General features: G+C 36.2%; 4 protein-coding genes and 1 non-coding gene across 10 annotated transcripts; 2 read left to right on the top strand and 3 right to left on the bottom strand.

The window, feature by feature from the left end:
- Nucleotides 1-2,851: 2,851 nt before the first annotated feature.
- LOC126970937 (PSME3-interacting protein) lies at nucleotides 2,852-13,773 on the bottom strand. 2 transcript variants are annotated; one of them, XM_050817074.1, is made up of 7 exons: nucleotides 13,575-13,773; nucleotides 10,973-11,071; nucleotides 9,736-9,856; nucleotides 8,840-8,951; nucleotides 7,884-7,972; nucleotides 6,846-6,957; nucleotides 2,852-5,745 (listed from the first exon to the last, which is right to left on the bottom strand). In XM_050817074.1, exons 1-7 carry the CDS (start codon nucleotides 13,669-13,671, stop codon nucleotides 5,656-5,658), a joined length of 720 nt encoding a protein of 239 aa, XP_050673031.1. In that variant the 5' UTR covers nucleotides 13,672-13,773; the 3' UTR covers nucleotides 2,852-5,655. The 2 variants fall into 2 exon arrangements, with proteins under 2 accessions (XP_050673031.1, XP_050673032.1); XM_050817075.1 differs by having other exon boundaries at nucleotides 6,846-6,954; nucleotides 13,575-13,772.
- A 7,061-nt stretch (nucleotides 13,774-20,834) lies between these two features.
- On the top strand, nucleotides 20,835-23,351 carry LOC126970938 (guanine nucleotide exchange factor MSS4 homolog). Of its 2 annotated transcripts, none has more exons than XM_050817077.1 (2): nucleotides 20,835-21,349; nucleotides 22,177-23,351. In XM_050817077.1, the coding sequence occupies exons 1-2, from the start codon at nucleotides 21,281-21,283 to the stop codon at nucleotides 22,411-22,413; spliced, it is 306 nt and encodes a 101-aa protein (XP_050673034.1). In that variant the 5' UTR covers nucleotides 20,835-21,280; the 3' UTR covers nucleotides 22,414-23,351. The 2 variants fall into 2 exon arrangements, with proteins under 2 accessions (XP_050673034.1, XP_050673033.1); XM_050817076.1 differs by having other exon boundaries at nucleotides 21,091-21,415.
- Nucleotides 23,352-24,410: 1,059 nt separating this feature from the next.
- Trnav-aac (transfer RNA valine (anticodon AAC)) lies at nucleotides 24,411-24,483 on the bottom strand. Its single transcript has one exon. It is a non-coding gene; the product is annotated as a tRNA-Val (tRNA).
- A 28,129-nt stretch (nucleotides 24,484-52,612) lies between these two features.
- On the top strand, nucleotides 52,613-91,131 carry LOC126970923 (uncharacterized). 4 transcript variants are annotated; one of them, XM_050817053.1, is made up of 5 exons: nucleotides 52,613-52,757; nucleotides 84,827-84,902; nucleotides 87,491-87,517; nucleotides 88,666-88,752; nucleotides 89,136-91,131. In XM_050817053.1, exons 2-5 carry the CDS (start codon nucleotides 84,827-84,829, stop codon nucleotides 90,863-90,865), a joined length of 1,920 nt encoding a protein of 639 aa, XP_050673010.1. In that variant the 5' UTR covers nucleotides 52,613-52,757; the 3' UTR covers nucleotides 90,866-91,131. The 4 variants fall into 4 exon arrangements, with proteins under 4 accessions (XP_050673010.1, XP_050673011.1, XP_050673012.1 ...); XM_050817054.1 differs by lacking the exon at nucleotides 87,491-87,517; XM_050817055.1 differs by lacking the exon at nucleotides 88,666-88,752.
- Nucleotides 91,132-94,151: 3,020 nt separating this feature from the next.
- Nucleotides 94,152-109,193, bottom strand: LOC126970930 (facilitated trehalose transporter Tret1-like). Its single transcript, XM_050817066.1, has 8 exons — nucleotides 109,131-109,193; nucleotides 106,183-106,415; nucleotides 104,567-104,720; nucleotides 98,662-98,742; nucleotides 96,842-96,900; nucleotides 95,618-95,776; nucleotides 95,277-95,459; nucleotides 94,152-94,531 (listed from the first exon to the last, which is right to left on the bottom strand). The coding sequence occupies exons 1-8, from the start codon at nucleotides 109,165-109,167 to the stop codon at nucleotides 94,301-94,303; spliced, it is 1,137 nt and encodes a 378-aa protein (XP_050673023.1). The 5' UTR covers nucleotides 109,168-109,193; the 3' UTR covers nucleotides 94,152-94,300.
- Between the last annotated feature and the right edge of the window lie 22,886 nt (nucleotides 109,194-132,079).

The raw sequence follows: 132,079 nt of genomic DNA, 5'->3' as shown, positions 1-132,079 counted from the left end.
GTATCAATTACCACCAGCTGAACGTCCTGCTCATCTCATCCCTTATAATCTTAAAAAAAAGCCTTACCTACCATACTTACCAGTTCTATGTAGTCGTGTCTCACTGCAACCAATACTATCTATTAACGATAGCTACTAACTGCCTTATTCATAATAAAACGCTTTTCGAAGGTTTTTTTTATGGAATAGGAGGTCAAACGAGCGTACGGGTCACCTGGTGTTAAGTGATCACCGCCGCCCACATTCTCTTGCAACACCAGAGGAATCACAAGAGCGTTGCCGGCCTTTAAAGAAGGTGAACGCGCTTTTCTGAAGGTACCTATGTCGTATCGCCCCGGATACACCGCACAAGGAAGCTCATTCCACAGCGTTGTAGTACGCGGAAGAAAGCTTCTTGAAAACCGCACTGTGGAGGACCGCCACACATCCAGATGGTGGGGATGATATCCTAACTTGTGGCGTGTCGTGCGAAGGTGGAATTCGGCGGCAGGAATCAGGTTAAACAGCTCTTCGGAACACTCCCCGTGATAAATGCGGTAGAAGACACACAATGAAGCGACGTCTCTACGCAACGCCAAGTGATCCAGCCGTCCGCAGAGCACTGGGTCCCCGACAATTCGAGCTGCTCTGCGTTGCAAGCGGTCAAATTGATCGAGCTGATACTGGGGTGCGCCAGACCAGAGATGACAGCAATACTCCATGTGTCGGCCACACAGCCGTCGACCTGCGCTTAGTAGAGCGCTAGAATGTGAGCCGGCTTAAAGTATTGCCGTGCTCTATTGATGACGCCCAGCTTCTTCGGCTTTGCCCTCCAGATGGCCACGAAATTGGCAACTGATCGATATCAGCCATGTTTTTTTTGCGTTCGAGTGCCTCAAATAGGTTTATAGAAGGGCCCTAGCTACTATAAGTCACGCCAGGTTTATCGAAGAGATAATGAGCGTTTTAGCTCTAATATGCGATTATGAATACCATTTTTTAACAAGCGAATATTAGCGATGATTTAAGCCTCCGCTTAGTCATTATGAATAAGACAGTAATTAATAAATTACAGCTCAATACCAATATTGTTTTCATGAATCTTATTAAAACTTACGCGGTTGAGCTGAAGTATCTTAGGCGGTTGAAGAATTGAAAGTTGAAAGAAAAGTCTTTCCAAAGAAAGATTGCATGGTGAATAATTAAAGAAACACATTCGCATAATTTTTTTATGGAAGAGGAGAACAAACGGGCATACAGGTCAGCTGATATTAAGTGAGAGGAATACGAGTATAGAGGTTAAGTAGAATCTCAAGTTTTTCTGGCCTCTGAGAATGGTGTAGATACGTGCTTTTTTTGAAGGTACCCATGTCGTATCGTGCTGGAAACACCGCAAAAGGAATCCACAACTTGGTAGTACGCGGAAGAAAGTTCTTAGAAAACCCCACTGTGGAGGAACGCCACATCCAGATACTGGGGATGATATCCAAAGGGGGATTCCAATCAGCCATATCAACTTCGGCAACGAGTACACACACAGAAAAGTATATGGGGATTATATGAACTATAAATAAGAAAATATAATATAATAGTTGGGAAATTGGCTTAAAAAATGGGTTTTTAAGAAAAAAAATATTTTACTTTTCATAATATCCAGTGATGTTTTATCAAATTGCAAATACATTGTTCTTATCTTACGCATTATTTTGGGGGTCATACATTATTAGCACATCGTCCAGGAATTGAATCTAAGGGCTGCAAAACATTAACAAAATAAAAAAGGGTTAAAGAGTAACAACAGAGAAAAACAAATTTTATAAAAGAAGAAAAAATATAAAGTTTTTGTGCGAATCAGGTCAAACAGCTCTTCGGAACATTCCCCGTGAGAGATGCGGTAGAAAACACAACGAAACGACGTCTACGCAACGCCAAGTGATCTAGGCGTTCACAGAGCACTAGATTTCCGAATGTTGGACGCAGTTAAGTGGTTCGAGCTGATACTGGGGTGCAACAGACGGGAGACGACAGCAATACTCCATAATATGTGGACCTGCGCTTTGTAGAGCGCTAGAATGTGGGCCGGCTTGAAGTATTGGCGGGGTCTATTTATGACGCCCAGCTTCTTCGAAGCCAATTTGCCTTTGCCTTCCAGACGACCGCAGTATTGACAATCGCTCGAGATTACGATACTAGGAGAGGCATTAAGGCAAATATTGTCGAAGATCATTGATACGACATATGGGGTTATAGTAGTAGTCAATGCGTACTCTTGAGTCTTCTGAGGGTTAAATTGGGTAAGGTTCATTTTACACCATTCCGCGAACTTCTCAAATGTAGACACTAGTTTATTTCGGCACTAGTCGACCATTTTCCGACAGAGACAAGCATAGCCCGTGTATACGGATCTCCAGTATTGTCATCCGCATAGCAATGCATGTTGGAGGAGTTAGCACACAGCCTCGGTGCACTCCAGCGTTCACGGACTTTGGGTTCGAGCAATAACCCTCGACAATGACCTGTATGCTGCAGCCAGTGAGGAATCAGGTGGTCAATTTGCATAAGCTTTCGGAAAGCCCAAATGATGGATGTTTTGAAAAATCAGATATGCAACAGGGTTTCTTTAGCACTGACTATGGACTCTTGAATCACTGAGGCTTCAGAGGTTGCTATTCTCCACTTCACTGCTCCGCTAGGACCCTGCATAGGATCTGTAACTTTTCTCTACTTAACCCTTCTGCCTCACGAGCAGCCTTTTATTAAAGGCTTAGATTAGCGTTTTGAAGTGGCTTGGGTGTGGACTTCTCGTGTAGAGTTTAATAAATAGTTAACAACCTAATGTCTTTATTGTCCCTTGCGGAATAATACAATACTCTTATTAATTTGCACGTTTATTTTTGTAAAACCATACAGTATTTCCCAGTATATTATAACTAATATCAACAATTTTAAGACACCCAGTGTCAATAATCATCGAGCCCAGACATTCCACATCAATAAGTTGCAAAAATAGTATTGTAATTAACAGTTCTTGGAAAATGTATGGTCGCTGTGCACAAAGGCTCGTAACACATGAACAGTAAAACTATACTTCCGGACCAGAGATGTCTGTCGTAGCGACAATACCGCGATGATGAACCGATACTAAGAAGTATTATACAGTACTGAAATGAATGAACCACCTTACCATTCGGGCAGTTTAGACTTATATGATATAATATTACCCATACTATCGATGTTTTTCATCACTAAGTAAAGCCCAATATAATCACAGCCCATAAAGTCTTGCGCCATCTGTATCTACTGTTTTTTTTTTATGGAATAGGAGGACAAACGAGCGTAGGGTCACCTGGTGTTAAGTGATCACCGCCGCCCACATTCTCTTGCAACACCAGAGGAATCACAAGAGCGTTGCCGGCCTTTAAGGAAGGTGTACGCGCTTTTTTTGAATACTGGTTTTTAAAACATTTTTAAGTGTATAATATGTATTGTTTGTGTACTTATATTGTATATTTACATGTATATGCCCTAAGGAGTAGGTGTGATACCAAAGTTTTTATGCCTTAAAAATGGCCCCACGTCACATCAAAAAAATTATTATGACATAGCCTGTTGCTGGGTATTATTTTTACCCCCTGAAGCTGAGACATATATTTTCAAGAAGCATAGTACAGTTAAGAATTTAGTGACTACATTACGAACCTTTTATATTATCTTAATGCATTTTTACAACAAATATTATAATGATTAGAAATGAGTCTTTTCAAAACTGTCTATTAGATCAGGGTCGATAATTTTTGGAACCAAAAAAAATAATAGTAGGATGAAACTCATTGGAAAAGAAGGAGAACATAACAAAAATAAAAGGAAAAATAAAGTAGGGGCGATCTGATGGCGGGAAATAGAGGGGAGAGGGGGTTTAAGGGTAGAAAACGGTTTATCTCGATTTCCGGCAAAACTACAAGTCCTATGAAATAAAGTTAATACCAAAGGTAATAAAAAGATCTACAACTTTCTCACTTACACTTTTTTCACATTACCTCAAAATTTATGTGAAAATAACAAGGAAAATACCTTTGATTTCATCTCACTTTTCTTCTATTTTTTTGTTTCACTTTTTACAATTTTCAAAGGCTTCAGCACTGGTCTATATGTTCATTAGATGCTTCTTCAAAACTAGTTAAGTTACAATAACTCATACAAAAATAATCTTGTTATATTTAATTTTGAAATTTAAATTAAAAAAATATAATTCAATTTATTTTGTATTTAAATAGTTAACAAAATAGTTATGTTCAATTTGGATAAAGAGAATTTTTTTTTCTTTATGAATATTAATATTTTGATTTTTTTTTTATAATAAGGGTCGAGACGAGGACGTTCAGCTGATGGTAATTGATACGCCACGCCCATTACAATGCAGTGCCGCTCAGGATTCTCAACAAAGCCAAAAATTCGCGGCACTACAATTGCGCTCGTCACCTTGAGACATAAGATGTTAAGCCTCATTTGCCCAGTAATTTCACTAGCTACGGTGCCCTTCAGACCAAAGCACAGTAATGCTTACACATTACTGCTTTACGGCAGAAATAAAAAAAAAGAACGTTGTGGTACCCATAATTTAGCCGGCTTCCTGTGCAAAGGAGCCTCCCACTGATGCACATAGCGGTATTTTAAAGTGGACTATTCATTGATTTTCATGGATTTTTTTTTTCGATATTATTCAATTTGTTAATTTCTCATTGAAACCATCGTCAGGGACTTCAATCATTTAATAGAAAAGTGTGCGCCACTTTGATTATTTTTTATGAAATGCTTGCATTCGAATACGGAAAACGAATTCGGAATAAATAGCATAAGCTTAGTACCTATACTAGCGTAATAGACAAACCTTGTGTGACAGTACGATAACTATCCTTACACAAAAACGTAGGTGTGAGAAAGAGACGGAATAGATTGACGGTGAAACCGTTTTGAAACAATTTAGTGTCCAATAGTCTCCTGTCATCGTATCACATTTTAATTTCAGTGTTTTTATTGTTATTGTTCTGTGTTTTAACGTTTTAATTATAAAATTTAGTGGCGTCGTGTTCTGTGTTAGATTGTGTTGTTATCTATACCAACAAACCAAATAAAGAAACATTTAAAAGGTAAGAAATACTGATTATTCTATACTGCTTTCGTGGTGCTTATTTTCGTAGAACATATTCACTAAATTACAATTTATATACGCAGTGAACACGCTATCTTCTAAAGATTATATTAATAAAAAAATATGTGCTAGAAAATAAAATTATGTATACGTGAATATGACGCCGTTTTTCAATATTTGTCATAGGGATTGACCAAAACCAAAATACTACACACTTCACTAAATCACTAACACATCTGTAAAACTAGCACACATGAACATTTTAAATTTAGTCTCGCCGTAATGAGGAGAGTGTTTGTCTATTACCCTAGTATAATAAGTTTATGATCGGAACAGATACCGAACGTGTATGGCCGAACTAATGATGTCAGTTTCCTACAAATGTAACGATTAACCGTGCATAATATCTTATCAGTGCTAACAGAGTTAAAAAGTTTAATAGTTTAAGAAAAGTATAATTATAATACAAGATACATAAGCAAATCTAAATAACAACCTTAACACAATTATATTAGATACAATATCGCTTAACTTTTCGACTCTCCTTTCTGTTTCGAATCGGCCGTTTGGGTTTGCCTTCTTCCAAGGAGATCGAGTTTGGCACAGCATTTTCCGCTCTGAAACACGTTACATTTAATTAATATACCTTCTTACTTTAGACCATCCCAGCGGATATTCCATAGGGAGTGATTGATGCTTGCGCCTCTCTCTCTAAGAGAAGGTCGCCCTCGATGAAGGCTTTTTTTTTATGGAATAGGGGGACAAACGAGCGTACGGCTCACCTGGTGTTAAGTGATCACCGCCGCCCACATTCTCTTGCAACACCAGAGGAATCACAAGAGCGTTGCCGGCCTTTAAGGAAGGTGTACGCGCTTTTTTTGAAGGTACCCAGAGTCGTATCGTTCCGGAAACACCGCACAAGGAAGCTCATTCCACAGTGTTGTAGTACGTGGAAGAAAGCTCCTTGAAAACCGCACTGTGGAGGACCGCCACACATCCAGATGGTGGGGATGATATCTTAACTTGTGGCGAGTCGTGCGAAGGTGGTTTGAAGGTTGGTAAGGCTTAGAAGGCACTTGCCCAAAGGCAGCCTCAGGTGGTCTTTAGTAGTTTTACGTAAGTCCCACATAACCAACGAGGATTTAGGCTGCGTTGGTATGCATGAGCATTCACCACCTCCCACCCATCGTTATCCAGGAGGGTAGCTTTTTCCCTTTGACTGGGCGCAAAAAAAAATAATTTTAAAGGGCTTGGGAGTTTTCATTTTGAAAAGACAATAATTGTTAACTGAGCTTATTGTTTGTTTTATATTGTTAACACATGATTTTTTAGCTGACTTCAAAAAAGGATCTTTTCAATTCGTCGGTATGGTTTTTTTTTAAGTTACCTCAGAACTTTCGACTGGGTGAAACGATTTTGATAATTCTTTTTTATTTGAAAGCTGGTGCTTCCCGTCCAAAAATAACAATAAACGTTACTAGAATTAGATTAATTAATTCGATTGTATGAAAAGACGAAATTATTTTTATACTTTTTAGTGCATATTAATTAGTGAATAGTGTTGTTGAAATCGGTTGTTGTTTTGTTAAAACAATTTTTTCGAAGTTCGAAAAAAATCATTCGAATTCGATCAGTTCTCCATCTTAAAATGTCATACTGTTTAGCAGTCGTTTTTTCTCTGAATGTAACAGAATTGCCTAGAATTATTTGTACTAACCTCTTCAGCATCAGAAGAGTCGTCTGTATCACTGGACGTGTCAGTGTCATATTGCCCGAGGCCAGGCAACACTCCAACGCACCGCATAGTGCTGACACGTGGTTCGTCACTGCTAAACAATACATTAGTACATTATGATAGTATTTGCCCTGTGCTTCCCCTGGGATTAAAAAGAATAGGAAAGTCCCATCCCCAAGGGTGACGTAAGAGGCGAATTAGGGCAATCCTGTGCAAAGAAAACTCCTACTGATAAAAAGTAGGGGGTTTCTTTGCATATCCTATGCCAGCAAGATTATGAGTACCAAAACGGCGCCTTTTTTGCCAAGAAGCAGAAATATGTCAGCATTGTTTCGGTCAGAAGGGCGCCGTATCTAGTGAAATTACTGGGCAAATGAGCTTTAACATCTAATGTCTCAAGGTGGCTCACGTCGTCAAAATCGGCGAGCAGCTTTCTGGCTACCCGACTGGAACACGCTATTTCTGGGCGTTGTCGAAAGTTGCTCTTGGTAACTTCAACCAGCCGTCCTTGCTGCCGCTGCAGAAGATTTTGACAAACATTGTTGTCATATGGGCCAGGGACACCCTAGCAAAAGACAAAAGAGAAAGCCGATCTTCTGTGCCATCTCTTCGCCTCCAACTCGACTCTTGACGATAGTGGGAAAACAGAGCTCTATGCCTGAAGTACAGTTCAGACAAAAAACTGTTCAGCGAGCCCTTTTTCGTTAAAAGTCGAGTAGGCCGGATGGCATTTCTCCCATCGTGTTTTAGCTTAGAACGTATGCCCCTGAGTTGACGCCGGAGCTAGCGGGTTTATTCCTGCACTCATACTCAAAAGGCCTAGTCCCTGACTCATGGAAGCCTCATGAAGGAAAAATCACTCATCAGCCCTTGTCCATCCGATCCAGAAAAGAGGAGATAGTTCGGATCCGGCAAACTACAGGCCTATAGCTATTACCTCTCTGCTCTCTAAGCTCATGGAGAGCATAATTAACCGACAGTACGGCTGATGATAATACGGCAGATAAAATTATCTCCTACCCATTATTGGTGTCTCCGTTCTTCGGCGGAGAGGGCGCATCTTGTTTCTCTCCCTCTATCTCACTCGCTTTCCTCTTTCTTACCACAACCTGGAAGCAAAATAATTTCTATAACTTACAATGCAAACGAAGTTAAATCTAAATTGAAGAAGAGTTACTGACAAGTCATAAGTTTTACTTAGTTTCCTTAATGTATTAATTGCTTGTTTGAAAATTACAGAATTTCAATTAATTACACAAATTTTTACATCTACCCTCTTATTCATAATAGTCTGCTAACTTAAAGCATTGCTAACTCTCACTCTGTCTTCTTCTATTGACCTAAGTCAGAATGAGAAAAAACACTTCTAAGCGGCTGTTTAAAGTTAGCAGACCATTATGAATAAGGGAGTTATTCTTTATGATTACGGTTAAGTAGTTAAGCAGCTCCACTAGTCTGTTCTTAATCTAGTACTATTAGGAAGTACTAGACCGGTTAAGGCTGGGGACCGAGCCAACGGCCTTGAGGAATCGAGCGGTGCTAGGTTACCTCTCTCGCACAAGATCGCCATAGTTTTAATTCATAATTAGAAGCATTTCTTATTTATTACAAATAAAATACAATTTCCTTTACAAAAATAACAGAACTATGTGAAAAAGTATTGGTAAACAGTCAATAATTTTTCATACAATTTTTATCTAGATTGAAACATTAACATTCCAACTGTAAAAGTTAGTGGTACTTTGGTGATTTTTTTTCGCAATGCCTTCTTTTCTTATCATACTCTATAGACACCGTTATGAAATGGTTTCAATTATGCGCTATTTTGGTGATTTCTCGGGATAGCGGTCTTAAGTACGGACTAGTATTACTTTATAGTATTTTCATCTATTGCATATAAGTGAAGCTCATACGGTATGTAGGTAAATATTTCATTAACCAAAGAGAATATAAAGTAATAGATATCGTATAGTTACCCCTTGTAGTTTATTCTTATTATTTTGTGGTGTTGTATTTGATCGAGCTGGTGCCAGCTGCGCTCGAAGCCTGCTCAGCTCTTCACTCTCTGCAAGGTTTGAAACTCTTTCTCTGAAAAATAATAGTACCTATTAAACTTTATGAAGTTTTACTTGTTTAGGCGCGTTATGAAAAAATGATGAGAGTGAAATTTTAAGATGCGCGCGCATTACTGTAACACAAAAGTAACAGGGGTGAAGTTGGTGGTAAAATTAACTGACGTTTGCGACATTCGTTATTTTTTTTTTTGGTTTCTTCGTCCAGTCATCCATTGGGTAGGCAAAGGGTTCAAGCCCGTACAGCCGTATACGTTATTTAATAATTAATTGTCAAAGCCAGATTTCCAAAATATTGTTATTTCTACAATCGTAGAATAGCAAGAGGAATATATAATTTTTAGGACTTTTTGCTTTGTTTGCCAATTTGCCAATAATATTTCAAAACATCAAGAATTATTTCGTAACATATGCTCGTTGTTGTTGTAGTGAAATTGATGCACAGCAGAAATGTCAAACCGTGCGTCAATAAATTCTCTCACAGAAAATATGTCCATACAAAACAAATATTGATAGTAAAATTATTTATGGGTCCGAAATCGAAATAAAAACTATCCTATCTCTCAAGTTGTACTAAACTGCACTACATGAAGTAATCTCCATTTAAATCTGTTCATTAGTTTAGGAGTCCATCGCGGACAAACAACGTGTCACGTAATTTATATATATTAGATTTATCAACGAGAACATTTCACTTTAAGTACTGAAAGCTTTTGATGATCTTTCTTATTCATGTAGGTAAGTACTGTCATCAAACAAGTATGCATCATATTTACAATTACAGAGAAAAATCATTATACCTGAACTCTTGCATCTCCTTGTGTTCCTCAATGCTGATCTGCTGGGCGACTTCCGCTTTTGTACGTTCCACTAAATCCAGGAAACCGATCTCGTCGTCATCTAGACCCCTTATCATATTCTCTGTTGAGAAATCAAAGAACTTGACTATTATTAACCAAAGAGATATTATATCGGTTTTCACAGTTATAACTTTATGTTATATATATTTACTAGCTGATGCCTGCGACTCCGTCTGCGTAGATAATCTCATGTGCTATTCCAGTTCCGGTTCCCGTTTTCGCTCCCGATCATATTATACGAATCTTATTTCGAGGAAGATTTCTGTGGCAAACTAAACCATCTATGTATTGATATAGTTATAGCTCATCGCAGTGTATTCAATGTTATCCAAACGCCGAGAGAACCATGGATTTTTCCGGGATAAAATATAGCCTATATATTTTTTTCGTTGTTTCTTTGAACAAAGGAAAGTGTTCTCACGAAATGGAGAAGCACGAAGGGTTTTAGATGAAACATGCGTAAACATTACAACATGGTACCTATTTAGGCAAAGTACGTAGGTAATTTTTTCTTCTGTGATTTGTTACACTGACCCTAGATGAATGATAGATAATGGCGCCTGCTATCTTACCAAATACCTAAACACAAGTCGATCGTAGAGTGTGTATTTTACCAATGTAAGTACTGTGACTACCCCAAAGCTGCGAACCTGAATACGACTTAAAATTAATCTTATCAGTGGGCATGTAAAGTATCTATTACTACTTAATAATATATGCACTTACTTAATAAATAACTATCAGTAAAAACCAAGCATTTGTATATACAGAAAGTATAATTTGGTAAAGAAGTACTGATCATGAAGAGCAAAAAATGGCCAATGGAGTTCAATTATATATATTTACTAGCTGACCCGACCGATGTTGTTCTGTATATAATAAATAAAATACTGTTGTTTATGAATTTGTCAATATTTCATAATTGTAACATCAAGAATTGTTTCATTAAATGCTCCCTGTTGATATAATGAAATATTTTCACAGCAGAACTAATATAATAATCTAAGGGGTTTTGATTTTTATTTTATTATTAGTGGTGTCTCCGCAATGAACTTCTTGTCAATTATCACACAGGGTATTTTTAACACAGTGTACATTCTGCAGTCAAGTTGTAGCATCTTCCACTATCAGTATTGTAAAAAGCTTCATTATTGTAAACCATAAATATTTAACTTACTAAGCTTATGTGCCTCTTCATATTCTGCTTCCTTTTTCAGCCGTTGTTCCTCTAAACGTTGGTACAAAGGCCTTGAGTCGTAGGCTTCTTCTGGAGCCTCTGAAAAATAAATTATATAAGAACTAATCCAACTGGATCTGGGCATGAATTGAATGATTGATCTGAAATGAATTACACCAAAGTGACCAGCAAACAGTTACCATCAGTTTTATATGGGATGGTACACTTCAGTTTAGGGAAGTGTTGTGGTGCTCGACCTAGAGTCAACCATTACATTGTTTGCTTGTGATGTGATTGTCGTAAGTCTTTTATACGGACATCCAAGCCGCTCACTGCGCAGGACCTTAGCATCAGATTTTCTAGCGTTACACAAGACCGAAAGATTTAGGACCATTACACAATATATATATATACAATGTAGTAATACAAATGTAAACTCTGTCTCTGTTAACAGATGAGAAAGCGCCCGGATGAGAAAGGAGGAAGGTTGGTATGGAGGAGAACAACCCAACCATAAGTAGAAACGTAAGGTGAAGGTAAAATGGGACAGACACATAAATTAATAAGATTTCATAGGAGAAAATAAGATAGGAAGCATTAAGTTCAAGTTCAAGTTGTATTATACATTGTTTTGGTACCAAGTGATCATAGTTGAAGAAGAGATTGTCTTATGTATGATGCGAGTGTACCTTAATATATTCTAAACACAACATATTACTACATAGACACCAAGAGAACATAAGAATGGTAGCGGTGATAGTAATGTCTTTCATAGAGGTTGAAATCATGTGTCACCCTAGCAACATGTACCAGGACTTCATATGCAGTTTAGAGGTTTAATGTAAATTTTGCCTTGGATACAGTAATTCTATTGATTGAGTTTTTGGACTCCAAATTTAATTTGAAAATGAGCAGCAGTCACATTGTATCAATAACAAGGTTAAAAACAATAATTGAGACATTATTTCAAAGATATATTGAGCATATTAAGACCAAAGTATTTATTTCATACTTTAGTTACCATAAGCCTCTTGCATCATTTATCAAGTCAAAGTCAAAATATTTTATTAACATAAAATCAAAAGTCTGCTCATCAATGTCAATCACAAAAAATACAATTAAGTTACATACATATTAATTACATAAAATTTTAAATATATTTTCAAAACAATGCAAACCAGTGAAACAACACAAGGCTGAACCATATAATCCATAAAAAACAACTATAATACTATTTAATTCCATATTGTAATATTGTTTACGTAATCTTCAATACTGTAATAAGCCTTCGACATAAGTCTATGTTTAATAAAAGATTTAAATTTATTGATTGATAATTCAGATCACGAAAATTTACCACGAAGCTGTGGAATGAGCTTCCTTGTGCGGTGTTTCCGGGACGATACGACATGGGTACCTTCAAGAAAAGCGTGTACACCTTCCTTAAAGGCCGGCAACGCTCTTGTGATTCCTCTGGTGTTGCAGGAGAGTGTGGGCGGCGGTGATCACTTAACACCAGGTGACCCGTACGCTCGTTTGTCCTCCTATTCCATAAAAAAAAAAATAAAAAAATAAAAAAAAAAATCAGATCGAAAATATAAGCTCCGAGTCTAAACAAATCTATGCAATACATATAAATAAAATGTAAAATAATTATCAAACATTGTATCACTACGATAATTATTACTATAACCTACAATGATCCTATTCCCGCAATTTCACATTCATCTCATTACCTTGGAGCCAAAATTTTTGAAGGTTTCACTTCTATGTGGATTGCATGTTTTTTTTGTGCAACTGACTTTACACTTTCTTGAAATATGTAAGCACATGGCAGTCCAATGGATCCACACACTTTGTATTGAATGTTTAGACATGCAGCTATGCTGATGGAACAATCAAAACAAAACCACACACTGTGCCAACCTGTATGTAACACTGCTATCAAATTATTGTCTCTTAGAACTTGTATGTATATGTAGTTTACAAACTTTAACTTTGAATTTTGATTCTATAATATTTTATATGGTTGACAGAGAATACTAGGTCACTGCAGGAAGTCTGCGAACACCCCAGGAATGTTCTGAACTTCTGGAAGGAGCTGGGCCGGTTGGAGTAACTGGCCAATACTGCACACAAAATGGACCCATACTAGTGGTTTAATTGCGGAAACAGGAGCCCATATAGCATATACCATATATGGTTGACAGATGTTTTTAAAAGGTCAAACATAAATTGTTACTACAATTTATAATTGATCGAGATTGAGATTTGTTAACATACTAGGTATGAGCAATGTTAACTTAATGGTTTAAGTGATAACACCGCCTAGACCTAATTGTATTATCAATTTTGAGTTAACAGTTAGTGTTCCGGGGCAAATTCAATGAGCTATGCCTGCATTACAGAGTTGACACAACAAATGTTTAAGTGATAATATATTTTATATGGGTGATCAAAGAAAAGTTTGGCAATTTTGCTAGTAGAATAAGATATATTATGTGCAAGTCAATTGAAAATAAATCATACTTATTGAATTAAGATCGAGACAGTGACCAAATGGGTATATAAGGATTTTAGAAGTTACCTTAGTCTGGCTTACCTTTAGGTTGGTCTTCAGTTCGTACCTTTTCCCATTCTTCCTGACGTACACGCCTCGCCTCAAGGATCTCAGATTCAGAAATAAATCCCGAACTCATTTTAAATTATTTACTTGACTTAAATACTTTGAATGGTCAATATTTAGTTTTCTGTTTAAATTTCTCAGTTCTTGTCTCAAGTGACAACTGACAACTTGAACTGACGGTCTGATAACTGATAAACAAATTTTTTTTATCTTATGACGTGGTAACTAGGACTTTCAAGTTAAATCTTTCACCATAACTTTTGCTTTTTTGTTTTCACTACATTATTATTATTCACTTCCCTTATAAATAATATTGCTAGAATTCTATTTTTATTATATTGATTCACAGCTTCTTTTATCTTTTAATAACCAGTCAAGTTAAATAATAAATAGTCATAAGATTATAATATAATATTTACTTCTTTGCACGGCAGAATATCCACATTATCCTTCATCTTTTATAGTATATCCTTATAGATCGACGCTGAGAAACAACGATTACGAATGACTTTTGGAGATTTCATTTCAATGAAATTCAAATATTTATATTCAAAATAGAATTCTAAATCACTTATTGAACGTCAAAAACTACCACTATCAAAATGAGGTGTCAACGCGCTCAAGTTTGAAGCGGTGTAAACCAGGGCGAAACGGCGGGGTTCGTTAGCTTGTCATTAAACCATCGTGTGTCATTCCCACTTGCAAAAATACTCTTGGTCATACGACGAAGTTGGATGGAATCACGTTTCATCTATAAGTAGCACTTAACCACTCCATTTTAATATTGAACTTAATTTACGTTACTTATTGGTCAAAGAACATTACACATCAATTTCGTAAGTATCGCCACCTAATAAACGACTAGTTTACCCAACTTTATAAATAACTTTTTATTGAATTATTATTGTCTTTAATTTATCACACTTTTCTGTTGTAAGTGTTGCTACAGAATAATTAAATATTTAACTTAACTTATTCAGAATGTTAAATAATCCTGAGTGAAAATAATTCTCCGAATCCGGGATCTGTTTTTTTTTAATGGAATAGGAGGAAAAACGAGCGTACGGGTTGTTAATTGATTATTTGTGTTATGTTAATTGATCACCGCCGCCCACAATCTCTTGCAACACGAAAACACCGCACAAGGAAGTTAATTCCACAGCTATAAGGTACGTGGAAGATAGCTCCTTGAAAAGCGCACTGTGGAGGACCGCCACACATCCAGATGGTGGGCGTGTCGTGCGGAGGTGGAATTCGGCGGCAGGAATCAGGTGAAACAGCTCTTCGGAATACTCCCCATGATAAATGCGGTAGAATACACACATAAAGGCGATGTCTCTACGTAGCCATTCACAGAACACCCCCGACAATTCGAGCTGCTCTGTATTGCACGCGGTCTTATGGATCGAGCTGAAACGTCAGTCTTCTGAGAGTTAAATTGGACAAGGTTCAAGTTTAATTCCCAGATAATAGGGGCAAGCCTCCACATTTCTAAACTCTGGGCTGCTACTCAGAAATTTCTTACTAAAAACCCAATGCTCTTTGCCCGGCTTGGGAATGAAATACCTAAAAGTTAGTTGTTCCTACATAACATTTTAATTTCACCCCAAAAGCGGTAATAATATAGTGCCCTGGTAGCACTACGCGGGTGGATCATTTTGGACACAACATGCTGCATACAAATGATTGAACATTGAACACTCCTTCTGGATTGTTCTGTATTCTGAGGGTATAACCTACATTTAATTTTTTTACGCGGGGGTTTTTCTCATGATCGAGTATACTGAAAAATGTTCTTCTTTTATTGTATTTTGGTTTGAGCTGATAGTCTTGTTGCCAATGCTCTACAAAAATAATAAAATTTGACAAATGACAATAGTGAAGAATCAATGATTGTCTAGAAAAGCGCGGGAACTCTTGAACGCTTAGGGCGGTCTTTTTAACTATAAAATTAAATATTTCTATTATATTGTATATAATCCTCATATTTTTGAAAAGTATCTAAGTATTTGTATATGTTTATCATTTAATTTGTTTAGTATAAGTAAAAGTCTATATATTTAGTAATTTAGGTTTGTGCTAAGAGATGTCGAAAAGGCGGAAAAAAACCAAGCCGGAACGAGATAAAGGTGAGTCTATTCTAGATTCCACCTCTGAAAGTAGCGAATTCTCAGATTCGCGTACAGTATTGCAAGACCACGAGGACTTTTATTTGCCATTTAGGGTGGACGACTATTGTCGCCGATATCCGGAAGACGCAGGTGCCGGTCATGAATTTATAGTCTTCATAGAGAGCGTCACTGAACAGCCACTTGGTAGTCGTGACATGCTAACTCTTAGAAGCTACTTATCGCGCTTCATTAAAGGCATTAAATATCTTAAGAAACTCAACAAATATAAGATAGGAGTAGTGTTTGAACGACCCAATTTGGCTAATACATTCGAAGACAACACGACATTTTTAAGGGAACAAAATATTGAGGCGTCCATCCCAGCTGGTGCCACTGAATTGTCTGGAGTGATTTCCTCCGTACCAATTGATATGTCCAACAAAAAAATTTTCAAATCTTTGTCAAGTACAAAAAAAAAATATTTCTGTTCGGCGTATAATGAAAAAAAAACAAATCCGATAGCGGTTTTATATTACAACCTACACAGGCAGTCATTATTACCTTTGCGTCATCTACTTCACTCCCAAATTACGTTCACTTAAAGATGTGTCGTCTACCAGTGCGACCTTATGTGCCGCCAGTTAAGCAGTGTTTCCGATGCCTTAGGTTTGACCACTTGGCTAAATTCTGTAAGAATTCGCAGCGTTGCTCAATCTGCACTGAAAATCATTCATATAAAGAATGTGCTATACCTATTGACAAAGCAGTATATGTACACTGTAAAGGTAACCATCTTGCAGTATCAGGTCAATGCCCTATAAAGCAAAAAAAGATATTGGATAGTAAAAATAAAAATAAAACACCATTATCAGATTTATTTAAACATCCAACAAACTTTCCATCACTCAATAAGACAGAGAACACACAAGACATCATTAATTTAATTTTGTCCTATCCAGCAGCAATGAACCTAACCACAGAATCAATAATCAAAGTCATTACACTAAATAAAACACAGAATCAAAGCATTAGCTCACACGCAATTTGTTCAGCTATTAAAGATACCATATAAATTAAAAATAAAACGGCACATTCAACTGTCACAAACTTAACATAGTACAGTGGAATGCTCAAAGTCTGTTGAGTAACAGACTTGAGCTTCAAAACCTACTTTATGAGCAGGACATACACATAGCACTTATATCAGAATCTTGGCTTAAACCAAATATACAGTTTTCATTCAGAGGTTATACAGTAATAAGAAATGATTGAGGTAATGATCACAATGGTGTAGCAATTTTTGTTAGAAATGGCATTTATTTTTTTAGAAAAATTTGCTGATAACTCCTTGCAAAATGTAGCAATCAAAATTAAATACAAACAAAAAGACATCTCAATTGTTAGCTTTTACAGTCCTGGCAACAGTGTACCTAACTTTGACAAATCTAAATTTAATAGACTGTTGCATAGTATTCCAAAACCACTAATAATTGCTGGTGATTTTAATGCTCACCATACCATTTGGGGTTGTAATAGAACCAATTCTAGAGGTAGAGACATCATGGATGTAATGGACGATAATGACTTAATGCTCTTAAATAATGATCAACCAACTACAGTGGGTACTAATTCTTGAAGACCAAATGGACTAGATCTAACAATAGGATCATCTTCATTATTCCTGTGCTGTGAATGGCAAGTTTATCAGGACTCTTTGGGCAGCTATCACTTGCCTACAATCACAAAATTTTCCATGGTAGTGTCGGACACTGAATCTTCTTCAATTCCATCCAACATTCCTACACACAGTAATCTGAAAATAGTAAATTGGGACCAATATGAGAACTTAGTAAATGACTTGTTAAAACAATTTGAAATAAATAATTGTAATCTACAGAAGTCTTACAATAACTTCTGTTCCATAATTCTTAGAGCGGTAGAAAATTCAGTACCTAAAACCAACTATCACTGTAACAATATAACTCATCTACCTAAAAGAAAGCGACAACTTCCCTGGTGGATTGGGCAATGTACTAAAGTGGTAGAAGATTGCAAGCAGGCTATCTATTATTCAAATCAAATTGCAATATCCAAAACTACATTCATTTTAAGCAAGCTCAAGCAAAGAAAAAATGTATATTAAGACTTGAACGTCGTAAATTCTGGACAGATTTTTGCTCCACCATAAATAGGTTAACGCCAATGAAACATATTTGGACAAAAATGAGGAAATTTAAGAACTTATATTCTAATAATAATTGTTTCTCTAGCAATAATTGGATATCCAACTTTTTACACAAATATACTCCAGATACAGTACCAAATTTGACAAATATTCACAATAATCATCCTTTAAATAGCACCAACTCTTTCATGATTGCCCCTTTTACTATTGAAGAATTAAAAGCTGGTCTATCATCAAGAAAGGACTCTGCATGCGGTTTGGATTGGCTCTCCTATAAAATGTTTAAATTCCTAAACTCTTCTAACTTAAATAAGTTTCTAAAAATATTAAATCTCCTATGGAACAACTCCACTATTCCAGAAGAATGGAAAACAGACTGCCTAATTCCAATTTTAAAGCATGGGAAAGATTCTAGTTCAGCTGATTCATATCGTCCTATCACACTTAGCTCGTGTGTTGGTAAAATTTTTGAACAATTAATAAAACAGAGATTAATATTTTATATTGAAAGTAACAACCTCTTACCTAATAATCAATTTGGATTTCGATGCGGTCGTTCTGCTTGTGAGAGTCTACGGCATTTATGTCTTGACATCCATAGTGCCCAGATTTGCAATAAGATATTGGCTGGTGTTTTTTTGGATGTTGTAGGAGCATTTAATAATGTTGATTTAGAACAATTATCATCCATTCTTCTATCCTTAAATGTCCCTGAAAAAATAGTTAGTTGGATATTCAATTTCTTGCATGGTCGTAAATTATTCTGTTAGAGTCAATAACCTATTAATAGGTCCTCAATATTCATATAGAGGCGTATCGGCGCGGAATTTTGAGTCCATTGCTCTTTATAATCTACATAAATCAAATAAATATTGTCTTGGGTAATAGAGTTTCTAACCTCCAATTTGCTGATGATCTAGTAGTGTATAGTTCAGGACTTAATTTATCAAATGTTGTGTTAGATCTTAATGTAGCACTCAAAAAATTGGAGCTTTACTTTCAATATCTTAGTCTTGAGGTCATTATTGACAAAAGCAAAGTAGTAATATTTTCAAAGCATTCTATAAGAATAAGAGATGCAAAAATATATTATGGTACTCAGGAAATTTTAATAGATAATTCAATAAAGTTTTTAGGAGTTACCTTTTTAAGTAATTTTAGATGGCACAAATATGTCGAAATATTAGAAAATCGAGCATTAAAGGCCTGCAATATTTTGAAATCATTAGCTGGTACATACTGTGGGTGCAGACCCACGCATCTTGCTAACACTATATAAGTCATTAGTCCGTAGCCATTTTGAGTATGCCTTCTTTTGTTATGGTGGAGTAATTACATTAGTGAATAAATTAGAAAAAATACAAAATAAATGCTTAAGGATCATATAAGGCGCTTTTAGGTCTACTCCTATTATATCGTTACGTCAAGTAGAATGTAATATTCCCCCACTAGCTTTTAGATTCAAATATCTAAAAACAAAATTATTTCTCAAATTAACTCCTATTAATAATTATCCACTCCTATTAAAGATACAGGAATATATTAACCGAACTGACAATAATTCCTACTATCAAGTAGAAGGCATCTCTGATTTGTTACATTTTTCTTGTGATCATAATCTATTTTCTAGTATTCTTTGGCCATGTTATTTAAATTCTTAAATTCAAAATATACACCTATTAAAATAATTATTAATGAATCATTAAAATATAAGGAAGATGTATATAGTATGCTGTCAGAGTGGCAAAATTATAACCAACTTTATACTGATGGATCTAAAAATAATACTGCTGTCTCTATGGCAGTTTATGACATACAACTGTGGAGTGGGTTTGGTCATAGGTTAAATACCTTGGCTAGTTTATACACAGCAGAATGTGCTGCCATATTTGCTGCTCTAGAATATATTCGAGAACAGTCATATAATAATTGGATCGTTATAACAGATAGCATGAGTGTTTTAAAAGCTTTACAATATCCTAAATGTAATGTTACAACTAATTTCATCATTTACAATATTAGAGACAAGTATCAATGCTTATCCCTAACAAAAGATATTGTTTTATTCTGGACTCCTTCACACATAGGCGTGGAAGGAAATGAACAAGCTGATTATCTTGCTAAATCTATTGTGAATAGTAATCAGATACATACTGCTTTGAACATTCCCATACCACACACAGATGCACTGTCTCATTTTAAAGGTCCATTCTTGCAAGACTTTTAGAATTATTGGCAACAAGTTGTTCAAACAAAGGGCAAATGGTAAGCCGACATTAAAAACGAAATCTCTCCTCCCTGGTTTGTTAAAAAGAAAAAAAAACTTACACAGAAAATTTTACACCACAATTTGTCAGTTACGTCTGGGACATTCTCGTAGTGGTGCTCATTTATTTAGGATCGGTGTTTTAGATTCTCCAACTTGTCAATTCTGTAATTTATCCATCCAAACTCTTGATCACATTTTCTTTGACTGTCCCCAATATAATCTTCAAAGATTTACATGATAGACTGCCTCTTGGATATTTATAAGAATGCTGAAGACATCCCGCGCTCACTTCAGCCGTTATTGAAAACTTATGACTGCTTCGTGCTGCTTTACAAATTTATAGTTTCAAGGGTAGGCGAAATTTTAATATACGGCTTGGCTTTTGACACAATCCCTTACACAGACTTAAAACATAAATTATTATTGGACTTGTGTTTATAATGTAAATTTTAATGTATAAATGTAAATATTATATTTGTAGTTATACCTTAAATTAGTTTCATATTATCTTATAATTATATTCAACTAATATTCATCATTATTATTTATAATTCATGTATAATATATTTCTTATAACGTATATGAGATTTATATTTTAGTATTATATCATAAAAGTTTATTATTAAAAATAAGGGGCTAAGCTTGATCTTCATTGGAACAAGAATATTATAAATAAAAGACTTGGCTTCGGCCTTTCATGCGAACCTATATGTATATGAAGAAAATGAAACATGAAGAACACGAAATACTACTTTTATGGGAAATTGTACTATTTATGTTTGAAGATGAAGATTATATAAATACTTAGCTTGACTTTGAACAAGCTGTGTAACGTAAAGAATAGAAAAATAAAAATGAAGACTTGGCTGTATGGGCTTTTGACCCCCTTGCCTGTCCAGATGGACGAACAGAACCAAAAAAAAAAACTCTTTGATTGTCTAATGTGATAATGTCAGAAGTGAGAAGAGTAAAGACTATATTTTAATACTAATATAAGAATTATATTTTTTATTGAATTTTAGAATAATTTTCATTTTTCTTCATCCCTAATTGTAGTAATAGTTACTAAAGTATAACAACCTTTGTTTTACAATTTACCGCTCAAGTAAATATAAAGATGTCAGCTGATGTTGAGGTTAACAGCATTGGCAAAGAACTAATTGAAAATGGAACAAACAAACTGGAGGTGAAATGTAAATTTTGTGGCTCGAAAATGCTTGATAAAAATTCTGGAAAATACATTACACAGCAGGTTAACATTGTATTTATCTATTGTTGTTTTGCCGGGTGATGGTCGTCATGCTTATTGTTATTAATTCCGATTAAGCCTTTAGCGTATGCAATACATAATATTATTTTATTTTTTCTTAGTGATTACTGCAGCCTTTTAAAAAGTGAATCATTCATACGTTTCGAAGCTATCTATGTCATTTATAGTCGAACATTATTTTTTTCAGGTATAAGAAAACTACCTAATAGAATAATACCTAATAAAATTACCTATAAGAAAATAAAACTTTGTGTTATCTTAGCATTGACTGTTACCATTAAAATGTAAAAACACATACTTTGAAGCTTGATAGTCTACTTAAAAGTGATACTGGCTAAAATGTGGTTTGTGTTCCACTGAAGATGAATAGATAAATATAATAGAAAAATAGAAGCTTCCCAGTACAAATTGTGTATAGCAATTATATGATGAATAAATAATTTGAATAATGTAACTCATGAATTCAACATTGTTATTGGTTTTGTTTGTAATTTCAAATATATTATGGATTTGGCTACTGACAGCAATAATAGGGTGTGGAAATACAGAAAGTTCTCACATTTCCTGTGGTTATAATGAATTGTTCCATTCGATTTGATTCCATTGAGGATTGGTACTTCATTTTAAGTATTTCACCTATACTGATAATTATACTTATATACAAGTACTGATGATACACTTCCATTTCCATTTAATATGCATATTATGCTACATTGTGTATTGATTTTAATTATTTCTTTCAGAAAGATCTTCCATTGATGTTACAAGATAAATCAAATTCTGGGGAAATACAGACAGAAGCCATATATGAGTTTTATTATGTGGAAAGTATGTTTACATTTTACAAAATGGGGTTTACAAACACAGTAGACAACTTCAAATATCTCAGCTGTGCAGATTGTGATGCAGGCCCTGTGGGATATTATGATATGAATACTAAACATAGTTTTCTGGCATTATCTAGAGTAAATCATGTATAAGATATATGAAAACACTAACAGTGTTACTAAAAAATGAGAAGTAAAGTTATTACAAATTTAAGACTTTTTCTGTGCTATTACAAAAAAGCTAAACATGTGGTTAACATTGTTTTATAAAAGTTCTATTACAAATCTGTGTCTTTCTGTTGTTTAGTGTTCAACAATCTTTAGACATTGCTTATATTATTAAGGTTTTTCAAACACAGATCATATTCATATGGATTTTTTTTATGAAGATTTAGCTTCTGTGATGACAGTGCAATTGTGTTCCATTTCTTTATTCTACCTGTACTGAAGAGCTTATGTTGTCTTTAACAATGTTTTAGATACACACAAGCTAAACAAAATTTTGTAATAGACAAAGATAAATCCATTTCAGATGTCGTTATTGTTAGGTCACTGTCTAACTAAACATATGTCTAAGCCATGTTTAAATTAGATTTTTATATAATAACACAGTTTGTCTTTATCTAACCCTTGTCACAACAGAATTAAATGAAAGGGAGAAGCAATTTTAAATTTGGAGTAACTTTACATTGTGTTTATTAATAAGAATCTAATCTAGTATAGATTCAGTTCTTTTGTAAGATAATAAAATAACTCAAAAGGGTGTAAAATATCTGTAAATTCCAAAGAGTGTTCAAATGTACTTGTGAATGTTCTTATGAACATGTAAGACATAATACTTTACAATTTAAACTGAGATTTTGGTTTATTTCTTCTCAGGCTTTTAAAACCTTAAAATTGTTCTGGTTAGATCATTTTCAAAACCACCATTAATAAATGTCTATTCGAAGTTTGATCTCAAAGTGGGAAAATGTATTGAATCATCTGTCCTTATGTGTAAAATGTAAGCTTACAATAGTAAAATATTTGATTATGTAATGTATTTTTATTTTTTCAAAGGTATATTGATATAAAGTTATATAAGATATAAATGTGATTTTTCTTATTTTTTTACCTTAGTGTCCAAGGGTGAGTAAATATTTATATCTTTGGCTTTAACAAAGCACTATATTTTAACCCCCTTATTCATAATAGCCTGCTAACTTAAAGCATTGCTAATTCTCACTCTGTCTTCTATTGACCTAAGTCAGACTGAGAAAAAACACTCCTCAGCGGCTGTTTAAAGTGAGCGGACCATTATGAATAAGGGTGTATGTTTCAAATTGAAGGGTGCTGCATACAGTGAAATAAGTAGACTAAACTATCTTAACAATTCAAATTATCTCAATTTTGAGTTTAGAATCCTGAATGGTACACTATTGTAATGGGCAGAGCATAAAACTTAGGTGAATCTCTTGCCTGTTTCATCATTTTTTCTCATAACAAAGATTGTTACTGCAATTCTGGGCCTATTGTATTGATAGCCATTGTGATACTTTGCTATCTTAAAGAAGTGATAAATTTTAGCTATGAATCTTTAAGTTGTTGCACAAATTAATGGCTTAGATCATTTATATGTCTAGATAGACTGATGAAGGTAGTGTTTAAATGCTCTTTGTACTGTGACAACAGTGAAAACGTCGAAATAAATTAGGTTGACAGTTAACCCTCTATTCTGAGTTTTGAGCAATGCACACAACACAAGGTGACATACAAATTGCGAGTGTAAGACAGTGTTCCACACACCAAAGAGAATTTAAACTTGTCACCCACACTAAAGTAATAAACCATGCCTGTTTTTATCGGTTTTTGCTGCTAGACAGCAAAAGGCTTTATATAGGCATATAAATTATCTAAGACTAATGATTGTGTGTTATATTTAATTATCAATAATTTTATTATTTTCTCGTCAACATATTTTGTCAAAATCGAATAGCGTGTATAAAATTCATAACATTCCCGTCGCCTTGTTTCGTTGTAAAAAAAGTCCATTATAAAAATCGCGCCATTTATGTTGAAATAATCATAATATTTAATTATTTGATGTGTCTTTTACTTTTTCTTGTACTGAAATTTATGAGCAGCACAGTCAGAAAAAAAAACTAAAAATATGTTTCCGCCCGGGATCGAACCGGGGGCCTTCTGCGTGTTAGGCAGATGTGATAACCGCTACACCACGGAAACCGTTGACTATGAAGTGAAAATAAGTGAATATACTATGCATCAATTCTTGTAATAATTTATTTTTGGAATATTATTTTTATTCGAAAACAACTTTCTCCAGAACCCTTAATTTTAATCCATCTAATTTATATAATGTTAGTTAGGGGCTAGTTTAGGAAAGAAATGTCTATTACGGTTTTAAAAGGTATATTAATTATCATATTAACTTCATACCTATCTAAGTAGGTATGAGGTTAATATGAAAATATTGCACGAACATTCTGGTTATATGACCCAAAAGCCATAGAGTAGAGAGCTCTATGGAAAATGGAAACGTAAATTTATTTATATAATAACCAAAATAAAATAATTAATTACTATGTAGATTGTGGGTTCTTAGTTAATATAGTTTTTGTAGCAAGGCGTTGATGTGATGATCCGGAGTGCTGCTTAGGATTCCTGATTAAGCCCAAAACTGTGCGACATAGCTATTGCGCTCGTCACTTGTCAAGTCTCATCAGCCCAGTCCCAGTCTATACTAGGACTGGGCTGATGTACTGGGACCCAGTACCTATGTACTGGGACTGGGCTAATGAGACTGAGTGAGATGAGAGAGAGTGAGATTAGGATCTCACTAGCTACAGTGTCTTTCAAACCGATACACAATAATGACTACTGCTTAGACAGCATACTGTGAAAAGCCGCCATTAATATTAGGAAACTTATCCAATGTATTTTATTTTAGCAAAACTTTAGGTAAAAACGTATAAAAATTATAATTACCTACGTTCCTGACGTTCTACGTATATGAAAATATGTGCGCATGTGAAAAACTACGTATTTTAGAAATATTTTATTATATCATTGATTAGGTACTGTTATTCGCATGGAAATACGCGTGTAAGTGGTTAGATCCCACGGTTCAAGAGTTATGCATAAACTCCGGATCTGTAGCTACAAAACCAGCGATTTTATGGAGGAATATAATATTATATCGGTAATAGAGCTTCCTAGTGTGGTGCTTCCCGGGCGATACGACATGGGTACCTTAAAAAAAAGTGCGTACACCTCCTTAAAGGCCGGCAACGCATCTCTGATTCCTCTGGCGTTGCAAGACAATGTGGGCGGCGGTGATCACTTAACACCAGGTAATCCGTACGCTCGTTTGTCCTCCTATTCCATAAAAAAAGCTGTGGAATGAGCTTTCTTGTAAGGTGTTTTCAAGACGATACGATATGGGTACCTTCAGAGAAGCGCGTACACCTTCTTAAAAGGCCGGCAACGCTCCAGTGATTCCTCTGTTGTTGCAGGAGAATGTAGGCAGCGGTAATCACTTAACATCAGTTGGTGGTCCACTTTATGAACCTGGTAGTCCATAAGAAAAGTGTATTAGTATGTGCATAACTTAAAGCACAATTTTGAAAAGCTTAATACGTTTTTTACCAGTGGGGGGCTTCTTTGCACAGGGTGCCGGCTTGATTATGGGTACCACAACAGCACCTTAAAATAACCATAAAAAAAGTAATGTAGATAGTTTGTTGGAACGAGGATTTTCACAGCAGATTATTTTATATACTCTATTATGCCTCTCAATGGGATATCTCGAGATTATGGAACTACGATTTACTACTATGCTTATCCTTACACATGCAATAACTATTTTATATTCTCTATTTCTGGACAACAAAGCCTGTTGCGTACAAAACGAGTTATGCCGCCAATTTACTGGCCTCATTTAGAAAGCTTTCACTGCTCGTTACTTCGAAAGCCTACCATCAGCACACCATCAGATTTATGCATCTGCGGAACTATTGCTTGTGTGTTTGTCACAATTTCAATTATGTAACAGTGTCCACTGGAAAACTGTTACTTATATTATTTTATAGCCCTTGTTTGAAATTAAATTTAGACATGCCCACCATCTGGATCCAGTCCTCCACAGTGCAGTTTTCAAGGAGTTTTCTTCCACGAACTAAAAAGCTGTGGAATGAGCTTCCTTTTGCGATGTTTCCGGGTCGACGCGACATAGATACCATAGCTTAAGAAGGTTTTATTTAAATTGATTATACACTTACATGTACAAGACAAGAATACCATAATATGGACAAGAAAATACCATCATATGACATAAAAAATAATTGTGGTTCTTCTCTTGATCTCGTGGTCTTCCTTAGATGATTCCTTAAATGAACCGATAACAATACAATAATTTAAACAATCTGATCAACTTTTATTAGCTTGGTATGTCTGACCCTTCCAAAACCTCGAACTAATTTGAAACTTTGCAAACAAAGGATGACTAGTTTCATTTTTATAGGTTACTAGCTGACCCAGCAAACGTTGTATTGCCGATATTAAAATCGCGATACAAAAGTAACTGTTGATCGTAGATGGGTGAAAATTTGAAATTGTATGTGTTTTTAATGCGCATATAATCATAATCAAATCAAATAAAAAAAAAAAATATCAAAAAAAAAAAAAAAAAAATGGCGTGGACCATCCCTAACATTTAGGGGGATGAAAAATAAATGTTGTCGGATTCTCAGACCTACCCAACATGCACTCAAAATTTCATGAGAATCGGTCAAGCCGTTTCGATGGAGTTTAACTACAAACACCGCGACATGAGAAGTTTATATATTAGATATATACATTAACATTCTATACATAAACAGACTATAATCTGTCCCATTTCATCAGGAAATTTTGTAGCGTTTTCAGCTAGCTAGCGTTTTTATAGCGTTTTTTTAATGTCCCAACCCTGTCATTGTTTAATAATTTTATTGTTACATCTTATTCAATTTATTGTAATGGGTTTTAAATGCCTGAAATAAATGAAATATTATTATTATTGCTAATTCATTAACTACGTAATTATAATCGTTTTAAGAGGAAAAAAGCAAAAATAAATCAAAACAAATAACACTTCGAGGTCCAAGCGAATGCTTCTATATTGGAGCCGGTTTTAAATTTAACGATACTTTTACAAAAACTTTTAATCTTTAATCTACTTTAAACACAAGGGAATTATTGTACAACCCTAAAGAACCTCTAAAGTCGATACGAGACGAACATACATATGATTACACAAATTTTATGCGGTGGAGGGAAAAGTTATTAAGGAGGAAATATAAGGCACATAATATTATCACTAAAATAAAAACTTTGCACTGACAAATTACTCGGCGACGAAATAAACCGTTTTAAACAAAACCTTTATAAATAAAAGGAAAAACAGTAAAATTTCCGTTAAGTGTCGAACAAGACTAAAAAGTTCTCTATCTAAAAAAATCAGATTTAGAGCATATGGGAGTGTACCCTAGGCCTTAGCTCTCGGCCGTGGGAATTGCTGATGACATCAACAAGGTACCTTTCTTGTCCGTTTGCCCTAGGGTTGCAAACTTTTATTAGAAAAAATAGGGTATATTATCTGATCAGAGGAGGTAAATGAAGAGTACGAACTTCCGAAAAAGAGTAGTATTTAATTTTACCAGTGGGAGGCTCCTTTGCACAGGAAGCCGGCTAGGTTAAGGGTACCGACCGCAACGGCGCCTATTTCTGTCTTTCATCTGCCTTCGGTCTGAAGGGCGCCGTTGCTAGTGAAATTATTGGGCAAATGAGACTTTAATATCTTATGTCTCAAGGTGACGAGCGCAATTGTAGTGCCGCTCAGAATTTTTCAAGAATCCTGAGCGCCACTGCATTTTAACGCGTATTAATTACCATCAGCTGAACGTCCTGCTCCTCTTGTCCCTTAATTTTATAAAAAAAAATATTTTTAAATATAATATAATTATAAAAATGAAATGGGTTTGCATAACATTATATAACTGGCACTAGTAAAGTTAAAAGTGTGTTAAAAAGAGTATTTTAGCATACTATATTAGTGTTATAGGTATATAAGTGAGGGTTATCACTTTAAAAATATAACAAATTGTTTAGATTTGCAAGAGCGACATCTCACGTCAATTTCTTAATATACGAATACCGGGGTTGGACAGGTTATCAACTGTAAAGTAGATCCTGTAGATGAAGCCACCACCTGAGAGTTTAACAAAGCATACGAGATTTTACGACTATACGTCACTCGAACGGTTAGCTCAGTTGGAATAGCAACTCGCTCGGAACGCGAGACGTCGTGGGTTCGAGTCCCGTATCGTTCTAAAAATTATGTTTTAAAATTTTATTTGAGTAGATTATAGATATGACAGACATGATTACAGAGTTCAATACTCTATTTTAGAGTACAACCCTAGTTTGCCCCTTCTTAGTGAACATACGCGAAGCACATACACGGAGTAGACGCCTTTTCGACGTTGGCCAACCGCGTACAAATTATGGCAGACATTCTGTTTTTACACATGATAGTAAATTTATACGAAAAAACATTTAAAGATACTGACATTTTTATCATTGGCCGTAATAAATTTATTAATTCAGTGATCGAGCACATGTCCCAAGCTGAGAACGATGCCCATTAGACTGAACACTACACACTGCTCACAACTCATAACACTCTCATATTCATACAAACTATACACATACACACATAGCACACATTATTCAGGACTTCTTCTTCTTTCATTTATATAATTACTTACCATTTATTAGCCAGCGTTATTATTTCATTATAATTTAATCTACCAAACTTTGTTAAAGGCAATACATGTAAATAGTTTATAGACTTAATCTATAGACTAGAAATGCTGTAAAGTTTGCTTAAAATAAATAAATAAAATAAAAAAATACTCAGCCCCATTTTTGGAAGGAACGCTTTATCGACTTAGAAACCAACATTCGTGGTTATGTGAAAATTATTATAACATCAGCGTGGGTGGTACTTACGGAATACAGGTTGATAAGTGTCATTACCTACCTAATAATTCATTTGCATACAATGCGCTGTATGATAGTGAGAATAAAACCAAATCGTGTTTGTTTAATTGTTTAATGTGACGAGAGGCGTGTATCGATTGAACACAGTACACAGACTTTATTAGGCAATTTAGTGTCAAAATACTCGGGGCGTGCGGCCGCCCGTAACATCTTCCCTACTAGCGTGTATCCACGCAGGCTTAGCTAGAATCGCGTGTAGGGCTATCAAAGATCTGCGAACAAATCTTTGACCCATAGACAATTTATGCGTAAATAGATCCTCTTGCTGCGAGACAAGGGATGAAAACAAGCCAGGTTTCTTGCTTTGGTGTGCGTGGCACGCAACGTCTTACACTCGCGATTTTATCTTATATCACCTTGTGTTAGTGTGCGTGTATTGCTCAAAATATAGGTTAACTGTCAACATAAATTTATTTCGACATTTTCACAGCTTTCACACATTCACACAGTATTTAATGATCTGAGTGTCTCTTCACTTTTTGTTCGTAGCTTCGCTAGCTTCAAACCTATATGACGTAAAACGTAAACCAGTGAATTTTTATTTGTAACAGAATTTATGGTGAAATATAGTAAAATTTTGTAAAAAATAATTATTTTAATTTTTAGTTTTTAGTCCTATGTTTCTTGCAGCCGAGTGATTATTATTTTGAAATTTATTTTTTCTGTGAACTCAATGTGATGAGTTTCAGCAAAATAATAAAAATGACCATAGCCTCGAAACCACTGGGCCTAGGATGATAAATAGTTCCTTGTTGGTAATTAACTATCAATTACATTACCAGACTTAATGTATAATATTATTAATTCCTTATATTTTTGGTTAAACTTTTGGAGGTATAACGATTCTCTGTGTGAATACCTAATTAATACGAATCTCAACAAGCCTTTTTTATTTATGAAAATAAGGGACGAGACGAGCGGGATGTTAAGCTGATGGTAATGATACACCCTGCCCATTACAATGTGGTGCCGCTCAGTATTTTTGATAAATCCAAAAATTCTGAGCGGCATTACAATGGCATTCGTCACCTTGAGACATAAGCTTTATAAGTCTCATTTGCCCAGTAATTTCACAGATACGGCGCCCTCCAGACCGAAACACAACAATGTTTACACATTACTGCTTCACGGTAGAGATATGCGCCGTTGTGGTACCCATAATCTAGCCGGCATCTTGTGCAAAGGAGTCACTAGTAGATTTTTTTAAATTCAGAGCTTATGTGGTTAGAAATGTTGAAAACATATACAGCGTATATTCCTCGATATCTTAAGTGAGGTCAGATCTTGCAGGATAAATTAAGGGTAAAGATAAAGTAAGGGTAGGGTAAATTTGAGAGCTTGTATGGAAGGGTTTATGAGTAAAGAAACGAATGGAAGGTGGAAGAAGCTAGGGAAGTATGTCCGGATCGTCCTTCAGCATTTTCCTCTCGACAGCTTTTATATAATATCAACTTTCTTGGATGACCAACCTTATAACAATTCTCAAACTCTAATTGAATACTCGAACTCAAAAACTCCTTGAAATGAATACTTCGCTCGCTGGTTTTAGATAACTTTGTCAACTGCTGAACGTTACGTTTAGACAGTAAGGTTTAATTTTCATTCAAAATCAAATCAAATCAAAATAATTTTATTCATGTAGGTCACGGAAATGACACTTATGAATATGAAAAAAATATTTTTCTTATTGAATCTACCGCTACTTCGTAAAGGGTTGAGCTCATGAGAAGAAGTAGCATGAAACTCATTGCCACTCTTTTATATCAAGATTTACATTTTCATCGTTTTACAAATTATTTCAATTATAATATAAAATGTAAAATGATGCAACGAACATACTCAATCTTCACATAGTAAATGCCCTACACGAGTAAGTCAAAAAAGTTAATGAAAATTAATACAAAAGTTATTGAGTACAGTAGCTGCATCATCCACACATACCGTAAATAAATAAAGGTATTCTGTGAGCATTTTATAAGCGGTTATAAATATATATATAATAACTTTTAAGAATCTGAAACCGAGTCTCCGGCAACAGGATCATCCTGCCACCACAAGCAGCGCCCGTTCACGAGCATGACGCATTCATAAATGTTTATTTAGTTATTATAACTAAATAGTTGTTATATAAACAATTGAGAATAGTTTTAAGCGTAAATTTTGTATAGGATAGTCTCTATAGTGGTAATATATCGATGCTGTCAATCGACCAATGCCATGAATGTACACTTCCAACCAAAAGTGCGAGTTTATATTTTTAGTGCGATGTTGAGATATTGTTTATCGACGATGAAGATACTAGAACAAAGAGTATGTAAAAGTCTCTCTTCGTTACTTCTTTGAAAGAAATAGCTACTTTAGATGCCCGACAGTAAGATTCATTTTAAGTCGCACTCATTATGTAGCTGTGTTCGGTTCATAAACAATTGATAACACGATACGTTTGCCGTGTAGAGCCAACCATCGAAAATAGTTATACGTAATTCATCCACACATTATATGGATATATATCAAGGAACATTTTTATCACAATAAAAATAAAATTATTTTATCGATTCATAAATGTATAAAATAAGTCTTGAACCGGTCACACAGTTGTTTGACCAGGTTCCAGCCGCCTAATTCCACCATCAAACCATTTGCCATGAAAGAACATAACATTGTCACCTGGATAGTTCCTCCGCAGTGCGGTTTTCAAGGAACTTTCTCCTACCTACAACTAAACTGGAGTAAGCTTCCTTACTCGGTGTTACTTTAAAAAGAGCGCGCACACCTTTTTAAAGACCCTCCTCTAATGTCGCAAAAAAGGAATGGGTGACATGTGATCACTTTCACGTTAGGTGACCCCGTACGCTCATAAATTCCCCTCTTTAATAATAAAAAAACAACATTAATTAGTCTAACCATGTAAGAGTGTAAGGGCGTGGGCTATATTACGCTGGGACACCACGGTTGCGCTACCAACAAAATATATACAACTCTATAAGGAGTTACTGACCCGGTGTCCGTTTGGTTGCGCCACGACCAGCTCGGGCGCGTCATGACTCTGGTGTCTGTATGGTGTCTAGTTTAAAACACCATCGTGTCCCGGAAATATAGCCCTAAATATTAGGTGTAAGATCCACTGGAAATGGCGTTGGTGCGTCGCACTGGTTTTCGAACTATTTAGATATTCATCAAACCGCGCTAAACGCTACAGTTTTGTCATTCACGAGTCGATTTAAGCACGGCAACACTTAGGGCTATATTTCACCGCGACATCATACAGACACCTGAGTCATGACGCGAAATTAGTTGCACAACCACACGGACACCAAGTAAGTAACTCTATAGAGCTGAATATATTTTGTTAGTAGCGGCTACTGGTTGCGCCATCGTGGTGTCCCAGTGTAATATAGCCCTTATACTTTGACGAAGATACAGTCACTTTCCGACCTATGAAAAAAGATGCATATAGGAATATAATTTTCGTCTCAACTGTACTAATTGTATGGTCTTCACAAAATTTTTGTTCAACGCGACTGTTTAGCCCTGACACGCACGCAACGTAACATCTTTAGTTTTATAATTATGTGATTTGTTATAATTTATTACGAAATTCGCCAGCGATAACTGTATTCTGTAAAGGTTGATGCATCCAATATACGATAATTCATAATCGTTTATTATTTATTACTTTTTATGAAATATTTAAAATTTAAAATGCTTATAACTTTTTAGCAGCACTTTACAAACTAATTTGTTGTGTATATTACAGCTTTTGCAAAATAATCTATTTGATTGAAAAGAGTAGCCGTTGAGTTTCTTGTATGTTCTTCTCACGAGCTCTACTTTTGCCGGACATAGTATGGTAGATTAAATAATTTAAATAAATATATATAGCGACGATTCAAAAGCGCTTAGTTTAAACCTAATTGAATTAAGTTTATTTGACTTTGATAGAGAACGTCCGTATCTTCGTTGTTGATAGTTTTATGTATTCTTAAAATACGAAACCTTAGAATATTGACTCTAATATTCTAAGTATGAAACCCTACTTATTTACATTGGATAATTTATACGTATATATAGAGTAACTTCACGGTAGACATATGTATCAGTACGGAAACTAAGCCTTGTTGATAAAATACTTACCTATATGTTCGTACACTCCATTGAAGCAATAGGGTTGTCAGGTTATTTTCTAACCGACTTTAAAAAAGGAGTTTTGGAACGAAGTTCCTTATGAGGCGTTGCAGAGCGTAAAAAAGTAAAATGCGTAAGATTTTTATGTATATATACTATATAATAGTTATATACATTGTATAATGCAATGTTAAAGTCCAATGATAACTGTTATGTAATGTTTTAAACAACATTTTATTGAATGTTTTTCTTGGACATATTTTCGGAATGTTTTTTTTTTTAATTTTCGTTGAAATATTTTATATGAAATATTGACGGGAAGCTTTGAAATATGTTTTTTAAACTTTGTTCGTTGAAGTTTCACTTCTGCCACAGTCTTAAGAATCTCGAATTGCAAATTATTGATTTCGTGGGTGTCAATAACGAATATGACATGTATTTTGAGATCCGAGATGGCGGATGTGACTTTTACAATAAAATGAAATTGGGTATTATTTTCGAGATTTCCGGGAGTGGAATTACAAATATGACACCCATTTCAAGATGCTAGATGGCGGATGTGACTTTTTCAATAAAATCAATATGGGTATCATTTTTGCGATTTTCGGGAGTATCGGTGAACACACAAATTTATTTCAGTCTTCGTTTCTTTTTAGTCCAGCATTATCAGCTTCAACACCCTCGAGAATCATGAGAAACAACACCCATGATAAAAACGTTGATAATTTCATGTAGCTCGTACTTGGATTTAGATTCTGACACCACTATTTATTTCAGCACCCTCAAAAACCATGAAAACGACACGCGTGACAAAAAACTTGATCAGTTTTTGCAGCCGTCATCTTTAATTTTCATTTTGACAACACTAGTATTGGTTTCAACTCACGAAACCCATGACAAAACACATGTAGGTGAGTATTTTGTCCAAAATAAATAAATATAAAAAAACATCCTAGAAAACCATTAAACCCCACTCATAAAAAAAATGATAGTAAATATTGCAGCCGCCATCTTAGTGTAAATTGTAAATTATGTTCACGAATTCATTATACTATATTTCACGGACTTATAATTCTATACTACTTTATAGTTTAAAAAACAAAAAATTTAGTTTTCATGGAGCCCAGTTTAAATAGCCGTTTACCACGCAATACGCTGGCAATTTTAAAAAGATCGCGGAAACAAATAACAACGTGACACTCGACTCGTATTGACCGCGAAAACTGCTTAGTGGTATCTTGCTGTTAGCACAGTAGACATATGTACCAATACGGGAACTAACTACAAACGTTCGAAATGACACACTCACACAAACATGTGCATCGACAAGGCCCCTACCCCACAGTAGACACATATTATGCTGTTAGACAGCCGATAAAAATAGGCCAGCTATAATACTTTAGTGTGCGTGACAAGCTACGTCTTACACTCGCGATTTGTATGACACCTCTAAACTCAATTTTCGACGTTTTCACAGCCGTCATAGTCTATCTAGGCATATAATTGATCTTAGGGATTTACTTGTTCCCCAAAACAGGCGATACACGTTAAAAATAATACGCCGTGTCAATCTTTAACTAGCATTCACCAAAATCCCTGCAATTGACTGCTTAATTGAATTTATCCGTAACGAAAAGTGTTTAGTAACGGCTTGTCGTAAATTAGATACTTCTCTTGTAAATTTACTATCCAAATGCGTGACCCTTCGCAGGCAAAACCCTTTCTTTATTAATTAAGAAGATATTTGAGCTTTAGAGACGCCTGATGGTTCGTTGTCACCGCCACCAAAGTCCCATTTTAATACCAAAGTAGTTATTAGAAGTTATCAGCCTTTTTATATCATGTGTTCATACCCATGTATGTTTGTTTACTGAAAAAAAATTGTATAGAAGAAGAGCAGTTCTGATTGAAAATCTTTCCATAAACCGAGCAGATAACCAATAGAGGGGTAATACGTACCACTCATAACCTGTCTTTAGTGACATTTTTATATAAGAAGAGGCAAACGGGCAAGAGGTTCACGGGATGGCAGTGGTGAGGCAACCGCCCATGGACATCCGCAACAACAGGTGTCAAGAGATGCGTTGCCGGCCTTTAAGGTGGGAGTATGCTCTTTTTTGAAGATTCCTAAGTCGTATCGGTTCGGGAAAACGGCAGCCGGTAATTGATTCCACAAAGTGGCTGTGCGTGGCAAAAGAATTCCTGCAAAACGCGCGGTTGTGGAATTCCAGACGCGAATGTGATTCGTGACTTATAAATACAACTAGATGACCCGGCAAATGTTGTTTTGCCATATAAATTATGTACTCCGCGTCCGCTCATGTATCAGTTGCTTGGCTGAATTGTTTATATTGCGATTATATAGGTTTTTTATGGAATAGGTGGACAAACGAGTGTACGTAACCTGGTGTTAAGTGATCACCGCCGCCCACATTCTCTTGCAGCACCAGAGGAATCACAGGAACGTTGCCGGCCTTTAAGGAAGGTGTACGCGCTTTTTAAAGGTACCCATGTCGTATCGTCCCGGAAACACCGCACAAGGAAGCTCATTCCATAGGTCGAGATATCTGCGTCTCCGTAAGGAAACACAAGGCCAGCTGCACCGTCTCAAGGTGGTGGTGGACGGCGTTTAAATTGGAGTGAATTCCCCTGATGTTACAAAAGTACACATTAAGCGTGGAGCGGGGTGCCGTGGTGTTACTGTCCTGTTTGTCCTTTCTGTCATAGGCATTTCAAAGTAAAAAAAATACAGGTTCCAGATAAGTAATCACCAATTGCATAGTCTTCATAAGCAAAGATGGGTATCTGATATGTGCGTCTTACATAACATTGCGAATGGTTTATGGATAGTCCTCTATTAAGTTTGATAAACTTTAAAGTGCCAACACGATCTGTGCGTATACCATGTCTATTTTCGATCAATTCTTCAAATAATAATGTATCGCATAACAACCCGATTATGAGAATTTGCAGAGAATTTAATGAAGTGTGTGCTGATTTTGATATATTCTTTACAAATATAAACTTGTTTAAAAATAATCTTTATAGAACTTGCTAGTTTACGTAAAATAATTTAATGTTTAACTTAAATTTCGTCATAATGTAATTTCTGTTGTGTCCACTTGTTATTTTTTACTGTATTTGGTGAATGATGTGTACAATTTTAATTGGATCTCAGGATCATAAAAATATGCTGTAATTGTTATTAGATGATAGTTTTATCTTGTTATCTGTTATTGTACCTACTTGTAAATAAATAAAATAAATAAATAAAATATATCATATACTTAAACCTTCTCCAAAACACGCAGCATCAAAAGTAGCTGATGCCGATTTGGTATAAGTATTATTCTGATCGGCTTAGTAGTGTTCGCAGTATAACCGAACAAAAACTCAGCTCCTCCTGTTTAATAAATTTTTAGACCGAGTGGTCTTAAAAGCGAGCGGTTATTAAAAGGCATAAAAGGCATTTATTTTCTCAAAATTGATTCCTTTAGAATTCCTTTTGATGTCATTTCTAATATACTAGATACTACTACCGCTTCGCAAAGAAATGGCGCTCTGAGAGAGAAGAACCGGCGCAAGAAACTCTCCCAGCATTCTTTTTTTGCGCTCTTTTTAACGAAATATACAATATTGTACTTTCGTAAGATGATAAGCTACGACTTGTAATCGCGATTTGTATGTCACTTTGTGTTAGTTTGCGTGTATTGCTCAAAATAGAGTTTAACTGTCAACCTCAATTTTTTTTCTAGGTGTTGACGTCGCCGACTACTGATCGGTTCAGTAGTTTTCGCAGTATAACCGAACAAAAAACCGGCTCCTCCTGTTCGCTCGATCAAAAAAATTTTTAAAAGGCATAAAAGGCGTTTATTTTCTCAAAATTGATTCCTTTAGAATTCCTTTAATGTCATTTCTAATATACTAGATACTACTACCGCTTCGGAAACAAATGGCGCTCTGAGAGAGAAGGAGCGGCGCAAGAAATTCTCCCAGCATTCTTTTTTATTGGCTTTTTTTAACGAAATATTACTTATACTCGCGATTTGTATGTCACTTTGTGTTAGTGCGCGTGTATTGCTCAAAATAGAGGTTAACTGTCAACCTCAATTTTTTTCTACGTTTTCACAGTTGTCACTTAGTTCTTTGATTAACGCGAATGTTACACATTTAAATAAAATACTTTTAAAGGATTAAAACGCATGTAACTGTAACTGTTTTTAAGTTAGATTTTAGCGTAAAAGTTTTAGTTTTATTATTATTTTAGTTAAACCGACGTTTCAAGACCTTTAAAGATCTCGTTTTCAGGAGGACTTCGTATTAACTCAGCTGTCATAGTCTATCTAGATATATGAATGATCTAAGATAGAATGTTATATTTTGAGGAAAAGTCAAAACGAGCTAAACGTCCAACTCATAGTAAATGATACGCCCTGCCCATTTCAATGCAGAGCCGCAATTCTTAACTGAACCTTATATTCTAAAATACAATAATGCTATCACAGTACTGCTTCACGGCAGATAAACATGCCACTGTGCTATCTGACCTAGCCGGAAAAATCTCTGCATTGAAGCCTTCTACAAGTAAAATTTCTTCCGCAAATACTTCGCAGGATATAAGGAATAACTTAATTAGCAAACGGAGCTTCTGATTGGTTGGTTCTTTGGTCAAGGAAATGTTCACGGCGATAGGTATTGGGCAATATTGATTGAAGGCCTTTGGGTGTTGACAATGAAATATCCCTTCAAATAGCTTATAGTGATTAACGTAAAACTCAACGGACCAATAGAGACTGAATTACCAGTGGGAGGCTCCTTTGCACAGGATGCCGGCTAGATTATGGGTTCCACAACGGCGCCTATTTCTACTGTGAAGCAGTCATTTATTAACTATAACGTGTTTCTGAAGGGCGCCTTAGCTAGTGAAATTACTGGGCAAATGAGACTTAACATCTTATGTCTCAAGGTGACAAACACAATTGTAGTGACGCTCAGAATTATTGGGATTTTCAAGAATCCTGAGCGGCACTGCATTGTAATGGTCAGGGCGTATCAATTACCATCAGCTGAACGTCCAGATCGTCTTGTCCCCTTCATTAAAATAAAAAGTAAATAATAATTAGATTTAGCTTCGCATTATGGTCACTTAATCTTATGCGATCACCGCTATCTAAGCGCTCTTGTAAAACAACAAAGAAATCACAAGTTGCACAAATCTGGTAATACTGCCTAAGTAATTTTGAATTGACATAGCTCATTGCCACAGAACAGAAAAAACTGGCTCAATCACACACTCACACACACACACACACACACACACACACACACACACACACACACACACACACATATACGTAAACACAATATGCGTAGGTGCTAATTTTCTCTCTACTGTACTGTTATTTGAGAATTTCAGATATTTTTTTTGTTGGTTTGCCTATATTGCCTAAATTGCCTATATTGCCTTATTTGCCTACATTGTTTGTCCGCAGAACTCCCTAAACTACTGAAACGATTTCAGATAAAATAATTTTTATTTCGATTTCGTGACCATTCATATTTTTTCCAATTTTACATTTTATTACTGTATGCATGATTTCTATAAGATAATTTCATTATGCAGACATAGAAGCTATTCTTAAAGTGATAGCTTAGCATTAATATAATGTTAATACTTTGAAACATGATTAATCAGATACTCACACTCACTCACATCCAGCCACACACACACACACACTCAGCCAGACACACAAACACACACACACAAATACAGAGTGCACTTTTTGACCTTCCTGTTCATATTGGTAACCATAGAATGTAAATTGGTTGCCTACAGGACAGGCTTCGCGTAGTATAGGGACCAAAATGTTATAATTGATATTAATAAATAAATAAAATAAATTATAAGAACAAGGAAAACCAAAATAAATATTGTAATTTAAGATAAAGGATTGGTCTCCACTTCCACGTTCCAACTAGATATAGCGCAAGCGTATTCCCAAAGTGCGGCAACTAATACTACGCCCAAGTGAGCCAATCACGAACAATGTGTGACGTTGACGTGCCATATGTTCTGTTAAACTTTGCTAATAATTGAAACATAAATACCTGGTTTCGTAGTAAAACTTTAAAAAAAATAATACCACCAGAAATAAGAAAGACACTGGGATCACATAACATCCGTAAGTATTTTGTATTTAATTTATAACGGCAGAAATTGTTTCAATTTTCAATACATGGTCAAGTGTGTTTTGTGTCTGTCTTCATTACTTTACATAAAAGAGATGAAATACACTTGATCGGGTATTACGTATTAAGTATTCCGTCATTGACATCGAAGTGATTCTTTCTGTACGGACCCTCAAAACAATTCATGAATATGCTTTTACAGCATGATCCCAGAAAATGTTCAAAGCAAATGTATTACGGAATTCAAATAAAATACTAATAAACGTTTGTGTGGGGAAGGCTTAGATAATTAATAAATCCAGATAGAGTCTTTTGCTGTTAGACAACCGATAAAAACAGGCCAGGAATAATAATTTAGTGTGCGTGCTACGTCTTACACTCGCGATTTGTATGACACTTCGTGTTAGTGTGCGTGAATTGATCTTAATAGAGGTTAGTTCTAAACACAAGTTCTTTCGACATTTTCACTGCTGTCATAGTCTTCAAAATTTACTATAAACTTAATTTATTAATTTATGAATGAATAAAAACTTTATTAATAAAAAACACAAACCACACATAATCATACAAATAAAAAAGTCTTACAGAGGTAAAAAAAAGTAATTAACAATTAATAACATTAAAAAAATACAACAAGTAAAAAAAAAAAACAAATATATGTACAATATTATAGTGATTATCTTAATTTAAAAGTACTGAGTGGCAGTTATTGTTATCAAAAAGAACTGACTCAGCGTCATGCTACGTTGGTATAATACCAACACAGCGCTGATTTTCAGCAGCCTCCTGGTGACCCATTGAGTAACTACTATTGTTAAATAATATTTTTTGTTTTATTAAAGGTTCCATTACCTTAATTTTTTTAAAGATGATAATTTGAAATATGGTACTACTGTTCAGAATATACGTCAATTAATATTAAAATAATAACAATTTTAGATTTTAGAATTTTAGCAACAAAAACAAACAAAAAGTTCGATCCCATTATGTAGTATTAATAGATATATCTAATAATATATGACTTATGCACACAATTTGTAAGCAGATACTTAATAATTCAAATAGGTAACCAGGTAACTCAGAGATTGTGTATTTGAACGAAGCTAACAATGCTAGGCTAAATATTGCAAACATTCAAAATTTTACAGACGATTTAAAGTGTCAAAAAGCATGGGACGCACTTCTTTGTAAGTCAGCCTTTGATGATCTTTTGATCTCATCTACTGACATAACAGAGCGTGCTCGTCTTTTGGCCGTGACACAAAATGCGTCGGGCTATTGGTTACAAGCCTTGCCTTCTGCGCCGATTGGAACGCTACTTGACAATATGACATTGTCAATATGAGTATCACTCCGGCTAGGTATAAAACTGAATGAACCACATCAATGTAGATGTGGCGTTCAGGTAGATGCTCTTGGACGCCACGGGTTATCCTGCCTAAAATCGGCAGGCCGTATCAGTCGTCACGCCAGCATTAATGCAGTCATCCGCAGGGCATTTGCCGCTCTTAATATACCAGCTGTTTTAGAGCCAAATGGTATTACCCGCCGCGATGGCAAGCGTCCTGATGGAATGATGCTGGTGGCTTGGGCACGGGGAAGGGCGCTGGTGTGGGACGCTACTTGCGTCGACACTCTGGGTCCTTCTCATGTCCAAGTTACGTCAGTTGGTGCTGGGGCTGCTGCTTCGACTGCCGAAGACAGCAAGCGTCGCAAATATGTTGGTCTCAGTGAGTCATACATCTTTGTGCCGTTTGGTGTCGAGACACTTGGCCCGTGGGGCCCAGGGGCGCGGAGAATCTTCAAAATACTATCTTCGCGCCTCAATAAGGCTAGTGGAAACCCAAGCGCTGGCAGCTATTTCGGTCAACGGATCAGCCTTGCTATCCAACGCGGTAATGCTGCCAGTATTCTTGGTACGCTTCCACGTAATGATAGTTTTAATTTTATGTAGTCGTAGTATTGTACATATAGTTATAAGATTTGTTTTGATTAAATATAAAGCTGCATTCAAATAGACATAAGAATTTAATATCCTATTTTGAATAAAAATATTTGAATTTAAATTTAATCATCAATGACATCATTCCATGGAGATATTTTATCTGTAATTGCAGTATTTATTCGCCATATAATGACTCCACGAAATTGTTTACAACCTATTCTGTAACCAACGTAATCAAACAAGTTTTGTTTACGCACTTGTCGAAAACGAAAGCGAATTTTGTTCAAACACATTCCCCTGCACCGTCGTGATCCGGGTAATTCGTTCCGGTGCTTGAATACATTTTAAACATTAATTAACCGTTGTTTATATTCTAATTCAGGTGACGTAACTATAAGTGCTTGTATTTAAAATTGCAATAAGACATAAGTTCTCAAAAAGCAATTAGCATCATTAAGGAATTGTGTTTGTATAACATTTATGCGTACTTTATTGTTGTATCATAGTTATGACAGCATTATAATGTAATTAGTAAAAAACTTAGATAATTTTACGTGTAGATAGAGTCGATACAAGCACACATATCCTAAAGAATCATTGAGCGCTAAATTCAAAGAAATTAACATCTTGACTGTTGCTTCTTAATATATTCTAGATAATGTAATGTATGTTCATAGACACATAAGTGAATTTGCTAGAAACTGTCATAACCATAATGTTAACACCAGGAACAGACATAAACTTATAATGCCTACTACTCAGCTAAGTCGAGTTAGTAAGTCTTTTGTGGGGCGATGTAAATGCTTTTACAACAAGATCCCAGAAAATGGTCAAAACAAAAGTTATTACTTTTGATTTTTACTTTTCTTTTCGTTATTCAAAAGAATTGTTAAAATACATTTGTGTGGTAAAGGTTACTATAACATAAATTACTTTCTTAATGATACCACAGATTGGGAATGGAGCGACCTCCCTCAGGTTATTAAATAAGAGGTTTAAGTAATTGTACAATATTACTTTGTAAACATATTTTTTGATGAACAAAAAGCCCGCTGAGGCCTGAGGCATTAATTTTAGAATGGGTGGTAGTTTCTTTTGACTTTCAATAAGTGATGTCACATCCTATTTTGAATAAAAAAAATTGAATTTGAACATACACACATACATTACACAAAACATCACCGCACTCGCCTGCGAGTGTACTCTTCTTACTATTTCATTTCATTTTCATCTTCTCTCTTTCCCACAACCACACAGCCGGTCCAAGGTTCGAGTCTCCTTAAGAGATGCCTCGCGACTATTGTTGCGTTGTCTTTGCAGCCTCCAGGGCCTCTTTCAGGGATGACAGCATAGGAGGAGGCTTAGAGGAGGAGTCCGACATATCCGTTTCGGGGTCTTCAATACGTAAACGAATTTTTCTCCTCTGCAAAACAAAACGATGAAAACAGGCCAGGTTTTTTACGTTAGTGTGCGTGACAAGCTACGACTTACACTCGCGATTAGTATGTCACTTTGTGTTAGTGTGCATGCATTGGTCAAAATATAAACAGGTTAACAGTTTGTCGCTATTTTTTTGACTTTTTCTCAGCTGTCAGAGTCTAGACGTAAATGATGTAAGAGTTAATTTGTAACTAAAATTTATGAATGACGCGGGACTCGCTTTTAAAATAACAAATTGTTTACATTTTGAAGAGCCATAATATCTCAGGTCAATTTCATAATATGCAATTTTTGGGGTTGAGAAGGTTATCAACTGTAAAGTAGATCCTGTAGATGGAGCCACAACCTGAGAATTGAACAAAATGTAACAAAATTTACGACGGATGCGTACCCGTACGGTTAGTTCTGTTGGAAAGAGCGCTCTGACGGAACCCAAGATAAATAAATAAAATAAGAATAGCCCTTATTGCAGCAGCTACATTACATTTAAATATATTGCATAACTTAAATATTAAAAAACTTTTCTTGCTGCGTGTCCCTCAACATAGGCCCCCTCTAAAGTCGTTCTATCTCTGGCTAGACGAGTCCACATACTTCCGACCAAGTTTCAGATGTCGTGCTCTCATCTTTTGGATTGCCTACCTCTTTTTCTTTTTTTCGTTTCTGGGGTACCACACCGTCATCTTTTTTGTCCATTTTTCAGAATTGTCTCTGCTCATATTTTTGCTGTTTAACAATTCTGCTTACATTTTTAAATTTTGTTTTCTCTTTTATGTCATGAACCCGAGATATCACTTTAAAAATAACAAATTGTTTAAAATTTATTAAGTTATATATATACAGCTATTTCTTTATAACCCTCATTACTTTGTCAATATGTTATTGTATCAATTCTCTTCATACAAGTATTAAATTTTTAATAGCTTTTTTTTAAAGTCACTAACTTATTAAGATTTAAACTGAACACTCTCACGCCCAACCCACACAACAGAAACAAGGCATCAATGCCTCTTAAAAATAAATTTGACATTTGACTTACATCTGCCTTTTTGCTCTGATAGTGATTTTCATTTTTATAACAACAGAAATAACGGATTGCTTGTAACTAATTCTAGTGAAGCCTTCATAAGATACATAATAGCTTTAAGGGTAAATGTATACACTTTTATAATAAAGTAACAGCCATTGTTCAGGCATTATCTATAAATCAATTTAAGTCATTTTTTTAAAGTAGCTCTGTCGTAAATCCTACTACAGCTGAATATCTGAGTGATTGGATAGCCTGGGATTAGATTATGATTATTTTATAGCAATAAGAATGACAGTACAATATTGTATATTTACTTAAAAAGAGTGCAAAAAAGAATGCTTGTTTTAATATTTTCTTATGACGTTATTGAAGCACACGTTTATTATTATGTTGTAATATTTAATAGGTCAATCAAAGGTCTTCAAAGAACAACTATACTAATATTATAGTTACCGCTTAATGTTGTTGTTGAACTTATAGATTTTCAAATAATTCTGGTTTCCCTTTCTTTCACACATACGGCAGCGGTAGGCAGGCTCCTACTCTCTCACTCTAACCAATTGTTACTTTGGATCCTGGATATCTGATATATCCTGTTATTGGATCCTTCCAAATCCTTTTTATGTATATAATTACACAAAAATATATTTGATAACCAAATAAATAAAAGATATTATTAATGAATATCCTTTCCCTACTCACTCATATTAATATACTCTGGCCATAAATACAATTCAAAATATTACATTTGATTTTGGAATCTGTCATTTTTATATGATTGGTCATTGAGTTTTTTCATTTTGGCGCCCATACATTGTATAATATTTTGCGATATTAAAATGGAGTGGAGTGATAAGGAGAACCGAATCGCTGTGATTGCATTACACGTAGTAAGTAGGTATGGAGAGAAATGTAATTTTAAAACTCTCCATACGTTTGGTATTAGTAGAATGTTTGTGTACCGGGCTATTAATAGGTACAATGAGACCTCCTCTGTTTGTGACACAAAAATATCTTCTCGTCCACGTAGTGTGCGTATCAAAAGTGGTGGTGAAAGCAGTAAGGGAAATAATCCTAAGAAATCCTGTCCGAAAGCAACAGATTTTATCTCGGGAAATGAAGATAGCACCTAGAACCATGTCGCGAATTTTAAAAGTTGACTAGGACCTGCAACCTTTTGTTTTTTTTGAGATTTTTTTACAATTGACCAACATTTTAAGAAAATGACCGCATTTATTCTCAAAGTTCAAAGTAAGCTTCCCAATTATTCGACAGAGTGCAACATGGGCACTATCCAGGGGCGTGCATTGGTTTTCTAGCAAGGTAGATCTGTATGAAACGGTGCAGCTGCTTGCTTAGTGGACTGTCTACCGTAGGTAAGAAATTAACCTTGACACTAGTGCTCTATTTATTTAGGTTCATAACGAGATAGGAACTGCCTAATTGCCTATATAATATGCACGCCCCTGGCACTATCCGACTTCAGCGATGGTTTGGTGCGGTATTAGCTATGAAGGAGTGACTAAGCCATACTTTTGTGAAAAAGGTATCAAAACATCGACACAAGTGTATCAAGATACCATTCTTGAGAAGGTCGTGAAGCCTCTTAACAATACCATGTTCAATAACCAAGAATGATTCTTCCAGCAAGACTCTGCGCCGGGTCATAAAGCTCGGTCTACGTAGTCATGGTTTCAAACGTACGTTTCGGACTTCATCAGCGCTGAAGACTGGCCGTTGTCTAGTCCTGATCTTAATCTACTTGATTATGATTTATGGTTAGTTTTAGAGAGTACATCTTGGAATAAACGCTATAATAATTTGGAGACCCTTAAACAATATGTACGATTGGCAGTGAATATTGTTCCCATGGAAATAATGTGGGTACTTCTATTGATAACTGGCCTCAATATTTAAAGGACCTATATTGCAGCCGATGGAGACCACTTCGGATAAGCTTTTTATATTGACGACCTGTATAGCCGAGTGGTTAGCGCTCCTAACTACTAAGCTAGAGGTCCCGGGTTCGAATCCCGGTACGTGCAAGCATTTATATGATGAATATGGATGTTTGTTTCCGAGTCATGGATGTTTATATGTATTTATGTATGTTTAAGTAAGTATATTGTATTAAATATATCGTTGTCTTGCAACCCATAACACAGGCTATATATGCCTAATTTGGGGCAAGATAATTTGTGTATAAGTGTGTCAATATTATTATTATTATTATTTTATATTTATATATTAAACTAACACACTGTAAAAGCAATAAATGTTATTTGCAATAGAATTTTTTTTTCTTTGTTTCAGTATTTGTGGCACGACTAGGTACATAAAGTTTAAGTAAGAACCTATGCTTAACTCAAGTTAAACCAATTCTATTGTAAATAGTTCAACTTCGAATAGTATTAACACTTCTATATCGGGCGTCCCGAGACATGTTTTTATTTTTTTTGTGAAGTTTTGTGCTCTTCAAAATCACATAAGTATTATAAACATATTCAGGTCATAGGTCAGTAAAATAACTTTAACAGCTTTTCCTAACACCAGTCCCACGCAAGCTGTAACAAATTAACGTCGATATTTCAATGAAAACAGCTTGATAGCACTCACAGATAATGTAACAAATTCGGCTTTTGTTTGGCGTGTTTTATTTCGAATTGTTTAATGCCTGCGAAACATCTGACCTTCGGTAACATTTGCATAATAGTTTGAACAGAGTAGCTTCGAAATTAGACAGATGAGAACTTTTAATTGCTTCTCATACGGGGCAGATTTTAAGATATTAAAAAAGTCTTTGTGTAAGAACACACATACATAAGAATGTATGCACGCATGATATACTTCTTTGGCCTAACAAAGCAAAAATCTTTAAAATATTTTATTCCTCGTGCTATTCTACGTTTGTAGAAAGAACAATATTGTAAAAGATTACAACGTTGGCTTTGAAAATTAATTATTACATTACAAATATGGCTGTATGGGCTCGAAACCTTTGGCTATCCTTATAATGGACGAGGAAACCAAAAAAAAATATCGAATGTCGCGAACATCAGAAAATTTAAGGAACCAACTTTACCCTGTTACTTTTGTGTTACAGTGATGCGCGCGCATCTTAAAATTTCACTATCATCATTTTTTCATAACGCGCCTAAAGAAGTATAACTTCAATAATATATTATTAAATCTTTACCGTTATTTACCTATAACTAACGTAAATAACGGTAAAGATTTAAAAATCAAATAAAAATTGGCCTCTTTTAAAACGCAAGGTCATTAAATTCATACACACCAGGCCTACATAAAGTTAGCTTAACCTGTAAATATGCATCTTTATCTGTTATTGTTTTGAAATAAACTTTTCATTACAATTATTATTATTATCTTTGTAACGGAATTCTTCAAGGTAATTGTCACTTTAACTTTAACTTTAGGACGTTCGATTAACGTAGAAATTTGCAGATATATTAATGACCAATATGAAAATATATTTTTGAATATAATATTCTGATACGTTTTCTTGTATATTGCCCAGCGCTCACTGTCTGAAACTTGTTTTTTTTTTTATATAAGAGGGGGGCAAATTGACAAGAGGCTGTCGTGATAAAACGTGGTGAGGCAATCGCCCATGGATATCCGCAACACCAGGTGTCAAGAGATGCGTCTCCGGCTTAAGGCTGTTATCATAAGAAATCGCCAAAATTGCGCATAATTGAAACTAATTCTTAACAGTTTATAATATAATAAAGCTTTTATTTTAAGAATAAGTAACTTCATGTCTACAGAACTTTTACAGTTGGAGCCATGTTAATCATTCAATCTATATAAAAATCGTATAAAAAATTATTAACTGATTACCAATACTATTTAACATGCCATAGTTTTGTTATTTTTGTAAAGAAAATTGTATTATGTTTGTAATAAATTAAAAATGCTTCTAATTATGAATTAAAACTATGGCAATATTGTGCGAGAGAAGTTACCTAGCTCCTTTTACTTATAAATAGTAGGAAAAAAATAGCTGGTTTATTCTTTAAGTACAAAAACATTTAGGTACAGATTACAGTAAATATCAAAAAGTACACGATGGATTGATTTGATATTTTGGATGTCAAATGGTATTTTTTAATGAAATAAAAAAAGGATAGGTTTTATCCTTAAATAAAATATCATGGCGATGGTAGCTTTCCACTTTCTCTATTTTATCATTAAAACTGGCTGAAAATGGACATGAAATCTGATATGGCCTATATATTGAATATGGATATATATAAGAAATATTGGAAGTAATAGTTATTTTTCATGGCGAATTTAGTTTCGTCATTACAGTATAGTCCAGGTGATAAGCATATTTTAAGTAATAACTTACTTGATAATAATGAAATTTATTATCAAATATAACTTCATTTTGTAAAAAAAATTGTGTAAAATTAAACTCATGTTGTAGCATGAGAACTTCAAACGCGTGCGTACGTACGGGTCACGCCAAAGTTAAAGTACCACTTCGCAATGGAAAGAATCGGTACGTGCAGACGGCGCGGGCAGGAAGTAACATCGCTCTCCTTCATTACCACATCCTCTGCTTGATCTGTCTAGTGGCTGAGTCGAGTCATTATTTGTATTTATTACAAATATGACAACAACTACTATAACATAAATCGTGACCGACCCTAAGTAAGTAGTTTATCTTTATATATATATAATTCTTCTGTACGTGTGTTCACCATGAACTCCTCCTAAACGGCTGGACCAATTTGAATGACCTTTTTTTTTGTGTTTATTAAGTGGAATCAAGAATGGTTTAGCTTTACCATTGAACTACCTCCTAAGCGGCTGGACCGATTTTGATGATTTTTTTGTGTGTTCCAGTGAATTTGAGAATGGTTTAGATTCTCAATTCTGTCCATATATAAATCTCCTGCCCATGTGTATGTATGTTAGTGAACTCCACCAAACGGCTGGACCGATTTTTCAAATTTAAGACGTGTGTACAGGACAATATGTGTCGGGTCCGCTAGTTATTTTATAGAATGACTTAAGTTAGGTAAACTCAATATATATTATTTTATTTGTATACTACAATCATAAATATGCAACTAGGTTATAATTTAATAATACTAAGTAGGAGAGAGTAATATGATAAAAATTAGGTTTAAAATAATAATTTGTGTTTTATTCATTTATTATGAATTTATTTTAATAAAGTTTAATACAATGAAAATAAAAAGTGAAATCATAAAATTTACAGTATGTATTATTTAAAATTCTTTAATTTAGACTTTCTCATCGTTTAGATACTCGTAATTCATGAATTTATTATTGAAAGAACCTAATATATTGTTAGAGACACAAGCAAATAGTTTTTTTTTAAATATTATTAAACACTTCTTATGCTATTTGATCGTTATTATAGTTCCAGGGCTGAAAAAATACCTTGTACTATTAACTTTTCGTCTTTCTTCTCTTGAGGGAAAATTTTTAATAAATCATAATAATTTGGATTCGTACCTAATATTGGACTATAGTCTATAATACTATTGTGTAAATATCTAAAGAGAAAATATACTTTTAAACGATTTGTCTTTTAAGTGGTATGCCTTTCTTCTGGGATTTATTATACAATTTAAAGTTGTAACCAAATTTATGAACGACGCGGGAATCGACGCACTTACCGCTAGCGCTCAACTCAAATTCCTTATATGCAATTATTGTGGCTAAGCAGGTTATCAATTGTAAAGTAGATCCTGTAGATGGAGCTATAACCTGAGAGTTAAACAACATATACTAAATTTACAATTCATGCGTACTCGAACGGTTGGCTTAGTTGATTAGAGCTTTCGGACGGAACCAGAGAGCTCGCGAGTTTAGAGTCCCGCATCGTTCATAAAAATTTGTTACAAATTTAATTTCTATAATATACTTTTATCCAATCATAAACTTGTATGTGGACATGAGAATCAGCCTGGATTAGAGGAAGTAGGTAAAAATATTACAAGTGTGGCTAGAATACTGGCAGCATTTCTGCGTTGAATAATTAGGCTGATCCGTTGGCCGAAATAGCTGTCAACGCTAAGGTTGTATTGAGTATTGAGACACGTAGAGTGTAGTTTATACATTGTTCGCGCCTCTGGGCCCCACGGGCAGAGTGTCTCGAGACCAAACGACACCAAAATGTAATACCTACTGAGACTTATATATTTGCTGCTTTTGAAGCAGCAGCCCCAGCTTCAACTGAAGTAGCCTGGTAATGAGGAAGAACCAGTGTCGACGTAAGTAATGTCCCATACCAGTGCCCTTCCCCGTACCTACTCATAGCTTTATTGTCATGCCTTTAGGACACTTGACGCCGTGACATGAAATACTATTTGTTTCTAAAATGTCTGGCATGGTAATAGATACGGCCTTCTATAGTAACGGTGTACTTGTTTGATATCATGTCATATTGGCTATGTCGTTAATAAGTGTCAAAAGTCAAAACATAGTTCAAGCGTTAAGGACCATGCCAGACTCTGCGTCACTAATTTGGTATCATTTACACAAAATGTAAATATTCAAAAATTATGTAATGAATATAATATGACCATTTAAAATTGAATAAGTAATACAATACTTGCGGTTAATAAAATATAAAAAAAAGTAACTCAACTCTTCTCGTCGTCTTCCTATTTCTCATGCGGCCATTTGCATTACTTGCTACGCATAAACGATCAACAAAATGACTTAAATTACTTGGTAGTAAAAAAATCCTGTTGAATAGTAAATCACATATAAATATTTTAATAATATTTATTAAGTATGTATATTGTATGGCAAATATATCTATACAACTTGAAACGATAATAGCAACGACAGCCTAGGTCTCGTTGAGATTATCGTAAAAGTGACGTTTGATTTTTTGTCAAATTCGAATATTCGTCTCTGACATTTTCAACTAAGAGTAGGGTTAGGACCGATAATATCGCAAAGTTTTTCGTTCGTTCAGTCATCGTTTCGACACTGAATACGATGTAACTAAGAGTAGGGTTTCGACACGACTAATGCCACGTTATATCGAATATCGATTTTAGGAGTAGGCCCCCTTAACTAAAATGAAAACTGTCTAACCGATACAGAAATACTCCCTATAAAGCTCAGTTAGAATTTAGCTTGTCGTCAAACTAAAAAAAAAAAATAACGTGCGTAGATAATTTATTGCTTATGACATACGCTCTTCGAGAACACTGTTGCCTTGATGGGGTTTGTTTACGTTTCTTCTGTTGTCTTTTGGAATTTTTCCTACCCATGGAACCCTGAGCTCTACAAATACCACGTTTTTTTTATTTAGCTGAAACACTAGTTACTTTTGATTAGGGTGATAGGTTTTTTAAAGTTTCAACGGAGACCTAGGCTTTCCTGAGAAAGAGTCCTTGACAGATGACCAGACGAACGACTATACAATCCTTTAATTAGAATTATATTGTGTTAAGAGGTATCATACTCTAAATGTAATAGTTAAATAGTATTCATTCAAATTTAAGCCTCGTATCCAACTATAATATACAAATATGCGAATTTATACAAGATTTAATACTGCCCTAATAAAGACATCAACGCGTTTCATTGAGTAATGCATAAACTATGCTTCCACTTATATTTAAAACAAAGTAATAGTAATTAATAATCTACAATTTATTCATGGGGTGGTATATTTTAAATTTCTTAATTTAAAGAGTATCCTAAAAATTTGTATTTTTTCATAGAAAAGAATTAAAAAAACCAAAATCTTGTTAATTTAGAAATCCCTTTTTAGGGTTCCGAGGTCAAATGTCAAAAAACCTAACCCTTATAGATTTGTCATATCTGTACGCCCGTATGTTACAGCCATTTTGTTCCGAAACTATAAGAACTATACTGTTGAAACTTGGTAAGGAGATGTGTTATCTGAACCGCGTTAAGATTTTAAAACAAAAATGAAAAAAAAAAAAACAATAAATTTTGGGGGTTACTTAGAACTGAAACTCAAAAGTTTTATTTCATCAAAGCCATTCGTGTGGGATATCCATAGAAAGGCCTTCAAAAATGATATTGAGGTTTATAATATAATTTTTTTACTAAACAGAATAGTTTGCGCGAGAGACATTTCCAAAGTGGCAAAATCTGTGCAAAAAAAGAGAATGATAAAATTAAAAAAAATATATGATGTACTTTACCATGCAAAATTCCACCGAAAATTGGTTTAAAGGAGATCTAGTAAGTAGTTTTTTTAATACGTCATATCGTAAACCGCAATTTACCTTTCATTCAATCAACTCAAATATAAAAAAAATATATTATGTTAGTTGCTGCCATGGAACCCTTCACGGGCGCGTCCGACTCTCATTTGGCCGCTTTTTATATGTATTAACAGTAAGCAAAATTTCAGTTTGTATCATCACATAATGTAGTCGTCTTGTGCACCCCGTGATAGTTTCAAAATGGAGGTCGCATTAGAATGGTGGTAATGTCACCGAGGAGGTTATAAGCGTGCGCTATGTTTCGCTCGCGGTACATTCGTTGCGTGCGTTTGTCAAAGTGCCACAACGTTTGGTTGTGACCTTTGCCCGTTGAGGTTTAAAAAATAAAAAGTTGGATCTGTTGTTTTCCCGCCAGTGAGTGTTTGTGTTACCGCTGTGTTTTCAAATCATTAAGGTGAGTGATTTTACATAATTATTAATGAAATACATTGTCGCAAATTTTGTTTTCAGAATTGATGCTTTAAAATCGGGTTAAAATTTAAGTCATTATTACTTAATTATTGTTGTTATTTTTATTTGTTTATAAACAAATATTCAGTATTTAGGTAAATTTCGGTAACATATAAGTTATTAATTATTAAGTTAAGTTAGAATACATTAAAAGTTTTTATTTAATTTGCTGAGTTATTTCATAAGTACTGTTCGTTAGTGCATTTATTATAAGTATGAATAATGTTACTGTAAATACTCCTATGTTCAGGTAAAGTAAATTTTATAAAGATGTGTTTTCATTAAGACATATTCAACTGTAGTCTGCTTAGCTTCAAAGCATGTAGTCCTCATGTGGCTTCTGTCCATATACAGAATTACCAGACCGTGTTATGTAGGCTTAAGCAGGTATTGTATCTTTAAAACTTTAATGAGCTTTTAATTTTTAGTTATTTGGTCAGCGATTTTTTATCTCTACGATAAGCTCAGAGTTAATTTATACGTCTAGATAGAGTCTTTTGCTGTTAGACAACCGATAAATACAGGCCAGGCTTAATACTTTAGTATGTGTCACAAGTCCAAACGTCCTACACTCGCGATTTGTATGACACTTTGTATTAAACATGTCAGAATAAAGGTAAACTCTAAACTCACAAACCTTTTCACAGCTGTTACAGTCTGGTCGTATTACGGCCGTTCCCAATATACTATCTACAGATTTAGATAAATAACTACCTTCTACTGTCAGTAATTAGCTGTCAATAATCTGAAGCTGTCCCAATAGACCCGATAAGTCATTCTTATCGCCTTATATTGGGACGTGTGAATTGCAATTTCCATTGAAACTTCTATCACTGGTAAGCTATACGTCGTCCCATTGACAGACAGCTTGTACGGATAAGGTGAGTAACCGTCTATAAGTTTATTGGGACAGAAAAGTCAACGATAGTTATGAATTTTATCTCAAGAAAGAGATTGAATATTGGGAACGGCCGTTAATGATCTAAGGATAAGCTAATGTGAGTTTGTACGTGACTTACAATTTGAGTATTATATTGAGTTCTCTAAATTATATCTCTGAATATGTTTTGCTTTGTAACCATTTACTTAACCACTGTGTTAAAAATAAATATTACCTGAATCACGTAGAGGAATTTTTAGTAATGAATTTTGTGGTTTTGGTTGACTTTTTTTCAAAATCACCTTAACAGCTAATAGCACAGTTATTTAAAGGTCTCCAGGGCATCGGTGTCATTTGTTAGATTCTTTTAAAACAATTTTTAATTCAATATTTTTGCGATAAGGGAATTAAAACTAAGCATATGATTATAGTGTTAGAATTAGCGTTCAAAAAGTTTTATTAGCTATATGTAGTACGTTAATCTGATGGAATTTATTGTTTACAAATAGGTACCTGTAACGAAAATGGAAGTAGAATTGGGTGTCAACAAACAACTGAATCCATTGGGTAGCAAGTCAAAAAGATCAATAATATTGTTTTTATTTTGTTATAGTATTTTATGCAATAGTTGTATAAGAGGTGTAAAAAACGCGAGTGTCGTGGGTTACGATGTGAGCCGCAGGCGAACGTTTTTTGGCTTAGTAATACAACTACCATACCAAACTTAGATTTAGTTGTCTGTGGTAACAACCACAAAACAACTGTGCCTTTTTGGCGTCATTATAGTACGGTAACCAAAGCTTTTTTAAGCCATAGAGTATAGACTTTTTCAATGACAAAATAATGTGTGTACTCTATATCAGTAATATTACTGATGGCTGTTTAAATGACTATAAAAATGACATATTAGTTAGAGTTACTAGATTATAATAATATTAACAAGTTGAAATATATAAAAATACAAAAATCGTAACGAAATGTGTAGATAGAGATTCAAGGTCTCTCTTAATCATTATAGCATCTTTGTTACCAGACTCCATACCTCTTCCATGTTAAAGAGATAGTTGGTAATTTAACCCTGGAGTCTTAAGGTTGGGGACCGAGCCAACGGCCTTGAGAAATCGAGCGGAGCTAGGTTACCTCTCCCGTACAAGATCGCCATAAATTTAATTCGTAATTAGAAGAACTTTTTAATTTATTACAAACATGAAACAATTTTCTTTACAAAACTAACAAAACTATGTTATGTTAAATAGTATTGGTTTACAATTAATAAATTTATGTACAATTTTAATCTGAATTGAATAATTAGCTGGGCTCCAACTGGAAAAATTAGTTAGTAGTTTGGTGATGTTTTTCGCACTGTTTATAAAATAGAAATGCAAAAAAAAAATGATATTCTTCTCATATTCTGTAGATATAAAATTATTTTTTGTAAAAATACAAGCTTTATATAAACCGTAAATGAATGGTTTCAACTATGCTCCATTTTGACGATTTTATGGCATAGCAGCCTAAAGGATTATAAATTCCTTCCAAACGGTGAAGACGTATATATTGCAGATTCTCGATTTCAAGTTTGAACGATGTTGACATATTCCATATGGTTATTAAACCTATTGTTAATTCAGTTATGTAATGAAGATATGTGAAGTGGGTTAGCATTACAAGAATCATCGTATTTCTTGAGATTTAATCGTGCGAGGGGAATTTTTTACATCGCGTATCGTTGAAATCTCTCAAATGTAATCTACAGGCTTGTTTACGCAAATAATTTTAAAAATAATATTATTTATTGTAATATTAATAATCTAATCACATAAAACTACTTACTTTTAAACATTTCAGTCAGATAATCTTTTCTCAACTCTCGTCGTATCGCAAATTCAATTCTCATCATAAATCAAGACAGTTACAAATTAAAACTAATTGACTCTTCATGAACGTCTGATGTCTTTCTAATATGTAAAATTCTCGTGTCGCAGTGTTTATCACCAAACTCCTCCGAAACGGCTATACCGATTTGTATAAAATTTTGTGTGCATATTGGGAAGGTCTGAGAATGGGCCAACATATACTTTTCACACCCCTAAATGATAAGGGTGACCCTAAATATAAATAAGATCCGCCTCCGGATATTTTTTTAATTTTTTGACAAAATTTCTATTTTTCATTTTATTATGATTTAACATTGAAAAGTACATAAAAATTAAAAATTTCACCTTTTTACGATCAACACCAGTTTTTTAATCGCCATTTTTATATTATTATGTTCCTTCCACAGATTCGCAATGGATTGCAAGAAGGCAATTGAATATTTAGTTTAATTTTTTTTCTCAATTTAAATTCTCCTTCAACCATCGCAATATGGCAAAAAACGTTTGCAGGCTCAGCTAGTAGCTTAAATATAAATCCAGTGTCCTGATGTTTGTTTCCAGTGAAGCCCTCAATTAATGAACTGATTTTATGGGGATTACTTCATAGAGTGCAGTTTAGTCCGAAAGCTTTTATTTCGATTTGGGAGCCATAATTATTTTTATTTCCAATATTTGGATTGTGTATACACATATTTTCTATGAGAGAATTTATTGACGCACGGTTTGACAATTCTGCTGTGAAACAATTTCATTATAACAATAGGGAGCATTTTACGAAATAATTCTTGATGTTATAAATTATTATTGACAAATTCATAAATAACAGTATTTTATTTATTATGTACACAATAATGTCTATCGGGTCAGCTAGTTCATTATAAAATAATTACAATATGTGTGTGTTGACTGCTCAATACCAGAAATCTGCTTTATTATCAACCGACTTCAAAAACAAAAAGTTTGTTTGTTGTGTATTTGTCACATCATATTATTATGTTCGTTGTTTATGAATTGATTAGTATAATTTTCGTTCGATCAATATCGGTTCAGCAAAAACAGAAACAAACTTATATTCACATTTATAATATTAAGATAACTTAGAACAGTAGGGTAATCAGATGCCAATAGCAGCATTTTTTTTAATAAAACGAGATGATAAGATGTAATATTATGAGAAAGGAATAAAGATATTGTTCACTACACGAGAGTACACGAGAGTACAGACGAGACAAATGAAGCGATTCATGCCCTTAGACAGATCAGTACACCTGGTTCACATGATACATCCTACTATGAAACATGAGGTTCACATGAAAATTGTTCTAAAGAGAAAGACTTACTAATACGCAAAATAACACAAGAGATAATTCTTGAAAAAATATTATATTGATTAATAAAATTAAACGATAGAATGGAAATTTAATATATGTATATTGCTGTCAGGATGTTATTGAATGAGAAAACTTTTGTAAAAAGAGAGAAACAACGTAAAACAACTATAAGGTGGCTGAAGAGCCGATCTTAGATAGTTGTGATAAATTAAAAAATAAAAGTCCACTGGTGTAGACACAAACAATTGCAGTTGTTGTCAAGTCAAAAGGCAGTATTTATTACATTATGTGAGTTACCTTTACGTCAATTATTTGTCAGACAACATCTAAAGCGCCGCTTTAGATGTTGTCTGAGACTCTTGCAGCCTTATAAATAAACTTAGTATTTCTACCTGATAATAAACCAAGAATATGCAAAATGTTTACTATATCACTGACAACACTGTCAATACAATGATAATTCTGAAGTGTTCCGAATGTCAGTCTTGCAAATAAACGCGGGAAACGTTATACGTCCTAATAAATCAATCATAGGTAAAATGTCTATTTGTAAACATTTTGCATATTCTTGGTTAGCTCTCAAGTTTGTTGTTGTAACTTTTTACCAAGTTTATTTGTGGGGTTGTATCAGTCATACTTTAAATGTGAAAACCAAAGCCACTATTCTTTTATTTACATTAAAGGTTGTCACGGGTGTTAGAATACAATTAACGAACCTTTGAAATTTGCTATTAAATTCAACAACTATTAAATTACATTATTTTTATGCTCTCTCACTTTTCGCTATTTTACTATTCGAATAATAATCGTCGTATTTAAATTCATACAAAAAACATGAAGTGAAAGTTAATTGTAATTTGCCGTACAATTTGCGTTTAGTTTTGCGTATTATTAAATTGAACTGAACAATTATCAAATTAATTGTTGGCAAAATTAGAGTCGCTTTAGTGCTGTTATTTTTGCAATGTCGACTTTATTTATTATTCAGTATTATCTATTTTTGTCTGTATTGCAACGGATTTTTGGTTTGTGTCTTACTATAAGCTTTATCAATAGAGGAATGAATCTAAAATATCATTACTGCAGTACAGTTAGCATAAAAAGTTGAGTTCAATAAAATTGACCTGAAGATTTTGTGTCATTACTAGGTACTGATTTTTTGTACGGAACTACGCAGTACTGCAGCTGTGTGTGAGAATAAGTATATATCAAAAGGGTGTAAGTATGAAAGACTGATAGGCATTAAAGATTGTTATATTTTGTAATGACTCGACAAAATCAATGAATATTTCAGGTTTAAAAAGAAAAAGTACTCAACGCCGTTAATGAAGTTTTAACTTCATCGCTACCATATGTATGTTCTCCTGGTATCTCTATCTGGTTACGTCGTGTAAATAACGTCAAAATATATTAAGGTATACTCGTGTCATACATAAGACAATCTCTTCTTCAACTTAGAATACTTACTATATGTAAATGATATGTGTGGTGTTATCACAAAAGCCTCAGTGTACCATTTTGCAGATGACACTTGTTTGGTTGTTGCAAACAAAAACCTTAAATTAGCAGAACATGATATGCAATCAGATTTCAATAATATGTGTATGTGGGCTCATGATGTCGGATTAGTTATTAATATTGACAAAACTAAACTTATGTATGTACATTCGTCTCATCATAAAACACAAAATGAACCCGCTATTATCGTCCACCACCACCGTTGTTTCCACAATCCAATACAGACGTGTGGTTGTATTAAAATAGAAAATGTACAAGAATACTCATACCTTGGGCTTGTGATTGATAATAGACTCAATTGGGGACCTCATAAAAACCATGTTTGTGCTAAATTGAGAACGGTGCTTTGTGAACTTGCATATTTAAAATATAAGTTACCTTATAGTTCCCTAAGATTATTATATATGGCTCTGGCGGATTCCGTTATAAACTACGGACTAAGCAGTTACGGAAGGACGTACAAGTCATATTTAGAGGATATATACAAATTACAAAAAAGAATTCTTAAAACTATCGTTCCAAATTATTTTTATAAACACAAAGAAAATACGGATCTTGCACTATTTAAACATTGCAAGGTTATAAATGTCTTTGATAAAGTGAAATTCCGTATATTGTCAGATATAAATGAATCTAAATTCCTTCGAGAAATTCAAAGACTGCCTCATCTAAGACAATTTACAGGAACAAACATGTCATTTAAATTACCTAAATCTACAAATATATATGGCACCAGAGCAAACAACTACGTCATTCCTCTATACTTAAACCAGACTCCCTTAGAGATTCAAAAATTATATATAAATAAAAATAAATATAAGTCATCGTTAAAAAAGTACTTTTTACAAAATCCTTCATTAATATAATTGTATCTGCGGTAAGCTAAGTAGACAACTAATTTGTAATTACTAACATTTAGTTGATAATTATTTTTTGTTTTGCATTTTATTGATTTCTATACTACTTTGTTTAAAATTGTAATTTAACATCTTGTAATAACTGTATTAATTGAAAGTAATTGTTGTTTTCTTTTTAAATATTATGTAATTTAATTCTAAGCGGCTTCACACACAGATAAGCTTCCTAAAGTTTAAGTGTGTGTTATTATATTGTAAGCTATAACTATATTGTATTTTAAATAAATATTCTACAAAAAAAAAAAAACTATGATCGCCTGGTACCAAGAACTGTATATAAATAGTCTTACGAATTTTCAATCCGGACAAGTTTCATGACGCGAGTTTAACATTTTATACCCATCCGCAGAAAAGTGCTCAACGAAGTTTTCACTTCGAAATTTCTATAGGTAAAAGCATAGGCTTTAAATATGAAACCATCTACAGTCTAGTAATAAATTTAGTTCCTTTCGTCTCTTCATCAATGCAAAAACAAAGCATGAGAGATATTCCCAGGACCGGAGTACCACCTGCTTTTTTTTCATTTATTGTTCAAAACAAAGCATACAATCAAAGTTATACAATGAACACCACAATTTTTTAATACCAAGAAAACCCCTAAAGGGTTAATCTGGGTGAGTTATTGTTCGCAATTCAACCGTTACATTGCAATAATTATATTAATTAAAGATAATGGTATTTTAATATCTACATTAGTGTACACATAAAAATAGTTGTTGTTCTAAATATTTATTGTTTAATAAGCGTGTATAATTTCCGTTCATCTTATAAAATATATAAATCCAGTGTCCAGATGTTTGTTTCTTCTCAACTAATTAACAGATTTTAATTTTGATTACTTCATGAAGTGCAGTTTAGTCCAACTATAGAGAAAGGATAGTTTTTATTTAGATTTGGGACCCACAATTATTTCTATTTCCAATATTTGTTTTGTATGGATATATTTTCTATGAGAGAATTATATTGACAGTTTTGCTGTGAAACAATTTCATTATTACAACAGGGAGCATATTTTATGAAATAATTCTTAATGTTATGAAATATTATTGACAAATTCATAAAAAACAGTATTTTATTTATTATGTACAGAACAACGTCTGTCGGGTCAGTTAGTTTTAAATATTTTTTGTAGGTTAACATAAGTTAATACTTTTGAAAGTTAAAAAAAAGTCACTCATAATGATGTATTTAGTATTGAGCTTTAGGTCATATACTAGCAAACTCAAGGCGTGCGGTTATAAATCTTATGACGCATTTATCTATGAAAACGGCCTCAAAATACATCGCGACGGTCATTATAAAATGCGCGTAAGTATCAGAAGAGAAAGAAAACTTGCCTGCCTTGACCCAAAGATGTGCTGGCGACTAATATTTAATTTGAGCTTTGTGAATTTGAATCAGCAAAGTACGGTACTTACCAACCGCAATAAACAGTCCTTAAGTTATTTGTTATTTAGTGCAGCAGGCGATTCACTTGTAGGCTTATGGCTTTAACGTGAAATATAAGCGCGTACGCGTACGTAGGAAAATAATAGGGAAAAAAATATGATATTAATAAAAAAAACTACGTTTAAAAAACCGATTTCAAAACTAAAAATGTATAAATTACCTTAATAAAAATTTAATTTAATACACATTTTATTTCTCAATTTTCGATGATTTCTCGAGAGAAACCTACATGGCCCGTGTGTAAGGCATCACCTGTGCTGTCGTCACATGTTGGACACCTCCAACATACATTGTTATGCAGATATCATATATATAGATTAAATTTCACAGGGAAATACTATTAATGAGACTGTCCCCAATGACAAGGGATATACACTACGTCATAGAAGAGCGCTGCCAGCAGCGGAAAGAGCAGTTTGTATGTGTATTATTTGAAAAGTATCATAAAGATAAAAACAAAACGAGGACGAAGTCACAGTTAAAAGCTAGTATTATTATAAAAGACTACGAGTCTTCAAGAATATGAATTTCAAGTATGTCGTATTCAGTATTATATATTGGATTATATTTAAAGAAAGCACCTTCGCACGACACGCCACAAGTTAGGATATCATCCCCATCATCTGAATGTGTGGCGGTCCTCCACAGTGCGGTTTCCAAGGAGCTTTCTTCCACGTACTACAAAGCTGTGGAATGAACTTCCTTGTGCGGTGTTTCCGGGACATGGGTACCTTCAAAAAAAGGTCCTTAAAGGCCAGCAACGCTCCTGTGATTCTTCTGGTATTGCAAGAGATTGTGGGCGGCGGTGATCACTTAACAACAGGTGACCCGTACGCTCGTTTCTCCTCCTATTCCATAACAAAAAAAGCTCTCCAAACGTCTCTGTCATCATGAGCTTATATCGAATAAGACATAGATAAATGTAACAAAATAAACTGCAATCTTACACACCTTACGTAAACGCTTCTAAGTAGCTTTGTTAACAAAAATACATAGTCACGTATCGTATAGCTACCAGAATTACTTAAATTACGTGTCAGCATAAAAGTTAGAGATAACGATGCTTAAAAAGCCACCAAATAGTATTCATCATAGTGAGTGAGTGACATTTAAAATATACACTCGTATTTATTAGTTGACGATACAAATTGTGAAATTGCAATAGCAATATGCGTCTTACGTAATCACGTCAAAGTAGCTTTGTGTACGAAAGTATTTAACGTCTTGCAATATTTAAGAATAAGTGCATACATTTGATAAAATTACATGTCATTTCAAAGTATTTGAAGTGTCATGAATAATATTGCGAATATGATTGAAAAATGGTGCCATAATAATTTTAATTTAGTTTCTATGAAAGATTCATTATTTATTATAGTTAGCTTCCAAATAAAATAAAATGCTCACAGAATACCTTTATTTATTTATGGTGTATGTGGATGATGCAGCTACTTACTGTACTCAATAACTTTTGTATTAATCTACATTTACTTTTTTGACTTACTCGTGTAGGGCATTTACTATGTGAAGATTGAGTATGTTCGTTGCATCATTTTACATTTTATATTATAATTGAAATAATTTGTAAAACGATGAAAATGTAAATCTTGATATAAAAGAGTGGCAATGAGTTTTTTGCTACTTCTTCTCATGAGCTCAACCCTTTACTAAGTAGCGGTACATTCAATAGGAATTTTTTTTTGACATTCATAAGTGTCATTTCCGTGACCTACGTGAATAAACTGATTTTGATTTGAATGACGTTAATTAACCTACTGTACCTCAATACTAGTTCAAATAGATTTTAAATGCACAAAATCGCGTAGAAGTATTTCACGTGAGTGCTATAATATAACGTTTTAAAATTGATTTAGTATATGTGTATGAATTAAACGAGATAATAATTTTCTTGTTAACATTTTTATGGTGATTTGTATGAGAATACTTTGAATAATCCAGTAGTCAAAAATTATATACTTAAATCTTAGATAATATATACGTCTAAAAAGATAGTGACAGCTATGAACACGATGAAAAAGTAGCAGTGAACTGTTAGCCTCTATTAGCATCAAAGCACACACACTAAAACAAAGTGACGTCGGTCACTGGCGAGTGTAAGACGTAGTTGTCTACATGACAACTATAATAATAAACCTGTTCTATTGTCATGCGCTGCCTAAACGCAATAAACCAAAAAAAAAAAGCGCTAAGCCAAAATGGGTCGCAGTGAATCAAACCTGTGCACCTTTCATGGGCGAGTCCGACTCGCACTTGGCCGCTTTTTTTTAGATATACGGAGTAAAGGACAGGTGCTCTCAGGGCAAGCAGGGGGCACAATAGATTCTAGGATTTAAGATTATTTTAAGCCCCATATCATAATTACTTAAAAAAACTTATTAGTGAAGACATAAACCTATTTTATGATAGGCCTTAAAAACTCACTCAATTGAATGCAAAGTAATAATATAATAATAATATTGACACACTTTTTACACAAATTATCTTGCCCCAAGTTAAGTATATATAGCCTGTGTTATGGGTTACAAGACAATGATATATTTAATACAATATACTTACTTAAACATACATAAATTCACATAAACATACATACATACATTTAAACATCCATGACTAGGAAACAAACATCCATATTCATCATATAAAACGCTTGCACCTACCGGGATTCGAACCCGGGACCTCTAGCTTAGTAGGTAGGATCGCTAACGGTCGTCAAAAAGTAAGTAAAGTAAGTAAAAGTATTTGCACCACGCCTGTAGATAATATGTTAAGTTTAATGTTGATAATATGAAATGGTTCAACCCAATTTGCTACAAATATAAGTTTTGTATCATTAAAATTATTCATGCTATATTATAAGAAAACATTGCAACACCAACATTATACATAATAGCTATTATATTATGTCTGTCCATCACTGAGGGCTGCTTACGCAATGCTCAATGGCTTTAAGATTACAGTCATCTTTATAATTCTATTTAATTTTCTTGCCCAATACAAACTTCTAGAGCTTGAGCAGAGTTTATTTATTTATTATGTCAATAATCACTACATATTATAAAACAAAGTCCTTCGCCGCGTCTGTCTGTCTATCTGTTCGCGATGAACACAAAAACTATTGCAACGATTGTCGTGCTGTTTTCACCAATGGATACAGTGATTCTCAAGGAAGGTTTTAGTAACTTGTTTAGTAATTGTATATATTTTTTTTTTGTTACACTTACGATGTTTGTTGAAGGTGTCGTAAAAAAATAAGCCGTCTGGGATCTTTTAACGAAAACGCAGTCTACACCCTTTGAGATATAAAGAAATAATGTATGGTGGTGGAATTGTGTATCTTATATAGTTCTAAAGAAATGGCTCTTAAGGATAACATACTTTATCCATTTTAATACTTTAAAAATTAGCATTATATTATATGTAATTACAAAAAAATAATATAAAGAAATAAGGGATTGCTTGAAACTAATTCTGGTAGGCTTCATAACATACATAATAGCTTTAAGGGTAAATGTATACACTTTTATAATAAGGTCCTAGCCAATGTTCAGGCACTATCTATAAATAAATCTAAATGTTTTATAAAAAAATGGCTCTGTCGTAAATCCTATTACTCCACAGTTGAATATCTAAGTGATCGGCCAACCTGGGACTAGATTATGATTATTTTATAGCGATAGAAATTACTGTACAATATTGTATATTTTTATTGAAAAGAGCGCAAAAAAAGAATACGGGGAGAGTTTATTGCGCCGCATCTTCTCTCTCAGAGAGCAATTTGTTTCCGAAGCGGTAGTAGTAGTATATTAAAAAATCTAATATAATATATATAATAGTATAAAAAAAATCTAGTATATTAGAAATGACATCAAAAAGAATTCATAAGGAATCAATTTTTGAGTAAATAAATTCCTTTTATGCCTTTAATTACATATTATAAAATCATTAATTTTCGATGGCTTTAGACTACATTTTCTCGAATATATATAAGGTACATAATTTTTTTATATTGACAGAACAGCGTCTGACGGGTCAGCTTTGAACTTCACTTGCCTTGTTCGTTAGTAGGTAATTGGGACGGATCTGTGGTAGCTTCCATGACGAAAGACATGCTATCGATTGGTGATTAACTTGTATATGTGCCTTTTCTATATATTGCACCATCGGACATTACATCAAACTGCTTAATACCATCCGCATCACGTTGACGTCTGGTATTCCACAAGCACGCGTTTTTCAAGAAATTTCTTGACTCGTACAGCCACTCTGTGGAATCAATTACCAGCTGCTGTTTTCCCGAACCGATACGACCTAGAAGGAAATCGGGCTTCATCATGAATGTTGTTGTAAAAGCCCACTATAGACTTACTAACTCGACTTAGCCAAGTAGCAAGCATTAAAAGTTTATGTCTGTTCCTGGTGTTAACATTATGGTTATGACAGTTTCTAACAAATTCACTTACGTGCCTACATACATAGTACTTTCACGATATATGCAGGCATTTCTATTTTCCGCCTACTTCTGCCGTGAAGCAGTAATGTGTAAACATTACTGTGTTTCCGTCTGATGGGCGCTGTAGCTAGTGAATTACTAGGCAAATTAGACTTAACATCTTATGTCCCAAGGTGACGAGCGCAATTCTATTGCCGCTCAGTATTCTTGCGTTTTTCAAGAATCCTGAACGGCACTGCATTTTAATGGGTAAGGCATATCAATTATCATTGGCTGAACGTCCTGCTCGTCTCGACCCTTATTATTCCTGGGTTAAAATCTATTTGAGGACCACTGTCATATTTTGTGGAGGGGGAGGGGATGGCCTCCGGTCCTCGATACTAACCTACGCAAAAAATTAGCACTAGGCCGCCACTTCACGCCGGTATTCTGTGCGAGTGTGGTAATTAACCTAAACGAGTCTAGCACGATTGTGCTGAAGTCATAAGACAGCAACGTGACTCTTCTAAAAAGCTTACATATTTTTAGGCTATATGCAGGCATAGTATTTTTTCTGCTTTATATCGTTTACGCGGACAGCGTCGCGGGAAGCAACTTGTATCTATTAAAACTATTCGTTTCCTATCAATAACGACTCAAAAGGAAATGAAGATTCATTAACATATTGAAACAGTCACGAAGTCGGATCACAGGTGAGCATCGAACCCAGGACTGGTTTGTAACCTAGAACTTTCTCTACTTGACCTTAAGTTTCTCTAGGGCTTGCTTGCAAACCTTTGAACTTTACTGTTTTGATCAAATCAACTGTATTTATAGCTTCGAGTTTTCATTTAACAATATGATTGGGTTTGTAAATATACTAGCCCGCCCTGTATCTAAGGATGCCATAGGTCTGGTTGAATCCATAAGTCTTATTGTTTGAACGCTATACATATAACTTGCTTTTGGTTTTATTAACTTTTTTTTTAGTTTGTTAAGTTAAGAATTTTGTTTTTCTTTTGTCTTTTAATGTGCTTATATTATAATGGAGCTGACATGTACATACGTATAAAAGCCCCTAAACCAATAAAAAAAAAATTGGGTTATTTTTGTTATCTTACGGCCGTTCCCAATATAGTATCTACAGATAGAGATAAATTACTACCTTTTACTGTTTGTAATTAGCTGTCAATAATCTGAAGCTGTGCCAATATACCCGATAAGTCATTCTTATTGACTTATATTGGGACGCGTGAATTGCATTTTCCATACAAACTTCTATCGCTGGTAAGCGTCCTCCCATATTGGGACAGAAAAGTCAACGATAGTTACGATATTTATCTCAAGTAGGCCACAAACGAAGATAGAATATTGTGAGAGGTTAAACTATATCATTCCCGATTACTTCCATTGTATTTTTTTTTTCTATTGACAGTACAGTGTCTGTCAGGTCAGCTTGTAATATAAAACCCATTCTTAGTTTAAAGTTGCCAATTATTCTTATATAATATTCTTCCGTTCCAATTACATAAAAATTACAAATCGTAATTAAAATTGTATGCGATGTCCATAACTTCTTTCTAAACTATCTTTTGTAGCATAACGGATTATACTTACATGTAAATTGCTGCGGATTTTAATATTAACGTTCCTTGTGTTATGACCGCTCTTACATAATACATTGTTTTCTATTGAGGAAAAACGGGTGACCTAAAGAGAAATGTGACGTGAAGGATATTTTTACATGGTTTATAGATAAATGTTTTAATTCCATAAATGAAATGTTAGCACATTAGATTAACGGCCGTTTTCAATAACCTATCGACAGTGTGAGGCTCCTTTGCACAGGAAGCCGACTAGATTATGGGTACCACAACGGCGCCTATTTCTGCCGTGAAGCAGTAATGTGTAAACATTACTGTGTTTCGGTCTGAAGGGCGCCGTAGCTAGTGAAATTGCTGGGCAAATGAGACTTAACATCTTATGTCTCAAGGTGACGAGCGCAATTGTAGTGCCGCTCAGAATTATTGGGTTTTTCAAGAATCCTTAGCGGCACTACATTGTTATGTGCAGGGCGTATCAATTACCATCAGCTGAACGTCCTGCTCGTCTCGCCCCTTATTTTCATTAAAAAAAAGATAGCATTGGATTACAACTATCGGCCGTTTGCAATAACGTATCTCTAGTTACGGATACATTGCTATCACCGTTTAATGATCTTATCTATCCATTGTTATGTCCAATTATATCCGTCGATAGGTTATTGAAATACATTTCACTTACAAGTAAGCGGAAAAGGATAGATTTTACTTTAGTGTACGTGGCAAGCTACGTCTTACACACGCGATTTGTATGTCACTTTGTGTTAGTGAACGTGCATTTCTCAAAACAGAGGTTAACAGTCAACCTCGATTTTTTGCGGTTGCATTGTAATGGGCAAGGCGTATCAGTTACCATCAGCTGAACGTCTTGATCGTCTCGTCCCTTATTTTCATAAAAAAAAGTTAATATACAACACTATTTTACTTATTACTTCCTTACTTCGGAAAAAATGAGCATTAATTAGAATAAGCGACTAGACATTCATTCCACTCTTTTAAAACAGTTTTAGCAGATATTCTATCTACTAGAGTAAATAATAAAATGAAAATAACTATAAAAAAATCTTTATGAGTATATTTAAGACGCATTAATCAATAAACACTCTAAATAAATAAATATAGTATGCGAAAATCTTATGACTATTTTTAAAGAAAATATATTATTCAATTACTAAAGTTTTTAGTAACCATTGGATCCGTTTTCTAATACATAAATAAACATATTAATCATCTCGATTGGTTTCACAATTCTTTTATCATGAGAAGACTCAGATCTAGCCAGACATCCTAGCACTCAATTATTGCCTAAGTATTTCCAAACGCCTTTCACTGCACAATAAAAAAAAACAAAGAACAGCGAAGAGCCGCACTTTATTGGGACATAATGATCCGTCGTTCGATAATTGACTCACGATTAGTTCATATTGTGTTCCATTTCCAAATGATCTGTGATGTAATAGGACATTGTGGTCTATGTTTATTTGTCGTAACTTTTTTTTAATTATACATCAACATGGGCATAGGGTTGACTTGTTACTCTTGTCATTCATCTCCATCTGTTTGTCACATTGGTTACAAAAAATATCTATCAGTTAAATGTATTTTATTTGAATAATGTTTTTAGCTGTTTTTTATTTATTCATAAAGGCTTACCAACTAAATACAATTTATTAACTTATGCACTAAGAATTAAACAAATATAATAAAATATTTTAAATGTACTTAAATTATACATAGGCAGAACATTACTATACGAAATACATGTGATATTTTAAAATCTATATTTTTTGGTGAGCAATATAAATTTGTTTTCTAAAATTAAGAAAATTTGAAAAGATCAATGTTTTCATCTATATTAAAAATACTATAATATAATTGTAACATTAGCTGTAGGGGAGAGTTTAAGCCATAATTATTGTGATAGCCGACAATTGAAAGCAGCCACATGCAAACCGATTTGTGATAAAAGCGAAGGACAGTCCATATCATAGCTTAAAAGTTTATGTAAACACAGCAATTGTGAAGCATTTCTACGTATTCGCAGAGATCTTTTAATAAATACTGAATAAAATAAATGTTTGACGCTCAGTGATACTATTCTTGTAATGCCCATGCTATTTTATTTATTAAAAGAACAAGGAACGATGGCAAATTTTAGTCCATCAAAAGGTTCAAAAAGCTGTAGGGAAGGAGCAAGGAGAGTCCTCAGATCGCACGTAAATTATTTTTCCTTTCATTTTTGTTATATTCTCTTTTCCAATGGGCTTCATCCTACTATTATAGTAGGATTATGTTTTCAAAAATTAGCGACCCTGATCTATCAGTTACATCATGCCGTTACAAAATACAAAATGTGAATTTTCTTTCTTACGTATGTACATAAATCAATATTCATGATTTGAGCTTCCTTTTAAGCATTGTAGCGCCTGTGTTAGAAGGCTCAGCTCTTCCATAGCTTATTAATACTTATTACATTATTTATAGACAATCAAACATTTTTTAATTACTAAGATATATATTTTTAAGAAGTATGTATACTAAGAAATAAGATGATTGTGTGCGTTGGGTGTGTTGTGAGTGAAGTAAGGTGTAAAAGGTATTATGAAGTGTGTGTGAGTAAGTGTTTATTTGTGATCAAATGAATGAATCTTGTATAAGTATGTCTGTAATGAAATGTTTGTGTAACTCTTAAATTAATATGATTGTGTTAAAAGTTCTTCAGTTTCTGTATAAGTGAGTGAATCTATCCAAGTAACTAGCATTTTTTTTACATTCATGAAGTTGTTTTGAATGGATATATATATCCTTAGTTCATTGCCCTGCTTGAGAATTATTGTGCAGTTGTATTCGCATATTTGTAGTAATAAAAACTTTTTTATGGTATATAATTCAGATGTCGGTGTAGATACGTGTAGTAATAACCGGCAGGCTCAATCTAATCTCACCAGCTAAAAGTACCACCTTTCCTCCATGATATCATGGTTACATTTGCTATATTTCTATGCTTGTAGATCAATGTGTTTGTATGGGCTTTGATTACCATCGGCTGAACGTAAAAGAGCTTCTTGCTGCTTCTTCTCTCTCAGAGCGCCATTTATTTCCGAAGCGGTAGCAGTATCTAGTATATTAGAAATGACATCAAAAAGAATTCTAAAGGTATCAATTTTGAGAAAATAAATGTCTTTTATGGCTTTTTATGAACTTCCTGCTCGCCTCATCCTTTATTGTCATAAAAAAATGATGAGAATGGACCGGAGTTTCGTTGGATGCCAGTTGCTGTGGATTTCTGAATATAGCATCATCTTCTCATCCTCTAGATTCTAGTCATCTTCATGTTGTTTCTTCTCGGGTTTCTATTTGCTTTGTCCAAATGTTTTGAGTTTACTTTAGTGTTAATTCCTCCAATATTTATCTTTTAAACAATTTGACACGTGTTTCACCTCTACACGAGGCATCCTCAATACATGTTGACTCGCCAAAATCTGGCACGAGACTCGTGATTTCGAGTGATGATCTCGTGAATTATGGATTTGGATAATAATAGACTTCAGCAAAGTAACTCCAGTTTAAAAAAAAATATTTGAATTGTGAAAACAACTGATTTAAGAATCGTTTGTTGACAATAATTATGAAACAAATATCGTAATCGGAACAGACCGCAAGGTGATAAGACAAAAAGTGACAAAAATATAACATTTCTCAGAGCGTGTGAAATGCCTTTGTCGTAGACCATTGTCATATTATGAAATATACATTCAGATACTAATTTACTAGAGAAATGATACCATTTTACAATTAATTTTATACGAATTGAATCTTTGTAATCGATACTTTTCTATATTCTGCATTTTTTTCTTTTTAGATTTAGAGACAATTTGAAAAAATCCGAACTTTTTTTTAATGAAAATAAGGGACAAGATGAGCAGGACGTTCAGCTGATGGTAATTGATACGCCCTGCCCATTACAATGCAGTGCCGCTCAGGATTCTTGAAAAACCCCAAAAATTCTGAATGGCACTACAACTGCGCTCGTCACCTTGAGACATAAGATGTAAAGTCTTAATTGCCCAGTAATTTCACTAGCTACGGCGCCCTAAAGACCGAAACACAGTAATGCTTACACATTACTGCTGCATGGCAGAAATAGGCGCTATTGTGGTACCCATAATCTAGCCGGCATCCTGTGCAAAGGAACCTCTCACTGGTTACTGGAACTGTTAAGATTTTTTCAAATTGTCAAGTTCAGAACTTTAGAACCTTTTTGAACGTTTTTTATGGAAAAGGAGGACAGACGAGCGTGTTAAGTGATCACCGCCACCGAAATTCGCAGCATACAGGTCGTTATCGACGGTTATTGCTCGAAACCGAAGCCCGTAAACACTGGAGTGCCCCAAGGCTGTGTGCTATCTCCCACACTGTTTTTATGCATATCAATCATATGTTGGACATCTCCTACTCCTGCGTAAAAGCGTTACAAACAAACTTACATTCACATTTTTATAATATTAGTAGAGATATCTTTGCGAATGTTTCAAACCTGAATTGTAATGTTCATTCAGTTGCAAAACACATAAGATGTTATCTCAATACAAAAAGTCACAATTCTCACAGCTTTGAACTGTGAATGTATATCAATCATAATTACTTCGTGTTCTCTACTTCATTATCACTTTTCTAACTACCGACGTGTTACTCAATTGATATTACATAATATATATATATATTATCGACACATCCAAACTTAATAATTAACATCTTGACTGTTGCTTCTCAATATATTCTAGATTATGTTATTATGTTATTATGTTATTTATTTATTTTTAAAGTGATAACCCTCACTTCTAGGATTAATACACAAATAAAATTTGAAAAACAAAATTTTATGACCGATGCGGGATTCGAACCCACGACCTCCGGCTTTCCGTGCCGGTGCTCTAACCAACTGAGCTAACCGTTCGAGTACCTCCTCGTTATAAGATTCTGCTTGCTTTGTTCAACTTTCAGGTTGTGGCTTTATCTACATGTGTATGATTGCATTGTGTTTGAATGTATTATGAACATATTGAAGGATTGGCGAACATACTTATAATAGTTCTGCAGCACATCCTGTTAAAAAGATTAGACAATTAACTGACATAGATGCGGCGCGACTAGTATACTTTAGTTATTTCCATCGTATTATGTCCTATGGTATATTGCTATGGGGCAACGCTGCCGATATTAATATAATATTTGTGCTGCTAAGAGGGCTATTCGCGCAATTTATAACCTAGGTCCTAAAGAATCATTGAGAGCAAAATTCAAAGAAATTAACATCTTGACTGTTGCTTCTTAATATATTCTTGATAATGTAATGTATGTTCATAGGCACATAATTGAATTTGCTAGAAACTGTCATAACCATAATGTTAACACCAGGAACAAACATAAACTTATAATGTCTACTACTCGGCTAAGTCGAGTTAGTATGTCTTTTGTGGGGCGATGTATATGCTTTTGCAACAAGATCCCAGAAAATGTTTGAAGCAAAAGTTATTCAAAAGACGTTGTTAAAAAACGTTTGTGTGGTAAAGGTTACTATAACATAAATGATTTTCTTAATGATACCACAGATTGAGAATGGACAGACCGCCCTCAGGCTATTAAGTAATAAGTTTAATTTAATACAATATTACTCTGTAAACATATTTTTTTGTTGAAAAAAAGCCCGCTGAGTTTGTTGCGCCTATTCTTCTAAGATCTGAGGCATTCGTATTGGAATTGGTGGTAGTATTTTCAATAAAATTATTTGAATTTGAATAATACCACAAAATTTTAGTCTCTGGTATGACATAAATTTATAAACAAATTCCTTTGCATGGAATGCCGGCTAGACTATGGGTGAAGCAGTAATGTGTAAGCAATATTGTGTTTCGGTCAAATGAGACTTAACATCTTATGTCTAAAGGAGACGAGCGCAATTGTAGAGCCGATCAGAATTCTTGGGATTTTCAAGAATCCCGAGCGATATTACATTGTAGGTAATGGGTACGGCGTATCAATTACCATCAGCGAAGAATACAGTCTTAAGTGTAAGAAGTTATTAAAAACAACAGTTGAAAATAGAATAGGCAACAAAATAGGCGCCGTTTGGTATCCATATTCTAGCCTTCTTCTTGTGCAAAGAAGCCTCCCACTGGTACTGTTTTATTTTACTCGTCTTTCTGTAATATATGATTTTAATAATAAAAAATGTACTAAAATTACATTGTAGCCTCAGTTTAATTACAAGCTTAATACTTTTAGTGTTTCAAAATCGAATTACAGTTATGAATCTACATAACATTAAACACATCAAGGTGTTGTAGTAATTTACATTGAGAAATATTCCACGATTTTAAATTCTAAGTGATTTTTGGCAACATTACTACCTCCGATTGCTGCTTTGTTTGAGGCTCAATCATGCCTAAACCACTGATGTATTGACATGAAACTACCACCATTTGATGCGAAATTTATCCTAGATTCTTTATGGCTACTTATTTTTCAAATTCCAACGTTCTTTCATTAATGTCTTGTGTGCTAAACAAATTACAGTGGTCATTCAATCCTGCTCATAGGGTTGGGTTTAAATTAATAGCTGAGCAGCATTTATACAAAAAATAATGTTTCTTTGTGCTCACAGTTTTGGTCTTGCATACAAAGCTCAAGTTATGAAATATACAAGCTGATAATCATGATAATGAACACAACAAATAATACATTGAGAAGAGTTAAATTTATTGTTGATTCTTTCTTAATGCTAATTCAAATTCTGTTCAAGGTCTTATGTGGAAAGAAAATCGTTGTTGACACTTGTATTTCTGAGACTAAATGGATTGAAATCCTTAAACCATTTATACGTCTAGATAGACTATGACGGCTGTGAAAACGTCGAAGAAAATTGAGTTTCGAGTTAGCATCCATATTGAGTAATGCACGCACACTAACACAAAGTGTCATAAAAATCGCGAGTGTAAGACGAAGCTTGTCACGTACAGTAAAGTATTAAGCCTGGCCTGTTTTGATCGCTTGTCTAATAGCAGAAGGCTCTATATAGACGTGTTTATACGTATAATTTATTATCTAAGTTTACTCATTAGCTCGGGTTGAATCTCAAAGATAAGTGTGAGAAGAGAAATAATATATGTTGTCACGGGATTTTTGTTTCAAATGATAAAAAAGTATGTATACCTTTGAACGCTCATTAGAAGTTATACTTCTTTGGCAGTAAAACAAAAATAGCTCCATGGTTTTAATTAATTAAATATGATATGGCATATCTAGGCGTTTTTCAAAGAGACGATACAATTTTTTTTATACAAAGCTATATAGTACTCTAATGTCTTGGTAAGCATAGTTATTTGTTAAATATTGTCAGTGTTATTTGCTAAAATATCTGGAAGAAAGATGTCACACAATTGTCTAGATAGGTGATGGTGATAGCAAAATGTATCGGAGCTGCTAAGTTTTAGCTCCTGGTCTTATTAGTTTTAGGTATATAGCTTTTGGAATGGCTGAATTTTCTATTAGTGATTCGTGATTCAAATATAAACATTTATATTTTCTCCGGCGAATTAAAACCACAACCGAATATACAGATTCAGACCGGAACACAGTAATGTTTACACATTTCTGCTTCTTGGCAGAAATAGGCGCCGTTGTGGTACCTATAATCTAGCCGGCTTCCTGTGGAAAGGAGCCTCCCACTGGTGTCGAAATATCTAGATCCAGCAATGCCTGACTAAAATTTGAAGTGGCGTGAAGACGTTTCTGCAAAATGCATCTTCTAAAGCACCCATCACATTCACAGTAAGCTAAAACCACAACCTTACAACATGCAGGAAGTTTTAATCTGCACAATTGAGCTGATCCAAATATCATTGATTGATGATCTATTCAGCTTACGACATATGATCTCATTTCTATACAATGCGATGTTATAAACCTAAACGATCCAAGTTATATAACTTAACAGCTTCATGAATTAAACGGTGTACCAACACAGAAATGGATTGACATTACCTTTTTAATCTAATTAGATAACAGGATGAGCAAATTTGTCAATTGCTGGTAATTGATATTATACTCTAGATCTTCTTTTATACTTCGCGTGCCTCTCCGACCGGTAGCTTTCTTAATTCAACTTTTTGTTCATCGCCAGGCGAAATAGTTCTGCCGCACTCGCGATTCCTGTCCACGCTCGGATGTTGTGCAGCCAAGACTTTTTTTGCGTCCTACGCCTCTTCTTTCGACAACTTTTTCCATCGTGATAATATAATAATTATATTATTATATTTAGAAAGGATCTGCCGGGAGCACAATAATCTTTTCAAAACTACTCGTGTTGACATCCACTCCTCCTCCCCTCCGCATTACAAAAAATATTACAGCAATTTATCCGTGCAGAAACCACATAACTTATGCTTTGTTTTGATTTATATCCAAAATTTATTTTTTAGTTTTTTTTTTTTACTTGTTACTTGTGCAACTCAAAAATGCATGCTTGTTTGCCTGTAATTGGATTTACACCATAATTTATACTTATTTTGCTATTTTTATAAGCTAGTAATAGTGTATAATCTGTTGGTGACCCTAAATAAATAAATAAATAATAATATTGACACACTTTTACACATAATATCTTGCCCCAAATTAGGCTTATAGCCTGTGTTATGGGTTGCGACACAACGATATATTTAATACAATATACTTACTTAAACATACATTAATACATATAAACATCCATGATTTGGAAACAAACATCCATATTCACAATACAAATGCTTCCACCTACCGGGATACGAACCTCCTAGCTTAGTAGGTAGGATCACTAACCACTCAGCTATACAGGTTGTATGATGGGTTGTAGGAGTTCGTACCTCTCGTGTCTAAGCACGTGCCCCAAATATGCGACATTCCTCATCTTGATGGTTTGCATGAGTTCGCGTTGTAATTCACGCGGCGCAGAACTTCCACATTCGTGATCTTTTGAGTCCAACTAATGGTCAACTCTTGTAACAGCAGAAATTTACCCAAAAACATTGCCAGACTTAAACTCTTTGTCAGAGGAGAAACTTACCACTACCACTCACGTACTGCGGTGATACGGCACGAAATTTAAAGCGCAGTGGATATCGAATCATTGTCGTGCAGCTGATCAATAGAAGATCAATCCTTTTGAAATGGGCTGCAAAGAAGACCTAACATATATCTGGAGGATAACCAAATTCTGGAGAAACTGGATGTAGTTGGTAAGGTTAAAGTCAAAGTGGTCGATAAATGAATCTCTAGTCTGACCAAATAGAGAACATAATGGGATTTATAATCCCGAATGTTCCTAGACATGCCGCATGTCTAGGAACAATGTGATGTGGAGAACATACAAAACCTTAATTGATGAAGTACTCGAAGAGAAAAAATATAAATCGAAATATTTCATTTACCTATTTGTTTATGATACAAATAAATCATTTTATAATCAATGTACTATATCATGTAAAATTGTGTTGCTAAATATAGATTTATTGTAAGTATGTATTGGTGATAATAATAAATATAAAAGAAAAGTATTATAAATTTAATTAGATGAGGCATAATATTCATTTTTATATAACTTTTTCAAATTTTGTTCATATTATCTATTGTTATATTTTATAAATGTTTCTGTATCTTATCTGTATCTTTGGTGTTTGTTCCAAATAAAGATATACTTACTTAAATTCTATGCGTAATTGCAAAATGCGTTCCTTTACGTATTTCACTGTGGGCCACAGGAGTTAGTAATCACATTATATTATATTGGTTAGTCTCACGAAATAGGCAATAACAAGAATATTTCGCATACTTCCTTGTAGACAACAATATAAATAAGACTTTCTCGTCACGAGACGAAGTAACAAGTTTGTGTTACTTTTCAAATTATTTACTTTAGTGTTACGTAATGTGGTGACTGCTATATGTAATTATATATTTAAATTGTTAAGTAATTTACGAGAAATTTGCTGGTTTTCACGAAGCTGACCTTATAGTATGCAAAAACGTTGTACATTTATGTAAGAAGGATACAGAAATAATTTTCTGGAATTATCCAACAATGAAGCTGTAATTGTTGATTTAAAAGAGTGGCAATGACTTTCTCGCCACTTCTTCTCATTAAGCTCATCCATTTCCGAAGTGTTGATAAGTAAATAAAAAGAAAATAAATCTTTTGACATTTATAATTTATTTTGATTTATAATAATAATGATAATAAACGAAGCGTCACAGTGACATCGGTAAGAATCTTTCTGGCTCGTAGTTCACTCGCTTTATGTCTCATTATGTCCTAGAAGTATTTTTGACGTTAAAGGCAATTTACGGATGGACAAATGTCTTCTTCTCAGTCGCTATAATTTTAAATGGAGGAGTCGGAGTTACTATTTATGCGCCTAACAAGATGTCGCCATTTCTCTCTGTTAGAGGTTTATTAGAATGGGTGAACATCCGCGCGGTCTATCCTACAACTTTACCTTTGACCACAAGACACTCTATGGACTGAATACCTCGACTTCTTGGCCTTCGCCTATGTGTCCGAAGAAACCGAACGCGGAACTGTACTATGTTAGATAGACGCTGCTTGATATTTAGTTCATAGAGTATGAAACGAGAGATGTTTGTATGAAATTACGTTCATATTTTTGTGTTCTGATTATAACGCGTCTATTTGATTATCTCATCTTAATAACTTATATATACCAACCATAGTCACCATTCAGTTTAGGAGATAATAGTTACATTGAGCAAGGTGGTTTGAATATAGGTTATAGTTGACCAACAGTCAGTCACTATACAGGCATATTCCTGTTGAAAAATTGTTGTTTTCATAAATCAAAATTAATAGAAAATTATTCACAAAATAGTGTGTGAAGATAAAAATATTACAATTTCGATGCGAACTAGTGAAACTAATAAGGGGCCCGAAATACATTTACGTATATTGGTAATATGTCGGGCTTCGTATAAGCGGACACCCTCCACCGACTAGAAAGCTTTTCCAGTGCCATGGGACGACGGTGATGTAGGCCGAAAACATATATAATATATGCAACAAAAGTCTCTTAAGGCGACACGAACCTCAGACGGGCTGTGTGCTTGAGATTGGAACCGAAGATGTCTTACGATCTAGTATGATCTGATAGTCTGGTCGACTTTTGAGAACAGGAAACGACGTCATGTATAGTTTTTGCATGTGTATGTATTTATGTACACACACACATACAGTCAGGAGTTTGTCTAGTAATCAATTTAAGCAAAGTAAGCATGGAATCTTTTAGAAAAAGAACTTTAATAATCGAAATATTTTAATTTAAAATTTAAAAATCTTGTGAACATCATTTTTATATATTTATTTAAGCATGAGCATTCTATAATCTATGATCTAATAGAAAGATTCTATAAGCATAAATCTCTGGTCATTATTTTGTATTTGTCAGATACACATCGACAATTTATGATGAAATAGCGACCTCTCTAGCGAAAGGTCGAAAATGATGAGTAATCAACACTTTGTACTGTATAGAAACATTACCGTTACATAAATATCGCTGGAAGCGCGACACTGATTTGTGAGTTATGTAATTATTTCTCTTTCTTGCTGTACGGTAAAGTGAACGAGCGTTTGTGCCGCCTGATGTTTAACGATAGGTCTATGAGCGCTTTCGCACTGCGTCCGATCAGAGTCCGATTCGTACCCGTCAAACCACGCTCCGGTAGTCATAGAACTAATTATATGGTAGTTTACGTACTAGACCCGGCTTCCGTCATCCGATTTCTTTCCGTCAACCGTTAATCTCCTTTCCGGAAAAGATTATCGACGGGCCGAAGTAGCCTTAGTATTATTTATATGAACGCTCACGCACTGCGTCCGATCCGAATTTAAACATAAACAAATATTGTCTGATTAATAACTGCGTTTTACCTACCTTAATGTGACTGCAAGCATGTCTTCTCGCGGTATACTTTGTCTAAATTGTGTGTCTTGTCGCAAAATATAACCTTTTAAGTGCTGTAAAATAAAATCGAAAGTGGACACACTCATTCGGATGTAATTATAAAATTTTCTTTCGTATTGATGTGTCACTGCGTGGTTATTGTAAAGAGCTCCTGTTAAACGTCGGTCCACCAAGATAAAGGTCCTAAAGCGCTCTAACTCAATGACAATACAGTGGTGCTCAGCTTGATTGAACTTATTCTAAGTATCATCGCAATTAAACTCGTTACTATGAAACATAAGATTCTAAGTTTAACTTACTCTTTAGGCTAGTAGCCTTAGGCACTAGCTAGGCGCCTTCAAACTGAACAAGCGTTCATCGACTCACTAGTACCACAATACAATGGCTTAGAGGCATAAAAGACATTTATTTTCCCAAAATTGATTTCTTTAGAATTATTTTGATGTCATTTCTAATATACTAGATACTACTACCACTTCGGAAACAAATGGTGCTCTGAAAGAGAAGAAGCGGTGCAAGAAAATTGAACAGTAGCGTAACTCAGTGGTCTCCATGAAATTTATACCGACGTCTGGACGGTTCGCTAGGGTTGGTAAATACAGAAAGATTATCGACGCGGACGCAGCTAATTTAACTCGGACAGCGACCAGTCTCGGCGGCCTACGGCGTGGCTCTCAATAGTTTTGTCTCCCCAAGATTGCTTAGAGGCCATGTAAATAGTGTGTATGTGTGCGTGCGTCTCTTCGGGCGCTCTAGTATGAAGTCTAAGTACTGTTCTATGCGGTATTGTGCTAGTTCGGTCAAGTAACCTAAAGTAAGGGGCTTAAAGCTATCCCGCTTAAGGCCGCTTATATAACCATAATTATCCAAATGTTTTCAGTTTTCTTGAGTGTTATTATAGTGGAAATGTAGTGAAATTAACACTCAAGAAAACACAAAACATTTTTTTTTAAAGTCCCTACTGTACTAGTAGAATAGAAGTTTCACTTCAATAGAAACACAAAATATACAAACGTCGATTTGTTGCCGTAGAACTAAGATTCATAGATTACACATCGTACTCTGAATTTTTGCTACTCTGTGACCGTGTATATTCCATGACGCTACCAAGACGCCGTCAATGACCGCTTATCGGTTCGGAGCGGCCGCTCATAGTGATCTTGCGCGGGCAGAGGTAACTTAGCTCGGCCCGATTCCTCAAGGCTATTGGCTTATACTCGAGCCTTAAGTTAAGTTTCTCCACAATACACGACGTTGCGAGTACCTACATGCACACATTTCTTCTTTAAAGCGAAACATTAATTTAATCGGGAATGGTCATTTCTACTAAATAGTTTTATTCGGTTGTATTCGAGAAAGTTGATGTTCACTATTTAAATTTAATTTTAGGTTTCTCTTCAATCTACACGTCTTATAAATGGAGAGCCCTTTTTTGCTTTAGTCGTACTGCTCAAACTACTGAACCGATCCGAATAATACTGATACCATAAGATGCAGCATGTTTCGGTGAAGGATTAAGTATAAATTTGTTGCTGATTACCTCTACGGAACCTATATTTTTGAAGTGAAAACTTCTTTAGCGGCGTTTTTTCTTGGGATTGGTATAAAATGCTAAACTCGCGTCAGAACACGTGACCTGATCGAAAATTCGTAAGACAGTCGTTGAAAATTATGAATGAAAGATGATGATTTTTCTGAGTGATAATCTTTTTAATGTAAAATAATTATAATAGTTCTGAAGTGTTCAATTTTTTATGTAATATAAATTGTAATTTTTGTGTACGATAGCGCAATAAATGAATATTGTATTTAACCACATAATATATCCTAGTACTTTTATACTGATAAATAAAGGAATTCGTGCGAACTTATTCCCTAACCATTCCAAAATATTAAAAAATGCCCAACTTCTACCGGCACTCCCGGAATGCAACCCGTAATTTTTATTACTTAGAAATACCTAATTGACGAAGCGAAGCGAAGCTGAGCGGAGCTCCCACCCGGTGTCTCCAATCGGTTTCTGTGTTAAATTGTTTCTCGGCCATTTCTGACAGAATTTTGAATTTCGACTTGATTCAATTATTATAATTAAAAATAAACACGATTGACCAAATAAGGCGCTAATTCCTCGTGTTTAAATATGACGCCAAATTCCAAAAGATTATTTTTATTGTTTTTGTTTGTATTCATTTTGTTTTGTTTTCGTACACAGACTTAATTTACCGTTTAAGCGGTACGACGAGTGATTGCGGTATGCTAGTTCTTATTACCATTGATTCTTATTAGCATTGAGCACATTGTATAATTAGCTTATAAGATGAATCGGGAAATTATGTACTTACGACATTGTTGTTAGAGTGTGGTATTGCTTAAATTGTTAGTTAACGAGTGGCCTGCTTATGTTGTAAAGATATAACCCCCTTAATCATAATAGTCTGCTATCTTAAAGCATTGCTAATTCTCACTCTGTCTTCTTCTATTGACCTAAGTCAGAATGAGAAAAAACACTACTTTGAGGCTGTTTGAAGTTAGCGGACCATTATGAATAAGGGGGATTATATAGGTACACATCGCAGTTAATTATCTTAATAAAATATGAAACTACATAATATGAGTAATTTATTATAAGAATTGAATGAAGGTTTCATAATATACATGCATTTTAGATCATTAATACATTAGCTGTGAAAACGTCGAAGAAAATTGAGTTTAGAGTTAATCTCTATTTTAAACAACGTAGCTTGTCACGCACACTAAAGTATTAAACCTGGCCATGTTTTTATCGGTTGTCGAATAGAAAGAGACTCTATCTAGACGTATAAATTATCTAGAAATTGCGTATATTTTACTACGGAATAATTTATTCTCTAACTTACGCAATATGCAATATTGTTTTGTAGATTCGATATATATTAATACTTAGTTTGTTTGGAGCCAATGGGAGTCCAACAAATTGAAGAAGCTGTCATACATGTAGCTATGAACAATATACCCACACACGTAAACCTTAGAATCACGAATACAATTCCTATTTTAGTGTTTATAATTGAAATTTTAAGCAATGAGAGTAAAGAATAATAACATTATTGTTATTCAACCATATCAACTTCACAGTCAATAAAAACGAGTATTTGAATAATAAATATAGTTCCAATTAACACATTATAGCTTTAAATATAGCCGGCTATTGTTCTAGCGATACATCAACATCTGGGAATCGATCCCCACAATGCACAATGCTTGAGCGTAGACTTGTTACGCAAGCTTGAGAACTAATTCGTACACACTGGAAATTGCTAAAGATGATAGATGTAATTGAGCACGTATTAATTACATTAGTAGGTAATTAATTGAATGATTTTGTAAAATCAAATGAAATTTTTTCCACAATTATACGGGAATGTAAGGGAATTGTATACGTACAATTATTTTGCACAATATTAATAGTAGTAATTTAGAAATGAATTTTAGTCCTAACAGATATTCAATAGGTATATAATAAATAATAAATTAAATAAATTATACGTATAGTATTTGTATAAGTAATAAATAAATATTTGAGTGTGGTAACGTCAGTTCTTTTAACGGCCGTTTTCAATAACCTATCTATCCTTTTACGCTTACTTACATTTCAATAACCTATTGACAGATTGCATTGGACTATAACTATATTGCACATAACTATGGATAGATAAGATCTTGTCATTAAACGGTGACAGCAATGTATCCGTAACTAGAGATACGTTATTGAAAACGGTCGTTAGAAAAAAAAATTCCATTGTTTTTTCTATTGAATGCGTGCTTAGATGTAAAAATAAGTTTTACTCTAAGGGCTTACTTCAACATATAACCAATAGATAATTAATTACCCGTCTAACTTTTGCCAAGACCTTAGATAATTATTTTAGTGTGCGTGACAAGCTACATGTTACACTCGTGTTTTGTATGTCACTTTGTGCTCAAAATAGAAGTAAGTTTTACAGTCTATTTTATTCGACGTTTTCACAGCTGTGTATAGACGTATAAATAAATGATTGAAATATCCTTCAATACAACACTATAAGCGTTTTACTGTAACAAAACAAATTTTAAATAGTCTATCATCTGTGCCACATAATTTTGGAAACGACTGGAACAATTGGGACGGGTTTATATTAAAAGATAGCTCATAAATAGTACTTCAAGCCACTTAATAATATAAACTATATGAAATCATTACATATTATAAAACAAAGTGCTCCTCCCGGTCTGTCTGTCTATCTGTTCGCGATAGACTCAAAAAATACTGCACAGATTTTCATGCTATTCACCAATACATAGCGTGGATCTGGAAGGTTTTAGAATAAAATTAACGATATTTGTTGGTGTCGGAAAAAAATAAACCATCTGGGAGCTTTCAATGAAAACACTGTCAAACCCTTTGAGTTAAATCAAAATAATGTATGCTGGAATATAATGCGTATCTTAAATAGGTCTACAGAAAAGTCTACGATGGCATATGGATATCTTCTAAGGATTAAATTCTAAATACATTTTGATTTTATAATAATAACAAAAATGAAGCGGTCATGTAAAAGCTGTTTACATAAATACTATTATATTAAGCCTTATCATTTTTTATTACTACCTACACTTTATTAAAAAAATCAGAATACATTTTTATTTCATTTTCAACTAATTTTTCATTTTTATTTCACATTTCTGATGGCTTTAGACTACATTATCCCAAATACTTACATATTTCTTTTTCTATTGACGGAACAGCGTCTTTTGGTTCAGTTAGTTGTATATAAAATCAGATTTAATAGTCACAACTCACAACTGTCATGTAAACGTAAAATATCGACACGAGCCGTGAGCACGCTTTTCATTGGTCGTTGTGAAGCACGCGGAGACGCGACAAAGTGCTCATTGGCTCAAAGTCGATCCTTGCCGTCTATTGCATCTAGCACGTGTCTACTTTCTAGCAATTTCTATTTGTGCTCACAACTCATGCCGGGCACTGTTCGCAAATTTTACGTCCATACCTTACGTGATCAATGTCTAATAATAATCTAGTGTCTTGTTGATATAACTATACATCATGGATTATTTATTGAGAAGTCATCTGGAATACGAACCCAAAAATTATCCTCAATATACTAAAAATATAATTTCTTTTTATTAATTTATTTAGATCTTTATATCCTTACATTAATACGTTTAGATATTTATTTCCTTATAAATTGTATTTATTAGTTTTGTTGTTAGGATTGTTAGTTATAATGTTCGATGTAAGGACCGCCTTTAGCGGTAAAAGTCACCTCCATTAATTTCCCCTCGTTCCTATCTCTTGCAATTCTTGTCCACAACTGTCCTGCTGTTATAGCTGTTGCCATAGTAGACTATGTCATTGCTCCATCTCTTATTAACGCCTGCCTCGATTTCGTTTCCTATTTATGGGGTACCAGTGGGAGGCTCCTTTGCATAGGATACCGGTTAAATTCTGGGTACCACAACGGCGCCTATTTCTGCCGTGAAGCAATAATGTGTTTCAGTCTGCATTACTGTGTTTCAGTCTGAACGGCGCCGTAGCTAGAGAAATTACTGGGCAAATGAGACTTGACATCTTATGTTTCAAGGTGACGAGCGCAGTGGTAGTGCTGCTCAGAATTTTTGATTTTTTAAGAATCCTGAGCGGCACTGCATTGTAATGGGCAAGGCGTATCAGTTGCTATCAGCTGAACGTCCTGCTGGTCTCGTCCCTTATTATCATTAAAAAACCAGCTCGTTACTTGGACCATCTTTCGTTATTTCTTCTTTGCATATCATTTCCAGACCATTCCTATTTTAAACACAGAACAGATAAGGCCTTATTAAAAAAACTAATTTGCTTTAATTTTTTTGTTAGTGTAATGTTTCTATTTTATCTCTTAGTCTTAGCCCCTTACAATAATATAAATTATCCAACTGTTAACATTATTATTTACCTTATTTCAGATGGCGCGTTTGTGGCAGATAGCGGCTTTATGCACGCTCGTTTGCTCTGTCTCATCCGAACCTCAGTCTCGTTTCCGTAAGTAAAAGATTAAATAAGTATTACACATAGACAATATCTTAGTTAAACCAATACAGGTTGTGTTTCCCAGTAGATAAATGAAATGAAAATTCTAATATTAAAATACAACACGGCGCCTATTTCTGCCGTGAAGCAGTAATGTGTAAGCATTATTATGTTTCGGTCTGAAGGACGCCGTAGCTAGTGAAATTACGAGGCAAATGACACCTTATGTCTCAAGGTGACGAGCGTAATTATTGTAGTGTTACTCAGAAGTTTTGGATTTATAAAGAATCCTGAGCGGCACTGCATTGTAATGGGCAGGGCGTATCAATTATCATCAGCATCTCGTCCCTTACTGCCATAAAAGATATAGATGTTGAAGTAGCTCCTCTTCAAAGTCAAAGCCTATTTGACTGAGATAATTTAAATGACATACATATCGTGTAAGACGTAACTTGTCATGCACACTAAAGTTATAAACCTGGCATTGTTGTAATGCTTTGCCTAACAGCAAGAAGCTTTAGACGTATAAGTTATCTAAGTCAAATAGGATTAAAGTAAGCACTGTCAAACCGTCGTTATAAATTATTTTAGTACAACCCCTGCAAAGTAATGCAAAAAAGAAGGAACTCAAATTTCACGACTAACTTGATGTATACTACTTTATTATATAGTACTATATTATACAGTGTAAATAATACTAAAGCCAAATAAAAAAACAATCGAAAGTCAACTAATGTACTGTTACATTTTTTAAAACAAAAACGTTCCAGCCAGCCGCCAACGTGCAGTGCATTGATAGATTGACAGATGACGGCTATAATCTTGTAAAAAACGGAGATAGCCGAAATCCACAACGTTTTAAGCAACTGTTCGCTTTCAAACTTAGCCGGATTATACATCGTCGCCAATCGCCATACTGTAATTACTACTATTCCAAACTTTTGTCAAATGACTGCACGTTTCATACTAAATTTAAATTTTTACTCAGGCACTCCCGCCTCTTATTACGTAGTATTTACATTCTCTTTGGCTGTCATGGGACAAATGTTTCTAGAGTAAATGAGATTTTATTTTATTTTAAATATTCAATATTTCATACTAAACTTATATTATTAACACGTTCCTGTTTTTTGTTTGGTATGTACACATACATTTTGTAATAAATTATTATGTTGTATTCAATCAAATGAATTTTTCATTCAGATTCTTATGTTCTTACAAATAATATTAAAAACCGATAAAATCTCATGATTTTAATGAATTACAATCGAAAAGTATTAATATTTTCCCACTTTTTTATTTCTCTAAAATAACAAAATATTTAATATCGAACTGTTTGTAGTATGTATAAAATAATAAAAATGTCTGGATAGTCTCTTGCTGTTAGACAACCGATAAAAACAGGCCAGGAATATCAGTTTAGTGTGCGTGACAAGCTACGTCTTACACTCTCGATTTGTATGACACTTTGTGTTAGTGTGCCTAAATTGCTCAAAATAGAGGTTAGTTCTAAAATCTAATTTTTTCTACGTTTTCACAGCTGTCATAGTCTATCTAGACGTATAAATGATCTTAGATTATAATCATTAAAAGGTGACTTACGGCCGTTCCCAATATACTATCTACAGATAGACATAAATTACTACCTTCTACTGTCAGTAATTAACTGTCAATAATCTGAAGCTGTCCCAATATACCCGATAAGTTATTCTTATCGCCTTATACTGGGACGCGTAAATTGCAATTTCCATACAAACTTTATATCGCTGGTAAGCTTTACGTCGTCCCATTGACAGACAGCGTGCACGGATAGGGTGAGTTACCGTCGATAAGTTTATTGGGACAGAAAAGTCAACGATAGTTAAGATTTTTATCTCAAGTCAGAGATAGACTGACTATTGGGAACGGCCGTTATTATAAAATTATTTTATATTTCCGCATTACTTGGATTATATTAATGATAATATTGTAGAAAGTGTAAAAATTTACTATCGCACTCTGTTTACTAATATTTGTAGTTATTTAAATTTGTAATGTGATTATTCATGTACTATAAACATCTAGACTCCCAATCGCCTAGTAAAAGGTAACTTATTAGTTTACATTAAGATATTCATACAAGTTAAAAAAAGCAGTGGGAGGCTCCTTTGCACCGGGTGCCGGCTAGATGATGGGTACCACAGCGGCGTCTATTTCAGTCATGAAGCAGTAATGTGTGAACATTACTGTGTTTCAGTCAGAAGGGCGCCGTAGCTAATGAAATTACTGGGCAAATGGGACTTGACATCTTATGTCTTATAGTGACGAGCGCAGTTGTAGTGCCGCTCATAATTTTTGGGTTTTTTAAGAAATAATGAGCGGCACTGCATTGTTATGGTTATCAGCCTAACGTCCTGCTCGTCTCGTCTCTTATTTTCATTAAAAAAAATTACCACCTTATTTCGTGGCAGTAATGTTCAGTCTGATTGAAAACTCTGCCTAATAGACGGGAAGGCAGAGTTTTACTTCAGACAATATTTGTGTCTGATTGTGTAGTTGTTTATTGTACATCAATGTTTGTGATTAATATTTTTTTAAGTTAACTGTATAAATGTTTACAGACTCGAAAAGGCTTAAGTCTAGGACCGGTACGTACTTTATATATATAAAAAAAGCTTACATTTTTCATAATATACCTGTTTGGATTCCTACTTTTACTGTTTAAAAAATTAACAGTCAGTTCGGACTGCCAAAAGAAATGAAAGTCTAAAAAATTAATTGAAAATAGCAAGTACATCTCGTATTTGCTATTTTCAAGTAACTGTGGTGTCTAAAATAATTTTTTTCTTAATTTATAAGTGATAATTTGGTTTGTATATCCATCAGTTTTCCAATAAAAGTAATTTGGCAGTTATACGAGTATACGCGTAATGTGCACCCACCATTTAATATGATATGGATATATGATAGGTGCATAAAATACAATACCTTCCGAAATCGGCAAGTGCCCCGGGCCGCGGTATTCGCTTCAGATCGGCGCGATTTTTGCGCGCGCGATCGCTTAAAATTATAATTAGAATGATTTGTGTGAAAACTATTGAAACAGGCTATTGATAAGACCATGCAAAATAAACCATCTTAAAAACTAAATGAAGGTCAGAACTTGGTCAAGACGTAGCGTGCCGTATTCCCGATTTCGGACAGTTAATAATCAATCGTAATTTAGTGAAGTACCAGATTTTATTAATTTAATAAACAGTATTTTATGAGTTTCTTTATTTGGTTTACTTTATCCAGACCGGTGTATTATATGAGATATGTTTAATACTTAATAGGAAGCTTAAGCATATTTTTATGTTACACTATATAATTTGGTTGTATTCTATTAGAAATATACTTTATCTTTAAAGTAATTTTGTCGTAATATAATAATTATAATATTATCTTTGCCACTCTTACCATTCTGTTTAGGGCTGTATCATGTTGGTTATTGTTTTTGATATTAAAGATCATAATTCTTTGGTTGGGCTTTTTTCGTCATTAACGGCAAAATTGACATCTAAAGAACCAGATCTTACTTGTAAGTTCAATGAATATGAAAATAAATTCATGAGAAGACGTTCGCGAATTATGTAAATTTTGTCGTTAATGAAAAACTGGTTTTTCTTCTAACACACTCGGAGCAGCGGATCTTCAATGCATGTGGTTCTTTCGTTGTTCTCTTCTAGCAGCAAATCTTCTTGTTCTTATGGTGACGGAGATACAGCAATCGTATCACGTTGTAGTTCTTTTTCAGCGGACGTTCCCCCAGGAGATACAGATGAAATGATTGGACAACTTCTGCACTGGATTCAAGGGCTTTCACAACAGAGGAATAGAAAAGGTCTGTGTGTATCTATTTAGGGTCTCTCTACTTATGAACGGATACATTTTTTACTATATTAATATCTATAGATCGACATCAGATTTCAACGTGCATATGTTTAAAACTAACAAATGAATTATTGACAAGATATGTTTTTCAGAAATTCACCAAAACAACGATAATGTCGTCGACGAAAGTGTTGTCGAAAAGTAAATCATAATTGGTAATTTGCTTACCAAGAAAACCTAAATTGTTTTGCCATACAATTTTTTTATATATTATAAGTATATCTAAATATAGCACAATTCACAATTGGCACGGCTATGCAAATCACTATCACGTTGCACTTAAATACAAGAATTGTGATATCTCCATTAACATATGCATTTCTTATATTTCAGCTCGCCAGTATTTCGGGGGGAAGCCAGAGCGACCGAGACCTTTTGAGCCCGCATCGTCTTATCTACCACCTGTAACGGGATATCCGGAGTCAGGATCCCGACCGACGCCAGCGTACAGTGAAGGACCCTCTCCAAGTATTCCACCTTATCAACCAAGCACACCATTTCAGCCATCACCTGAACAACCAGCACAACCTCCTTACCCACCAAGTTATCAACCCAGTCAGCCAACTAATCCACCTTTCCAAGGTTCATCATCCTATCAGCCTTCCTCACCATTCCAACCAAACCAGCCATCACAACCTTCATATGAAACGACGTATCAACCATCACAATCATACGAACCTAGTCGCCCATCACAACCAAGTCCTGCACCTTCTTATTATCCGAATCAGTCAAGCCCAAGCAGTCAGCCATCCCAGCCAGATTACCAAACAGGCCAAACTTCACCAAATTATAGCCCAAGCCAACCAAACTACCAAACTGGTCAAACGTCTCCATCATATAACACAAATCAGCCAAACTACCAAACTGGTCAGTCTTCTCCAACTTACCAACCAACTCAGCCAGAAATCCCAGAAGAAACGTCTGTTCCATCTTATGAAACACCACAGCAAACACAAGAAACAGAGTCTCCCCAAGATAATGGAGGCAATAGCCAACCACAACCACAGCAGCCTATACCGGATGATGATGAAGACCGCCACCCTCCTCATATTCACTCTCTCACTGTTGACTGTGGTAAAGAAATGATGACGATTAACATCGAATTCAACAAACCTTATAATGGAATCATTTACTCACAAGATCATTATAAGGAACCCGAATGTGTTTATGTTAGAGAAAATTCTAATCAAATCAAATATTCTTTCACTGTAAGCCTTAACACTTGTGGTACAAGGTTTTTCAGTGACTTCGAAAACGAGGGACAAGCGTATCTAGAAAATGTTCTAGTACTGCAGAATGAACCTGGGATTCAAGAATTATGGGATCACATTCGCAGAGTGAGATGTCTTTGGGAAGGAAATTTGACAAAACAGTTAGTTTCATCATTAAGTGTCGGAATGCTTAATCAGATAACAAGCAACTTCAGTGGGGACACTGCAATGGCTAGACTAGATATACAAACAGGAAGAGGTCCATTTGCTCCTGAAGCTAACGGTCTCATCAAAATTGGTGAAACCATGACTCTTGTTGTGTCCGTCACAGGAGACCCTGGCTTCGATATTTTAGTGCGTGAATGCATAGCCCGTGATGCTGATAATATTAATGTTGTACCATTAACTGACTCTAACGGATGTGTTTTGAAACCTAAAATATTTGGAGCATTCCAGAAAACAAGGGATACTGGAAATACAGGAGCATCTATCATTGCATATGCGTATTTCAATGCCTTTAAATTCCCAGATGAAATGGACTTGATCATTCAATGTGAAGTTGAATTGTGTAAGACTGATTGTGAAGTGTGTCCCAATCCTGGAAGTTACGATCCAAAGAGAAAAAGGAGAGATATAATCCATCTTGGAAACAGAACGTTGGAACCTATGACTACTGTTGGTAAAGGATTAAGGGTCGTATTTGCCGAAGATTTGCCAAACATTCCCGATTACTGCGTCTCACCTACTTCAGCAATGTGGGGAGGTATTTTAATAATGATTATTTCCTTACTTAGCAGTTTATCAGTAATGGTATGTTGGCAAAGAACACGTGATTCAATTAAATTCTTATAGATAATAGATCTAGCTTAAATCAAACGTATTAAGATGAAAAATGCTAGAAGTACGAACTATTTCAAATTACGGCTATACGTAATTTATATTACATCGTAACTCAAACTGCTAATAACCAATACTCTGTTTCACTATTATAGTCATTTTTACATCTGTACCTAACCGTTAATTTATAAATCTATCTTACATAAGTGATGTAATTTAAAACGTGTAACTATAAATATTAATTTATGATAACATTGTAAATACATAGCTGATTTAAATAATATTTTTGTTTTATTGTATCAATCCAAGTAGATTACATTGTATTAATAAACTCCTCGACTTGAAAAATGACAAACTCTGCTGCATCTGAAATGTAATGTACACGTGTAATTTCGCCTGTCACAGCAGAATTCAGGGTGCATGGGAATCATTATTCAATGGGATTATGCTTAGACTATGTTTCATATTTCAGCATGCGCAGTATTGGCTTATTTAGGATACATGGTTTTTATGGAGTTTCGATGTGTAACTTTCCTTCTTCATCATTGGTTCATTCTAATATTTTCATTACTAATTTTAGGTTGCTATAGTCACTCAACTTTCTGAAATACCAGCCTTGGAAATATTCCGGTGACCATAATATTATGTTGTATTCATAATCCCCCTCCATGTAATGATAATCTCTGTATATGCTTAATTTGACGTTGAAAATCCAAGTACACTATGTATTTGTTGGAGGGTTCACCTTGGGACACACAAGGTAACTAAAAGTGGAAGCATTTCTCCGTATATCATACAGAAATAGAACGCACCCTAGAACAGAACATGGTCATGACTATTGTTTAGACTCAGGTTAAATAAAATACATTTCACTCACACGACGAGCATTCTGGTTCTTAGTAAAACCTTTAATCAACTAATTACAAAAATGGACATCACATCTTGATGAATCTGTGATAGGTTTACTTATGTCCACTCACAAACACGAATATTCCAAGGAGACCCGATTACTCCTTAGTACAAACGGGGTGTGGGATTAATTATAAGTTGCAATTTACAAATATTGCCCAATTTACTATTACCTTCAAAATTAAAAGTTCACACAAGATTAGATTATGTTCAAAATTGTCATACGAGATCAAAGAAAAGTCAGGTCTTGATCAATTGTCAGTTATGTGTAGAAGAAATATGAATAGAATTATATTTATTTACCATAGGCAGTAAAAAGAAGTATTTGAAAACATATAGAACTAAAAGTCATTGGTCTTTGAACAATCACAAACTCAGTTTGTATGATAAATAAATTTTACTGGGATTTTTAATGCCTTATCCAGCAATTTTTCATCATCTGCGACAATATCTTGTCATAGGTACTAACTGTTACTGGTCTAATTGCTCTAGTAGTACCAGTGGGAGGCTCCTGTGCACAGGAAGATTCCTAGCTTATGGGTACCACAAAGGCGCTTATTTCTGCCGTGAAGCAGTAATGTGTAAACATTACTGTGTTTCGGTCTGAAGGGCGCCGTAGCTAGTGAAATTACTGGGCAAATGAGACTTAACATCTTATGTCTCAAGATGACGAGCACAATTGTAGTGCCGCTCAGAATTTTTGGGTTGATCACGAATCCTAAACGGCAATGCATTGTACTGGATTGGGCGTACTAATTACCATCAGCTGAGCGTCCTGCTCGTCTCGTCCCTAATTTTCATAAAAAAAATCATAAAGTTTGAACGGCCTAAGTTTACCGTTCCGGAAAAAAACTGAGTATAGTTGCATCTAGTGAATACGTGAAGGCACGGTACAGCTTTTGATAGAATAGAATTTAGCATATTTGCCGCTTAAATATCGCTCCTTATACACAATATCCAAACTCATCCAGAATTTAAATTTTATCGCACCCGGTACTCAAAGTTTATATGCTTTAATTACTACACCATATAATTTTTAACATTTAAACATTTGGACCAGTTTAATAGTTAGCAACCAAATATTTTAAAGGAAAGTTGATCAACCGAGTGCGCGATGCTATAAGCGGTTCGGTGGCTGGCGAACAACTTTTTACAACTTTTAACAACAAGAGATTTAATTAAAATTTCGCTATTTTAACAAGAGATCGGGACAACATGTTGTCTGCATTACATACTGGCTTCGATTGACAATAGCAACAAGGTGAGGGTGAAAAAAAAATTATGTCCTCAATTCAATATCTGCAAAGGCGCGAATAAATCTTACCGAAATGAACTACAAATATTAAATAAATATTATCACGTAGTGAAATTGTTAGAAATATTAATTGACTGCTAAAAATGACTCACTTGCACTTCAGTGTCGGATACTAAGAGTTAAGTATTGGGTGCTGCCAATTGTGGGTCCTTGGACAGGTGTTGAATCTGTGTTTTTGAGAAGACTCTTTAATAATAGTTATACATATATTCCAACAACACAACGATTTATCGTGTCATCAATACATATAAGCAGATAAGAAAAAACAGATATTAAATTACAGTTTGATTGTGAATTATTAAAGAATGTACTTGTAATATAGGAATTGCTGTTTTAATCAACCGACGTCGGTTAGTATATCCGATTTATCAAAGTGATCCGAACATATAACCGAATTCTTAGCTGGCCTATAAAAGTCATCTCGTCGTTCTCTGGTGACAATCGAGATCCATTCTGCACACGTGAATGGATTGCTAGGGAAGCTAAAATAAAAAAGGAAATTTAAGTATATAATGAGAGTCCAATAAAGAGACACAAAAGTAGCACTAACCAATTTTAACCAACAAATTTTGAAGTTCTGGTATCCAATTTAAAAAACTCTTACTACTACTTACTACTTACTGTTCTGTGAAGCAAAAGTTGTGCATGTGTTGGCGAGCTTTGGCCAAACTTTTCCAGTAGTGGTTTTAAATCGGTATATTATATTATATATTAAAATTTGATATAAGTTGGTGTTGGCAGTTTAATGCTTAAAATATAACTTATTATTCAAGTAATTAACGAAAGTAAGATACTCTGGCTGTTAAATTGCTATTTCGGGAATTGTTTTTGCAACTTTTGAATACACACTGCGGCATTGTGAGACGTGTTTGCATTTGCTGTGTTTCAAGCAAACTAAACAAAATAAGAGCTCATGCCTCAAGTGCGCTGTTATTTAACAAGACGTATTTTTCGCGCCCACCTGATATCTAGTTGCTATTGTTGATCGAAGCATACAGGCATATATATTCTTACTGCTTTATAGTGTCCACGCGAACGACAACTCGGGCAGCAGTTTGTAAGGAATTAAATAATAAATTTATCTGTATTTGTCTTTTATTTATAACATTATAAAATAATAAAATTAATTCGTAGTTTCTATCCAGCACATCATCCATCCAGGCCATCATAAACAAAGCTAATTAACTTAAAATCCTAAATCTCATGATTACGAAACAAAGTTATTCTTATTTCTTCTGCCTTCCTACTAGTCGTTTTTGAATTTCTTCTTTCGAGATACCCTTAGTTTCTGGCACTAGGAATATACCAACCAGTACGTTGATTACCCCAAACAAAGCGAAGATGTAAAAGGATCCATGAATGCCGAACATTTTGATCATGTAGGGAAATATTCCAACTATGAAAAAGTCAACAATCCACATCACATTCATGAGAATCATAGACGCCAAACTTTGAACCTGGAAAAATAATATAAGAACATGCATATTACTGAACAAAAGCAAATGAGTATCTATTACACTAAAATTTGTATTACGGAAGTATACGGTTGTCACTGTCTACAGAACTGTGCATAATAGATAAAAAACCTCGCTAAAGATGTCTTCTGAAATATGCACCCTTAGTGTTACCCCACTTACCTCTGTGCATAAAATGGTCTTTTCATAAACTCCCACTATTCTGACACCGTTGTTAGTGCCATGATCGCAGATTGATGGTTGTTGTGATCAACAGCTCAATTTAATTATTTACAAATATCACATAGGATATCTCTTAAGTGGTCAAAGCTAATTGGCTTCGTGGCATAGTGATATTGGAACCTACCTACAAATTTAATATGAATTGTGAAGCCTGATGAAAATAGTGGGTAGTAAGCAATTTCTACGACAAGAGTCTTATATATACTGAGCACATTCCGCCATTCTGGTGCCAATTCTAACTGGAAAGCAGGATCCTTAAACTCCTAATGATTAGCCATAACCCACCCACGAAAACTTAACGATAATCCATTTAAGGTTATGAATACTCTGCTCTTATCTCTCATAACACCTTCTAGTTTTCCTTTCACCTATTAACTAGGGTTTGTAGGAGTCCAAACCCTCCACAAAAGAGGACAATATTAGAGGACTTGGGTTAGGGCAAATATCAATTGCACAATAGATCTACAGACTGAAGTACAACATTAAAAAAATAACAATAACTTACATCAGACATGAAAAGTTCGGCTAACAGAACATATGGCACACTTCCTGCTCCCATCATGAATGCGAAACAGAATATCAGCATCAGCACAGCTGTGAGTATGGCTGGGACCAGATTTGTGTGAATTATAACGCCCATACACAATAAACACAGAGCTACAATAGCTGATGATGTGATGAGCAGTGGCTGAAGAAAAAGAAACTGTCAGTCTGCAGGTCGTAAATACATTTTTAGCTTCATAAGCTTTAAACAATATTTTGGGGAAATAAATTTTGTAATATCTTAGGAAGTATATACTAGAAACTAAAATACGGGTTACTAAAATAAAAGAACTAAAAACTTACCTTCCGACCGAATCTATCGGAGAACAACGCACAAAACAGGGATCCACTTAATAGGACAAGAGCAAACAGTACCGAGCATAGATGAGACGACAGGTTTGGGGCTGCTTGAGCGAAGATGCTTTTTGCGTAAACTTGCACTACTACCATTCCCATCAAGAGCTGTAAATAATACGATAAGATAATTAATTATCTATTTATTTTGATTGTAAACAAAAACAAATTGTAACAAAAAACCCTCAAGTATAATCTGCATGGCACAACAAATTTACAATGTATTACCAAAGCAGGTGAGAAACTGCCCTAAAAAGGAATTTAAACATAAACTTAAAATATACTTAGCGCATACATAATATTATAAGATCAGTGAATTTTTAATAGAATATGACTTTGAAGTAATATTGACAAATATGTTTTAGTAACTACGTATTTTTCACATAATTTTTAATGTATCTATGACATTTATAAAATATTTTCTTAATATTGATATTATGGTTGCTCTTATTTTTAACTTCATGATGCAAATTATTTAATTTAACTTTATTTAATGATGTAATCAATTTTGTTTTATGATAATTATTATGATTTGATTATAATATCTATATGTCAAATATTTGTATGCTCAATAACGGGCACGACTTGGAGAGCTAAAATGTATTTAAATCATCCATAATGTATTACATATGTCAACAAATAAATATCTTACTTACTTACTTATTGTAAGTCAAGTTAAGAAATTGTCGTATATTATTTATATGCTTAAATTTGTTAAGAAGAGCACGAATTTTTTATTATTATTATTTATTTATTAAATGATAACATTCAAATGTTAACAAAACCCTGCAAAACTGCTCTGACAGTTTGACTGCAGGAATGAGTCTCTTTAAATATAGACATTTACATAGTTTTATAAAATTAACTTAATACTTTAAATACAAGAATTTTAAATATAGATATTTACATTTTTTCATATACTTAACATAATACTTTTAATACTAGAATAACAATATTTAAGTACAATGGTTATGGAAGCGTGCTTAAATACGGCACTGCTACTCAAGTTAGCTGTCTCATCTGAACATTACGTTAAGGCGGTATGTTTTGATGTCACGTAGTAAATGTATACTTTATAGTATTTTTTTTGTATGAAATTATAAATAATATAGAATTATTTTATCACATTGATGGATTCAATTATAATAATATCATCGGTCAGCTGATATTTACCTTCAATGCGACTGTTAACGCAACAATTATAAATCCTCGTCTAGGCGCTGGTGACAAAACTAAAAAGAACAAATCTAAATTAAAGAGCTTAATAAGCTTTTGTGTGTTGTCAGTAATTAATCGTTTATGCTTCTTTTGTATTTTTTTCGACGCGTGATCCTTTTGGGAACGTAATTTTTGGGTCAGTGCTGCAAGATTATAAATTGGAATTTCTGTATTAATAAGTAACTGTGTAATAATTACGGGTCTCCGGCTATTCTCAGAAGGAACAGAGTTTCTTTAATTTCTTTGAAAAGTGCATGCATTGAAAAGTATAAAGTTTATCTTGAATTGTAAACCACCTTATGCAATACTGTTGGCCATGATTTTAGGATAAGTTGACACATTGAAATTCTCGTAGTTAGCTACGATTTGGGATGGATGTCCTACTGAAGAACTACATAGATGTAATCTTCCGGTAAGTGAATTAACTGTTTTGTAGATATAAATACCGCTCTCAAATATATCAGATGTCAGATTATCAGATGTTTTACTCTTCGGGTCATATGGAGTCACACTTCCACTATGTATCAACCCGTTTTTCTGGGTCTTACAATGGCCAATATTTACAAATGGACCAGGTAGGAGCCACTTAAGTCAAAATATGAATTAACTTTGTCGGAGACTGGATATCTTTCCAACTGATGATTCCAATGAGCAGGAGCTCATCAGGCTTGGTCTCTAAATTAAAGAAGCCTTAGTGCACATAATGCCTAAGAACGTACGCTAAGAATGTACGCTCGGATCCGTCAAACTGCCGCCCCATTGCCATGACCTCAATTTTCTCCAAAGTTATGGAACCCATGATTATGAGCTGGCAACTCTTGGAATACCTATAGCACCAGTTGATCAACGACTGCCAGTACGGTTTCCACCTAGGTTGCACAGCAATTACTTATATTCCATAAAGTATAAAAATAGAACAAGAATTTTTTTCATTATTTTAAAGTTTCGTCACGGGCATATAGATTTTTATCGACGAATAATACTCGAACTCAAAAGTCTGTCAACGCTAGGGCACCCACAAGGTTCTGTGCTTTCTCCTACGGTCTTTTGTCTTATTCCACTCCCCGTGTAGGTATCGTACGCGCGGCGGCCTCTACACAGTAATCCACCCAGTAATTGGTAGCCAATTAGTTGTACTAATATATATTCTTTGCTTATGCAGAGAACGTTCAATGATATATTGAATGCATCCAACATGCATTGTTATGGAAAGCCTTATAGCAAGTCTATCATCCACAATTACAAGAAGAAACTTGTGTCTTCTGTCGAGTCCTTTCCTGAGAAGATCGCGGAATGCGGTATAATAAACCTTATATAATTTATTCCCCAGAAGATTTAAATTTTTATTTCAACGACAAACAATCCCATTTGTAGCATTATTGCTTTTCGACAACGTACAGATCGGCCGCTCTGAATTATTATTCAACTAAGACTCCTGAGATAGGCAGGTAGGTAGTAGGTAGGTAACTAATAGGTGTTATATTATATGATATTTACTAGGTAGGCAACCCAAGATGGACAGACGATCTGGTCAAGATCACCGGAATACGTTGGATGAGGGCAGCGCAGGACCAATCGTCGTGGAAACTGGGGGGGGGGCTTTGTCCAGGCAATGGACGTCTTCAGTCGGATGATGATGACGGTAATAGGCAGGACACCTACTATTAAGTAAACGTTTCGCTCGTCATGTCACTTTTCCTCAAAAGTATGTATAGAATCAGTTGTATGGATACCTCAATGTATGGATACCTTATGCTAATGAAAATGGTACTTACAAAGTATTTTGTATGGGGGCATTTTCTTCTGCTCTATCCCCATATCTTCATTGAGTGTTTCTTTTTCCGGTTCATCAGTAGCTTAAATATTGCTTTATTTAATTATAATTATCTATAAGTCGTTTTCTTTTTTATTTCTTTCACACGGGTTACTTAAAATTTCTTAAATTGACAGTTACAATGTATTTACACCACAAAGAGTTTAACCCTAAAACATACTTCGAATTAAACATAGTTTCATAGAATATCTCTAATCATTCAAGTGAGAGAGTTACAAACTATCAAGAAATACGTAAGACATTTAACGGTGAAGAGAAAAAGATCAAACTTAGCATAAAAATAACTACAATTAAGAAGAAAAAGAACTTACAGACGTAAAGTGCTTTTCATAAAATAAGTCACAAGCGAATCTACATAATACATTTTTCTGATCCATGAAGTGTTTATTGAATAGAGACAAATTGTCAAATAATAATTATAATTATATTATTTATATGGCAGAAGAAGCATAAAAGCAGAATTAATGGAGTTGAGATGAGATTACTGCGTAGTATGTGTGGGTGGAGACCGATTGATAGAATTCAGAATACGGTAATACGAGCGCGCTGTGGTCTGAAAGAAGATGTTGTGACAAGGACTGAGAAAAGAATGCTGAAATGGCTTGGACAAGTGGTGCGAATGAGTGAAGAAAGAATGACTTATCAAATATATAAAGCAAGTGTGTGTGGGCAAGTACATTCGTCGACCTTTTGAGAAAAGGAAAGGTCCGAAGCACCCGCAACCGGCGAGCATGCGTGACAAGCGTAATGAATGTAGATGAAGCGCGTGAGATTTGTAAGGATAGAAGCAAGTGGCTTTCTATTGTCTCTGCCTACCCCGACGGGACCAAGGCGTGAGTGTGTTTGTGTGTAATATTTATATTTATTTAAGTAGATTTTTTTTATGAAAAAAGGAGGACAAACTACCGTACGGGTCACCTGGTGTTAAGTAATCACCGCCTCGAGGAGAGGAGGCCTTTATGGAAGGTGAAAGCGCTTTTTTTGAAGGTACCCATGTCGTATCGTCCCGGAAACACCGCACAAGGAAGCTCATTCCACAGCTTTGTAGTACGTGGAAGAAAGATCCTTGAAAACCGCACTGTGGAGGACCACCACACATCCAGATGGTGGGGATGATATCCTAACTTGTGGCGTGTTGTGCGAAGGTGGAATTTGGCGGCAGGTATCATGTAAAACAGCTCTTCGGAACACTCCCCGTGATAAATGCGGTAGAAGACACACAATGAAGCGACATCTCTACGCAACGCCAAGTGATCCAGCCGTTCACAGAGCACTGGGTCCCCGACAATTCCAGCTGCTCTACGTTGCACGCAGTCAAATGGTTCGAGCTGATACTAGGGTGCGCCAGACCAGAGATGACAGCAATACTTCATGTGTGGCCGGACCTGCGCTTTGTAGAGCGCTAGAATGTGGGCCGGCTTGAAGTATTGCCGTGCTCTATTAATGACGCCCAGTTTCTTCGAAGCCAATTTGGCTTTGCCCTCCAGGTGGCCACGGAATTGGCAATCGCTCGAGATTTCGAGACTCTGAATTCCGATACTAGGCGAGGATTTTGGCTAGTCAAAATTGATAAAATTTCGTTATGCTGATAATTACTTACCACCTATTGTAGTAAGTGGAACAGCAGGCATTATTTCTTGTTTAAGCCTCGCAAGTGCATCTGAGACTTCCTGAGACTCGAAAGACAAGCCTTTGTAATAGGCTATTGATTCCCGAGCTGCCTGAAGAGACACGAACACAACATAAATAGGATTTACTTCATCGGTTCTAATAACAGTAAATATATATTTAAATAATACTAGCTGCCCCAGCAAACGTTGTATTGCTATATATAGTAATTAAAAAAATATCAACTATTGAAATTTTAGAGGTATAAAAATAGATGACGACCGATTCTCGACCAAATATATCGTAGATCATACATAAAATTTATCATACTACAATTATTGTATTCGATCGCCTTCTTGCAACTCTATTGCGGATCTGTGGATGCAACAGAATAATATAAAAGTCGCGATACAAAAATAGGTGTTTATTTTTTTTTTTTTTTTTTATGGAATAGGAGGACAAACGAGCGTATGGGTCACCTGTTGTTAAGTGATCACCGCCGCCCACAATCTCTTGCAACACCGGAGGAATCACAGGAGCGTTGCCGGCCTTTAAGGAAGGTGTACGCGCTTTTTTTGAAGGTACCCATGTCGTATCGTCCCTGAAGCACCGCACAAGGAAGCTCATTCCACAGCTTTGTAGTACGTGGAAGAAAGCTCCTTGAAAACCGCACTGTGGAGGACCGCCACACATCCAGATGGTGAGGATGATATCCTAACTTGTGGCGTGTCGTGCGAAGGTGGAATTCGGCGGCAGGAATCAGGTTAAACAGCTCTTCGGAACACTCCCCGTGATAAATGCGGTAGAAGACACACAATGAAGCGACGTCTCTACGCAACGCCAAGTGATCCAGCCGTTCACAGAGCACTGGGTCCCCGACAATTCGAGCTGCTCTGCGTTGCACCTGGTCAAATGGATCGAGCTGATACTGGGGTGCGCCAGACCACTAATTATGCTCTCCATGATTTTGGAGAGCAGAGAGGTAATAGGAATAGGCCTGTAGTTTGCCGGATCCGAACTGTCTCCTTTTTTTTGGATCGGATGGACAAGGGCTGACTTCCATGAGTCAGGGACTACGCCTTTAGAATAAGAGTGCCGGAATAAACGCGTTAGCACCGGCGTCAACTCAGGGGCACACGTTCTAAGCACGATTGGAGGAATGCCATCCGGCCCGCTCGACTTTCTGACGTCCAACGAAAACAGAGCTCGCCTAACAGTTTTCTGTCTGAACTGTACTTCAGGCATAGAGCTTTGACACCACGGGATGGTCGGCGGTGTTTTTCCGTTGTCGTCAAGAGTCGAGTTGGAGGCGAAAAGAGTGCACAAGAGATCGGCTTTCTCTTTTGCCGTATGGGCCAGGGTGTCATTCCTCATGTGCAACGGCGGAATGGACGGCTGGCTGAAGTTACCAAGAGCAGCTTTCGACAACGACCAGAACTTGCGTGTTCCGGTCGGGTAACTGGAAAGCTGCTCGTCGATTTTGACGACGTGTTCTGACTTTGCACGGGCGATTTGCCGCTTAAAAAATCTGGAGGCACGGTTGTATTTCCTCTTAAGAACTGTGCAGTTCGGATCCTTTGTGCCCAGCGCCGCAACCCAATTTCGATACACCTGTTTTTTGCAGTCAGATGCTGCTTTAACAGACGCATCGAACCAGGGCTGTGATCTGCCACCGATGGGTACTACAGAGTTTGGTATAAAAATATCCATACCCTGTAGTATCACATCGGCTACTGCAACGGCGCAGGCACTAGGATCATCCGAAGGGAAACAAACCCTGCCCCAAGGGTAGGATGCAAAAAAGGAACGCATTCTATCCCAATCTGCTGACTTGTAGTGCCAAACGCGGCGGGTCGCTGGTGGTCTGCGACGTTGGCGTCGGATAGGCACTACACTCCTGACCAGACAATGGTCGGACGTTCCGAGAGGGGCGTCGACAAAGACCTGGTAACCATCGGGATGTGTAGTCAGCAGAAGATCCAATAAGGACGGCATGTGGCTATCCACATCCGGGAGCCACGTTGGCGACTCAACCAATTGGGACAGACCATACGCCAATGCAAAATTATGCACAGATCGCCCTGCGTAGTCTGTGGTACGTGATCCAAGCCATTCGGCATCGTGCCCGTTTAAATCACCCAAGACTACGATTTCAGCGGAGGAGATCTGTGCAAGTACGTCGTCAATTGCCGCTTGAACGCAGCCCATGAGATGATCGGTTTCTGCGTTACCACTATGGGACCTGTAGACACACGCGGTCCTCTAAATCTACGCGGAGCCAGAGAGTGGACAGGTCCCTACCCTCAAAATTGCCGAGACGGCGACAGCAGATATCCTTCCTAACGTACACTCATACCCCGGCATGAGGCAATAAATTGTGCTCAATTTTGTACCCGGGGTACGTTAAATATGACGTATCGCTAGGTCGAGATATCTGCGTCTCAGTAAGGAAACACAAGGCCGGCTGCGCCGTCTCAAGGTGGTGGTGGACGGCGTTTAAATTGTAGTGAATTCCCCTGATATTGCAAAAGTCCACGTTGAGTGTGGAGCGGGGTGCCGTGGGGTAATATCTCTTTATGGATCGCTCTCATATTTTGTTGGGGGGGGGGGGGGGGGGGGTAAGGGATGGCCACCGGTCCTCGACACTAACCTATGCGAAACATAGCGGCACTAGGCCGCTACTTCACGCCAGTATGCTTTGCGAGTGTGGTAATTAACCCGGACGAGTCTGGCCCGATTGTGCTGACGTCATAAGACGGCAGCGTGACTCTCCCACTTCTAAAAAGCCCTTAGTCGCCTCTTACGACACCCATGGGCCTGGGACCCCCCTATTCTTTTAACGCCCCGGGAAAAGTGCAGGTAGATAGGTCAAAATTTGACGTTGTATGTATTGTTTAAGTGGGTCTCCTTATCATTTAGGGGTATGAAAATAGATGTTGGCTGATTCTCAGACCTACTCGACATCGCAACTGTCAGGTGCAATATGCACACAAAATTTCATACAAATCGGTTAAGCCGTTTCGCAGGAGTTCGGTAACAAATACCGGGACACGACAATTTCATACATTAGATTATACGAGCATTAAGAATAAATTTTTGTTTTGTTAGGCCAAAGAAGTACAACTTCTTGCGTGCATACATAAGCACACACACACTTTGTTTTTTGACATACCCAGCGTCGCTCTCATAGTAAATTCAACGACACCTCTCAAGCTGAAATCCATTGAGCTGTTTTGGCCATTGAGCATGCCAAACAATTATACATATCTACATAATCTCGAAGAACATAGGGTTATGGCGCAGTGGGGTAAAAGCGACATTTCTACGCAGCGCTAATGTGTTGAAGTTTTAAGATGGACTTGAAAGTGTGTGTTTGAAGATGTTTATCCAGTCAAAATATCTGTAGTGATTTGACTGTACTAATATTTTTAATACTTAATATAACTTACCTGTGGTCCTCGCTTCTTTAATAAGAACACAGGGCTCTCCATGATTGACAATAACAAGGCCACGTATAATATACAAATGAGAATGTTAGTCCATACAACATATCTGAATGTGAGTACCCATCCGATAATGAATGATATTAGTACTCCAAAACAGTAGAAGAAGCTGGTAGCTGAAAAAAAAATCACCATTTTGTGGAATACAAATTAGTCTTAAATTCGTTTTATACGCAAATTATGAAATTGATTGATAAATTTTCGTGATTTAAAAAAAAAGCGTTCTATTTATACCATAAAATATTACCCTTGAAACAATACAGGGCCAGACTCGTCCGGGTTAATTACCACACTCGCACTTAATACCGGCGTGAAGTAGCGGCGTAGCTATGTTTCGCATAGGTAAGTATTGAGGAACGTTAGGATATCATCCCCACCCATCGTGATTTTCAAGAACTTTCTTTCACGTACTATAAAGCTGTGGAATTTGCTGCTTGTGCGGTGTTTCAGGGACGATATGGTCCACATGACCTTCAAAAAAGGCGCGTAAATATCCCTTAAAGGCCCGCAACTCTCCTGTGATTCCTCTGGTCTTGCAAGATAATGTGGGCGGCGGTGATCACTTAACACCAGGTGACCCGTTTGTCCTCCTTTTCCATGAAGGAAAATACGATTACCCTTATAACCAAACTACACTGACTGAATCGACCGGCCACGAACCTTTTTTCTTAAGTGACGATTTCTATTAGTATAATCACATCGAATGCTCGTTAAAGAACTTTTTTACAATCTTACCGCTCGTTAAGAGTCCGCGCACTGATTCATCAGCAACTTCAGAAATGAAGATCGGTGTATGAACAAGAGTAGCCCCGCATGAAATTCCACCAAGGAACCTTGCAATCAGCACGACTATGGATGACGAACTCAAATCTATCATTAGCCATGATGCCTGAAATATTAACCAGTTCAGCTATTGTACTCAGATTTGAAAGTTACAAAAATGAACTGATAGACAGACATGCAAGACAATAACAGAAAGCCAATGGGTGCATGGTTGTCTTGTCTACACAAATCAAATGACGCAAGAAGTATTTTTTTTTTCTTTTTTACTACTGTATCGGGAGAAAAGTTCTTTGCATTTATTTAAAAACTCAAGAGATATTATTTAGAGTTTGCTTTCATATTTTGATTACAGTGTATATGTGTCATATTGTCCACGACTATTGGTCATATTGTAGGTAATGACATGATTCAGTAGGTATAGAAATTGCACAGTACTTTTGGCAGTCCTCTTTATTCCCTTTATGTCCTCGTTACCAACCTCGTCAAAAAGAGCTCGATTTTATAACGTCTCAATAAAGAACAGAGAAGGAGACAGTTCGTATCCGGCGAACTACAGGCCTATAGCTATTACTTCTCAGCTCTCCAAAATCATGGATAGCATAATTAATCGCCAGCCCTTGGTATACTTAGAGGGCTCCAGTTATTCAACTACCGACAGTACGGCTTTCGCAATGGTCGGTACGGCAGGCGATCTTCTGCTGTATCTAACACATAGATGGGCGACGGCTATCGAAAGAAGAAGACCAGGCAGTAAGACTGTATATAGCGATGACCTTTGATCATGTATGGTATAAGGCGTTTCCCTCAAAATTCAAGAGAGTTAATGCCATTGGACCTCCAGCTTCCTCACTGGGCACAGCATACAGGTCGTTGTCGATGGTTATTGCTCGAACTAGAAGCCTGAGAACGCTTGAGTGCCCCAAGGCTGTATGCTATCTCCTGCACTATTCCTACTATGTTTAATTTTTGTATTTTTCAGCTTTATTTTCAAAATTGCATTAAATTAACAATTTTTATTGTAATTGTTTTGAATAATTAATTAATGGTTAATGTAAGATTAACTGTATATCTAATATTACTTGAATAAAAAAATATATATATATATATTCATGGGCAAAAAAGGGCGTACATCTTCTTTTTAGGCCGGCAAAGCTCCTGTCTTCCTCTGGTATTGCAAGAGAATATGAGCGACGGTGATCACTTAACATCAGGTACCCCGTGCGATCCATGGTCCTTCTTTTCTTAAAAAAAAAGCGAGTACGAAACTGAACTTCACTCGATCGTTTATGATGAGATCAAAGATGTGACTTGTTACTGGGTGATCCTTTTCGTCAAATGTTCTTTATATACTTCAAATGTATTAAAATGTTCTCAAATTATCTTTTTACATTGTGTTTTCATGCATCCATTGTATTATTGAAGTTATTTTTACGATTTATTTAAGTAAGTTGAAACATTTGAGTATTTTCATTACTGTAACTTTTTCGAAGTGGTGGCAAATTTTATAGCTTTGACATTCATGTGTCATTTTCATCAAAATAACTTTTTAGTTTTGGTGCTATACTTACAATGTATGGCATAGCAATTGTTATTCCTCCTATTTTTCTCCCCAAACTATTGATAATTATTCCGCTGAATACAGTACCAAACAAGCCTCCCAAACATGGCAGCGACCCTAACAAAGAACTTTCAATTTCTGTCATGGGTTTTGATAGTAGTGTTGTATTCTTTGATGTATACAAATTAAGAGTATATGATGGCCATACGAATAGAAGACCCATTAAGAAGCTTCCTAGAGTGCCTGAAAATATTGAACATTTTAATATATAATTTTATCAAATACACTTATTTTAACTTGTATATTATTTTTTTTGTGCAGGAGTTAAAAAGAGTGCAAAATTAACCAACATATTTTTTAAAAGGTGTCAAAATAAAATCAATAAAATCTTAAACCGTATTAAAAGTTTTAATGCCATCAAACCAAAAATAGGTTGTCATTAGAACTTTGCATTCCGAATTTGGGGATGGAAATAGTGTTACTTTATGGAGGTTTTTTGCCAATGCAGACCCCTAATTTAAAGTCTGTCAAATTTGATTTAAGCCCGATATATGGTATTAAACCACGTTATTTATTTATTTAGATAGTTACAGCAACAACACATCATTATACAATAAAAATTTTTGGAAGTACAGAAGAGATTGTACAATACGATATGTCTTTACATGTGTAAACAACATTTACAATAGTGCGAAAAGAATAACAAAGTTGAACAATTAAACATAATAAAATTAAAGAAATGAAAAGTATCTATATAACCATTTTTTGCAGTGATATCGTTATAAGAGCTCTTAATTCTGTTTAAGGGGGCGTTTTTACCTATATTAGTTCTGCTGATTGTTGGGCTGAAAATATTGTTGATAGGGACGTTAAAAAAATTGGTAAAATATTACGATATGACTAAGTCGCCACACAAGACAAAGCTAATCGCGTAAAATATAACGTCATGGTACATTGTCAAATAAAAAACCAACTTCAAAAACTAAAAAGTATAAAATAACTTAATAAAGATTCAATTTAATACACCCCCTACATATTCATACCTTAAATAATATTAATAAAATAATATCTACTATTATTTCTATGTGCTAGCTATTGATAGGGTTATTTTGTTCTAGATGAAGCTATCCCGCTCATAGTCACGCGTGGCGAGTGTAGGTACCTGCTATTATTACATTTGTACATTTGGCTTGGCACCGACTTCAAACCTATCAATAGGTAGCATATACAGATATTCGTAGGTATTTTATTTATATTAAAGGTATCAGGTATATGCATCGGAGGTGTATTAAATTAAATCTTTATTATGTTATTTTATACTGATTATATTTTGAAGTCGGTTTTTCTAAACGTAGTGTTTATTTTATACTTTTTAGTGTCTGTAATTAGTTGTTCTGTAAACTACAGTAGGATTTTTCTAGATAACATCATCAAACTACAACATTTCGTTGCTTTTTAGTGTCAAATATTAAATAGTATTTTTTTAAGTAGCTGTGGGTAAGCCTACAAAAGGTGCCGCACGCCTTAAACAATACAGAACCCAAGAAACGGGAGTAGAAAAAAGTATCGCCTCCGAAAAATGCTTTACAAAACTCTATTTCCCGTTCTTGTGAGAGAGTGAAAGATCGTGAAGAACGTTTGTTAGCTATGAATATTTTTTTAATGACGATAAGGGACGAGGACGTTCAGCTGGTGGTAATTGATACGCCCTATTTAGTTTCATTTAGTCTCATTTGCCCAGTAATTTCACTAGCTACGGCGCCCCTCAGACCGAAACACAGTAATGTTTACACATTACTGCTTCACGGCAGAAATAGGCGTTGTGGTACCCATAATCTAGCCGGCTTCCTGTGCAAAGGAGCCTCCCACTGAATGAATGAGCTATGAATGACAGGTAGCCTAACACTACTTATCGGGACGCGGGTTAATCACAATAATATATAAATTACCTAAATGAAAACTCTTAAAAAAGCCGTACACAAACTATAATTACGTCATCCACGTTAAAAAACACATTAATAAAAAATGTTCATAAAATGATAACTGGGCAAAACTATGTCAAAACATTCTGCAAAGGGTGTTCACACTTAAAAAAAACCAATCGAATTGAGAAAATCCGTTAATACAATACTGCTAATGAAGTATGTACGACATAAGTTATCTGTTAGTCCAAGTTAAGATATATAACGTTACGATTATAATATTAACTAGCTGACCCAGCAAACGTTGTATTGCCGATATTAAAATCGCGATACAAAAGGAAACTGTTGATCGTAGATGGGTGAAAATTTGCAGTTGTATGTATTTTTTAATGCTGACTCATAATCAAACAAATTAAAAAAAATGTCAAAAAAAATTTAAAAAAAAATTTTTTTCGTGTTTTCCTTAACATTTAGGGGGATGAAAACTAGATGTTGTCCGATTCTCAGACCTACCCAATATGCACACAAAATTTAATGAGAGTCGAGCCGTTTCGGAGGAGTTCAAAGTTTAACACCATGACACGAGAATTTTATATATTAGATATAAGACCTGACTGATGATTTGACTACTAAAGAGAAAACCAAGGATTATTTAAAACAAAGTCTGTTCCGGTATAATTCGATAGCTGTTTAATATTTCGCAAATTTTAAGTGACGATTGGTATAATATTTTATACTGCATCGTCGAGGAAAATAAAATCTAATATTTCCAAAAAAATGTACACCTCTTGATAGCTTTTCAATATTATGATTTTCAAGGATCGTTTATGTCAAAGTATTTTCATATAATATGCGATCACTGATTTTCAATAGCTACTAAAGATTTCTCAAAACTTTTAAATACTTTTAACGCGAAAATTTATTTCAATACATACAAAGAATAAGAATACCTGAGAACCTGAATTTTAGATGCTTATTGAAAAGCTAAGTCGATGATTCATTAAAATTGTAATATAAATTATTAATAAATACTTACACGCCAGAGTAACTTGAAACTGTCTTATTCTTGTCATTATTGCGTCTTGTATCACACAGTAACTTAACCATACTGTCACTGAAATGACACAAACAGGTATTTGTTCAGATAATTACAATAAAATTTATACGTTGGTGAAACAATAAGAATATATTTCTAATGCTAATTATTTGCTCGATAAAGTGATTACAATTCGGATATTTATAAACTTGAATGACTTGAGAACACATTGTTTAATATTTATACAATAATTTTTGAAATGTAATACGTGTATTTACTCGGTGTACTCGTATATGTTAGAACAAGTTCTTCTACTCCAAGGAGTATCTCAGAAAAACGCCCTAAATATGAGGCCTTCTTACATCGATATTTTGCCCCATAAAAATCTACCTTCAGAAATTTCATCTAAATCCTTAATACAAGGAAATGTGATGTAAGAATAATTATATATATCTATAAATGTACAATAATAATTGCTTCTTTAAATATTTTTATAAGTAATTCGTTCGCACCTGGTTAAATATACTTACATTGTTGTTTTTGTTACAGTTTTAAACTATTCAAACACGCAGCACCCATGGAACCATTCCGAAACACGCCATATTATGACATATTAAATTCCACTGCTTAAATGCCACTGCTTGTGGCGGCGACACTCGTGTAAGGCAATGCCTTACACAAGTCAGTCAAGTCACTCAAAAATACAATGTTTGTTTCCAAAGGAAAATGTCGTGTTTGCTAGAAAATGTCGTGATTCGGTAGTTTCCCACTCTCAAACAGTAATAAGTACTGCAATCGTATCGAAATGCTCCTCGATTCAAATCAGTACTACATAAATTTCTTCTTGTGCGTCGAAAATTATCTAGATGTTGATTTCTGAGGTTTTACTGGATGATTTCGTATTGCCAGCCGATCCGTTTTACGGGCTGCCTCGCATTGCTCTTGTGATTCATTCATGCACGAAGTCGATCCATACTAACGTGGTTCTTATCACCTGCAATTTCTTGTTTTTCTTCAGTCCTTTCATTCGCAATGTTTCGAATCCTAGTTGCATTACGTCTTTGTCCGGAATAATTTGATCGTCTTGGTCGTGACATTGTTAATGATAATATCGGCACAATAAGCTAATAGAAACTCGAAACAAACACACCAACAAGTCAACTTGAATAACATGACGTGCACTGTCAGTTATATTTTACTACTCATGTGGCTTTAAACTAACAAAAAACTTCATTGAATTCTTTCTATTCTCGAGATGTCATCAAAGTGTCAATCTACAAGTCCAAAATGTATCAGAAAATAATTTTTTTTATAATAATATTTTAAAATTGAAATCCAAAAAATCTAAGAACAGAAAAATTGGTCTTGCCGTTCTTGAGTTATAAACGGTGTAACTAACACGACCTTTTTTTTATGGAATAGAAGGACAAACGAGCGTACGCGTCACCTGGTGTTAAGTGATCACCGCCGCCCACACTCTCTTACAACACCAGAGGAATCACAAGAGCGTTGCCGGCCTTTAAGGAAGGTGTACGCGCTTTTTTTGAAGGTACCGTATGTCGTATCGTCCCGGAAACACCGCACAAGGAAGCTCATTCCACAGCTTCGTAGTACGAGGAAGAAAGACTTGAAAACCGCACTGTGGAGGACCACCACACATCCAGATGGTGGGGATGATATCGTAACTTGTGGCGTGTCGTGCGAAGGTGAAATTCGGCGGCAGGAATCAGGTTAAACAGCTCTTCGGAACACTCCCCGTGATAAATGCGGTAGAAGACACACAATGAAGCGACGTCTCTACGCAACGCCAAGTGATCCAGCCGTTCACAGAGCACTGGGTCCCCGACAATTCGAGATGCTCTGCGTTGCACGCGGTCAAATGGATCGAGCTGATACTGGGGTGCGCCAGACCAGAGATGACAACAATACTCCATGTGAGGCCGGACCTTGCGCTTTGTAGAGAGCTAGAATGTGGGCCGGCTTGAAGTATTGCCGTGCTCTATTTTTGACGCCCAGTTTCTTCGAAGCCAATTTGGCTTTGCCCTCCAGATGGCCATGGAATTTGCAGTCGCTCGAGATTTCGAGACTTAACAGACTTTAACAACTGATGCGAAAAAGTAATAAAATATATTATCTAAGTGACCCCGGATATACTATATATAACTAAAATTACTGTGTACTTAACGTGAACCGCGGACATAAGTCTGCTAATATTCTTTTTTTTATAAAATAAAGGATAAACGAACATACGATCAACTGATGTTTAGTGATCACCACCTCATCTCGCAACACTGGAGGAAACAGAGGTTTACGTGTTTCTTTTGAAGGTACCCATATGGAATTGTGTTGAATATAACCCACAAGGATACGATTTTAAAGCTTGGTTGTACATGAAAGTTCCTTAATAACCGAACTGTGGTGGAACGCCACACATCCAGATATTGGGGATGATATTCTAATTTGTGGCGTGTCGTGCTAAGGTGGAAATAGGCGGCAGGAATCAGGACAAAAAGCTCTGCGGAAGACTAAGTAATTAAGTTCGATTCAGGCAGGCAACGCGAGCCCACGTGCCGCGTTATCTGTCCTCCTTCGAATATTTTTATTACCTGCGTTATCGCACTATCTGCTCAGGCCACCTGGGCTGCTATTGTTATCGCGCGCTATTGTTCGGGACTCTTTGAGTCTCGCACCTGATACGTTCCATCGCGGAACGTAGCTTAGTTATTATCTGTGTTAATTAGCCGGTTTTACGATCGTGTTAGTTAGCAACTGTGCTGTGTTTCGCGATTCTGCACGCTAATCGTGTGTGTTTGTGAGCTGCAATTCGTGCCGTGTGTGTCTTCTCTGCGGGGGCCTGCACAGCGTGCATCGGGGTTCCGGCCCAGCCAGTCTACATCCAGCAAAGCTAAGTCTTAGGCTTAATTATTATTATTAATTTCTTTTAATTTTGCATACTTTATTATTATTAATATTATTTATTAATGTGCAAGTGTACAACTTAACTATAGTTGTCCACTTAATTATTATATTCCCCCTCTGCCTGACTCGGGCATCGGGGGTTGTTGCCCGCTCAACCTAGTTATTAAATATGAAAACCATGGCTTCACCAATGGTTGCCGACGAGGGCCTTCTAAGCGCCCTACTAGATAGGTTATTTACGGAGAAGATCGCTCCGCTAATGAAAGAATCAATCAACGAGACAGTGGATGCCGCTATTAAAGCGAAATCCAACAAATGTAACTCATCGTCTGACGTTTCTGGTTCCGACGGGGAATCCGAAATGGAACTAGGTAATGACTCCGACGCAAGCTCCGTAGCTTCGGTCAAACCAAGGAAAGTGATCACCCGATCAGCCCGTCCGCCTGTCCTTCAGGCGTACTTTGAGGCGCAGGCGACCCCTAAGGTCCCCGCGGTCAGTCCTGACCGCACGGAAGCCCCTCAGGCTTCCAGTGCTTCACTGGCCCAGCTGGAAACCACTCTACCGTCGAGAGCGGAGAGTGTCGCGTCGGATGCTGACGGCTTCATCACCGTCAGTCGCAAAAAGAAGCGCGGTCGCGAATCGCCTTCTCTTGATGGCACACCCGCCAAGAAAGCCGCGGCCACGACTGGCTCCACTCCCGTGTCCGCGCCCGCGCCCGCTAAAGCCCGCGTACCGCCTCCGACCAAGCGCCCGCCTCCTATTTTTATAGGAGACCGAGGCCGCTGGTTGGTTATCAAAAATAGGATCCCGAAGACGCTCTCCTTCCAGGCGAGGGCGTACCAATCTCTCATTAAATTAGAGACCAAAGAGGTAGCGGACCACCGCGCCTTGACATCTCTTCTTAGAGAGCTGAGTGTGGGTTTCCACACGTACGCCCTGCCTGAGGAGAAGCGTCTGAGGGTCGTTATCAGGAACGTCCCCAGAGAGTTAGACGAGGCCGACGTTCTGTCGGACCTCAAAGAGCAGGCACACGAGGTGCACCGTATGCGCGGAACCACCAACAAACAACCATTTAACATGGTTCTCGTCGTCCTCGACCTCACGCAAGAGGGAAAGGAAATTTTTAATATTAAATCGGTTTGCTCCCTTCAGGGCATCCGGGCCGAAGCTCCTCGCAAACGCGGGGGGCCTGGTCACTGTCACAGATGCCAGTTATACGGGCACTCGGCACGCAACTGCGAACACACCCCGAGGTGTGTGAAGTGCCTCGGAAAACACGGCACGCCAGAGTGCCCTTGACCAGCGCAATGCGCGCAGCCCCCGGCCTGCGTCTTGTGCGGGGAGAAGGGGCACCCCGCGAGCTATCGCGGGTGTCCCAAGGCACCCAAACACAAGCGTCACCCAGGGCGCCGCCAGCCGCAAGGCAGAGCAGAGAAGGTGGAGTTCACTCCGACCTTCAAACCTGCGCCGCCTCCGAAGGTAAACGCCTGGGCGAGGTCTCCTCCAGCTGCCAACGCTGCCACAGAGGCCACCCTCGCGGCCCCCGCGCCCCTCCGGCCACCGCTAGCGTCCCGCCCGGCGGCGTCGGTCCCGCGACCGAGGCCACCGGCGCCCGCGTCCGCGGCAACAGGTAACCAAGGCGGCAGCACCTTTGCCTTCATGTTCGAACTGTCAGAGCTGTTCGACATAGATGAAATCACAGCCCTGGCCAGCAGGCTCGAAGCTGTCCGGGACGACCCGCCGTCGCTCCTGCAAGTTATGGCAGACAACGGCAAAATATTCCGTTCCCTCACCGATATAGGGCGAAAGTATAAAAACATTCGCGATGCCTAATTACGTAAGCGGATGGGTTAAACCACATACGCTCCGTATAGCGTATTTTAACGCCCAAGGCCTTAAGCCTCAACTAGACTTGGTGAAGGAGTTCGCTCACGAACATCAATTAGACCTATTCTTAGTGCAAGAGACATTTCTAAAACCACGTATACGCGATCCGCGTATCGCTAATTATAACTTAGTCAGGAATGATCGCACCACCCGTATGGGCGGCACCCTCATTTATTTTAAAGGGTCTCTACACTGTATACCTATAGATCCTCCGGTCCCTCACTAACATCGAGGCCTCTGCCATCCGAGTCAGTATGGCGAATCACCAGCCGATCACTGTTATTTCAGCTTATCTTTCGCCCAACAAACAAGTATTAGACACAGATATAGAAGCATTACTCGGCCACGGGGCCGCAGTCATAGTGGGCGGCGATCTTAACGCCAAACACTCCAGCTAGAACAGTAGAGCTGCAAATAGAAACGGAATCTTATTAGATTCGCTGACAAACAAGCTGAACTTTTCAGTAATAGCACCCGACGAACCAACACGTTGCGTTACTTAAGAACGTAACGCTCAATGTAAATTCAATCGAGGTTTTTCACGAATTAGAGTCAGACCACCGGCCCGTCGTCCTAAATCTAGGCCCGCCGGTTAACTTTCAACCACCGACGAAAACAGTGATCGACTGGCAACGGCTGGAAAAGGATCTCGAGTCTATGAAGTCCGACGACCTTGACCTTATACCGGACGTCATCGACTCGATCGACACGGCTCACAGTGCTATCTCTCATGTGACGTCACATATACAGAATAGGATCAAGGCCTGCTCCAGGCAGGTTCCAACGATGCAACCGCATCGCCTAAACCTGCCTCCAGAGGTCAGGAACTTACTCACACAGAAGCACAGAGCCACTAGACCTTACGATAGGTACCCGTCAGTCGAGAATAGGCGCCACCTCCGCTACCTACAGCGGGTGGTACGGGAACGTATCGCGGAACTCCGCGGCGAACGTTGGGACCGCTTGCTCGGCAACCTTAAACCATCACATGTGGCTTTCTGGAAGCTGCCTCGCGCGTTCAAACAGGAGCCGCCCACTGTCATGCCTTCTTTGGACAGACCGGGACTGCAGCCGGCGCTCGATGACGATGAGAAGGCTGATGCCTCGCCGATAGTCTTGAGAGTCAGTGCTCTCCAAATGCAGCAGCCGACCCGACACGAAGTTGATCGTGAAGTTGAACGTCGCTCCGCTCTGAGCCCTTCAGGCGATGTAATAAAACCCACCTCTTACGAAGAGGTGAAGCTAATCATTAAGGAGCTTCACTCCAAGAAGGCCCCGGGGCCCGACACTATAAACAATAGGGTTCTTAAAATCCTTCCCTCGACTCTTATTACTTTATTGGTTACCATTTTTAATATTCTATTGTCTAATAGCGTGTTCCCCGAACAATGGAAGGATTCCATTGTTATCGGTATCCCAAAACCCAATAAACCTAAAGCTAATCCGAGTAGCTATAGGCCTATTAGCTTAATTAACTCGATCGGTAAACCTTACGAAAGATTAATTCTCGCGCGTCTTAATCATTACATCGCGGAGCTCAACCTGATACCCGACATACAGTTCGGATTCAGAACCGCTCACTCGTGTCCCCAGCAGGCTCACCGACTCACCGAGTACATTCTCGTACGGCGTCAACTTCACGCTACCACGGCAGCCGTGTTTTTCGATGTCGCGAAGGCATTCGACAAGGTATGGCACAACGGCTTAGTATTCAAGCTGTATCATTTGGGAGTGCCAGACAGGCTCGTGCGCATCATACGAGCCTACCTTACTGATCGCTCCTTCCGATATCGAGTAGAGGGCACCCTATCCTCAGCCAGACCCATCAGGTCTGGCGTGCCACAGGGTTCAGTCCTCTCTCCCACACTTTTCTCGCTCTTCACAAGCGACATTCCCATGTTTCCGAGTGTCCAGCTCGCTCAGTACGCTGACGATACGGCACTCTACTTTGGCTCCGCTCTATTGAACCGCTCAACCTTGAGCAGGAACATTAAAGTGCTTCAAGCCGCCGTCGATGAACTAGGCAACTGGTTCAGAAAATAGCGGATTGAAGTGAACCCCACCAAGAGTGCAGCGGTACTCTTCGGTAACGCGAATAGCATCCGCGCTAAAAAACGACCGACCGACGTCATTAAATTGTATGAAACACCCATACCGTGGGTGAAGGATTACAAATACTTAGGAGTCACGTTCAACAGCAATATGAATTTCAAGAAAAATATTGATACGGTATGCAATAGAGTCCAATTTGTCCTCAGTCGCCTTTATCCACTTGTGTGTGGGCGAAGCAAACTTCCGCTCAAACACAAAGTGACGCTGTACAAAACCATTGTACGGCCCATACTGTCATACGCAAGCGTCGTTTTCGCGCACACCCGACCGAGCTACTTACGTCCTTTGCAAGTAGTTCAAAATAAATTCACGCGCATGGCAACCGGAGCCCCGTGGTTCATCCGAAACGTTGACCTTCACCGCGACCTAGAGCTTCCGACGATAGCTCAATACTTTAAAGAGATCTCGCGACGCTTCTTTGACAAGGCGCCTAACCATCCCAACATCTTGGTTAGGAAGGCATGCGGGTACACCCCCCTTCACCATAGTCTCAACCCAATAAGACGTCCCAGACACGTAACGGTAGACCCGGAAGACGACATCGCCATTGCGAACGCGACACCCACACAAACACCGACACAGACACGCACACACCGCCTTCGCAGGCGTAGGCGCGGTCAACCACCGCAAACCACTCGCACTCGTCACTCTGACGATGGCCAGCGGCCCGCACCCTAGATACACCACACATTGTTTTGATACCCGACGAGACGTTAGTCCTCGCCCTGTAATCGTTTCACTACACTCACTCACACACGGACTGACTGACGGACTTACATACACCACTTACACAATCACAAACACACTCCACAAACAGACACAAACACAAACAGACACAAACACAAACATACATGCACACTAACATTTACACTACTTACACAGATACAAACATACATACATACAATCATAAACACATACACACACACTTACATACATTACACTAAACAACACCACACTCGGCGGCGAGTGTGTTCTTCTCATCTTTTCATCTTCATTTCATCTTCATTTTCATTCTCTCTCCTTCCCACAAGCACACAGCCGGTCTGAGGTTCGAGTCTCCTTAGGAGACACCCCGCAACTGTTGTTGCGTAGTCTTTGCGGCCTCCACGGCCCACGTCCTACTTCGCTGTGAAAGCCAGGGCTGCTAACAGCACAGAGGAGGTTTTAGTCGATATGGGGCGTCCGCTTACGCGGACTCTCGAGTCCGACATGTTACGCCCCGTTCCGGGGCGTAAATACGTAACAGTATTTCCTCCTCTCAAAAAAAAAAAAAAAAACTAAGTAATTAACTAAAACAGTTGCAGCCACGCTGTCTACAGATATATGATTAGTTATTAATTTGTTACTCTGCAATCTTTAAATAAATAACGGAAGTATTGTCAAATCAAATCAAATCAAATCAAAATCACTTTATTCATGTAGGTCACGGAAATGACACTTATGAATGTCAAAAGTTTACATTTCTTTTTAAACTTCCCTGGCGGTAAGTTTAGTAAAAGGTTGAGTTATAATAAAAAGAAGAGTCAAGAAATATATTGCCCCTCTTTTAAAACAACATTTAGACCTTCACCGTTTTACAAATCATTTCAATCACAATATAATATTATGTGAACTGCTATTTGAGTTATCATTGTTTATACTGTTTTCATGAAAAAAAACTAAATACCTGTAATCTTATTGTTTATTCGACCCAATATTGTTTTTATTTCCAATATTTGTTTTGAATGGACATATTTTCTGATAGAATTTACTGACGCACGGTTTGACAGTTCTGCTGTGAAACAATTTCATTATAACAAACAGGGAGGAAATAATTCTTGATGTTACGAAATATTATTGACAAATTCATAAAAAAATTGTTTTTTTATTATGCACACGTGTGTCGGGTCAGCTTGTATATATTGTATAAATCGTTCTACTTTTTGGATTAAAACTGCAATATTAACCATCCTGTGATAAGCAAACTTTTGAAAAAATCGATCAATAAATATGATGAATTTTCATCTGAGATAAACCGTGTGAATACCCAAAAATAAATCGCTTTTAAATTCCAGTAGGTACATGACAATAATAATTAAAGTATGTAATTGTATATCAAACAAGTTGTTATCAGTTTTTAATTTCCTGCGGTTTTAGAAAATGTATAGAAGGTATTATTTATCTTACTATACTTCACGAACGGAACCCCGCGGCGCGGTGACGCTTGGGCCACGGAGTACTTGAACGTATGTGCGTTCCTTATTGCTTGTTTTGAGAACTCAATGGATCGTCAACAGGTCTTTTTATTTGGTTGACAGACGACCCAACTTGATAATTGCTAACAAATAATGTGTTTCCTTGAATTATTATAATGAACAACGCCATTGTTTCTGGGTAAGGAAATATTCTGATACTCTTATTATAAATGGCTAAAAAACATTTGACTAAACCCACGGACTAGTAAAAAAAAAGGATTCCGCGCCGTGATATTAGCAAGTGAAGCACCTTTATGCTAGTGTGTGTGCGGTTACGGGGTATACCAGTTACACAATTTTATCTCCCTCAAATAATCATATATCTACAAATACTTTTATGTTATTGTTTTTACACTTTTTCACAACGCACGACGGCATTTTTAAAATACTTTATTGAGACGCAAACTGATCTGTCACAGACGATGACAATTCTCATAATGGCCGCCTGACTATATATTTACACGTTAATCGGCTTGTTTTGGTGCTACACTGTAAGGTGACACGGAGTCCTTATTTTTTTACTAGTCCGTGACTAAACCTATGTATTTAAATGACGATGATGATTTAAGTTTTCACAAAAACTAAACTGTGAAAGTAGCATTAATATTTTTAACATGCAGCTTAGATGTTTTTAAGATTATTTTTTATGATGGATTTGCCACGCTGGCAAATGAATTATGCTGTGGTACAGATAGCAAAAACGTAACGAACGCAAGCTGTTAGTTACACAATATTTATTTATTCCACTTCTTTAAATATAAGAACAAGATTATAGGTAGATAATCAGAAAAAATATTGAAACATCTTAAAATTTTATAGGATATTAAATCTTAATTACTGTTTAATACCAATAAATAGTGTTCCAGTCTTATTTAATTACTAGCTAATAAAGTTAACGATATTCTTATTTTGCTACATTGAAATAAATAATTTCATTGCACGCATGAACAAGTAGTAAGCCATTATATCCCAAGTAATTAGCCTCAGTTCACTTTTTTTATGAAAGAGGAGGACAAGCGAGCCCACATTCTCTTGCAACCCCAGAGGAATCACAGGAGCATTGCCAGCCTCTTAAAAAGGTGTAGAGATTCTTTTGAAGGTACCCATGCCGTAACGACCTGAAACCAACAAGGAAACTCATTATTCAGCTTTTTTTATTTATTTATTTATTAGGTTTATTTACAATCATTTACAATAATTCACACAAATATACAAAGTAGAACTAAAAACTAGGAACTAAATGTAGTGATTACTTACAAATAAACACAGCATGCACAGAAGTAATTAATTTTAAGGTATTATATAGAATAAGTTACGAATTAAACATTTTTTTTAAATTAATAAATGAGTTATACACAGTTACATAAATTTTCCAATTATAACATTATTAAAGATTACCAATGTTGGTGCAAATGGTCTTGCGGAATTTGCCTAAGGAATCAGCAAATATGTCAAAATCAGCTACGCTATAAGAATTTTAAATTTAACATAACCGTGGGACTGGGAAATTGGTACCTAGGATCGTTCGATGAAGTGGAGGTAAAGTGGAGTAATAGACTTACGTGGAATTCTTACTGGTACTCTTAGACTAAATTTATTTAGCAAAAGCCGTTCAACAGTTTATGAGTAAACAGAAGATCCAGAAGTTCTCTACGTTCATCCAATGTGGTCATTTTAAGAAGGCCAGCCTTTCTTTGTAAGAAGAAATTTTCTTGGCTTTACCGGCACTAAAAGCCACATGCCACAGAAAACGCTATTGAATACATTCCAGTCTTAGGATATGTGTAGTATAGTGAGGACGCCAGACAACTGAACCATACTCCAAGATACTCCTAACCAGACTGAAATAAAGGAGCTTTTTTATTTTTAAATTTTTACAAATGTTTGTGTTAAGTATAACAAACCCGAGCATTTTAGAAGCACGTTTTACTATGTTTTCTAAGTGGGGAAGAAAAGTAATTTTTTCATTGAAAGTCACACCAAGATCCTTAATAACTTCCAAAGTCTCTAAAGTATGTTCTATTATATGATATTTATAGGTAACATAGCTCGATTTTCGAGTAAATTTACTTGGTAACATTTTTCCTTATTTAAGTTTACACCATTAATTTCACACCATTGCACAAGTCTTTCTAAGTCCTCCTGAAGAAGGGAATCAATTGTCTTTGCAAATTTTAAGTCATCAGCATATATGTACACAGAAGATGTCAAAAAGCAATTGAATAATATGCCATTTATAAAAATATTAAACAATATAGGACCTAATTGGGAGCCCTGAAGGACGCCAGATGTAATTTGACATACATTTGATTGAAAACCATTAACAACAACAAAGAACGAGCGAGCCTGTAAATATGATTTCAACTAGAGATGAAACGGATATACGGTAACTATCCAGTATCCGGCCTATCCAGCGGCCTTAATACTATCCGGCCGAATACCGGATAACTACCTACTATTCGGCCGGATAGGCATCAGGCTGAATATAAAAAAATCTATATAAAAAATATATTTTTAAGTAAAAATTTGCTTTATTTAGTTAGATTTAGTATCACTTAAGAAATATAATTAGTTTTACTTGTTAATTTTTAATCACACCATAGTAAATGAATGTAATAGAAAAAAAATAATTAATTAGTACTCATACTGCACTAAAGGCAAATTATGGTGGATAAATACTAATTTCTCTGCATTGAGAGGTTGCTAACTTCGCTCATTTAACGAAAACAACCGAATCTAACCGAGTCTACTCGATTGTTCGCGCGCCGCCTACGCAAGTCTGTGTTTGTGTGTGCGATACACCAAACGGCTAAGTTCCGCCGGATATTCGGCTATTCGGCCACATGGTTGGCCGAATATCCGGTATCCGGTATCCGGCCAAACTGCTATACATTTCATCTCTAATATCAACCAAGTAAGGAGAGAGCCAGTAAATCCATATGCTCGTTATTTACATAAGAGAATATCATGTGGGAAAGTATCAAATTCTATACACAAATCAGTATATATTACATCTACTTCCTAACTTTTATCTATTGCGTTGATTATAGATTCAGTAAAAGATACCAAATTCGAGCATGTAGATCTAGAACAAGAAAATCCATGTTGATCGAAGGAGAGATAATTCTTCATATGGTTCTGAATCAAAGGATAAACAGCGCATTCAAAAACCTCATCAGATTAGTACTACCTGATTTATGTACAGCTACCACCATAGCTGATTTCCATTTATCCGGAAAAATGCCAGATACCAGTGATTTATTAAAAATGTAACATTATGGTACAGCTAGAGCTGAAGCACAAGATGCGATAAAGGTGGAGATATTCCATCTGGACCTGCACCCTTATTGGGATCAATACCTTTTAAAAGTTTTAGTACCTCTTCACAAGTCATGGTAGGAACTGTAACAGAAATACTGTTATCACTAAGGTGTTCTATATATGCGGAACATTAAACTACAGAGGTATTAGTTTGATTGTTAGAATTAAGTGCAAGGGAAAATTGTTTGGCAAATAAGTTGCAAATCGAGAAATTATTATATAATTTATAGCGCCACCTAATAGTATATTTCTCTTGAAGAGACTTGATGAGACTACGGCTAAACCAGGGGGCGGGGGAACTTATTTTTCTTGTGTTTAAGTGTAAAGGGCACAAATTTACGAATATTCTCTTGTAAAATACTATAAAAATATGCCAACATAATGTTTACATCCTTAGCTTCCTTAAATATATAATCCCATTGCTGGTCTTGCAAGTATTTGTTAATAGATTCTTATCAGCTCTGTGAAAGTTTGGTTTTAGAATATTTTGCATATAATCAAGGTTACTTTCTTTTATCAGCGATAGTACAATTTCCAACGGGGGATGGTATGGTATGGTATAGGGGCTACTGTTTCCGCAATTAAACCACTAGCATGGGTCCATTTTGCGTGCAGTAATGGCCAGTTACTCCAACCAGCCCAGCTCCTTCCAGAAGTTCAGAACATTCCTGGGGTGTTCACAGACTTCTTGGATAGACCTCGTATTGGTTAAGGTTTTTGACCGTTGGTTGGCTACCCCCGCACATTCCAGGATTACGTGAGCGACCGTTTCGTCTTCGGTCAGACAACCTCTGCACTTAGGACTGTCCGTTACGCCGATTGTGAAAAGGTGTTTGTTTAGTGATGTGTGACCCGTTAGGGTGCCCACCATTATACGGATGTCATATCTGTTGAGGCTGATAAGTCTACGTGTCAGTTTGGGCGATAGTGCAGGTATCGCCACCTTCGACTGTCTACAGCTTGAAACATTCATCCATCGGGTGTTGTGTAGGTCGTTGGTGAGAGAGCGTATCCATGAGCGCATTTGGCTAAGGGCAGTGGCAGAAGTGGCAAAGGACCAGTTATCCAACGAACCACTATGTCCCTTGATCCATTGCAGAGTTACCTGGTTATAAGAGGCAACTTGCTCCAGGGTTTGGTGACATTCGTGTATTAGTGCTGAGTTGTGTGTGGTACCCTTCAGCGCTGTTAGTACCGCCATACTGTCAGAAAGAAATCTGATGCTGTGGCCATGTACCTTTCTTCTTAATATAGCGCTGGCGGCTTCCTTGATGGCTACCCACTTAAATTGGAAGATGGAGGTGTGTGTGCCCAAGGGTATGGAAATGTGTATGTTTAGTTCCTGTGAGAATATGCCGGCACCAGTTCCAGTAGCCATTTTCGAGCCGTCTGTGTAAATTCTTAATTCGTTTACAACTGACTTTCTTATATAGCTGTATGTGATAGTTTTTATGGATTATTACCAAAGCTGCGTTTGTTAGTGAATAGTATTAGTTCCGTCTTTGACGGATTAGCTGTAAGTTTGTGTTGCGCGCACCATTCTTCCAAAATCTTCAAAGCATATCTCATGAGGCTACATAAAACGCTCTCGACTGGTCCTGTTATTAGAATGGCGAGGTCGTCAGCATAGCCCACCGTGTACAGTTTCTTTTTGTTTAGCCTTGTGATGAGTTCATCTACCACAAGGTTCCAGAGCAGCGGCGAGAGTACCCCTCCTTGTGGGCAGTCCGTTGCCATCACACATCTAGTACTGGTGTTCACAGTGAATCGTATCACCCTATGCCTCAACATGCTGTCTATCCACCCGGCAATTGTAGGATCTACATCATGAGCGGCTAGCGCTCGGCCTATGCTAGTGAAAGAGGTTTTGTCGAAGGCGCCTTCGATATCAATAAAAGCACCTAAGGTTGATTGTTTACGTGATAATCCTTTCATTGTGAGAGATGTTACGCAATAGAGTGCGGATTCGGTTGATCTGCCCTGAGTATAGGCGTGTTGGTTGTCATGTAGCGGTTTTTGTATGAGGGCATTTTCCCTAATATCCCTATCGTAGAGTCTCTCTAGAGTTTTCAACAAAAATGATGTGAGACTGATTGGCCTGTACGATTTGGGAGTTGTGTAATCACTTTTGCCGGGTTTAGGGATAAATACCACTTTTACCTCCCTCAACTGGAGCGGTATGCATTTGTAGGCCAGGCATGCCCTATAGATAGCAGTTAAATGCGCTGCTAGCGGCCCCATACCGCTCCATTGTAGCAGTCCTGGGAAGATCCCGTCCAGGTCTCCTGATTTAAATGGAAGAAAGCTGTTAATTGCCCACATTACCTTGTCTTTGTCTACCACCCTGTGAGCTGTGGTCGAATCCGTTTGATCCGGTGTGTTGCTCTGCGACGCCACTTCCTCCCACGTCTGGTTGTTGGTGATGCGGCATCCAGGGAAGTGAGTTTGCAGGAGTAGTTCGCAGGTCTCGGGGTCGGATTTGGTGTATGTGCCGTCAGATTCTTTCAAGCAAACCTAGATTACGCTCTGGGTCACGTGAAAGGATGTTTTTTACTTCAGCCGCTTGGTTTGTGGATTCAATGTTAGTACAGAAGCGTCTCCAGCTTTCTCTCTTCGTTTCGCGGATGCGCCTCTTGAAACGTTATTGGGCCTGTTTGTATGCATCCCAGTCGTCTGGTGCCCGGGTATTTTTGACTCTGTTGAACAGCTTCCTTACTTTGCAGCGCAGCCTATCTAACTCTGGACCCCACCACACACTTTTTTCGATTGTGTTGGGCTTTGTCGAAGTAAGAGGACACGTCTGTTCATAGCTGTTGATAAGTGTTTGAGTTATATTAGTTACATGAGTTTCTATACCTGCGGTACCGTTATAATCGTCTGGTAGGGAAATGGCCATAAGCTCATTTCTCACCAATCTGTCGTATTTGGTGCGGTCCGTTTTACTTGGGTTCCACCTCGGCAGGGCATTTTTGATGTTAAAGCGAAGGTTGAACCTAATCCATCTGTGATCCGAGCATGAAGGTTCGTCCGACACGTGCCAGTCATTGACGAGAGAAGAGACATGGTCGGTTGCCAGTGTTAGGTCGATTATAGTTTGGACTCGCGCCGTAACGTAGGTAGGCTCGGAGCCCCTGTTAAGTATATTAAGGTTAGTTGAGAAAAGGTATGTAAGTAAGTCCTCACCTCTTTTATTGGTATTTTGGCTGCCCCAGATGGTGTGATGTGCGTTGGAGTCAGCGGAGATGATTAGTTCCAGCCTCTTTGTCTCGCAGTAGCTGACTAGCGCGGTGAGCTCCGGTGTTGGTACCTCCTCTTCCTCCGGCAAATAGACCGACGCTATGACCACGTCTGATAGGCCTAGGCGGTCATCTGCCTGGAGCTTCACAGCGGTTAGATCTCTGGAACATAGCTCATTTATAATGGTGGTCGTTACATGTCGTGGAGTATAAATACATGAACGTGGTTTACCTTCGGTAGCAGTTAAAAGTTTGCCTCCGATGTTGTTGAGACCACATATATTGCCTTTCCTAATCCACGGCTCCTGGATTAGGGCTATGGTCTCTGTGTTTCCCTCCAGCAAACGTCGCAGGTTAGCCGTCGCGGTGTAGCTGTGCTGGAGGTTGATTTGTATCAGTTTAAGGAGTGGAGGTGGATCGGTCTGGGCTGCCATCGCTGTGCAGTAGACTATCCTCCAGCTCCTTTGTCTAATCCTCTTCCCCGGCCCCTTGCTGCCACCAGTCTATGGAACGCGATTTGGTCTCTATGGGAGTCCGAACCTCTTTACAAGTGGCGGTCATAGAGACACCGTCGGTCTTCTTCTGATGTGTAGCGTCAGGGGCTGCACCTGAGGGCTGCTGCCCTCCTTCCGGCACGACATCCATGCGGTTGTCGGGCGCCGCCTTAGGAGCGGTCGAGGTTGGTACTTTCGGCTGCGCTGCCACGTCCGGGTTTGGTTTCGATGCTTCGCTGCCTTTACCCTCCTCTTCAGGGAAATTTACGTACACTGAACCACATTTGTTCGAGACCCTGCGATCTCGCTTCTTGAGCTCAGCTACATCTGCCTCAGGTATCCCAAGGACTATGCACACCCTGCCACTTTCGTCCGGTTCTGGGTTGTGGTACAAGCTCCAAGTGCGGACGTTGTACCACGGATTCTGCCCGGCGAATCTGGTCTGCAGCATGCTAAGATTTTTGTCTTTGGAAAACCTTGGGATGATCATGGTCGCCTTGACTTTCCTGGGGATGTTAGCTTGGCGTTTGACCACGAGTCTGGTGTGCGGAAGTTGCGAAGTGATCTTGGAGACAGTCTTCTTAAGCCATTCCACGGTGTAAGTGTCCTCGCACCAAAGCTTGAGAGTACCCTCACCATGGTTGGCACTGCCTCTGAAGCTGGGCAGCCTGAAGGGATCACTGGAAGAGGTGGCGGCGCAGACTTCTGCGTCTATCGCACCCTCTATTGCCGACTGTATCGCCTGGGCTTGCGCGGCTTTTATGTCCCTGAAGGGCTCATGATTGCGACTAGTAAATCGTTAGATTTACACATGTCGGCGTAATTTACGGAGCCCTTTTTGGGAGTAGGCTGTGGGTTCGTTCCCGTAAGCTTAACGTCCTCGCGGGGTGACAGAGCGTCATCCGGGCGAGCTCTTTTGCTGCCCTTGGGTAGGTGAGGACCTTGCCCGGAATCAGCACGAGCTTCCACCCTCTCTTGAACGTTTCGGCCAGCGCGTTTCCCTCGTGGCCTTTTTTGGGGCTTACTACCGCCTGCTACTGGTTCGATAGTCGGCTGTCCTGCGGACTTGCCTTTATCTCCAGTAGCGCTGTCTACCTGAACCTCTTTGGGCTTGGGCGGGTTGCTTTTAGCGGCTTCTATTCTCGCTTTCCTAGCCTCGGCTCGCGCGCGGTTTCGTGCGGTCCTGCTAGGTGCCTTGTATGTAGGCTTGGCATCTCCCTTCCTGATGGGTAGCGTCCAGGCATCGTCCGTGAAGGTAGTTGCCGGTATGGCTTCCTTTAGGAAGCCATACTAATTCCAATTGCCAATTCCAATTTGTGGAAAGATCTAGAGAGGAAGACTCTTTCGGCGCTGTGGGAGCAGCCGTAGTCTGGACGGATTGGCTAAGCGCTCCCGAGGGAGCAGCTCGTTTGTTTTGGTCGAAGTTTTTCTTTTGGTCCATGGGTAGAGATTTATTAAGATTCATCCTCGTCAGTGCTCCACCCGCCTTGGAGCCTCAGTAGGGGATGTCATGCACCTTGATGTACATGTCCGCCTGGACTACTGCGAGGATATAGTAACCCTCACCGTGAATACCTGATGACTGACGGCCGAGTAATGCAGAAGCCGCATACGTGAGGAAGAGAGCCTCCCGCGCTCACCTAAACATCCGCGACCGGGCCATAGGCACCCACATGGATTTGGGTCACTCGCCGGCAGCCCTCTGACGGGAAGCCACAGCCGATTGATCGAGAATGTCCCGCCGATTGGCGAGTCCCCGACCACCCGTTTGAGAGGAAGATCAGGGCCAAAGAGGCGTGTTGCATCAAGCAGGTAACTGACCGACCGCTATCCGCTCAACCACCAGGATTCCTTACTCCCTCCTTACGGGAATCCACGCACGGCACAAACACGTGGGTGATCGCAAGTTCCTTACTCATTGATGCTAGTGAGCCCTCGACCTCTCGATCACGCGAGGTGAGGTGAAGGAGGAAAGGATTGTGTGGGTAGGTTGGGGGAGGGCGGCCAGAGGTTTCTGTTCTGCCAATTACCTTAGTATAAATTATTTGATGACTCTATGGAGGCACTTGGCCAAAAAACGCGCGGCAACCTCGAGAAGGATAGGGGAAGAGTAGGGGTTGCGTCAACCAAGGTACGTGAGAGAAATTCATTGACGATACCCCCGCCCAACGGGGGATGGTAAGGATCAACACTACTTAATTGATTAAATGACTTGGAAACTTCACACTCAATATTTGTTAACACTCAGTCTGAGATTTTACCTGTTTCATTAACAACATTATTAGCTTGTTAAAGCTTATATAAATAAGTAAAGTCAACCAAATGCTGATCCAAACTCGGAACAATATAGCAAACTTTATTTTTTCTGATTAATGATCAATTTACACAACTCAAATTGAAGTCATCCACTATGACAATGTTAGAGTTATTTTCAAATACAGAATTCTATTTATCTAAACAATGATCTAGTATATTGTGATTAATTGGTGGTGGTAAAGTATACGGCACACAGAATCAATCGGTCTTGAGATTTAGATTCAGGAAAATAGACGGAGACAGATATCCTCACAGTTACTTTCCCAACAACGGATGCGTTTCAACCTATATTTATTTTGTACAGCTTTTATGGAAAATTAGGACAAACGTGCGTACGGATTACCGCCCACATTCTCTTGCAACACCAGAGGAATCACAGGAGCGTTGCCTCAATGATAAATGAAGTAGAAGATACACAATGAAGCGACGTCTCTACGCAACGTCTAGTAGCTCTGCGTTGCACGTGGTCAAATGCTTACGTGACAAAATGAAAACAGCGGAAGACTTCTTTGTACAAGATCCCATCTTGGAGGGTACTGAGCGGCGCCAGTTTCTGCCTTGAAGTAATAATCTTCAAGCATTACTGTTTTTCGGTTTAAAGTATGCCGCAGCTGGTGAAATTACTGGCCTTATGAGATTTAACATCTTATGTCTCAAGTAATAATAATGCGCAATTGCAATTCCGCTCCAAATTTGGAGTTAATCAAGAAACCCGAGCGGCAATTGTTAAAAAATTCTAATATTCACGTATTTACGAATTTTTACAGTAGCCTAATAGCAAACGCACTTATAAAACATAATTAGCCTTATATGCTGTCCGTACCGTAGGTTGAAATAATGTCATAATAATATTATTATCTTATTATTTGTACACAGATAAACGCGAAGATGACGATTAAACGAAGCAATTGTTAATTAAACATTTATGTTATTTGCAGTTATTTCTATCCGTTCTTATGTTTTATTTACTGATCCTATCTTGTTTAATTTTTATTCGGAATTTGCCCGGTATTGCGACAAAATACTTGATTATTTTTTATTATATTATGATTTTCTATATATATTTTAATTTTCTTTTGAATATTGTAATTCATTTGTTTTGCACATCTTCTGGGATCTTGTTGTAAAAGCATATATATCGCCCCACAAAAGACTTACTAACTCGACTTAGCCAATTTATAGTAGTCATTATAAGCTTAAGTCTGTTCCTGGTGTTTCGATTGCTAATAGTTGCGTAGTCAAGAATAGAAATAATTTAAAATAGTAAATGTTGCCACTTATAATTTAGATGTTATTAATATTAGACTAGCGGACTTGACAGAAGCTGTTTTGTGAATAGAAAAGAAATGATGTAGGTATTGGGGAATAATGACGTAAGTAGTCTAAAGGGTATTTCCAATGGGAAATATGAATATAATTTGAAATCAAAGTTAATGAGTTAAAAATGAAACAAAATGGTATCTAAAGGGTATTTCCAGTGGGAAATATGAATATAATATGAAATTAAAGTTAATGAGTTAAAAATGAAACAAAAACGTATTTCCAAATGATGCTATATTATTATGTAGTTTAAAATTATTGCATTGGATTAATATCGTATTTTTGAAAACACCTATTACATTTCTGCTTTATTTCTGCCAATTCTTTAACGTATTCAAATGGATACGGTATGATATCCATAGGAGATAGATATGTGCGTTCGCGGACTTTTCTGTAGACCTATTTAAGATACTCAATTCTGCCTTACGTTATTTTGTTATATCTCAAAGGGTTAGGTTAGTGTTTTCGTTAAAAGCTCCCAGATGGATAATTTTTTTTGACACCTCCAACAAATATTGTTGTTGTGTACAGAAATCTATACAAAAGCTTAACAAATTATATACTGAAACCTCGACAATCCCGCTATCCATTAAGGATAACAGTATGAAAATCGGTGCTGGGAAATTTACTGGGTTTAGTTTTTGAGTTTATCGCGAACAGACACACAGACGCGGCGGAGGACTTCGTTTTATAATATTATGTCTGGACTTATACCTCTCATACAGTGTTAGATCGAGTTTTAATTATATCACGAACGAATGACAAAGTAAACAATACCCTACTGATATTAGGTAGGTACTAGTCTAGTGTCTTTAACCTAATATTAAATAGCAAGAAAACTAAAATTGATGCCTTGTTTACTTATGGTATTCTGCTTATGATATACTATTATGTGGCAGCCGATATAGATGCCGCCATTCTAGAGATCTTTACGAGAAAATTTAAAGAAAAATATTATATTGACTGTTGTCTCTCACTATAATCTTAATATATATAAATTACGTGACACGTTGTTTGTCCGCGATGGACTCCTAAACAAATGAACGGATTTTAATGGGGATTACTTCATGGAGTGCAGTTTATTCCAACTTGAGAGATAGGATAGTTTTTATTTTAATTTGAGACCCATAATTATTTTTATTTTCGATATTTGTTTTGTATGGACATATTTTCTGTGAGAGAATTTATTGACGCACGATTTGATACTTCTGCTGTGGAACATTTCAGTATAACAACAAGGAGCATATGTTATGAAATAATTCTTGATGTTATGAAAAATTATTCACAAATACATTAAAAAACAGTTTTTTTTATTACCTACAAAACAACGTTTGTCGTGTCAGCTAGTATATATATATATATCTTTGATAATCTCTTGGATATGTGTGTTGTATAACACACATCAATAAATTTTCAAGAAATTGTGGTTATCATACGGAACATAGAAAAACTTTGTGAGTATTTTTGGATGATTTGATGAACGACGTCTATTGCAAATGTTAAAAGTACAGCTAGCGTGTTTATATCATTTTAAAAAGTTTTAAAGTATTACTTCTTCTGGCATGACTTCTCTTGACTCATATTTCTACTGAACTAAAACTAATGCATGAGAATCAAATAAATATATCTAGGTACAATTAAAAATTTAATTTCTTTTTAATTGTATAAAAATAATTCAATGATATTAAAATAAATGTTATTTAACTTTTTTATTCGGCTTACAGTATTTTAAAAAATCTTGTATTATATCTTAAGGCATATATCGGTATCAAGTAGTGAGAACATATAAATATTGATTTACAGGAAATAAGAAAATTTAGAAAAGAGAAAAATGAAAGAGTCATAACTTACCCAATTATAAAAATTTGGATACCTTTGCCTGCGGCCATTTTAATTTTTTCCCCGCTCACACACCCATTTCATTCATGTACCTGCAATAGGCGCGCGGGAGGCGGACGGGTGACAAACAACGACAATTTTGTATTAATATACACTTTAATTCACCATTATTTCCACTTGCTCAGCGTCTCTCACCCGCATAGTCTCCTCAGCGTCACAAATTTTTCGGAACAATAATCATTCACGTGCCCCTAAGAAAAAGTCGAACTGCGCGCGAAAAAAGTGGTGGAGCCCCGTTATTATGTATGGACGCTACCCGTGGTGTACTGTCGCATGGGAACGCACTGGAAAGCATTGCGTTGCAAGTACATAACAAGTACATGACGCATAAAAACTATCAAAAACTAGCACTATAAAATTACGCAATTGTCGCTAGCGCAAAATTTGCACATCCGAATCCTGAAGCGGGTTGATGGGTAACCGAGTGAGTGTAATTTGTAATTTTGTAAAACAATAATTGGCGGCATCGGTCAAAGAGCGGCATCGGTCAAAGGAGAGCGGCATCGGTCAAAGGAGAGCGGCATTTAAAAGTTGTGATAGGTCTTATTCGATTGAGTCACCGCCCTATCGCACTCATGCTAGCTCTACGCCATTGGACCGAGGTCAGAGCGATGATCTTAGTTTACTGGTAGAATTAATAAGTCACGGCTTCTCAAGATTTTTGAAAACATTTAATATGAAATGTTCTTATTACTGTTGTATTTAATCGAAGGGGTTGTAATTTTATATTTTATTTTTAATATCTCTATAGTCTATTTTGTTTTTATGGAACAGGAGGATAAACGAGCGTACGGGTCATCTGGTGTTAAGTGATCACCGCCGCCCATATTCTCTTGCAACACCAGAGGAATCACAGGAGCGTTGCCGGCCTTTAAGGAAGGTGTACGCGCTTTTTTTGAAGGTACCCATGTCGTATCGTCCCAGAAACACCGTACAAGGAAGCTCATTCCATAGCTTAGTAGTACGAGGAAGAAAGCTCCTTGAAATCCGCACTGTGGAGGACCGCCACACATCCAGATGGTGGGGATGATATCCTAATTTGTGGCGTGTCGTGTGAAGGTGGAATTCGGCGGCAGAAATCAGGTTAAAATATCTATCTATATCTATCTATCTTCATATCAGAAATCAATTATCGTACAGGGTACGTACATCGTATTTTTAACACAGTGTATTATTTTAATAGGTTGTATTCAAGACGTTTTTACAAGCG

Source organism: Leptidea sinapis, chromosome 22, assembly GCF_905404315.1.
Source record: "Leptidea sinapis chromosome 22, ilLepSina1.1, whole genome shotgun sequence".
In the NCBI taxonomy this organism is placed as follows: Eukaryota; Metazoa; Arthropoda; class Insecta; order Lepidoptera; family Pieridae; genus Leptidea; species Leptidea sinapis.
The sequence above is the reverse complement of the archived record's forward strand: the minus strand, read 5'-3'. Positions and strand labels throughout refer to the sequence as shown.

Coding starts and splice junctions, on each gene's coding strand:
- LOC126970937 (XM_050817074.1), bottom strand. CDS start 13,671: ATGAGTTCGGGATTTATTTCTGAATCTGAGATCCTTGAGGCGAGGCGT. Junction 9,857..10,972: donor TGAAGAGGCACATAAGCTTA/GTAAGTTAAATA, acceptor ATTTCTCAACAG/AGAATATGATAAGGGGTCTA. Junction 5,746..6,845: donor ACTCTTCTGATGCTGAAGAG/GTTAGTACAAAT, acceptor AACGTGTTTCAG/AGCGGAAAATGCTGTGCCAA.
- LOC126970923 (XM_050817053.1), top strand. CDS start 84,827: ATGGCGCGTTTGTGGCAGATAGCGGCTTTATGCACGCTCGTTTGCTCT. Junction 84,903..87,490: donor CGAACCTCAGTCTCGTTTCC/GTAAGTAAAAGA, acceptor AAATGTTTACAG/ACTCGAAAAGGCTTAAGTCT. Junction 88,753..89,135: donor ACAACAGAGGAATAGAAAAG/GTCTGTGTGTAT, acceptor CTTATATTTCAG/CTCGCCAGTATTTCGGGGGG.
- LOC126970930 (XM_050817066.1), bottom strand. CDS start 109,167: ATGACAAGAATAAGACAGTTTCAAGTTACTCTGGCGT. Junction 106,416..109,130: donor GTTTCAAGTTACTCTGGCGT/GTAAGTATTTAT, acceptor CAATATTTTCAG/GCACTCTAGGAAGCTTCTTA. Junction 104,721..106,182: donor CAATTGCTATGCCATACATT/GTAAGTATAGCA, acceptor TTAATATTTCAG/GCATCATGGCTAATGATAGA.
- LOC126970938 (XM_050817076.1), top strand. CDS start 21,281: ATGTCAGCTGATGTTGAGGTTAACAGCATTGGCAAAGAACTAATTGAA. Junction 21,416..22,176: donor GAAAATACATTACACAGCAG/GTTAACATTGTA, acceptor TATTTCTTTCAG/AAAGATCTTCCATTGATGTT.